General features: G+C 46.1%; 1 protein-coding gene, 1 long non-coding RNA gene and 1 other non-coding gene across 6 annotated transcripts; 1 reads left to right on the forward strand and 2 right to left on the reverse strand.

Annotated features, from left to right (window-relative positions):
* Positions 1-22,061: 22,061 nt before the first annotated feature.
* On the reverse strand, positions 22,062-108,890 carry LOC142590317 (japanin-like-RA1). 3 transcript variants are annotated; one of them, XM_075702349.1, is made up of 8 exons: positions 108,735-108,877; positions 102,770-102,795; positions 91,869-92,009; positions 58,472-58,494; positions 51,985-52,046; positions 47,596-47,694; positions 25,624-25,688; positions 22,062-22,241 (listed from the first exon to the last, which is right to left on the reverse strand). In XM_075702349.1, the coding sequence occupies exons 1-7, from the start codon at positions 108,790-108,792 to the stop codon at positions 25,660-25,662; spliced, it is 438 nt and encodes a 145-aa protein (XP_075558464.1). In that variant the 5' UTR covers positions 108,793-108,877; the 3' UTR covers positions 22,062-22,241; positions 25,624-25,659. The 3 variants fall into 3 exon arrangements, with proteins under 3 accessions (XP_075558464.1, XP_075558462.1, XP_075558463.1); XM_075702347.1 differs by lacking the exon at positions 25,624-25,688 and having other exon boundaries at positions 108,735-108,875; XM_075702348.1 differs by lacking the exons at positions 25,624-25,688; positions 102,770-102,795 and having other exon boundaries at positions 108,735-108,890.
* On the reverse strand, positions 58,511-62,462 carry LOC142590318 (uncharacterized). 2 transcript variants are annotated; one of them, XR_012830070.1, is made up of 4 exons: positions 62,169-62,462; positions 61,926-62,075; positions 61,668-61,864; positions 58,511-60,575 (listed from the first exon to the last, which is right to left on the reverse strand). It is a non-coding gene; the product is annotated as an uncharacterized LOC142590318 (long non-coding RNA). The 2 variants fall into 2 exon arrangements; XR_012830069.1 differs by having other exon boundaries at positions 58,512-60,575; positions 61,926-62,462.
* Positions 108,891-109,642: 752 nt separating the features above from the next.
* Positions 109,643-109,827, forward strand: LOC142591778 (U2 spliceosomal RNA). The gene has a single exon (XR_012830525.1). It is a non-coding gene; the product is annotated as a U2 spliceosomal RNA (small nuclear RNA).
* The last annotated feature ends 34,352 nt before the right edge of the window (positions 109,828-144,179 follow it).

Raw genomic sequence — 144,179 nt, forward strand, 5'->3', positions numbered from 1 at the left:
GGTCGGCTCGCTGTTGCAGGCATGTAAGATTTCACTTCGAAGCGATGAGGGCATAACGATCAAGTAGTTGCTACCGCTAGGTGAGAAGTTCTTGTAAAAGTGGTTGCAGAGCAAGTAGTACGATGCCAGCCCTGGTACTGATTGGCGAGTTCAGGAAGACGGTTTCGCTAAACGGCCGTTAACATCGGATTAGCGTCTACAATAGGCTCAGCTGTATGGATGGTGGAGGCCGCCTCCTGCACTAAATGGCTGCCTTGTATTTGTGTTACTTCCTGGAAATAAATCATAGCAGTGCCTCTAACGATGGGTCCATGTTCCTACTAAAATACATTGATAACTGCTCTGGCAATGGAGATGCCGCAATACAGTGCTAGCGCGCTCATGTGTTCAGTGACTCCAGTCCCATTCTGTAGGCTGTCACAGTGCACGGGTACCAGAGAGCAACTTCGGGGCAAAATGTCACGTCATCCCCAGCAATACGCAAGTGAGGTTGTTTTTACATCACATGGGTGACATTATCTGAGCTCGCGGCAAACGTGACGCTTCTTTCACGGATGTTAATCACGGCGCCGTACTCACGTAGGAAATCCATGCCCAATATAAATTCTTTACAACACTCAGTAAGAATGACGAGGGTGGCGATGAAGGCTGAACCGGCGATTAAGAGTCGGGCCGCGCATTGGCCAGTTGTCATCAGTTGTCAACAGTTGTCATCAACTGACCTCGGCGGTTCTTATGTTGGGCATTTCTCATGGCGTCTTCACTTTCCCTAGTTTGTCAGCGAGCTGCAAGCTTATGATTGAAAAATGGAAGTGAGTGCCAACAAGAGCGGCTACTTGGTGGCCGTCAATGAGAACGATGAGGTTGGCGCAGACGACGTCAGTTACATCTTTCGTAGCGGTATCCGTCCAATACGTCACTGTATTCCGCGTCTCGTGCTTCATCGTAGTCTTCATGTCGTCGTTTGTCGGCAATGGGGCATGCGTAAAAGTTTGAGTACTGGCAACCTCACTTCCGGAGGTCGCTGCGGCTAGTCTCCCCGTCGAGGGCTAGGGGACCTGGCCCTAGTGACGTCCGTGAAACTGCGATGAGTTGGCAAATTGTAGCGCGCAGGAGAGGGAGAAGGAGAATTTGGTCGGGGCATCGTCGTATTTTGAGGCTGACTGTTCACAGGAACGTCATTGTAGGCGCGTCGACTGTCATACGGAGAATAGGCATAGTTGGCGAGAAACCATGAGCAATGAGCGGTGCGATAGTTGTTCCATTTCTGCCAAACTCGATCGACGTGTCCAGCTTCACCACAATAGTAGAACACTGGTCGACGCTCGGCCATGCGCCACAAATCGGTTTCCCGGCGCTGATCGTTCCGCGGAAACTCTCCATGGAGCCAAGAAGGGGTGTGTGCATGTCGAAGATACGGCATTGTTTGTGCTGGCGTGATCGGTAGGATTGGTAGAGACGACGGGGGTGACGATGTTGGCTCGGCTTGAAGCGCAGGTGATGTTCTAGTTGTGGGTGTCAATGGCGTCAAAGTTCTGTTGATTGTACGGTGAACAGCCTCCGCATAAGAAAGGCGTCGCGACACGTTACCGGCGATCAAAAAGCTTGCCTAACTGATTCCCGGACCACATCAGCTGCAAAATATAACGCTGGTGATGATTCCGTAAGCGCAGCAAGAAATCCGAGCTCCCGAATCTCTTCTCGCTCAACCTCTCGGACAACTTCGCGGAGAGGTCTGTCGTTACTCGCAGTCACTACGGAAGCATTCGCCGTCGCGTTATTCTGGTCATGTTGGTGGCATCGTTGCTGTGGGGCCCGTTCAATAGCTGTGGCCTCTTTTGAAAAATCCGCTACTGTTGGCGGGTTTCTCACAAGGCATGTTAACAGTTGCTCTTTCACTCCCCCCAAGAGGTACCGCAGCTTTCGTTGCTCTGGCATGTCAGAATCTGCCCTGTGGAAGAGACGGCCATGTCTTCTGACAACATAGCAACGCTCTCATCGGGTTTAAACGGACTTCAAGAAGACGCTGCACACTTTCCCTCCTGTCGACGCTTGTAAAGGTAACCAGCAGTTGTGCGCGGAAGTCGTCCCATGTGGCAAAGCTCCCCTCCCGGTTGACACACCACGTACGAGCGCTGTCCGTCAAGTAGAAACAGACACTCGAGAGCTTGTCCTCCGAGCTCGTCTTATGGTTGTGCTTGGCGACGCGCTCGAACTGGTCTAGCCAATCTTGTACGTCTTCAAATGGATCACCATGAAAGATCACCGGAGCCATATGATTCTCCAGTGTTACTTGCGACGGAGTTGTGGTGGCAATGATAGTTGTAGGAGGGAAACCATTTCTGGAGGTTTCTTGCACTGGGCTGGATTCGGGTGCTATGCCTATCAGGTGGCGACTGAACCGGTGCACTGGTGTTTCGATGCGTTACGGCAATTTGGGCTCGATAGTCGGTTCCGCGAAGGCGAGCCGAGCATGAAGAATGCTAAGCTCCACCAGTATAACAACGTCGGATCGACGAGGATGCAGAGCCGCATCACAAACAAATGAACTTTATCAGTCGTCAGAGAGAAAAACTAACAAAGTCTTCGTCTCCACGCTTAGCCCAACACCCGCGCTACTTCAATCTCGCCCACACTGGCACATACAAGGGGCAATATAGTTGTGCCAAATATAGTTGTACCAATATTGATCGTCTACAGCACCTTCTAGATGAAGGATGTATGAAGGCAATTTGATGACTTTTGTGAAATAACGGGTGCTTCTATTCTAATTCAGCAATCAGCACTCCGCGATTGGTGAAAAACATTTTTGGACCACCCCCACCTCACCTGTCTGTCACGCGACGTCACGAAAACCGTGATAGCTCTCCATATTATATGACGTGAATATACTTATTATGCATGAATAGTCCGAACAAAAGAAAAATTGTTATTTCTAATTCGATGCGTTTTCGCCTTTAGCCGTCGGCTATTGGTCAAGAGTTTTCGGGCTGCACACACTTCTACTACTTGTCGCGTGAGGTTACAAAACCGCAAGAACTCACGGCGTCAAAGTGATGTGTACGCCGTAAAGATGCATTAGCATGCCGAACAAAACTGATTTTTTTTCTCAATAGCCCCAAGCTGCCCCATTCCGAAAGGAATAAAAATTAGTTGCCGCCGATGGCTGAGGCACTGGCTACTCGCACCTGCCGGAGAGCATGGGTTTATTTGCGTGTAAAAAAAACTTTTTGCGTGGCCGTGTAAAGTTTTCGAGCACTTTCGACACGTTTACCACCTCGTTCTGCCAACTCTTTTCTGAGGATCCGTTTTAGCGTGATTCTTAAGCTTCCGTTGCATGCCGCTGCGATTGTCTACGAGCCACCGCAAGCTATGTAAGGGAAAGCGGACCAATCGCAGACGCCGGCACCACCCTCTTCATCCGATTATCGATTTTAAGTGCAGTGGCTCGGCGCCATCGAATCCCTCTCCACTTGAGCGTGCTTCTCGCCTCTTGTGAGCCAATTAAATAAGACAAGCCGCTCACTGTAGGCAATGTTATTCGTTTTTCAAGCAAACAAAAGTGACCTCCTAAGAACGAGGAGAGTGTTTAAAAATAATAATATATGGGGTTTTACGTGCCAAAACCACTTTCTGATTATGAGGCACGCCGTAGTGGAGGACTCCGGAAATTTTGACCACCTGGGGTTCTTTAACGTGCACCTAAATCTAAGCACACGGGTGTTTTCGCATTTCGCCCCCATCGAAATGCGGCCGCCGTGGCCGGTATTCGATCCCGCGACCTCGTGCTCAGCAGCCCAACACCATAGCCACTTAGCAACCACGGCGGGTGAGGAGAGTGTTTGATTAGTCTGTTGAGACAACCCTGCGGGTGACCGCCCAGTGCTTGCGTCGGCGGTTACGCACATTTGACGCCAGGAGATTGGAATAAAAACATATTGGAATAGTTTTACGTTATAGGGCCCCATGAAAAGTGACGACGACGTCAGGATGGCTATTTTATCAGCTTTTCTGCAACTTAGATATGATATATTGTAAATGAGGGGGCGAAAAAAAAATAAGGAAGAGCGGTAAAGTGGACGCAATGAAAACATTACAGTAAAAGCTGGGAATGTTTATTCAACAACTATTTGGCCATAAACACGGTATCCTCCTCTAATCCACTTTATTGCTTTTACTGGGAGAAAAAGCAATAGGTTTGAAAGCAGTGTATCCTAGCCTTTCAACTTAGCCTACACAACTAGCTTTCTAATGAAGCAAAGCCTTCATGGACTGCTACGGGGCGTTCCACTGCAAAATAGCAAAAATATGTGGTCGTACCAATAAGACTCATGACTGAGAATACACTACGCCTGCTTTTTCAAGGAGCGTTGTTTCCCCACTGGGTTAGTAAAATGCTACATGCATCGAGAAATATGTTCGGTGTATCCTCCTGTAATATTTATAGAAGTGGCTCAATGTACAGTCGCGTGCAATATGAGCTGCAACACGGTACTCAGGTTCGGAAGGGCCCCAATACTGTAAGCGGCCGGCGACATACGAATAATTGGATAACACCGTGCAAGTCACTGATTTTTATTGTACCGATTTTTTTTTTGTGGCGTGCTGTCTCCGCGTAGTCTTGGGACCATTTAGAACAGGTGCATCGTGTTTCAGCTCACATTGGACGCGACTGTACGTCCGGCGTATAATGTTGATGGCGGGTTAAAGATACGACCTACTCATCAGGAGAAACTTCCACAAGGTTGCATCCCGCATATATAGAAACAGGTAGTTTTAGTACATTGGTTAGGATAGTTACCGAGCTCTCCATTACACAGTCATACATTGAAGTTTTCAGATGTGCTCGATGGGATTGTATTAAAAGATGGTAATCCCTACCAGTGCAAATGAGAGCTCCCTAGTCTGATGATAGGGGCATTTGAAAGGTTCTGTAGACTTTAAGTATATTTTAAGTGAAGGGTTACAGTAGAATGTACGTAAAGTGCACTACAGTTGGCCTTCGGAAACACCAAATCAATTCAAATCATGCGCCAGGAACTTTTAATAATTGCAGTAAACTGGCAATAGTGAATGTAAAAAACCACCTGAGAGTATTTCCCTCCCAGCGTTGCGGTACCATTATGCGTTGCTACACTGGGATAACCAGCGTCGATACCACATCGCGCCTTTTATGTCAGGTTTTGAAGCGAACCTTTCTATGTTCTCGTTTTCCGCCATGTGCCGGCGGCGTCCCTAGCCTGACTGCCTACGTACGAGGAGTTGCTTCAGCGCCCGCTTTCTGCTGGAGGGTGCAGCATGTACAGCGCACGCTTTCGACTACTAGAAAGAGGTTTGTATTCAGGGCATGCGGCGTTCTGTTTGAAAGTTCACCTGTTTTCGCGCCACGCAGCAGCCTCTTCGCATACAGGAGCTACGACACGCGGCCTATGCGCCGCGCTTGTTTGTTTTCAGTGCGCAAACCTGTGGAGGGTCATTGTAAGAGTCATTCAAGTTACATATTCGATCAATATAATAGTAGCTGATCGTTTGTGCTAAAGCGAGAGTACCACGTAGGCGACAGCATCAAGACGTAAACAAATGATATGGGTATAACTGACAGGGGAAAACCAAACCTGCCATTGAGGATTATAGCCAGCTTTCTTCCAAGTAGCCTCCAACACGCAAGGCAATCACGGACATCCTTGGCAGTGACGCTGTCGACGGAAGAGCGCCGCATTTTTCAGCTAACGTCCTGATTGTCTCATTTACAATAAAATTATTCGTGCGACAGTCGTGGGGCACCATACATTTTGCGCAAGTCCTAAGCACTAAAGGATATGGGCACCAAGGAGGGCATGACGACCATATAATTATGTTTTCAAACATTAGTTGCGACATTAGGCATAATGACCCAGTTCTACAGCGAGGAACTATCATTGCACCTGCGTTATACATCCCACAAGGACCTGTTCTGTCACAAGCAACGTTACAGTTTTGTTGCTCTGAGCACTACAGCCTTCCATAACATAATTTCTACGCGATATTGGTGTTAAATTTTACACACAAATCAAACAATATACTTACCAGGGGCGCTTTAACGGAAAGCTATTCCAATTCTCCAATCACCCATTGCAACTGGCCAAACAATTTCCGGGCTACCCCCACCTCGCCCGTCTATCACGCGACGTCACAGAAACCGCGGAAACGCATAATTTGATGTGATCTGTGCTCACTGATTATACAGCATTCGACCAAAGGTAAGGGAAATAATCATTTCTTACAGCTCCATGCTTACAATCAGCTTACATGCTGTGTGCGCGTTGGCTGGTCCGCAGCTCACTTCCCTGTTGCGCCGCGGTGAAAACATGCGCTCTGTAAAATATGACAGGAAAGATGCTTTCGGCATTCCGCTAGTCATGGTGGTGTGTTGCACAGCCATCACTTGTGTTCGAGCACGTATATGAACACCCAATGGCCACGCAACCACGCAACGCTTCTGCATTCTCTCAACTGCTCAAATCACGGGCGCGATAAGGAGAACACACGCCCAGAGAAACGTCCGTGAACTCACAAATGATGAGTTAGAAACGCGCATGGATGCCTAAGCCCAACTAGACCGTAAGTTGCGTACAGTTCTTCAATCTTAGTCATATCCATATCGCTGCCGCTTTACCGCCAGGTGCACGCGTCACCTACATAGGTGCCATTTATTAGCTGCTGATAAAACAGGCAATTACAAGCCCAGCGGCTTTGCCATGGTTACTTTGAGAGAATACGCCAGGCGTTTATATTAAGTTGAGTTCAAGTGAAATTTCAAGGCCGTTGGCCTTCAACGTGAAGGAACTCATTCTGTGGAGCTGATTTTTTTGAGATTTTTCTTGTGTTTAAGGTGACTGCTGACACATGCAATGACGTATACCTACACTTCCCGCATTTGGCCGGTCAGAAAAGCGAAATACCATTCGGTGAAGCAGATGATAACTTGTTAATAATATTCTGCTGCTCCACTGGAAAAATATCGATTTTCTATCGTCTCATAAAAACAATCTTTGACAAGCTAAAATTTACCTATCCTTTTTAGTCAACTTCGTAATAAACCCTTCTCTGTAATTTGAGGCAAGAGAATAAACAGGCGGGCGATAGGACGGTCTACACCGCTGCACGTAATTGAAGACAAGAATGTTTAAGTAACTGGCACATGAACTTATTGGGATTTCTAAGCTGGAAGTCAAAATTAACAAAGTATATACAACATAGGGCGAACAATATTTTGGCAGGGTTAGGTATGAACTAAAAAGTAGTTTGGCAAGCTTTCGCTGTCTCCTAGTAGTAACATTTTTAATCGCCACGTTGCAGTGCGGGTGGTACAAACTTTTCATTTTTTTTTGGCTGGTCCTTTCTTTTGCTTTTTAGTGGCAGTTTTTCCGGCATAGCAAAATCTTTTTCGCCGTTAGGGCCGGAAACGGCAAAAGACAGCAAGCAGCGGTTCCTCATAGCTGAACATCCAGATGTATTGCGCCGCCACCTCATTCCTATGCCTATTGGGCTGTTTACACACAACATTGTAGACTGTATGCTCCGTAGAGGATGTAAGAAAGGAGCAGTAAACTTCCTTACACGCATTGCCTGATGGTACGCTGCATGTGGAAATCCGGCACCTGTGGGGACCCACTGCTTCCTGTCGCGTTGCCTTGTAAGACGTAGGTGGCGAATGATGTTATCGCGAAGCCAAATAAACTGCTGCAAAAAGAATAAATAAATAAGTTCAAGAAAAATAAATACACCAGCGTTAAGGACTTTCGCGAAAGTTAAATTGGAATGTAGATCTATAGGTGTTCTCATTTCGTGATACCCGCCGCGGTTGCTCAGTGGCTATGGTGTTAGGCTGCTGAGCAAGAGGTCGCGGATCGAATCCCGACCACCTGGGTTAAAGAACCCCAGGTGGTCGAAGTTTCCGGAGTCCTCAACTACGGCGTGCCTCATAATCAGAAAGTGGTTTTGGCACGTAAAACCCCATAATTTATTTTATTTATCATTTCGTGACTATTGGCTCACGCGGGCAAGCTGTCTCGCGCAGCACCTTACAAATGAACTGAAGTGTGGAGCGACTGCCCATCTAATCGGGAGGTCGCGAGATACAGTGCATGGGTGACGCGTTCGCGCGACTCACGGCAGCCGGCACAGAAAAACCAGCGCGTATACAGCGATTCGTTTCCATATAGGTTATCACTGGCGTCAAGCCTGTTTTGCGGGGCACTACGCTTTTCTGCTCACGCTTTCGCCATACCCTAGCCGTCTGCTTTCTGTCACATGGTACCGCTGCGCCCTGCTCTTCCGCTTTCCTCCGCGCGCTCTCTTCGCTATCGCCGTCTTTATTCTGCTGCTTCTCGACGCCTTCGCTCTTTCCTCCTTCGCGGTGCTCGTTCGCTCGGTTACGAGGGACGCCGACGCTCACCGCAGGAACGTACGCTAAACAGTGCAGCTCTCAAAAAAATTGCTGCATTTTGCGCTTCGTGTTCTTTGACAGGAAGCCGCATATTCGACCGTTTCTAACATATTAAACATATGTCGTAAGCACTCTGAAAAGCACAACCAGAACAAAAAAGGCAGGGGAGCAGAAATTAGTTGGAAACGAATACACATCCGCATTTGTCACAAATCCGCAGTATTGCTCAAGATGGCGCGAAATTATTAGCGTTGGATTAACCAGTAAATTATACCCTATGCTAGTGTGTGTACAATAAACGCAAGTTGTAACAACGAATTATTCAGCTCTTCAAAAGGTAGGTATGTGCAACCAAGTGTACTAATTGATGTACAGTGGTCGCTAGTAGGTTATGCCCGATCTATCTTCGCACGAAGCATGTTAATCAAAACAAAACAAGAACTTGGTAAGACGCAATTCTGTAAGAGCACTGTCGCGTCCCTCCAAAGTGCCTGTAAAAAATACAGAGAGATGGGAACAGGCCTTTATCCACACTCTTTCCAATATATACGAAGCGTGCATATGCGAGACTAACAAATTAATGTGTCAATAAAAAGTGAACCTAGCTCCAGGAACTTTTCGTTGGAATGGAACGTTACGCTGTCTTCTTGGTGGTCTTTAACTAAAACTGTCTTTAACTGGGCTACATATGATGAAAAGAAGTTCACATTTTACAGGCTATTTTTCGGCAAACAGCGTGCTTGCATTCACGCAAAATTAGCCCTGTGTTTAAACACCATCTTGGCCTTCGGCTATTTATCTGTTAACGCACCCCCAAACCAACCTAAGCAAGCGCCTATATATTATGAAACGCCATATATTCTTTCCCAATGTAAACAAAATGCCTCGCATGATCCCTTCAGTCATGGAGTGCAAGTTTCAATACTTTTGGTAACCGCTGTCAAGAAAGCACACCAACGACATTAAAGTGAATTTAAACGCAAATATTTAGTATGAAGTGCTAAATTATACTGAGACACGTCTAAGGCAACACTATTATCGAAAACAGAGTGATAAATTGAGGTAAATGTACGACACCATTTAATTAAGACACAACGGGGCATCTAAGTACTAGGCCGACGACGTAGCAGCTCATTATCATACCGTCAGTAGTACTCAACCACTCATAATAAAAAGATTCGTGCACTCTACTATACGGCAGAAAAAATGCCACTTCTTCAGTTTTATTATTAGAGGGACCCTCACTCGGTCAGGCCATCTTGAGCTGACAAGCGCCGTGAATACAATGCGCGCTAACCATCGGGTCTCCTAAGGATTCCATCGCTACGCGCTGCGAAAAGAGGTGAAATTATAAAGCGAATGACGTTTGCCCTTTTCCTCTCTGGCTTCGTGCTCACAGCCGGATAGTCTAAGCATATCGCACAAGTGCGCCTGCGTACATTGCTGAAACTGAACCAATGAACATTGCTCATAGTGGCACTGACTTCGAGAATAAGTCATGTAATCTGTTGCTTCAAGAGACGAATTAAAGTTTACGCAAATAACATAACTCGCAAACCCAAAGTGCCCATTTCTTTTTCTTTATAGTTCGCATGGCAGCAAGAGATATGTGCTGCCATTTCATCTGCTTGTTCTCACGTTGTGCAGTCGCGTACGCAAACAATAAAACTATGTCATTTTCACCGGTGTTCCGGCACGGCATCGTGCTCTTTGGTCCGTTTGTGTCTGCCTCAGTATTCCTGCAACACTTACGGATACAGCTCGTCAGGTGTTTTCATGCAGAGCGCGCCAAATCGTACGCGGCTCTAAACAAAACGGAAAAGCTTGTGGGCGACGCCGCCAGCGGAAGTGAGCCGCGCAGCAAAAAAGCGAGGGAAAAAATTAAAGCGGGGAACGGGTGACATAATGTTACGCGATCCTTGAGCTTCAGTATAGGAGACCGCAGGGAACGACCTTCGCTTGCGGAAGCTAGACGGGGAGAGTGAAGCGAGCGCCTCTCATGGCAGTGGCGCTCGCATCCTGGAATCATGGGTTGGCGGCACTGAAAATTTCTACTCTGCTATCAATGAACTGACATATATATATATATATATATATATATATATATATATATATATATATATATATATATATATATATATCTTGCGGCAGAACTTTCTCTAGAGCGCACGTAACAACATGCGGCGTATAACCGATTTTTGGCTTGTGGCCTGTTGAGCGACCCTGTAAGGTCACTTTATAGTTTGGTGCTGCGTGCCCTTCAGCTTGCGGCAGTGGTGGTTTGAAACAAGGTTAGTCGCGCTACGGCGGCGTGAAAAACGACCCCAATATTGACCCTTTTCGGGGAGCAGTTTCTTCTAGAGAAATGAGATGGCGCTTTCGCGAGCGTGCCGCGCATGGCTTAGCAACAGCGCACCATTCCTCAGCCATTCAGGCTTCTACCTTGCTTCTGCGCCATCGGCTGTCGGAAATGCAACTGAGTTTTCACTAATGCACTGTGCCCCAATCGCACTGCAAATTGTGGGGCGGCCAATTCAACACGTGTGCAGCAGTTGGCTGCAAAAATAGGGACTGGCCTATTCAGGCGTGAAACGAATCTGTGTGACCAAGCTCATGAAAAACTGCTCCATACGGGCAGCCTGTGTTGCCGGCTTTTGACGTTGCCCAATTTTCGTCGAGAGTAAAGGACTTCACTCATTCGCCAGAGTTCTATCGCTAACCTGGAAATAAAGGACTTCAACACCTGAACATGGGCAACAGTGAGTACCACTCATTAAACAATGAAAAAGTAACTATAGCGCCGCTTTCTGTCTTAGTTTCGCGCTCGTTATTTCACACATTTACCCTAAGACGCAAACTTGCTCAGGGCCGCTTTGTCGCAATAGTATCAGGAGTAACTGAATGAGCTTGCAGTTGAATGCTGGGTGTTTCAGCGAACACTTTCAATTTTTTTTTAATTCTGTGGCAGATAAGAGAATTCTAGTTCATGAGCTGGTCTGCTTGGACAGGCGGACATCACGTGCAGAAAAAAGATGAAATGCATATTCTAATAATTAACAGACAACGAATTATGTTTTTGACTAATTACCGTATGGCACATATGGCAGTTTACAAATTCTAGCCGAGCAGTTGGTGAATCGCTGCCACATGGAAGGCATCCTCAGGATGGTACCAGTTTCGAGATAATCTGAACTTTGAGGAGATATGTATTAGCGTTTCACGTAGTTTTGTGCTTCATTGCGTAGAATGTCATACGACGTTTTGTTAAGAAAGTAAGTGGAACGACGCTGCATTTTTACCGCAAGTTTGACGGCGCATATCTCGTAAATGGTGACATCCACACAATTATTTTCAGGTGGATATGCCTTGCAGTCTCACCCGCTAGAATTTGTAGATTGCAATATATGCCATAGGGTAATTAGGTGGGACTAGGTTCAACTTCGCGTTATTTTTTTTTTTAACATCGTGTGTATTTGGCTCACTCTAGACGGTGCTTCGCTACACAGAAAAATGACCGTTAGACAACGCGATGCACAAACCAGCAAATCATGAAAGCATGGACAGCGCGTGATCGAGCGAGAAGCAAACCTTTTCAATGAGCCCGTCGTCGTTGTCAAGGACAACGTCAAAGATTTTTTTTTCTAAATGCCGCTTTAAAGACCGTCGTAGCGTTTACGCACGTGTGCGCCCGGCACGGCGACGGCACGCAAGCGAAAGCGTAGCACTTGTGCGAGGTCCGGTGGACGTATGCGTCGTTCGTCGGTGCGAGATGCCACATGCTGCATTCCGCGCCGGCCTGGATGCAGCCAGGATGCATCGCGTCAGCGTCTCACAGCCGATGACGACGCGTCCCCCTTGTACATTGCAGAGAGCTGGCAGTTTCCTATCACCGCGAAGCTTCTAGTTTCGTCTAAAATGCGCATGCGCCTCGACGGCAAGGCACGGCGAACGCGCTGGCGTATTGACATTTTCGCAGCAAACTCGTGGGCACTGCCATGTTTGATCGCGTGTTAACGCCACCACTGGCTGCCTCAGCTGCCTCCCTTGTCTCAGTGTTTACAGTGGATGTGTATGACGCCGGTGTGACTTAGAAAACCTCCGTTTTCGGAGATATCTACGATACATCCCAAAACACAGGTTTGTCGACAGGGTGGACGACAAGAAGCTTCGGTCACAACTTCTTGAAATTGAAAGTGTTCGCTGAAAGTGTTCGCTGACACATGCGGTACTAAAGTGTGCGCCCATTCAGTTACTCCCGATACCTTAACGACAGAGTGGGCGTGAGCGAGATTGCGCGTTAGTTGGGGTAGATGTGCGTAATAACGAGTGCGGAACTTATTATGACAGGAAGCGGCGCTACTAATGTTTTTAGCGTTTAACGAGCGGTACTCACTGTTGCCAATGTTTCGGTGTTAAGTCTTTTGTTTTGAGGTTAGCGATGGAACTCTGGTGGGTGAGTGAAGTATGTTAGTCTTGGGAAAGTCGGGCATAGTGAAGGGCCGGCACCACAGGCTGTCCGTAAGGAACAGCGGTTCGTGAGCTTGTTCACACAGATTCGTTCCGTTCCTGAGTATGCCAGTCCTTATTTTTGCAGCCAACTGCTGCACACGTCATCAATTCGCCGCTCACAATTCGCAGCGTGAATGGAGAAGAGTTCATTAGTGAAAACTCAGTTGCATTTCCGACAGCCGATGGCACAGGAGCAAGGTAGAAGCGTGAATGGTGGAGGAATGGTGCGCTGTCGCTGAGACCATGTGCTGCACGCTCACTAAAGCGTCATCTAGTTTTTCTAGAAGAAACTGCTCCCCGAAAAGGGTCAATATTGGGTCGGTTTTCATGCCGCCGTAGCGTGAAGAACCTTGTGTCAAACCACCATGCCGCAGGCTGTAGGGCACGCTGCACCAAAATATAAGGTGGCCTTAAAGGGCCGCTCTACAGACGAGATAGGAAATTTCGGTTGTACGCCGGAAGTCGTTAGGTGCCCTCTAGAGAGCGTTCTGCCGCAGGGTATTTATATCAGTTCATTAACAGCCGAGATAGAAATATTTCAGTGCTGTCAACCCATGATTCCAGGATGCAAGCGCCACTGCCATGAAAGACACTCTCTCCACTGTCCCAGTCTAGCCTCCGCAAGCGGAAGTTGTTCCCTGCGTTCTCCCACACTGAAGCTCGAACATTACGTCACGCTTACGTCACACGGTCCCCGCTTTCATCTTTTCCCTCGCTTTATTGCTGCGCGGCTCACTTCCGCTGGCGGCAGCGCGCTAGCTGTTTGCTTTGTTTCATTTAGGGCCGCGTACGATTTGGCGCGCTCTGCACGAAAACACCTGACTAGCTGTGTTCATAAGTGCTGCACGCATCCTGAGGCAGACACAAACGGACCAAAAAACACAATCGCGTGTCGCAACACCGGTGAAAATGATATAGTTTTGTTGTTTGCGTACGCGACTGCACAACGTGAGAAGAAGCAGATGAAACGGCAGTACATCACTCTTGCTGCTGTGCGAATTATAACAAAAAAAAATGGGTACTTTGGTTTTGTGTGTTTTATTACTTGCGTAAACTTTAAGTCGTCTCTTGGAGCAACGGATTTCATGATTATAGGCTCAGTTGCGCAACGTTTGGGCGACACACACAGAAGAGAAACACACACCGCAGTGCGCTTGGGCGCTCTGCGGTGTGTGTTTTTCTTCTCTGTGTTTCGTACAAATGTTGCGAAATCGAGCCTCTAATATGCTATACCAACACGCCGAGTCCTCAACCTTGGCAAGATTACATGAGTTATTCTCGAAGTCAGTGCCACTATGAGCAACGTCCCAGTGCTGCCATGTACGTAGGCGCACTTGTGCTATATGCGTAGACTTCCCCGCTGGGAGAGCGGCGCCCGAGAGGAAAAGGGCAAACATCTTTCGCTTTGTAATTGCAGCTCTTTCCCCGGCGCGTAGCGGTGCAATGCTTAGGAGGCATGATCGTTAGCGCGCATTTAATTCACGGCACCTGTCAGCTCAAGATGGCCTGACCGAGTGAGGGGCCCTCCAATAATCGAACTGAAGAAGTAGCATTTTTTTCTGCCGTATAGTAGAGTGCAAGAATCTCGTTATTATGAGTGGTTGTGTACTACTGACGTCATCAAAATGAGCTGCTGCTTCATCGCATTACTACTGAGATGCCCCGTTGAGTCTTAATTAAATGGTGTCGTGCATTTACCTCAATTTATCACTCTGTTTCCGATAATATTGATGCATTAGATGTTTTAAGTGTAATATATCACTTTATATTAATTATTTGCATTTAATGTCCCTTTAATCTCGTTGGTGCGTTTTCTTCACAGCAGTGGGCAGAAGTATTAAAACTTGCCCACCATGACTGTAGGCGTCCTGCGAGGTATGTTGTTTACATTGGTAAATAATATATGGCGTTTCATAATATATAGGCACTTGCTTCGCTTGGTGTGTGCGTGCGTTAACAGATAAATAGCCGAAGGCTGGGTCAGTCTTTAAAGACTGGGCTAATTTTGCGTCAGTGCAATGCCCACAGCTCGCCGAGAGAGAGAATAAACATTTTTATTAGGTAAATGCAGCTTTGGAGAGGCGTCCTCATTCCAGAATGCCTTGAATTGAACACCACCAAAGAGAAAGCATAACTGTCCATTCCAACTGAAAGCGCCTCGAGCCAGGTTAACTTTTTATTGATTCTTTAATTTCTTAGCCTATATTCAATAATTGATTAATTAGTTAGCATATATTAGAAAGATCGTGGCTAAAGGCACGTTCGCATCTCTCTTCATTTTTTACAGGCACTTTGCAGGGATGCGGCAGTGCTTTTACGGAAGTGCGCCTGACCATTTCTTTGTTTTGTTTTGCATTCTCCGTGCGAAGATACATCGGGCATAACCTACTAGCGCCCACTGTATAAGAATTAGTACACTTGGTTGCACATCCGTGCCAGTTGAAGAGCTGAATATCTCGATTTGACAACTTGCGTTTCTCGTACACACCCTAGCATAGGGTATATTTTGCTGGTTAATCCAACGCTAATAATTTCGCGCCAATTCGAGCAATACTGCGGAGAAGTTACAAATACGGATGTGTACTCGCTTTTAAGTAATTTCTGATCTCCTGCTTAATTTGTTCTGGATGTGCTTTTCAGAGTGCTTACTACATATGTTAAACATGTTACAAATGGTCAAGTATGCGGCTTCGTGTCAAAGAAGAGCGGACCAATTCAAAGTCTTGTGTACTTGATATATGACAGTGGGCTTCAACCAATACAAATCGGCGCTGTTTTTTAGATGTCTTCTAACGTGGATACAAAGTTTTTCTTCGGTCTAACCGATGACAGCCACTTCCTGTATATTCGGACCAGTTGCTGCACTTTTCACTGTTCGAGTCACATTCCGTTTTTCTTCGCAAACAGCCGGAACCGATTCGTCGCTCAAGGTACTTTTTTCTTGAGTCTTGTTTGCGAGACTGTTCTAACCATACTGCTATGCAGACCACTAAAATAAAATTTTAAAATTCGTAGTGCAAGTTACTGTGCTGTGCGGGACGTCGTACTTATGCATAAGTTTGAATGCTAGTTCGCCCATGTCCGCTCATAGACACTTTCAGTTCGATAGTCTGTCGTGTACTTACTATAGCGAATGCTAAATAGGCGGTATTCTACGCAAGCCTAATAGTGAATATGCGTGAGTTGGTTCGCTTTGACCGTAATCACTGACACCTCCGCGGAGGGCTCGCTTTTCTAATGAAACATACAGCGCATGCTTGGGTTCAATGCATTAGAGAAGAAAGGTTAGAGTAGAATGTAGGTAAATAGCCCAATAATTTGTTTGCGAAAAGCCTAAATTAACAAAAAATTACGGCAGAAACTAGAAGAGTTGGCAGTCAGTGGTTAATATTGTAAATACAGAAACGATCACAAGTCGACTGTTTTGTTAGCGTTGAGGCGAAATTTCATATTTTTGCGCTCCGTTGTTTAGTGGGCTACCAATTCAGCAATATCTTGGAGCGGTGCTGCTAAGCGCCGGTTCCTGCGGTGAGCGTCGGCGTCCGTCGTAACCAAGCGAAGGAGCACAGCGAAGGAGGAAAGAGCGAAGGGGGCGAGCAGCAGCCGATGAAAGACGGCGATAGCGAAGAGAGCGCGCGGAGGAAAGCGGAAGAGAAGGGCGCAGCGGTATCATGTGACAGAAAGCAGACGCGGAGGATATGGCGAAAGCGTGAGAAGAAAAGCATAGTGCCCCACAAAACAGGCTTGACGCCTGTGAGAACCTATATGGAAGCAAAGCACTGCATGAGCGCTGTCCAAAAATGAACTGCCAACAGTAACCGCACAATAAGAAGGAAGAAAAGACAGGACAAGGCGGGTTTGCCTGTGCCGGCTGCTGTGAGTCGCGCGCGTGCGCCACCCATGCAATGTATCTCGCGACCTTGCAATTAGATGGCACTCCGCTCCACACTTCGCTTCATTTGCAAGGTGTTGTGCGAGACAGATTGCCTGCGCCAGCCAATATATCGCAAAATGAAAACACGTATAGAACTGCATTCCAATTTCGCTTTCGCGAACGTCCTAAACCCTGGTGTATTTATCTTTTTGCGTTTATTTCTTTATTTTCTCTTGTTTGCAGCAGTTTACCTGGCTTCGGGATAACATTATTCGCCACCAACGTCTCACGAGGCAACGTGACAGGAAGGAGTGGATCCCCACAGGTGCCAGACTTCCACATGCAGCGTACTGTCGGGCCATGCGTGTAAGCAAGTTTACTGCGCCTTTCTTACCTATTCTACGGGGTGAAGTGTACAGCGTAGTTCATAAATAGCCCAATACCCATAGGAATGACGCAGTGGCGCAATACATCTGGATGTTCTGCGGCTGTGTGAAATCGCTGCTTGCGGTCTTCTGCCGTTTTCATACCCTAACGGCGAAAAAGGTTTTGCTACGCCGGGAAAAACTTCCACCAAAAAGCAAAAGAAATGATCAACTGAAAAAAACAAAGAAGTCAACAGTTTGTGCCTGGCGATTAAAAATACTACTACTAGGAGACCGTGTGAGCTTGCCAAACTACTTTTAATTCATATCTAAACCTGGCAAAGTATTGTTCGGCCTATGTATTATATTTTGCTTATTTTGACGTCCAACTAACCAATCTGAATAAGTTTATGCGCCAGTTACATAAATATTTTTGTCTTAAATTACGTGCTGTGGCGGAGACCGTAATAAGTACATCGCACGGGTCCTTATTCCCTTGCCTCAAATTGCAGAGAAGGCTTTACCGCGTAGTGGGCTAAAAACGTTAGGTAAATTTAGTGTGCCAAGCATTCTCTTTATGAGAGGAAAGGAAAACAAGGTTTTTCCGATGTAGCAGCAGAATATCATTAACATGCTATCATCTGCTTCGTCGAATGTTCTCTCACTTTTCTGGCGGGCCAAATGCGCGAAGTCTACGTATACGTCGTTGCGTGCGTCAGCAGTCACCTTTCACAGAACAAAAATCTAAAAACGTTCGACGGACATTGCTAAGTCAGCTCGAGCCAGCAAGTTGCTTCACGTTGAAGGCCAACGGCCTTGAAATTTCACTTTGGCTATATTGACTGTAAACGCCTAGCGTATTCTCTCAAAGTAATCTCAGCAAAGCCGCTGGGCTTGTAATGGCCTGTTTTGTTATCAGCAGCTATTGAATGACACATATGTAGTGACGCGTGCACCTGGCGGTAAAGTGGTAGCGATGTGAATACGGCGAACATTGAAGTTCCGCACGCAACTGTTGACCTACAGCAGAATTGATAGTTGGGCGAGTTGGTACGAATTCCTTATGAAATATTTATGGCGGTAAATCGAGAAGGACTAGGACAAGCGCTTGTGCGTCCCCCTTCACTGTGTTGACCTAGTTGCGCTTAGTCGGCAATACGCATTGCTCACTCATTATTTGCGAGTTCGCGGACTTTTTCTCGGCGTGTGTTCTTGTTGCGCCCGTGATTTGAGCAGTTGAGAGAATGCAGAAGTGTTGCGTGGTTGGGTGGCCATTGGGTGCTCATATACGTGCTCGAACACGAGTGATGGCTGTGCAGTATACAACGCTGAGTAGCGTAATGCCGAAAACATATTTCCTGTCGTACCTTACACAGCGGATGCGTGCACGGCGGCGCAACTTGGAAGTGCGGTGCAGACCAGCCAACTCGCATATAGCACGTAAGCTGAAGTTGATGAAGCTGTACAAGCTACATTTCAACAGCACGGTCACTTCCCATCAAGATCTGATTGGCAATCGCGATCTCGAGATCACTATAAGTACTATAAGCCGAGATGGCGCACGGATACCAAAGGCAAGTTGTGTTCAGGGTCGATGTTCTCGCGCGATCATCTCCAGTAGTGCATTATCTTCAAGTCATTTAGCGCGTCTCTTCATTGAGATAGTCGAAGTAGACTAACAAACGCATTCCTTACACAGCGCCAGAAACGAGCAGGAACCACACGCCAAATTTGTCACCAATGAGAACGCAACGCTGTGGCAAGCCTTAGAGGAATGTAATGCCGCGAGGACTTAATGGGTGAAGCTTTATCACGGCCGCATTACGATCTGTATGGCCGTGAATTAATGCGCCCTAAGCACAGAGCACCTCTATGCCGGCCTTGCCGTGTCCTATTAGCGAGTTATCATCGTTTATAGCATCGGTCCACAACTCCGGTGTTTGCAGCGTGCCAGGCAGCGGTTGGTGAAGTCGGATACGTAATGGCGGTAGACGCTAAGGTCGGTAAAATTTTGCCCTGCGCTTTAAACCTGATCTGCTGTAGCACGGGAGTCATTTCTTTCCGCAGCGCCATCGCCCAGGTAGGCCTGAGCGAGCGGTTATTTGTCGGAGGCGCAAAGGCAACTTGCTCGTTTCAGTGAACTCGAACTGCATATAGGCACGCGTGCTGCTGGTCAGCCAAACTAGCGCGCCATGCAACCTTTTCCAGTGGCACCGGTGTTCAATAGGAATTGTTCTATTCCCGAGCCAGCCACACTAGATTGCAGAGCGTCTAATTTTAGCCTGTGTAACGTAACTGGGCAGCGCGTGTATTGTGTCCGCATTAAGCCGGACTATATCTCCGCCTTTATCTTGGCCATACGAATGCGGCGTTATTCGAGTGGAGCCAGAACGCGTTGGAGTTGTGAAGTTGAACATACACAGCCAGGTAGAGAATACTTCGCATTGAAAGAACAGCGCGGGCAAGCAACGCCCTATGCAAACCGCACGAAGCAGCTCGGAAACGATATTGACTCAAGCTAGCAGACATGAGGGACCTCGTCGCTGCTACACGGAAACTGTAAACAAGGAATGGAAGCAGACGATCTCGGTACTGATCCTCTACACCCTCCGACTGATAGTGGCGGTGTTTATTTCATTCTCGGTATGAAAAGAATCGATTTTTGCGAGCGTTTTGTAAAGCGCCTACAGGCATATAAAGTGTAAAATTTTGTACAAAAGCAAATAACTATATGTCTATATTATCTGATACTGGGCTTTTTAGGTAGTCCACATTTTTGTGGCACTTCTCCTTTAAGGTTGACCAGCTGCAAGCGTAGGCGGGGAGCGCTACCTGATTCACATTGTTAACAGTAGCGCATTAAAATAAATTGTGGTTTCGATAATTCTTTACTGCTAGTTTTTTTACTGAAACGTACGCCGTTCTGTATCTTAAATGCGGGATGCCAAAGATTATATACACTGCTCGTTTCACTTAGTTTAATACTAAATGCCTCTGCAATATGATGTGCGACGCACACCATAATGCACTGCCGCCGAGATCGCCGGCAGTGCAGCTGACGGCGATCTCGGCGATTATCATTATTAGGAGCAGAGTGCTCGACGACTGCTTCAGCTCGGCCGCGGGTCGGTTAGGTATAGCACCGATTCCATGACCTCCGGGATCAGCCCACAATTTTGTGCTTGGACACGACAAAAGCATTGTGTGGTATAAGCATACAGCTTCGCTGTAAAACAATGTTCCTGGCGCATCTAGCTAAAGCGTGTGGCTGTCGTGCTGAAAAACTCGTGGGGCTCAGGTCGATTTCGCCTACCAGAAAGGTTTAACATTGAAGCTTCTTGCTTTCAATTAACTTTCTAGGCATCGCGCAGACTTCCGTTTCAAGGAAACGATATAATCGCCCAGCATGGCTGGATGTATATTAGCAAACATACATCGACTCTTCACAAACGTATAGCCATCTGTAGTACCCCTGCACTGTGTGCTGGTTGCCTGTGTTTCTCTCGACGCCGCTGGTTATGTCATTCGTTTGAACTTGACGTAGCCGAGATTCCCGCTCTATGGGTAGGGTAGCGGGGCTAGCCACGAACTCGCCTTCAGCCCTAGCCGCACGCAGAGTGGAACCCCCCCAGTGTTTGCACTAAGATCCCTTGCGTGATAGGTCACACCACCGAGACACTAGTTAGGACCAACATTAGCGATATACGTGATACTTCATATGAAAGCATTATACCTGTAAATGACACTTATGCATTCTTAAGTCTTTGGGCATAATGCTGCAGAGACACAATTTACCGTCCCAGCTATCGCCAGTAGGTACTGTTTGGCTTACAGAACTAATATTTCCATGGACTTCTGGGTTTTGCATTTAAAAAGTATGTCGGAAGCACTCATTTATGCCGCTTCGTTATATTAAGAATTTGAATAACTTTAGCAAAACAAACACAATGTTTAGCTATCTATAATCATAAAATATATAGACGAGTGTACACCGTTTCTTACAGAACTTTAGGTTTTCGTCATGGAAGCGCAATCGTAAGCAAACGCTTTTCGGTTTCAGTCATGTTCTGTTAAAAGAAACTGCTGCCTATCGCTACTGCGCTCCACGCTAGCACACTGGATCGTTGAGCAGCAAGTTCGCTCTCGCTAAGTATGATCCCAGAGTGGAGAAATGAAAGGCCTGATTTTACTTTGGCGAAACACCGCACCGCTGTGTTTGCCAGCCCAATGCCACTTCAGAACCAGTTGATGCATGCGGCAACGTTGATTTTATTCTTGAAGCGGAGTCCCACCAGCTTAGGGAATTATCTAACAGACTGCACTAAAACCCTACAAAACTTTCGCCATGTTAGTGCTATATAGTTTTCTTTTAGAACAATATTTTCTTATAAAAAACCTTATAAACCTATGTCAACGTACATAGAATACAAAAAGCAAAGTGCATAAGCGGCGTATATAGTTATATATATGCTATATAGTTATATATATGCTATATAGTTTTCTTTTAAAACAATATTTTTTTATAAAGACTATTTTGATTCCATTAGTACGAAGCGCCAGAAAACAGCAAGCTCCACGTGCATTTACCAGCTAGATACTAGCGCCATCATGGCCTCGTTGCTTTTTCGATGTTAACTCATGTACAAATAATCTAGAAAGGAAGTGCCCTATAGTAGAACGCACTGGAAAGGAGGAAGAATTTCCGGCAACTGCGACAACCTTTTATTTCGAAAGGAAGTGCCCCATAGCAGAATGCACTGGACAGGAGGAAGAATTTCCGGCAACTGCGACAGCCTTTCAGTAGACGTATGATAGATCGGCACAAAGCGTTAAATATTTTTGCACAGCCGATTCCATGATAAAAAATGACACGATAACAGAGGAATTGTTGTTTTGAACGAAGAACATTTTATTTATCTTGTCGAAATCACTTAGAACCAACGACACGCATCTCCATGGGTAACGTACACTGGATTCACGCAGAGATTGCTGAATGTCTCATTTGCCATAAATGAAATATTCCTTATGTATCTTCTTGTCACCCAGAGTGAACATGTTTCTAATTCTGCAGAACATGAGCAATAAATATTGAAGTAAGCGCAAAATCTCACAAATGCTACCCAAAATGCTTGGCACTATCTTTCATTTGGGGCACGTTTTACAATACGTCTGCTCCTTACGACCAGTCCAAATGCCAAAAAGATGTATATAGGAAACAATGACACCTAGCTCAATGAAATCGGTAATGCTTCGTGGACACGCCAATGCAATTTGGAGGCAAAGTAAGGGTAGTACTGAGGTAGTGACGTGCCATGTAGGGAATTAGGCATTCTCGGGTAATTGTAATGGTTGGGGTATTTAGTAGTACGCCATTCAAGGAAATGAAACGTACTAGTAATGAAATGCACGAGGGAAATATGCTGCAGCAAGTTAGAATTTATACTTACTTTGATAGAAAATTAATGTTCACAAACAGTTTTCATTCATGGCGCTGGCCGGAAGACAAAAACATTCACGGCATGCAAAATGCTTGGCCTTTTGATAGAAACCTCTTCAGGGGAAAATGAGCATCACATTTCTTTTTCGTAACTTGTGTCGCACTAAAAGCGCTTTAGCAAGTGCATGTCACATTGCTTTCTTCCTAAGCATTTTACGTCTAGCTTTCCCACAGATAAATGCCATGCCCCGACATTAATTAATTAATTAATTATTTATTCATTAATTCATTCATTCATTCGTTTATTCATTTATTTATTACACTCTCAAGGCCAAATGGCATTACAGAGGGGATTCGGGAATAAGTTCAAGATAAATTATGCACAACATCATCAGCAGACAACGACAATATACTAGTATAATTATACAATACTAGCGTATAACCAAAGTAGATAAATATTATTTCTAATTATTCAAACAACATATGTCAACGTACATAGAATACAAAAAGCAAAGTGCATAAGCGGCGTTAATAAGAGTGCGCAATTCAATGTGAGAAGAGCATTCAAACCATAGTTACAGACACAGGGAAAAAAAGAATACACTGAACAAAATGTCGCGTAATATTTCTTTAAGACGGTTATCAGCATTTATGGAGGCAACAGTTACAGGAAGTGGATTCCACTCATCAGCTGTCTGCAGGAGAAATCAGTGTAAGAAGGAGAAGGATCTACAGGATGGCATACCAACTATGGGTTGGGGATTAAGCCGACAGTGCTAAAAAGCGGGCACGTCCTGCGCTACCGGGGCTTAGCGGAGAGACGGGAACTAGCAGACGGATTCCTAATTACTGATTTCTGGTAACATACAGGAATTCTATAGCATTAACGAGAGGGTGGTAGGTCTTGTTGTGAAAGCTAATAAGAGGTACCAAATGAAGGTTGTAGAGGTCTACGCCCCTACATCCAGGCACGATAACCAGGAAGTTGAAAGCTTCTATGAAGGCGTGGAATCGGCGATGGGTACAGTGAAAACAAAATACACTATACTAATGGGCGACTTTAATGCCAAAGTAGGCAAGAAGCAAGCTGGAGACAAGGCAGTGGGGGTATGTGGCATAGGCACTAGGAATAGCAGGGGAGAGTTATTAGTTGAGTTTGCTGAACAGGATAATATTCGGATAATGAATACCTTCTTCCGCAAGCGGGATACCCAAAGTGGACGTGGAGGAGCCCGAACGGCGAGACTAGAAATCAAATAGACTTCATACTCTGCGCTAACCCTGGCATCATACAAGATGTGCACGTGCTCGGCAAGGTGCGCTGCAGTGACCATATGATAGTAAAAACTCGAATTAGTCTAGACCTGAGGAGGGAACGGAAGAAACTGGTACATAAGAAGCCGATCAATGAGTTAGCGGTAAGAGGGAAAATAGAGGAATTCCAGATCAAGCTACAGAACAGGTATTCGGCTTTAACTCAGGAAGAGGATCTTAGTGTTGAAACAATGAACGACAATGTTGTGGGCATCATTAAGGAGTGTGCAATGGAAGTCGGTTGTAACTCCGTCAGACAGGATACCAGTAAACTATCGCAGGAGACGAAAGATCTGATCAAGAAACGCCAATGTATGAAAGCCGCTAACCCTACAGCTAGAATAGAACTGGCAGAACTTTCGCAGTTAATCAACAAGCGTAAGACAGCTGACATAAGGAAGTATAATATGGACAGAATTGAACATGCTCGCAGGAATGGAGGAAGCCTAAAAGCAGTGAAGAAGAAACTAGGATTTGGCAAGAATAAGATGTATGAGTTAAGAGACAAAGCCGGCAACATCATTACTAATATGGATAAGATAGTTCAAGTGGCTGTGGAGTTCTATAGAGATTTATACAGTGCCAGTGACACCCACGACTATAACGGAAGAGAAAATAGTCTAGAGGAACTCGAAATCCCACAGGTAACGCCGGAAGAAGTAAAGAAAGCCGTGGAAGATATGCAAAGGGAGAAGGCAGCTGGGGAGGATCAGGTAACAGCAGATTTGTTGAAGGATGGTGGACAGATTGTTCTAGAGAAACTGGCCACCCTGTATACACAATGTCTCATGACCTCGAGCGTACCGGAATCTTGGAAGAACGCTAACGTAATGCTAATCCATAAGAAAGGGGACGCCAAAGACTTGAAAAATTATAGACCAATCAGCTTACTGTCAGCTTACAAACAGGAACACCTTAGACTTCTGTCAAACAAAGGACCAGGCAGGATTCCGTAAAGGCTACTCAACAATGGACCATATTGACACTATCAATCAGTTGATACAGAAAAGTGCGGAATATAACCAACCCTTATATATAGCTTTCATTGATTACGAGAAAGCGTTTGATTCTGTCAAAACCTCAGCAGTCATGGAGGCATTACAGAACCAGGGTTTAGACGAGCCATATGTAAAAATACTGAAAGATATTTATAGCGGCTCCAGAGCCACCGTAGTCTTCCATAAAGAAAGCAACAAAATCCCAATGAAGAAAGGCGTCAGGCAGGGAGATACGATCTCTCCCATGCTATTCACAGCGTGTTTACAGGAGGTATTCAGAGACCTGGATTGGGAAGAATTGGGGATAAAAGTTAATGGAGAATACCTTAGTAACTTCAGATTCGCTGATGATATTGCCTTGCTTAGTAACTCAGGGGACCAATTGCAATGCATGCTCACTGACCAGGAGAAGCAAAGCAGAAGAGTGGGTCTAAAAATTATTCTGCAGAAAACTAAACTAATGTTTAACAGTCTCGAGAACAACAATTTACAATTGGTAGCGAGGCACTGGAAGTGGTAAGGGAATACATCTACTTACGGAAGGTAGTGACGGCGGATCCGGATCATGAGACGGAAATAGTCAGAGGAATAAAAATGGGCTGGGGTACGTTTGGCAGGCATTCTCAGATCATGAACAGTAGGTTGCCGTTATCCCTCAAGAGAAAAATGTATAATAGCTGTGTCTTTCCAGTACTCACCTACGGGGCAGAAACCTGGAGGCTTACGAAAAGGGTTCAACTCAAATTGAGGACGGCGCAACGAGCTGTGGAAAGAAGAATGATAGGTGTAACGTTAAGGGATAAGAAAAGAGCAGATTGGGTGAGGGAACAAACGCGAGTTAGTGACATCTTAGTTGAAATCAAGAAAAAGAAATGGGCATCTGCAGGACATGTAATGAGGAGGGAAGATATCCGATGGTCATTAGGGGTTACGGACTGGATTCCAAGGGAAGGGAAGCGTAGCAGGGGGCGGCAGAAAGTTAGGTGGGCGGATGAGATTAAGAAGTTTGCAGGGACGACATGGCCACAATTTGTACATGACCGGGGTTGTTGGAGAAGTATAGGAGAGGCCTTTGCCCTGCAGTGGGCGTAACTAGGCTGATGATGATGATGATGATGATGATGATAATTAAGCCGAGATTATATGTAATGTGGTGCCGAAAGAACTTCGTTTCGCAGTACAGCATGATGATATATGTTGTGAAAGAGACAGAACCTCAAATGCTTAGGCCGCAATGCTAAGGGGGCTAACTCTGGGTTAGACTTCATTATGGTGGTGCTGGATGGCCTGTTATAGTTGAATACCATTCTTACGTGTGGAAAGACATAGATGAAAGAGGCTACATACTATTTAAACTGTAGCCAGACAGCCAGGCCGACAATCGCTCAAGCCAAGTGTACAGACCCAATTCGTCGTCGTTCTCGCAGCGGCTCGTCTCTTGAGCATCGCTCGATGATGTCGTAATGCTACCCCCCGGCGGCAAAAGCGCCGTCATGGTGCTGGTAAATATCCAAGGCGCCTGGAGAGATATAGGGTTAGAGTCGGGCGTCGTGGACAATTTAACTGGTTGTCACAGCGGAGGACGTAGTTGGCCTGGCCAGAACGATTGCATAGGTGACATCGGGCACTTGGTGGAGCACGCGATATGAGCCTGTTTAGCAGGAAAACAGTTTTTCACAAAGGGTAAATTTACGCGATGGTGACCAAAGCAACACGAGGGTGCCCTGCACAAAATTGACATCACGGTGACGGAGGTCGTAGCGTTGCTTTTGTTTGCCTTGAGAGACTTGTAGACGAGCGCGCGCAATGTGCCGTGCATGGTTAGCATGGGCGATAGCATCACTGAAGGCGATAGCATCAGTTGAAGCATTGTGTGACGGAAGCACAGTGTGCAGTGGTAGCGTCGGCTCACGGCCATACAAGAGGTAAAAAGGCAAAAAGCCAGCAGTTTCCGGAAGGGAAGAGTTGTACGCAAAGGTAATGTAAAGTTGTGTCTTGTCGCAGTCACAGTGGTCGTCTGAAATGTTTTTGGGTAGCATGTCTTTAAGGGTGCGGTTCAAACGCTCAGTGAGGACGTTCGTTGGGGGACGGTAGGAGGTGGTAAATTTATGCTGTATTGAGGAGGCGCGTATGACGTCGTCAATGACTCTGGCGAAGAACGTAAGGACACGGTCTGTTAGCAATTGAAGCGGAGCACCATGAATCAAAATGATATCATGCACGAGCAAATCCGCAACATCAGTTGTGCAACTGGTCGGTAGAGTGCGGGTTACGGAGTAGTTGGTTGTAAAGTCCGGCGCGGCTGCAACCCACTTGTTTTCTGATGCAGATTCAGGAAATGGGCCGAGGTCTAAGCCCACACGATGGAAGGGCTCGGCAAGGATGTCAAGCGGCTGCAGGTAAGCAGCGGGGAGCTGGGAAGGCTTCTTGCGTCATTGGCGAAGTTCACAGGCAGCGACGTAACGTTGTACGGAACGGGCAAGGCCCGGCCAGAAAAAATGGCGACGTACCTGGTCATAGGTTTGAGATATATCGAGCTATCCTGCCGTTGGTGCGTCGTGAAGCTATTCTAGAACGGTTGAGCGGAGGTGTTTAGGTATCATCCTCATCATCAGGCTGGTTACGCCCACTGCAGGGCAAAGGTCTCTCCCATACTTCCCCGACTACCCCTTCCATGTACTAATTGTGGCCCTGTTGTCCCTGCAAACGTCTTAATCTCATCCGCCCACCTAACTTTCTGCCTCCCTCTGCTACATTTCCCTTCCCTTGGAATTCATTCCGTAACCCTTAATGACTATCGGTTATCTTCCCTCCTCATTACGTGTCCTGACCATGCCCATTTCATTTTCTTGATTTGAACTACGATGTCATTAACTCGTGTATGTTCCCTCACCAAATCTGCTGTTTCCTTATCCCTTAACATTACACATAACATTCTTCTTTCCATAGCTCGTTGCGTCGTCCTCAATTTAAGTAGAACCCTTTTCGTGAGCCTTCAGGCTTCTGCCCCGTACGTGAGTACTGGTAAGACACAGCTGTTATAAATTTTTCTCTTGAGGGATAATGGCAACCTGCTGTCAATGATCTGAGAATGCCTGCCAAACGCACCCCAGCCCATTCTTATTCTTCTGATTGTTTCAGTCTCACAATCCGGATCCGCAGTCACTACCTGTCCTAAGTAGATGTATTCCCTTACCACTTCTAGTGCCTCACTACCTATCGTAAACTGGTGTTCTCTTCCGAGACTGTTAAACATTATTTAAGTTTTGTGCTCGTTAATTTTTAGACTCACCCTTCGAGTTTGCCTCTCCACGTCATTGAGCATGCATTGCAGTTGGTCCCCTGAGTTACTAAGCAAGGCAATATCATGAACGAATCGCAAGTTACTAAGGTATTCTCCATTAACTCTTATCCACACTTCTTACCAATCCAGGTCTCTGAATGCCTCCTGTGAACACTCTGTAAATAGCATTGGAGAGATTGTATCTGCCTGCCTGACGCCTTTCTTTATTGGGATTTTGTTGCTTTCTTTATGGAGGAATACGTTGGCTGTGGAGCCGCTATTGATATATTTTAGTATTTCTACATACGGCTCGTCTACACCCTGATTCCGCAATGACTCCATGACTGCTGAGGTGTCGACTGAATCAAACGCTTTCTCGTAATCAATTAAAGCTATATATATATAAGTTGGTTATATTCCGCACATTTTTCAATCACCTGATTGATAGTGTAAATATGGTCCATTGTTGAGTAGCCTTTACGGAATCCTGCCTGGTCCTTTGGTTGATGGAAGTCTAACGTGTTCCTGATTCTATTTGCAATTACCTTAGTAAATACTTTGTAGGCAACGGACAGTAAGCTGGTCGGTCTATAATTTTTCAAGTCTTTGGTGTCCCCTTTTTATGGATTAGGATTGTGTTAGCGTTTTTCCAAGTTTCCGGTACGCTCGAAGTCAAGAGGCATTGCGTATGCAGGGTTGCCAGTTTCTCTAGAACAATCTGCCCATCATCCTTCAACAAGTCTGCTGTTACCTGATCCTCCCCAGCTGCCTTCCACCTTTTCATAGCTCCCAAGGCTTTCTTTACTCCTTCCAGCGTTATCTGGGGGATTTCGAATTCCTCTGGGCTATTCTCTCGTCCATTATCGTTGTGGGTGCCACTGGCACTGTATAAATCTTTATAGAACTCCTCAGCCACTTAAACTATCTCATCAATATTAGTAATTATATTGCCGGCTTTGTCTCTTAATGCATACATCTGATTCTAGCCAAATCCTTGTTTCTTCTTCACTGCTTTTAGGCTCCCTTCGTTTCTGAGAGCATGTTAAATTTTATCCATATATAACGTCATTATTTCATTTCATTTCATTTATTATACCCCTCAGGGCCAAGGGCATTACAGAGGGGAAGTGGTAAATACAAAATGAAGACAAAGACAGATGGTTACATGAGTGTTTAAATGGCACCTGTATATACAATATTAGCTAAGGCTTCACGGAACTGTTCATAATTATTAAGGCTTACAATTTCGGCGGGAAGATGGTTCCAGTCACGCGAGGTTCGCGGCAGGAATGACTGTGAAACTTTTAGTGTTGCATGACAAAATACCAACTTTGGACTGATGATCAATGCGACGGGATACATAAATTAGATGGGGGATGAGGTGATCTCGTAGAGTATGGTTATGGTACAACTTGTGGAAGAGGGCAATACGAGACACTTTTCTGCGAGATGCCAACGATGGGAGGCAAAGATTAGATTTCATGTTAGTTCTACTCGCTATGCGGTTGTAGTTAGCAAGTATAAAACGTACAGAGTTATTTTAAACCATCTCGAGGTTAGTGATTAGGTTTTCATGAGCAGGGTCCCATACCGGAGTCGCGTATTCGAGTTTGGGTCGTAATAATGTTTTATATAACAAAAGTTTCAAATTAGTAGGTACGTCGAAAAAGGTGCGACGTAGGTAGCCAAGCATACGATTAGCGTTTTTGATGATGTTTTCAGCATGAAGAGACCAGTTTAGGTTAGAAGTGATGTAAACACCAAGATATTTATATGAAGAAACTGATTCCAACGACATGTTGTTAATGTAGTATGACGGTATTGTAGATGTTTTCCTAGAAACACGCATGACTTCGCATTTGTTAATATTCAGCTCCATTAACTATTCATTGCACCAGTTCCCTATCGTGGTAAGGTCTGACTGAAGTAATTCAATATCGTTAGCATTGGTAACTTCTCTGAAGATGACGCAATCATCAGCGAATAGATGGATGTGGGAGTTGATAAACGAGGGAACATTAATGTAAATTAGGAACAGTAGGCGTCCAAGGACGGAACACTGTGGAACACCTGAACGGACCTCTGTAAAACCGGAGTTAATGCCGTTAGCACAAACAAATTTCGAGCGGTTGAGAAGAAAACATTCAATCCATTTGAAAAGGTTACCGTCTATGTTAAGTTGTTTTAGTTTATGAAGTAATAGTTTGTGACACACCTTGTCGCATGCTTTTGAAAAATCTAAGAATATACAATCAGCTAGTGATGATTTGTCAAGAATATGGTGTAGTGCATGTGTAAATGATATTAATTGGGTTTCACAGGAGTAAGATTTCCGAAAACTGTGCTGCGCTGACGTAAAAAATGAGTTCAATTTAAGGAAATTAACCAGGTTAGTAAAAATATATGTCAACTGTCTTACGCTTGTTGATTAACTTCGAAAGTTCTGCCAGTTCTATTCTAGCTGTAGGGTTAGGGCTTTCATACATTGGCGTTTCCTGATCAGATCTTTCGTCTCCTGCGATAGCTTACTGGTATCCTGTCTAACGGAGTTACCACCGACTTCTATTGCACAATCCTTAATGATACCAACAAGGCTGTCGCTCATTGCTTTAACGCTAAGGTCCTCTTCCTGAGTTAAATCCGAATACCTATTCTGTAGCTTGATCTGGAATTCCTCTATTTTCCCTCTTACCGCTAACTCATTGATCGGCTTCTTATGTACCAGTTTCTTCCGTTCCCTCCTCAGGTCTAGACTAATTCGAGTTTTTACTATCATATGGTCATTGCAGCGCACCTTGCTGAGCACGTCCACATCTTGCATGATGCCAGGGTTAGCGCAGAGTATGAAGTTTATTTCATTTCTAGTCTCGCCGTTCGGGCTCCTCCACGTCCACTTACAGCGATCCCGCTTGCGGAAGAAGGTATTCATTATCAGCATATTATTGTGTTCCGCAAACTCTACTAATAACTCTCCCCTGCTATTGCTCCTAGTGTCTATGCCATATTCCCCCACTGCCTTGTCCCGAGCCTGCTTCTTGCCTACATCGGCATTGAAGTTGCCCATCAGTATAGTGTATTTTGTTTTGACTTTACCGATCGCCGATTCCACGTCTTCATAGAAGCTTTTGACTTCCTGGTCATCATGACTGGATGTAGGGGCGTAGACCTGTCGAACATTCATTTTGTACCTCTTCTTAAGTTTCACAACAAGACCTGCCACCCTTTTGTTAATGCTATAGAATTCCTGTTTGTTACCAGCTACATTCTTATTAATCAGGACTCTGACTCTTAGTTCTCGTCTCTCCGCTAAGCCCCGGTAGCACAGGACATGCCTGCTTTTTAGCACTGTATATGCTTCTTTTGGGCTCCTAACTTCACTGAGTCCTGTTATATCCCATTTACTGCCCTCTAATTCCTCCAATAGCACTGCTAGACTCGCCTCACTAGATAACGTTCTAGCGTTAAACGTTGCCAGGTTCATGTTCCAATGTCGGCCTGTCTGGAGCCAGGGATTCTTAGAATCCCTCTGCTACGTCGGAGGTCTGATCGCCGCCGTGGTCAGTTGCTTCGCAGCTGCTGGGGACTGAGGGCCGGGGTTTGATTGTTGTGTTCATATAGGAGGTTATGGCCAAGTACTGCACCAGGGTGGCCAATTCTACTCTGGTGAGGGAGTGCGTTACCGGTTCTGGTCACCGGGAACAGGGCACACTCCAGGCCTGTTTGTGCAATTTTATCAACCCGGAGATTTTTTTTTTATTCCGGTGAAAAATTGCGCAGCACCGGGATTTGAACCACGGACTCCTTGCACGCGAGGCGAGTGTTCTACCTCTACGCCACCGCTGACAAGTAGGAACTGAGAGCCGCCTGGATGAAGGTTACGACGGTACGGAGTACCATCGCGGATGACGAAGAGGTGTAGAATGTCATCTTCCGGAGAGTGTTCAACACGGTCGACGAGTGCACTGATGCAGGCTTCATGACGTTGGCCGTCGGCGAAATGAAGCAGCTGCGATACAGACAATACCCAAGCAGCACTGGTAATATTGGAGGAGTCAGGATCGTCAACAGGGTAATGCGACAAGCTATCAGCGTCTTGGTGTAGGCGGCCAGACTTGTACACCACGGAATATGAAAATTCTTGTAGCCTCAAAGCCCATCGACCAAGCCGGGCTGTAGGATCATTTAGCTATGAGAGCCAGTAGAGAGTATGATGGTCAGTCACTACGGAATAAGGGTGACCGTAAAGGTAAGAACGGTACATCGCAAGCGCCAAGACTGCAGCAAGGTATTGTCGTTCCGTAATGGAATGCTTGCGGTCCGATGGTGCAAGGAGGCGGCTCGCATAAGCAATAACGCGATCCTGGCCGTGCTGAAACTGGCCTAAGACGGCACCTACGCCACGACCACTGCCATCCGTACGTAATTCTGTAGGGGCATCAGGGTTCAAGTAGGCGAGAATGGGTGGTGAGGAGAGAAGAGTGACGAGACGAGAGAAGGCGGCGTCTTCTCTAGTAGCCCACGAGAATTGTACGCCTTTCTTCAAAACATTGGGGTTCTAGTTATTGCCGCAAAATCTTGAACAAAATGACGAAAGTACGAGCATAGCCCTACAAGACTTCAAACGTCAGCGGCTATCTTCGGAACCGGAAAGTCTCGGACAGCACGAATTTTGTCGGGATCAGGCTGTACTCCGGAAGCGTCAGCGAGGTGGCCCAGAACAGTAATTTCGCGGCGGCTGAAACGACATTTGATAGAGTTAAGTTGCCGCTTCACCTTTCGAAATACATGAAGTATTGCTGTTAGACGCTCAAGGTGAGTGTCGAACGTGGGCGAGAAGACGATGGCGTCATCGAGGTAGTGCATACAGATTTGAAACCTCGGAGCAAGCCGTCCATCATACCCTCAAAGGTGGCAGGGGCGTTGCATAATCCAGACGGCATTACTTTAAATTGGTATAGGCCATCGTGTGTGATGAACGTGGTTTTTTCTCTGTTCATATCGTCAACAGCAATGTGCCAGTATCCAGAACGAAGATCAATAGAGGAGAAATGGCTGGAACCATGGAGGCAGTCAAGGGCATCGTCTATACGTGGGAGCGGGTCGACGTCCGTCTTAGTAATGTTGCTCAGATGATGGTACTTTACACAGAAGCGCCACGTGACATCCCTCTTAACCAACACTACAGGTGACGCCCAGGGACTCAAAGAAGGCTCAATTATGTTTTTATCTAGGATTTTGTTCACTATGAATTACTCGGCGTTCTGACGCAGAAACTCGATACGGTCGTCGGTGAATAGGAGTAGCATTCCCAGTAAGAATCGGATGCTTGATGGCGAGAGTCTGGCCTAAAGGGCGATTGTCAAAGTAAAAAATATCTCGGTAGGACGATAATACTTGGTAAAGGTCTTCAGCGTGCGCAGAAGACCGATCCGTCGCAACCATTTTCTGTACCTTGGGATCGGCGGCCGATGCTGGCACGATGGGCCTGCTAAGCTCGCACTAAGCATCGGTCGATAAAGTTGCCACGTGATGGTCGCCGAGACAATCAAAGTTGGCAAGGCAAATACCTTGCGGTGGAATTTGCTTTGCCAATCCAAAGATAAAGACAGGCATGAAAGCACGGTTCGCAGTAATAGTAAGTATACTGTGAGGCACGGTAACGCCATACTGTAGTGGAATGTCGGGCAGAGGAGGGACGAGGTAGTCGCCAACAGGGAGGGGGGGGGTGAAGACAAGAGTTCAATATAGGCTATTGACTTTCGCGGCAGGCGAATAAAGCCTGAGGGGCGCAGGCGGCACTGCGGGGCGTCAGAAGGCCCTGTGAGAATCGGCAACTCAAGTCGAAGGGTACTGGCAGAGCAGTCAATAAGACTAGAAAGCGCGGAGAGACAATCGTGGTCGAGAATGAGGTCGTGGGGGCAATGAGTAATGACGGTGCCGAGCACAGGAGTGTGGCGGCCGGCGATGCTAACACGTACCGTACACATACCGATGATAGGCACAGTACCACCATCCGCAACACGGACCACGCGTGCCGAATCTGGAGTGAGGTTGTTCAGTCGTCGTCGGAAGGCAGCACTCATAATAGAAAGATGTGCTCCTGTATCAATGAGTGCCGTGACAGAATAACCATCAACGTCAACGTCAAGAATGTTTTGGTTCGCAGGTAACATGAGCCGAGGATTTGAGGGCAGGGTGGACAACGCAGCTTCACTTCCAGAAGCTGCAGTGCCTAGTTTTCCGGCAGGATCCGGGAGGCGATAGGCTGCGGAGAGAAGCGATGGGGTTGGGGCGAGCGAGACTGATGGCGCCGCGGAGAGTGCGAGAGGCTGTAGCAAAGGTTCGGGGCAGGAGCATCAGCAGCAGTGGGTTCATGGCGGGTGGCATAGGTAACAGAAGGTCGAATGGGGCGGGGATAAGTGGCGGTGTATGTTCGAGGAGGTGGTGGCCATCGGTTGCGGCAGTGATGAGCAACGTGGCCGATGCGACAGCAGTCGAACCGGATCGGCCTGTCAACAGGGGTACGACATTCGGACGGGTTGTGGCGAGATGTGGCAGAAAAGGACTGCCGTGGACAAGAAGGCCTGCTAGAGAACTGGGGAACCGTGGGTGGAGACGATGAACACACGCAGTTAAGACCCATGTTCTAAAATTCCCATCTGACGACGTTCTGAATCTTCGCAATCGTGGTTGCTGGTGGAGCGCGAGGAGTGGCGGAGAAAGCTGGCAAACAGGCGGCCTTGACCTCCCGGCGAACAATACGGGTTACGTCGCCACAGTGGGTGGTCTGCCGCGGTTGACCCTCACATGTCGACGTAGGAGCAGTGTTGGGTAGCCGTGTGATGTGATGTGTGATACGGCGGCTCTTAGCATGTTCAAAGCGACGGCATTCTTTGATGATGGTGTCGATAGTCGAGACGTGGCCGAAAACAAGCAAATTGAAAGCATTTTCGACGATGCCTTTTAGCACATGCGACACTTTATCTCGTTCAGACATATTATTGTGAACTTTGCGGCATAGACCCAAGACGTCGAGGATGTATGAAACGTACGGCTCTGTAGATGTCTGAACACGAGACGCAAGAGCCTTTCTCGTGGCAGCCTTGCGCTCAATGGGGTCGCCGAACAGTTCCTTGAGCTTTTCTTTGAGACTGTCCCAACTGGTTATTTCGTCGTCATGGGCTTGGTGCCACACTCTTGGGGTGCCGCCCAGATAAAAGATGACATTCGCGAGCATGATCATTGGGTCCCACCTGTCAACACTGGCGTGTTCATAGAGCTTAATCTATTCGTCAACGTCCTCTCCCTCCCGGCCAAAGAACACACCAGGGTCGCGATGTTGGGCAAGCGTGATGATTGGAGCAGTCGGACAAGCTGAAGCCGCTGCAGATGCGGTCTCGTCTCCGGGAGGCATGGAGACAAGCTCGATGTACCGACCACTCCGGAGTTCCGTGGTGAGGACGGGGTTCGCTGACCTCCACCAGAATGTTACATGTGGAAAGACACAGTTGAAAGAGGCTATTTACAGGCTATTTACACTGGATAGACGATGAAGCGCACAGAGCCACTTCGTCGTCGTTCTCACGGCGGCTCGTCCCTTGAGCATCACTCGATGATATCGTAATAATATGCACCGTGTCGAATTGTTCTGCACCATTTGAATTCAATAAATTACATTACTTTGACTTGGATCCCAAACGGAGGTGGTGTATTCAGGTTTAGGGCGGATAAGTATTTTCTAGAGCATCAATTTTAGAGACTGTGGCGCACGCGAAAAATTGCGTCAGAGGTAACCTAATAGTCTAATAGCATTGCTTATTACGTTTGTAATGTTTGTCTTCCAAGTAAGGTCAGATGAGACGTGCACACCTAGGCATTTATAGAATGAAACGCAATCGAGTGCAGTGTTGTCGATGAATTAGGCTGGTGGAGTGTTGCTACATCTGGATAATCGCATTGACTTACATTTGCTTATGTCTGATTCCATGCACCATGTTTTGCACCATACTGTGATAGCATCAAGATCAGTTTGAAGAGTGACTGTACCATGCTTTATAGTTACTTCTCGAAATATTGCGCAGTCGTCAGCAAAGATAGGAATATGAGATGGTATAGAAGAAAGTAGGTCAATAATATAAATTGGAAATAGCAGCCGTCCAAGGACAGATCCTTGTGGCACGCCCGAGGGAGCCAGATTAGAAGGAAAGTCAAAGAAATGAACTGAGAACGACTCGGCAGGTAACACTCAAGCCAAATGAGTAAATGAGCATCAAGATTAAGGGTATGCAATTCATACATTAGTAGATTATGAAACGTTTTCGAAAAATCCAGAGATAAACAATCCGCAAGATAAGAACGATCAGGAATGGCGCGTATATTATGTGTAAACGATATTAGCAGTGTTTCGCATGAATTCGTTTTGTGACAGCCATGTTGCGAGCGCGTGAAAAAGGAATTACATTCGAGAGCGTAAGCAAGATCATAAAAGAAGATATGCTCAAGAAGTTTGCATGGGATAGTAGTGAGTGAAATGGGATCATAGTAATGTGGAGAATGCCTACTACCCGTTTCATGAAGTGGAATCACCTTTCATATCTTCCATTTCGCAGGGATAGAACCCGTGTCAAATGACAGTTGAAAAATTTTCGTTAGTATAATGGAGCAATACTCGCTGATAGCTTCCAAAAACTTCGGACTGATCGCTTCACAACCAAGGGGACAAGAAAGTTTCAATATATTAATTAGATGTTCTACGCCACATGGGTCTACTGCAATCGGATACATTGTGAGAGCGGTGTCGAAACACTTGTCACTGATGAAAAGTTAGAAGCAAAACAGCGTTAAGGATTGATGCGCACTGTTCAGAAGGTATACGGTCTCCCGCGTTATTCACAAGGCTTATGGCATAATCGTCTCTTGAATTTATGACACGCCAGAACTTTTTAGTGTCGGTAGCGAACATAGATGGGAGAGTGCTTTCCAAAAAGTGTTGTTTTGCGCAGCGGAGTCCTGAAGTGTGTTCATCAGAAGCGAGTTTCTGAGAATGATAGTCACAAGGACAACGTTTCGCTGTGCAATGTCTGCCTGCTTCTGTCCAGACAGTTAGTTACTAATCTGCTTCCGACGTTACAGTTGTGTACGGTTTTTCTAATTATCACCTCAACATGGAACAAAACCAGAGGCGTGATCTCTGTGGCCTTCGCGAGAATGCTAATCAATAACTAGGCGTGAAGGCCTAGTTTAGAGCAACGAAAAAGTTGGTCGCCATGTGACTGGCTTGGATTGACCTGCCTTCACTCCACGTAGAATATTTGTTTACTGAGGAAGCAGCTTTTTGCGAGGTATCCCGTAGACTACCGTTATAGAAGAATGTCCGTAACTGACCCACATATGTCAAAATAGTACAGCCCTATCGCAGACATATCGCCGTATAAACAAGCTCCTTTCTAATAAAACATCAAATGCGCCATACACCGGCTCTCTATTCTGAGGAATTATGCAGCGAAACGTTAAACGCTGCCCTTCATAGCCCTGCTACAATTGTAGGCTTCCCAGCCTATGATTCTTTTATTAGGACAAGTCGAGTTCATTGACTTATTCTCCTATTTGAAGCCGACCATTTTTTTGTCTTGTGCAGTGCAGCGCATGTCTCACACACATGGCACAAGAAAGAAGGAGACACGGCCGACTCCATCATTTCTGTCGCCACTTGTGTGCCTCTTGCACAGAAGTGTGGATGACGCCGCACAAAATTATCCATTCGTCTACCCACGGTCTTGTTTGGCTATATAGTGGCGTATTCTTCTTCGGACTTTATCAGCTAAGGGCACGTGTCCTCGTACAAAGAAATTCTGCTAACATGATCACTGTTGGATGCTAATTATTACCTTAGAAAGGCACACGCTCTCGCCTGAGAGGTTCAGGAAGTCTGAACGTTAAGATGCTGTGGCTACCTTTCGCGCTGTCGCCGTCCTGCGCCAGCTACTGTGGCGCTTAGGCCGCTGGTTATTGGAAGAAACGTACATCGAGCTTCGTGTCGAAATGCAGCAAACGTGCCTTTGCTTTCATGAGTAAAACACATTATAATGCCTTGGACGTGTAAATCGTTTTGTGACTACATTCACTGTTCCAATGAAGTTCAGTGCCCGGAGGTTCTCCGATAGACGTTGTTGCGAAATCAAGTATTCCTAACATTTTTTTACGGTGCGGGGCTCCTTAATATCATTGCCGCACATATCAGTATACGCAAGTATAAAAGCACATACAAACGATAAATATACATAAGTTATGTGCGCCATTTCAATGTGCCTGAAGACGCCGATATTGAACGTTCGAAAGATATTGCCAGAATTTAGCACCACTGTCTCACTATGCGAAGGCATATAGAAATGCGGCGATTGTGACGTGTCGACAGCTGCACGTATGTGCGTCGCGGGAGGCAATGTGCCCCGTCATTCCCAAAATTCCCCTTTTCATACTTTATATTGCTCACACACTTGTTAGTTGGCCAGTACATCGATGCCCACGCGTTCGCTGAGAACGCGTCGAGCTTTCCGTTTTGGCTTCCTGATTTCGTGAGTGTCCACCCATTGAAATGCTCGGTTAGCATGCATTGGCTGTGTGATTAACGTTATATTGAGGCGAAAGCACCTACTTGAGCGAAAAAGTGGTGGCTTCTGTAGCAGCGTAAGATGACCTGAATTCCCACTGGCTACAACGCCACGTCACAATCGCGCCTCGATGGAGGAGAGTGGTAGAACAGGAACACCCGTTGCTCGTTTACTACGGCAGGCATTGCGCGAGGGTATGGGGCATCGCTGCGATGCCAGATCTCCAGCGCGCCTAGACGGAGAAAATACGGCAACGCGATGCCGTATGAGACGCGTCACCACACGCCACCAACGCTTTTCGGTGTTGCAACCACTAGCTATTGCTGCTTCACGTGTCCGCAGAGTTTTTACAGCGTATCTGTATACATATACCGTCCAAGAAAATTTTCGTGTCGTGAGCAAGAGACTTGATATACCTGGGCCTACCACGGAGAAACTGCAATGCCGGGCCTACCAGCGGCGGAGGTGAATCCGGCATTAAGCACTCCCCATGCGCGGGCCAATCCCGAAAATAGTGCAATACTGGCTCCACCCGCGGCGGAGGTGAAGCGGGCGTTAAGCACTGCCCATACGTGGGCCGATCCCGAAGATAACGCAATGTGGGCCGACCCACGGCGGGCGTGAAGCATACGTTAAGCACTCCCCATACGTGGGCCAATCCCGATGTTAGTGAAATGCCGGGCCGACCCGCGGCGGAGGTGAAGCAGGCGTTAAGCACTCCCCATACGCGGGCCGATGCCGAAGATAGTGAATTGCAGGGCCGAACCGCGGCGGAAGTGAAGCAGGCGTTAAGCACTGCCACATACGGGGGCCGATCCCGAAGGTGGGCAATGCCGGGCCGACCCGCGGTGGAACTGAAGCATGCGCTAAGCACTCCCCGTACGTGAGCCGACGCAGAAGATAGTACAGTGTAGGGCAGACCTGCGGCGAAGCTGAAGCAGGCGTTAAGCACTCCCCATACGTAAGCCGACACCGAAGACAGGGAAATGCCGGGCGCACTCGCAGCGGAGGTGAAGGAGGCGTTAAGCACTCCCCATACGTGGGCCGATCCCGAAGATAGAGCAATGCAGGGCCAGTCTGCGGTGGAGGTGAAGCCGGCGCTAAGCACTCCCCATCGTGGGTCTATCCCGAAGGTAGTGCAATGCCGTGCCGACCCGCGGCCGAGGTGAAGCAGGCGTTAAGCACAACCCATACGTGGGCCGATCCCGAAGATAGTGTAATGGTGGGCAGAGCCGCGAAGGAAGTGAAGCATGCTTTAAGTACTCCCCATACGTCAGCCAATCCCGAAGATAGTGCAATGCAGGGCCGACCTGCGGCGTGGTGAAGCATGCGTTAAGCACTCTCCACACGTGAGCCGATCCCGAAGATATACAGTGCAGGGCTGACATGCGGCCGAGGTGAAGCAGGCGTTAAGCACTCCCCATATGTTGGCCGATCCCGAAGTTAGTGCAATGCCGTGCCGACCCGCGGCGGAGGTGAAGCAGGCGTTAAGAACTCTCGAACGTGGGCCGATCTCGAAAATAGTGCAACGCCGGGCCGGCCCGCGGCGGAGGTGAAGCAGGCGTTAAGCACTCCCCATACGCGGGCCGATGCCGAAGATGGTGAAATGCAGGGCCGAATCGCGGCGGATGTGAAGCAGGCGTTAAGCACTGCCACATACGGGGGCCGATCCCGAAGCTGGGCAATGCCGGGCCGACCCGCGGCGGAACTGAAGCATGCGCTAAGCACTCCCCGTACGTGAGCCGACGCAGAAGATGGTACAGTGTAGGGCAGACCTGCGGCGAAGCTGAAGCAGGCGTTAAGCACTCCCCATACGTAAGCCGACCCCGAAGCCAGGGAAATGCCGGGCGCACTCGCAGCGGAGGTGAAGCAGGCGTTAAGCACTCCCCATACGCGGGCCGATCCCGAAGATAGTGCAATGCAGGGCCAATCAGCGGTGGAGGTGAAGCTGGCGTTAAGCACTTCCCATCGTGGGCCTATCCCGAAGGTAGTGCAATGCCGTGCCATCCCGCAGCCGAGGTGAAGCAGGCGTTAAGCACAACCCATACGTGGGCCGATCCCGAAGATAGTGTAATGGCGGGCCGGGCCGCGAAGGAAGTGAAGCATGCGTTAAGTACTCCCCATACGTCAGCCAATCCCGAAGATAGTGCAATGCAGGGCCAATCAGCGGCGTGGTGAAGCATGTGTTAAGCACTCTCCATACGTGAGCCGATCCCGAAGTTAGTGCAATGCCGTGCCGACCCGCGGCGGAGGTGAAGCAGGCGTTAAGCCCTGTCCATACGTGGGCCGATCCCGAAGAAAGTGGAATGACATGCCTTCCCGCGGTAGAGTGGAAGCAGTCGTTAAGCACTCCCTATGCGTGGGCCGATACCGAAGATAGTGCAATGCCGGGCTGACACGCGGCGGAGGTGAAGCAAGCGTTAAGCACTCCCCATAACTGGGCCGATCCTGAAGTTAGTGCATATACGGGGTTGATCTGTGGTAGAGGTCGATTTCGCCATTAAGAGGCCGCCATACATAGCTTCGCAGGTCATCCTTCATCACTTAGTGGAACGGCACTAAGTTTTTTACAGCGAAGTTGTTTACCTGTATCCATGTATGCATCCCCCGCATACGTTCCCAGTTGGTGAGGGGGAGTAGCCTGGCTGGCTGACCTCCGTATAGGCGGCAGGAAGGTTTGCGCCGATCACGAAGATAGTACATACCGGGCACGCGTTCTCAGAGTTGTCCCTGGCGGGCTTGCGTCCGTAACACGACTCGATGTGGACGTGAAGCAGGCGTCAAGCACTCCGGCTAAGTTTCGAACATAGGTCGAGCATCTTCGCTCCGAATAGAACCACATAAATTCGCCCTTGTAACTGAAACACTATATATAGATTGCATGAAGCCCAACTTGCTACAGTTAGTACACTTTCTAATATATACACACACATGAAATAGTTCACTTAGTCTGGCAAGTTGGCCTTCATGCGCTTTATTTCTTTTAAATATTGTTTGACGAATACATACGTTCCGGTGTCCAGCGACATAACATGGAAGTTGAATTCTCTGCTACTTGCAGTTTGTGCGAGTTTCGGGAACCAGCAAAACCAGCGCATCACAACGCGTTAACGAAACTGCAGAACACCAAAGCGTGTTTTGAAACGCGAAGCCAAGCATGAAAGCGTGCCGGCGGGGAGTCGGGCCAAAAGGAAGCCTTTCCACCGCCCGCGTGGTTGTCAAAGGTAATGAGTTCGTTTTTCTGAAATTAATTATAACTGAATAAGTACCATTTTGTCGTGTCCAAAAATGCAATGATGTTTTTTTTTGCGACGAGTGGTTGAGTACTATGACAGAATATAACTTACGAGTGTTTTCATCATCAGGGAAGTGCTTGAATGTCCCGTCAAAGTTTCTAATACTGTCGTGCGTTCTTCTCAGTTTCTCGATTACTAAGGCTCTGTTGGCTATAGTATTGACTTAGAGGTTCTCAAGCACTAATATGTTGCTACGGGATAGTATTTCCAATGACGAAGAGCCGAGCAGTAAGAAGACGACGACGGCAATTTGAAGCTAACGCGAGCTGTGGCCTCTTGGCCAAGCGCAGCGTATTTTCTTGTAAATATATATGTTACGGAGGGAACGTCCACCTCCGTAACATATCTGGTGGAGGTGGACGTTCCCTGTACCTCGTCACGGAGCTTCGCAGTGGACGGTACGTCGAGCCTTCCTTCATGGCTGCCGGCGACGACAACCCGACTCCGCCGGCTCCAACACCTGCTGCCACTTCGACGACCAACATCACTCTCCCCGCTCCCCGTGATCCTGGCGTATTCTCGGGCAAAGATGGGGAAGACGTCGATGACTGGATCAGCGTGCATGAACACGTCAGCCGCAATAACCGGTGGGACCCTACTATTATGCTTGCCAACGTAGTCTTTTACCTCGGTGGCACACCTAGAGTTTGGTATCGCAAGCACGAAGATGAGCTCACCAGTTGGGATTCCCTTAAGACACAGCTTCGAGACTTGTTCGGCAACCCCTACGGTCACCAACTTGCCCCGCAGAAGGCGCTTTCCGGCCGTGTGCAGACGTCAATAGAGCCCTATGTCACGTACATTCAGGACGTTTTGGCTCTGTGCCGCAAACTTGACACCCACGTGACCGAGTCCGACAAGGTTGCCCACATCCTCAAAGGCATTGCCGATTACGCCTTCAACTTGCTCGTTTCCAACAACGTAGCGACGGTGGATGCTGTTATAAAAGAGTGCCGCCGCCTGGAACTCGCTAAAAGCCGACGTATTGACCAGCAGTTTGCCCGTCTTCCCAACACCCCAGCGACATCTTCCTGTGCCGACACTCCTCGTCCCAACAACACTGCCGATGTTACCAGTATCGTCCGGCGTGAGATCGAGGCCGCCTATCCGGTTGCCTTCGACTTCAGTCCCACCAACACATCTGCAGTCACGGTCTCACTGATCCAGGCACTTGTCCGCCAAGAGTTCGAAAACATGGGTCTTCACACCATCTGCTCGGCCCATCGTCCTGATACCCGCCCGGCTTCTTCGATTCCGCCCCGTCCCGCATCTTCTTACCTACCACGTTTCCGCAACCCATCTGAATGGCGCATGCTGACGACAAGCCCATTTGTTTCCACTGCCATCGGATCGGGCACATTTCTCGGCCCTGTCGCAGTAGCTGGAGTTCCCCGACCCGGCCTACTTATACTTCCTACTCTCGCCCCCCAGGTGGCCCTTCTCGTCCCTGCGCCGCACGTTCCGATAACGCCGCCGCTGATTCTCCTGCACCGAACCACCGCTATTCTCGTTCGCTTTCGCCCCGACGACGACAATCTCGCTCTCCCCAGCCCCATCGCTCCTATTACGCCGGCTCCCTTCGGACGCCGCTTCCAGCCGGAAAACTAGACGATGCAGCGCCTCGAGGTGACGCTGCATTGCTCCCTACGCCGCCAAATCCTCTACTGACGTTGCCCACTCATCTGAACCTTCTTCACGTGCAAGTCGACGGTGTTTCTGTGTCTGCACTCATAGACACTGGGGCACATTTGTCCGTAATGAGCGCTGACCTTCGTAACCAGCTCAAGAAAATTATTACGCCCGCCACGACGCCTGTTGTCCGTGTCGCCAATGGCGGAACAGCCTCCGTAATTGGTATGTGTACCGCCCACGTCTCCTTCACCGATCGCTCAACAATCGTGCTGTTCACAGTCATCGCTCACTGTACCCACGACATCATCCTCGGTTTACACTTCCTCTCCGCACATTCTGCTCTCATCGATTGCTCCGCCAGTACTCTCTGCCTCGACCTGCCTGTTCTGGATCCCGCTGAACAACACCCTACTCGCCTCAGTTCCGTCGACTTCGTCCGCTTGCCACCTTCGGCACTGACTTACGTTGACTTCGTGTCATCCCCACCAGTCCCCGAAGGTCACTACATCGCGGCTCCTATGTAAGACATCCTCCTTACACACGGGATCACAGTACCTCATACAGTTTTATCTATTACGGCGAATTGCCTCTGCCTGCCAGTGGTCAATTTCGTCTTGACGACACAAGTGCTGCCACGCCGGATGTCTCTGGCCCAACTTTGCTCATTTGAGGATTACTCTGTAGCATCAATTTCAGTAGACGACCATTCAGCCGATGATCCTCTACCGTCGCAGTCGGCAACTTGTACCATCGCCAACTCACAGAAAATGATTGCACCCGACATGCCCTCCGAGCACGCTCGTGCGCTCTACCGCGTGCTAATTTCCTACCAAGATATTTTTGACTTAAACGATCATCCTTTGGCCCAAACAACAGCTGTCAAACATCGCATTAATACCGGCGATGCCCCTCCTACTTATCGCCGCCCGTATCGAGTATCACCCTCTGAGCGTTAAATTATCCATACCGAAGTTCGCAAAATGCATGCCAAGAACATTATTGAACCGGCATGTAGTCCATGGGCGTCACCTGTTGTGCTGGTAAAAAAAGAAGGATGGCTCATGGCGCTTTTGAGTGGATTATTGGCACCTTAACAAGGTTACCAAAAAGGACGTGTATCCCCTACCTCGGATTGATGACGCCCTTTACTGCCTCCACGGTGCTCGCCATTTCTCCTCTACTGACCTTCACTCCGGCTATTGGCAGATTGCCGTGGACGATCTCGACCGCGAGAAGACTGCCTTTCTAACACCCGACGGTCTTTATCAATTAAAAGTGATGCCGTTCGGTCTATGTAACGCTCCTGCCACTTTTGAACGCATGATGGACTCCCTTCTTCACGGTTTCAAATGGTCCACGTGCCTGTGCTACATGGACGACGTTATAGTATTCTCCCTGACATTCGCTACGCACCTCGAGCGCCCCTCAGCAGTCCTAGACGTTTTTCGGCGAGCCGGTCTGCAACTCAACGCATCGAAGTGCGAATTCGGCCGTCGCCAGATTACCGTCCTTGGACATCTCGTTGACGCGAATGGAGTGCAACCGGACCCAGGCAAGATTCATGCTGTTAGGCACTTCCCTGTTCTAAAGTGTGTCAAGGACGTGCGGAGCTTCATCGGCCTTTGTTCGTACATCCGCCGTTTCGTGAAAAAATTCGCGGCCATAGCACGACCACTAACCGGGCTTTTGAAGAAAGACGCCCCATTCCAGTGGGGCGATAACGAGGCCTCTGCATATTTAGCTTCTAATCGACCTTCTCACAACGCCTCCCGTTCTGGCCCATTTCGATCCTTCTGCGCCTACCGAAGTCCATACTGATGCCAGCGGTCACGGAATTGGCTCAGTACTGGCACAACGCCAACGTGGCCACGACCGTGTTATCGCTTACGCCAGCAGGCTCCTCTCGCCCGCGGAGCGCAACTATTCCATCACTGAGCGTGAGTGTCTTGCCCTAGTTTGGGCGGTTGCGAAGTTCCGCCCATACTTACATGGCCGACCCTTTTCCGTTATCACAGACCATTACGCGCTTTGCTGGTTATGCTCATTGAAAGACCCTACAGGAAGACTTGGTCGCTGGGCCTTACGCATCCAAGAATATTCGCTCTCTGTCACCTACAAATCTGGCCGACTACACAAGGACGCTGACTGCCTGTCTCGCTACCCGGTAGAAGAGCCTGACGACGCCGACAGTAGTACCGCCGACGGCATTTTCTCTGTGTCTGCCTTCGCTAACATCGCCGATAAGCAGTACCGAGACCTATCGCTGCGAGTACTCATCGAGCGTCTGCGCTCTACACCTACCGACGCATCCGTTCGCCGATATGTTCTCCAGGGCGGCACTCTGTACCGAAGGAACTTCGTCCCTGACAGCCCTGATCTTCTTCTTGTCGTGCCAAAACATCTACGGCAAGCTGTGCTCTTTGAGATGCATGACGCACCCACTGCAGGACATCTTGGGGTAACCCACACGTACGACCGCGTCCGCCGCTGCTTCTATTGGCCTCGTCTCGCTCGCTCCGTCCGACGCTATGTTGCTGACTGTGATCCCTGCCAGCGTCGGAAAACACCTCAGGTGCCACCTTCCGCTTATTTACAGCCGATCACCGTCCTTGTGGAAGCGTTCTTTCGTGTTGGATTAGACCTCCTCGGTCCCTTTCCCACATCATCTTCTGGGAACAAATGGGTAGCCGTCGCAACTGATTACGCCACCCGATGCGCTATCACGCGAGCTCTCCCTACCAGTTGCGCAGCTGACGTCGCGGACTTTTTCTTGCTTGACATTATCTTAGTGTATGGCCCCCCAGCGGCAGTTGCTTACTGACCGTGGTCGTAACTTTCTCTCGAAAGTTATCGCGGACATTGTGCGTTCCTGCTCTAATCGACACAAGCTGACTACCTCATACCATCCTCAAACAAATGGCCTGACAGAACGGTTAAACCGTACTCTTACCGACATGCTGTCGAAGTACGTTTCGAAGCACCACCACGACTGGGACGTTGCCCTTCCTTACGTCTCATTTGCTTATAATTCTTCCTGGCACGACACCGCCGGATTTTCTCCATTTTATCTACTCTATGGTCGCGAACCGACCTTGCCTCTTGACACGGTACTTCCTCCTGCTGCGATCTCAACAACCGAGTATGTGCGAGACGCCATCGCCCTCGCCGACCATGCACGTCAGCTTGCCCGTGCTCGACTGACGGACTCGCAAACCACGCAGCAGCGTCAGTACAACGCCCGCCACCGTGACGTACAGTTTTCGCCTGGTGCACTCGTGCTCCTGTGGTCGCCCTCTCATCATGTGGGACTTTCAGAAAAGGTCCTTTCCCGATACACAGCGCCCTACCGCGTGCTGCGCCTGGTGACGCCTGTGACTTATAAAATTGCTGCTGTGAGCTCAAGCTCGTCATCTACTCTGGCATCTACTGATGTCGTGCACGTCAGTAGGCTTAAGACCTACTACACTGCTTCAGGCTGCGGCCTTTAGTCGCTCCGAGACGGCGCTTTTGCCACCGGGGTTAGTGCTACGGGATAGTATTTCCAATGACGCAGAGCCGAGCAGTAAGGAGACGACGACGACAATTTGAAGCTAGCGCGGGCTGTTGGCTCTTGGCCAAGCGCAGCGTATTTTCTTGTAAATATACTTGTACATAGCTTTTCGTCTGCGTCTTCCTCCATAACAATATCATTTTAGCTTGACTTAATGTTTACCTTTAGTGTCCCTTTAACTGAGAAATTCACAATACTTTGGAGCATCATCGGGAGAGACCCTGCCCAATTTACGTGGCAAACCTCAGCATTGACAGTGGTGTGTTGGAAAAATGTTTTTGAAATGAAAATTAACTCACCCCATAGTTTCCGTATTGGGTGTGACAGAACCAAGGAATCGTTATTGTAATACCGTATTTGGTATTTAGGCTCCGCATGTGTCATACTAAGCAGAGCACCTGAAATAATAAATGAACGTTTCAGTGCTGAGTTTTGCAAAGTTTAACAGTTTGCTTAACTTTGAACTAAGATGAAATGTATCTCAAACAGGACAATTTTCGATGTTAAAAATGATTTCGTTTGGTAAATAAAATTTGTTGATGTCAAAGCAGAAAATTATATAGCTTTAAAATGAGCATACAACTTTGAGCCGCTCTACCATTCGAGCTACCAGGCGGCTAGCAGATGGCAGGGCGAAGTTAAATTTATCAGCTTGAAGCAAGGGCTGGAATTTGACAAACTAGTTCTGCGGAAACACGCAAGGTGGAAAGAAGTAATTAATAAAAGAAAACAGAAACATCCACTGAACTGTAGCTAATTACTACAAAGGAAAAACCATACGGGTTCTTCGAAAGGAAAACACTAAGGAGAACTTGCACCAATTGCTAATTGTGTTAACATCGAATTGAAGGATTTCACGATCAGCATTTGTATTATTTACAACATTCTGCGGTCCACAAATCGGTCCTTGCAGGAAGGGCACTTAAGCGTAGGAGGCAAATAAGTAACAGGGCAAGCAGTACAAAAATACGCAAATATACAAGTATAAATACTAAAGAATAAATAAGAATAAATATGCCTAACAAAGAGCATATGCGCAATGCACTTCATTAGGAGGGTTTTTATACGTTGGTGGTCCGGAGTTCTCCACCGCTGTTCAGGGGAAGAAAGAAAATGTGGCTGCATTTGCCATGGCGAAGTCAAGGGCTAATGCATAAGTGTGATCATGACATGTACGCCTTGTGAAAAAAGCGGTCGCGTATGCCGAGGAGTCTAAAGACAATTGACGATTGCTAAGTTGCTGTAGGAAATTCATTCCAAGCACCTGCCTCCGTGGTTTGAGTAGCGGAATCTCGTTTGCCATCATTAGCTGCGTGAGGGAACTGTTTAGGTGAAACTTAGAATAAATAAAACGAACAACATTTCTCTGATTTCTCTCCAAGCTTATAATGTCATGTTCAGTGCGATGCATTCTATGTAACGCACGCGTATGTCTGATGAAAGACAAACAACTTAATTTAATGCTGGCAGGTGAATTTCTCCGTTTCTGTTAATAAGAAGCAAAGTTTACGGAAGGCAGAACAAATATTGCTGATATGTAAATTCCAGGAAAGGTTAATAAAAAATGATACGGCTAGGTATTAATAAATTTTGACTTCCTTTAACAGTGTAGCAGTCTGTTTGTATACATATATTAAAAGAATTTTCTTGCGAGTATAACGAACGCAGACAGTTTTGTCTTTGTTCAAGGTCGTGCTCGACCTATCATACCGTTCTTGTATATTCTGTAAGCATAGATAAAGTTCGGTCTCATCAAGTACTGAAGGTATATTGCGAAATAAGATGCAGATGTGCGCAAGGAATCTAATTTATTTACCTGCTGTAACAACAGTGACAATATTATTTATGTAGAGTATAAAAAGGAATCGCCCTAGGACGCTATTTTGGTTACACCGAATGTTGCGGGAAGAGAGCTTGAGTTATCTTCAATTGAAACAAACTGCACGCGATCCGAAAGATAAGCTGCTATCCAAGAAATTATAATAAGAATATTAATATTTCAAGTTTTTAAGATAAGTTTATAATAACTGGTCTGTCGAATATCTTACTAAAATCTATCAAAATAGCCTCAGTTTGTACCTTTACTATGTAAAACTTTCCTGAATGTAAGATTTACATTGAACAGTTGTGTCGTAGCTGAATAGCATTTCCTAATGGCATGCCGGCAATCTGCAAATATAAATTTTTTTCTAGTATTTTGGTAGTATTGTTGGCGATAATATGCTCGATTAGTTTGCAGCCTGATAAACGTAATCATACTGGGCGATAATTTGCTACCCGCCAAAAAGTGCTCTTTTTAAGAATTTGGCACAGCCAAATTACCAGGGCAAACGCACGACGAGCGCTTCAGTTAACACGCTGCACGCAGAAACTGCAGAGGAAAAAGCTGTCGCACTAGCCATAGCACAAACACGTGGGGGCATAATAATCAGTGATTTGTAGGTGGCCATACGAAACTTCATTAACGGTCGAATCTCCCCAGAGGCACTACGACTCCTAACATTAGCTAATAACCATGACAAAAGTGTCGATCTCCTCTGGACACCCTCTCACACACTACCAGACAGTAGCACTGAGGCGGCGCACCACATGGCTCGAGAGCTTACGGACCGAGCCTCGGTTAGCCCCATCTCATCGACTGCCGATGAGCGGGAGTGGCAAGATCGAATGACTAGCTTTCACTAAATTACACAACACCATATATTGCAGAGACGCACACTCCCTCCGCCGAACGAAAATTTAAGCAAAAATCAGTTTGTCGAATTGTGGCAGTTAGAGACCAGATCCTATCCGAGTCCAGCTATAACGCACCTAATACACCCAGATTTATTCAGGACTGACAACTGCAGACATTGCGAATCTAGAGCCTCCCTGCAGCATATCCTATAGTAATGTACGGCTATATTACAGGATAACGGTGATGTAGCCTCAAACAGCGACAGCCTCCGCGCGCACTGGTAGTCGGCGCTGCTAAGCTCGGACCAGCAGCACCAACGCTGGGCCGTCCAGCGAGCCGAGGAAGCCGCCAAAGGCCAAAACCCTTGGCCGAAACCTAGGCGAGGTTCAGGACCACCCCACCAAATCACAGGACACTCAATAAACTTATTTCAATGAATGAACTATAACTATCCTATAGTCGTTCGGCACTTTAGCAGATAACAAAGATGTTCGAAATAGCATAAAAATAAATGCACCAGTAACCTCGGCATAACGATTAAGAAATACATCCTGGAGTTCACCTAGCCCAAACGATTTCTCTGTCTTCAAGTTTAATAGCATTGACAAATTACTATTTTATGAAATACATTACCTTTGTATGACAGTAGGGTGAAACAGGTTATCCACGTTTGCCCCGAAAAAGAAACACTATTAAAGTAGATGTTAAAACGTTCAGGTATTTTATTCCAGTCGTTCAGAGTAGTTCTGCCAACATTATTTATTTTACAGGCCCCTTATCATCACCTAAGTACCCCCAAAATTTTCCTGTGCGTTTTTCATGAAACCAGGAGGTACCGTTTTCGAGCAGTAATCTTTCGATCTATGAACCGCTGATGCCAACTTGCTTTTTATTGCACTAGGTTGTGGTGGAGCGCGCTCCTTTTTGTTTATGTTTAGCTGGCACTTGGAATATGTTACTCGTCATCCACGGCATTAGTTTGCTGACTTTGTTTTGTTTCGCAAAAAAACACTAGATAGCGCAGCGCCTCATCAAATAGTTGCGAGGGAACAGCACTGTTGCCGCATGGCGGCAACTTAGCTACATCTTATAAGGATACATCTAATACATGTATCTATTTCTATAGTATTATAGTTATCTAACATTGCATGTGTTATCCGAGCGGTGTAACCACTTCCGTCTATAAGGCGTTTGGTGGGGATTGTTTTAATTAGATAAATAAGTCACTAAACAAATAAATAAATAAATAAATAAATAAGCCGGCGTAATTCTCAGTGTCGCACATACTGGTACGCCATGCATTTCGGCTGCCGTGCGCACACTTAACAGCAGTGGCTCTACACGGCACCGAGTCTTCTTAAGGATGCGGAAAAGAGGAGTCGCGCTGTAATAAACGCCTCATACATACCTCTTTTCAGCGGTGGCAACTCGTTGTGCCAATTCTTAATCTAATGCTCACACATTAATATCGGCAGACATTATGAGATGGGTTCTGCAGCAGTTTTCTTTTATCTCTATTATAGTTCATTGTCGTCAGTGCATCCCAACTTTTCCCACATCAAGTAACAAAACCTTTAGCGCATTTATACTAAATTAAAACAAAAGAAAAAATAAATTCAGTAGAGCTAACGTTTCAGTTATTTCACGCAGTACTACTTACCCGCTCGCAGAGAGCGAGTGCACAAAACACCACAAATAGGAATATGGCAGCCCATTTGCGAACAAGGATGCAACACAGAATAAAATATATATTCATTGTTTGTTACGGCTTTGCTTGGAAGTGCGCTGCCATATTTCATCATGACTCATTTTAACTAATTTTAACATTGTTTCCTTCGCCTCAACTTAATGATATAATATCCAAATAATCGAACGCATTCTCTTGCAGAAACCCTACACCTTCTTTAAAAATAATCATCACCCGAAGATTTAAACTGAAACACTATTCTAAGACATATCAACATGGGTTTGCGACATTTGAGGCCAAATGTAATGAAGTAATAAATCTTACTCGTATTCCTCACTTCAACGTCAATAGAATAATTTGGCCATTTTACATATACGTATACAGCCCTGAAAAGAAACAAAATTAGTTTTTCCACTCTATAATCAGAATATCCATATGGAAGACATGGATTAACATATGGACCATGACGCCAAATAATTAGTTTACGCTAGCAGCAGGGCCAAGTAATTCTAAATAGCATTCCTAAGCGTGATGATAAAATAAAGTGAAAATCGTGAAACAAGTATACTTTATTGCCAGAAAATCCCGTAAGACAAAATATACAGTACTTTCGCTCATGCAGTGAAATAATGTGGAAAGCCAAGGAAGAAATATTTCCAACGGTTAGTTAAGTACTTAACACAATGGGTGTACGTGTGCCCTAAAAGACAAGCAACCCTTGAATCATGACGACAGCGACGAGCATACTCGTCAGTCATTGAATCTAAACTCATCTCTACCACTCTGACATTTATACATGTAATACCAAATATTCCGAAGTCATCGCTTCAGCTCGCGTGCTTTTGGTTTCGAGAATGAAGAACAGTGTTCCCATGGCACGCAGCGCATTTTAGTTAAAAAAACATTTCGCTGTAAAAACAACGACACCATATAAGTATTTTCAGATTCCGGAGGCACACACTGATACTTGATAACACTGATACTTGGCGATTACTTGATAACCATTATAATGTGTTGTACAGCTAGACACGGCAAGAAAAGCAAACCCTTGCACGCCTGATGGTATGATAATTATGTAGAAAGAATTTCAAGCTTACGCTTCGACCAGAAAGTTCTTAATTTCTACATGAGAAAAAGAACAGCAAATAAAAAATCAGTGCCATTCCACTCTGTAAAGAAGGATGACCAGCGAAGCGGTGTATGTGGGCCCCTTAATTGCCTGCCAACTGTACCTCCGCCGTGGGTCGGCTCAGTATTGGACTACCTTCGGAATCGGCCGAAGTATGGGGAGTACTTAACGCCTAGTGAACCTCCGCCGCGGGTCAGCCCGGTATTGCGCTTTCTTCGCGATGGGCCCACGTATAGTGGGTACTTAAGGGCTGCTTCACCTCCGCCACGGGTCGAGCCGGCACACATGTGGTATGCTTAGCGCCTGCTTCTCCTCCGCACGGAGCAGCCCGATATTGCATTATCTTTTGGATCGGCCCATGTATGAAAAAAATTTTGTTCTAAGTGCAGGCGCAATCCGCCAGACCCTAGTCATAGACAGCTTCGCTGTAAAAACACGAAGGAAATATTTCTTCCCTTGTACGTTCTATTGACCAACAAATAGCAAAAAACACCCGAGAGGGCACGGCGAGACCATCGCAGATGCAGCCATGGACCGCCTTGTGTTCGTTGTACAGGTCACGCTGTCCACTTCTATCCTGTGCGCACCTTCGGTCAACTCATCTTGCAGTCTTGATGACGGAATTCTTCTTGTCGACCACGTGGCTGTCGATATCAACCGTGGCTTGGTCACGCAATCTGCTCATCAGTCCCGACTTTCAGCGCCACCACTGACCGTACAAATACTTGAGCAACTCAAGCACACCTTTAGAGGGCACGGTGAGACCATCGCAGATGCAGCCATGAACCGCCTTATGTTCATTGCACAGGTTCGTCCTTATTATTCCTGTCGCTGCTTTCGTAGTGATGACAGGTGTATTATCATCCTGCCGTGCTCTGAACAGTGCCTTACTTGATGATGCATGGAGTGTGCTTGTGCTGTTGCTTGCCGGTGATATTGAGCAAAATCCTGGACCTTCTATAGATGAGATTAAGCTTCTTCTTTCCGACATGTCACCATCCTTACAAGCATCTATTATTAACCTAGCTGCGTCGCATTCTGATCTCGAAAAATTGATGAGCGCCCGTTTCAATGAATTAAATGATACGCTAAAAGTACTCGCACAGCACAGCGAAGCAATCAGCCAATTTCAATCTGAAGTTGCTTCTCTTAAGAAGGTGATCAATGCGCAACAAAAGAAATTGGACGATCTTGAAGAGAGAAGTTGGCGCCGCAATTTAGTTGTTTTTGGCCTTCCTCAGTCTGATTACGAGAGTCCGAGCATTTTAAAGCAAGCGATTACTGAAGACCTAATCCGCGTATAGCTGGTATTATCAGTCAGTACCGTAGAAACGGTACATAGAATAGGAAAAAAACGGCCGGATAAACGTGGACCAGTCATAATGAAATTCTTTGATTACAATGACAAATGGCGCGTCCTACATAATTCATTCAAACTAAAAGGCTCAAATACTTCTGTTAGCCACGACTTTTGGGTGGCTACTTTAAGGAAACGTTCTAAACTGGGGCAACATGGCAAACAGTTTAAAGCTAAAGGCCATAAAGTTTCTCTGCACTATGGGCGTCCTCGAGCAGACGATTGCCTTTACGCTTGGGATAAGGCCACCTTGCAGCCAGTTATGCTACCTCAGACTAATTTTCCTATAGATGGCCCTTGATTCCAAACAGAGACGCTCCGTTTTATCTTGCTCAATGCAAGAAGTCTTGCCAACAAGTGAACCCAATTAGAAGATATCCTCATCCTCTATGACATACACATTTTGGCAGTCACAGAAACTTGGCTGACACCGGAGATAAATGACTCCGAAATTATTTCCCCATCCCACAAGATAATTCGACATGACCACAATGGGCGAGGAGGGGGCGTTGCCTTGATCGTGAAAAGGGAGTTAAATTGTGTCCAGCTTCCAAACATACCACAGCATGAAAGCATTTGGTGTGACGTTAAATATCGAGATTTTTCTATTTTAGTCGGTGTCATGTACAGGCCTCCCAAAAGCTCAGTGTCACTCATGGAATCTCTTGCCGGGTACCTAGAGCACATGCTCCGACCTAATAATAAATTTCTGATGGCCGGTGACTTCAATCTACCTAGCGTTGATTAGGAACAGTTATCAATCTCTGGCTCTCATGATGCTGGCAGTACACACGTTCTTCTTGATACTATGTTCTTTCATGACCTTAAACAGTTTGTACTACATCCCACACGTGTCATAGAACTCACCCAATCAATTCTTGATCTTGTTTATATCAAAGACTTGTCGAAAAATCCTACTGTTGTCCTAACTGAAGGTATAGCTGACCACAAAGTTGTACATGTCGACTTAAAAATACAAAAAAGCGTCCACGTTACACCTATCACGCCATCCTTTCTAGATTTTTCATCGGCTGATGACGAATCCGTCTTGGATTGCTTACACCGTTCCCTCGATGAATTAAAACGCGATGATGACGTCATGCTTCTCTGGGACAAGGTTAACTTTGTTGTTAAGTATTGTACTGACAAATTCGTACCGATGCGTAGAAAGAAAACTAAACGTCATAATCCATGGATCACTCGTGAAATCATTAATCTCAAACGTAGAATAAAGCGTAAACGCAAGTAGCAGCTAGCTCATAATACCGAATTCCGCTCTTTAAGGGATGCTTTACTCATCAAACTAAGTAACGCTCGTGACAAATTTCATAATCAGACTATGATTACATTTCTAAAAAGCTCCCCAGGCAAGTTTTCGCGTTTCCTGTCTGACCCTAATCGCAGTGTTCAGCAGCAAAGAATAAACAACAGCGTAAGTTCTTATATTAATGATATCGTCAATGAAATAAATGAAACATTTTATAAAGCACTCACTCGACCTTCAGTTCTCACCACACATGATAAATCATATACGCTATCTACATCTCAATCAATTCCTGACATTTCAATTAGTCGTGAAGGAAGTCATACTATCTTGCTGGATATTGACGTAAAAAAATCGCCTGGAGCCGATGAATTGCCTAACAACTTTCTTCGACGCTACTCCGGACTAACTTCTGGATTTCTATACAATATTTTAATGCATCTCGGAAACAGAGCTCAGTACCAAAAGACTGGCTCACGTCCAATGTAATCCCGGTGTTTAAATCAGGTGATAAACTTATTCCTAACAATTACAGACCTATTTCCATCATAAGCGCATGTAAGCTCTTGGAGCATTTTATCGCTAATCACATATCTAACCACTTGGAAGCGAATAATTTTTTCTTGATTTTCAGCGTGGCTTTCGTAGAAAGTTTTCAACCTCAACTCAATTGTTATCCATTGTACATGACTTTGCCAGTGCCATTGATGACCACCTGCAGATTGACGCAATTTTCCTAGACTTTTCAAAGGCATGTGACCGTGTGCCGCATGCAAGTCTAATGGAAATTCTTAAATGACTGGGACTGCCACACAATATAGTGCTTTGGATTCAAGCTTATTTAGCGAATCGTGTTCAGTATGTCCAAATCTATGGTGGGAAATCTAATATCCTACGTGTTTCTTCGGTGGACAACAGGGGTCAGTGTTGGGACCCCTGCTGTTTCTTATCTATGTAAACGATATTGCTAAAAATTTGGATCCTGATGTCAAGGTTAAATTGTTTGCTGATGATTGTGTCATTTCTTCCACTGTAAGGAGTTCTTCATGCCAGGATACACTTAACAATAGTCTTTGTAAACTTGTGGACTGGTGCGACGACAGAGGAATGCAAATAAACTTCTCCAAAACTGTGTGAATGACAATTACATTGAAACGAAAACCATTACTTTATACTTCACAGATTGGCAATCGGAACCCTGAATTTATTACCTCTGTTAAATATTTAGGCATAACAATTACCAGTAACCTCGAATGGGACACCCATATTAACAACATATGCAACAAAGCTTTCAAAAAACTTTGTTTTTACATAGAAAGCTAAAGAAGTCCCCTTCATCTGTCAAGCTGCCGGCTTATCGTTCCCTCGTACGCCCAGTCCTCGAGTATACCTCCATAGTGTGGAACCCGTTCATTAATAACGAAAATGACAAACTTGAATGAATTCAGCGCCTGGCTGCACGGTTTATTTGCTCCGATTAGAAAACATCTTCATCAGTTTCTGGCATTTCAGGCCAACTTGGACTGGATCCGCTCCAAGTGCGCCGTAAAATCCCCAGGCTGAAATTTTTTTTACTCGTTGTTTCATAATCAAACAGATTTAACAAATGTCACATATATTACCCATGCTCCACAAAGGTCGTCGCGTATTTTTCATTCTAAAATAGTTTGGTCATACTGTGCGCGAACTAAAATCTTTCAGGAATCATTTTTCCACTTACGAGCGAAGAATGGAATCATTTACCGGAATGTGTTGTTGAATGCACTTCTTATGTTTCATTTGAAAATATGTTGACAAAGCATCTTTTGTAAACCCTCTCCTGCTTGGGCAGCATTGCTGCCTGCAGTACTGTGTAAATAAATAAATAAATAAATAAATAAATAAATAAATATAATCTAGCGTGCAGGAAGAGAAGCTATGCATCAAAGACACATCGTCATAAACGCGACCATATAATGGTGCAGAAAATAGGTTCACACAAATAAATTATTCCCTGGAAAAAAAGGAGAACCAGGTAGCTGATATAACCACGCAATCAGGAATGTAACTGAAGTGCGGGTAAAATTGTCTTTCGAAAATAAGCATGGATACAAGCCACACTTTCACAAGAGGAACTACGCACAAGATGAGAATGTCATTGTACGAAGCAGAAACTGCAGTTGTTTGTGAATGGCAAGAAGAAAAAGAAAAGCAATAATTGTGTTTATTGAGCTTCTGCGTAAACTATTTGCATGCTTTAAAGCGTGAAGCTTATGTATCTCGGTATTATTGTCTGACTGACGCGGAAGAAGGAAGCGGTTTTCTTGCAGGCTGTGCAAATTACATATATCTAACTTGCACCTTCAGGGACCCATTACTGAGTGTTTGTTGAACTGTTTATCCTAGCTAAGTGTGTCTCAATAATGTTGTCAAAAACCTCGTTGGTTAGGCCCACCGCCATGGTGGAGGACAGTGGCAGTGTGTGTTGGTCACTGAAATCCACTTAAATCCTCAGTCTTGTGTAGCTGTGAGAGAAGACCATTCAGTGCACCTTATTCCGTTGGGCGATGTCGTCTTGCCAGCTCAAGGCCACTACCCTAATAGTAACTCACATACCACACAGGATCTACGTAAATGGCTTAACATTGCAAAGTTTATCGCAAAACTTTAGGTACACGAACAGAATAAAAACTAAACATCCTTTCAAATAAATGTATATGTGTTTCTTTACTTCCATTGTATGCCATATTAATATGCCCTTAACTAAATATTGGCCCTCCTGTTCCCACATTTTCTTCTTGGTTAAGGCACGGTAAGGAACATTTTACCTGAGCAAGTGAATGAAACCAGCGTGTTACTGGTACAAACTACCGGATCGTAGGCAACCTTAACATGGTGAAGTAATGGAGTCGTAGGTGTTCTTTTCCTTCAATGCTCTTTCCTGAAGCTTCAAACAAACACATGAGCACTGGCAGAAGTTAGAAGATTCGCAACATTTTCATGGTGAACACAGTCCTAAGCTCCCTCTTATGAAACTCAGCGCTACTTATTGAAGTATGAAAACAAAACGCAAAATACATACATTTGTTGCCCACGTCCAGGACCCTAGAAAAGATATTGTATATTATTATATTGAGAATAAAAGCATATTAATCTAATAAAGGCAGCACATGGAAGTAACTGACATGTTTCTTTTCAATTAAGTATACAAAACACACCTAAAGTATGCGTATTTAGCGAAAAAGAATTTAAGGGAGCTGTTCAATTATAGCGAGAAAAAGGCACCCATGGCTTCTGTTGAAAAATGTTAACGACCAGTTTCATTATATGCAATATATAGGTGCACAAATAATTTGCTTGACATCATATGTGTGGCAGCGCTGTAGTCAGATATGTTGCATCAGTCCGTCTCCTCGTTACATGGTTTCAAGAAAATGTAGCCGCTGCCAAACCTCTTCTTCCTCGTTCTATGTTCCTGATTTAAACCAACAAATGACGCTTCCTGGCTGCCAGTTAGTGCTGGCCGGAGACATTTAGTCAGAAACTTCGTACTGAATACCCGTGTTGCGGAATAGGCGCCACCATTCTATTCGAATTCCATTCCAGGGAATTAGAACTTGCCGCTATCCCATTCCTTGCAGTTCCTCAGAATGAAAAAAAAACATTGCCCATTCGTACTCCGGGAGTGGCTCGGCCGTTCAGTTTAATGCCTATAATTACTCAGCATAGGAAATGCATCTAGGTAGTTTTAGCGAGTTATCATAACGCCATAACTCACCGTAACGCTTATGTCATCAAGCGCTACAGGAATCGCACAAAAAAAGAACTCGTTACCAAAGTCGAGAGATAGTAGCTTGGTGACATATCTCGTGCAGTACAACCACTCTACTAATTTCCGTAGGGGCAGGTGTCCTCCTACCTATAGTATTTGAACGGTGTGCATATTTTAATGGCTTGGGATCTCTAAATATTGTTCAAGCCTAAATATTTAAAATCCTAAAAAGATGACACAGCGTATTTTGCTGAGGTGTACTCGCGATCTTTAAAAGCTGTGATAAAGGTTGCAAGCAGTGCAATGTGCGAAAAGAAGCTTTATTTTGGCTTTATTCATCAAAATTTTGCAACAAGGTGTCACCAACTAAATGAGAACTTCGCCCTTTAGATTTACAAACACGAAGTGTAAATGAGCGCTGCTTCATTGGTTAGTTCTAAAAAGCAAAGTGAGACAACGAAATTGACTTCTACCTAACTATGTGTTGCGCTTCGCAAACATGGCTTTCTCGAACGAGGTGCTTGACAGCCGATTTCATTTCGGTGTAATTCGCCGTAATAATACGCATTTCCCATCAGCTGTCCTGGCATTCACAGTGAAAAGTACCCTTGCGATGTGGGAAAGCGAGGGAAAGCGGCCATCGCACGCTTTCCGATAGGTCAGAGCCTTAACCGACCCTGGGCAAGTTCCCTCTCTAAGGTAAAGAGCAATTTTCCCTGCACTGGATCCAATCATATTGTCTTGCTGGGCATTTTCGTTTTGTCTGGTGTGTTTAAACATCGGTCGGCCTGGCCCTATTTCAGAGTCTGCCTTCGAGACGGTGCTGGCGCTATCCTGCCCTAACAAAAGTGGCGCACTCCCCAACACAGCGGAACGCATCTGCTCGACTGTTGCAACTAAACACCAAAAAGACTTAAGCCGTGGGTCAAGGATGGCCCCCATCAAAAATGAAGTCAGTCCACGTGCTTGCCCATCGCTTCTCCAGGCAACGCTGCAGGCCTTTAGCCACCTCGTTGCAAAGAAGTGCGCCTTTGTCTAAGATTTCCGCAAGAGAAACTTCAGCATTTCACAACGTGGGAAACAAAATCCCGGCTGGCTTGCGCCTTTTCTACAGCAACTTCGTGGCTTCCTCAATAGCAGAGAGAAGCTCAATCAGGTATATCGCCAGCATGAGTTCATATTTAGACAGTTTAGCTGTCTTGCACGCGTGCAGAGTTCCAGCCGGTCCTGGATGACTCGAAATAGCGGTAACACGCTTTCCCATTATTCCCAGCGGCGAGTTACACCTCGTCGCGTTCTGAGTTTTCAAATGCAGACCGGCGACAATCAACAGTTGTTCCGTGTCGACGGTGCTCTTGCGTATAAATGCAACGACGGCGCCGCATTTTTGTATAACTTCCTCGGAATTTGGATCCTAAAATAAAGCGAGAAAGACAATTAGACAAATAGCGAGACAACAGGGAGCGCAAACGGCAAACATGCTATGCAACTGAATTTCAGAAAGAGAATGATGACACATGTAGTCGTACGGCATTGCACTCGACTACACACTGACACTCTTCAAGACTGCATTAGACAAAATGAAGTGGGGACAGACCCAGCGGTTTTCTGCAGCCCTACAATAAATTGAGTGCACATTAATGCATAGGCTGCACCTCCCTGTTCTTTAGGAATAAATATCATGCACGTGGTGTCATGGCTACGACACTACGGCTGCTATTATTTTAATGAAATTGGCTTCGTAATTAAACAAAACGGACTAGTTGCAGACTGCCGCCTCGCTGACTGGTCTTATATGCCAAACAACTGTATCTAGAGGCTGAGCAATTTGTACAAGAAGGAGTGACGTAGGCAGGATATGTTCTGCACGCGCGCGGGAAGGGAAGCGGCGTAATCCAAAAGAAAAGGAGAGCGAGACATCAAGAAATGAGAAGTAACAAGGAGCACCAAATTTCTTAACACAATAATAGCTTGCACGAGAAATCAACCAAATACGAAACTTCTAAAATGTAACATGTGGACACCGTGGGTGTTTTTCACGTAATGGGCTAGTTTAGTTTTCGTTTGACTCTAAAAACATTTCAGAACGGCTGATTGACGTGGTGAGAGTAGACCTTGAAATCGCGTAAGCTTGGGGCCTGGCCTGCCGCAGAAATATGATCTGCAGCCACTACATGAGAGGAAGCAGTGTCTGTGACCTCCGTCCTGGAAGAAAATACACCACAAATAAACCAGATAAAAAAGCGAAGCACTATCGAAAATTCGGCAAAACATGAGCTAGGAGTAGTTGCATGATAAATCTTTAAAGCAACGAAGCTGTAATCAGCATAGTTCTCAGCCCTTACTTTTCCAGCTGCAATTATTATATTCTTACATTTTTTTGCCCGTTCTTTTGTGGCAAATTGTTTAACAAAGCTTGGTCCAAACTGCTCATGAATATAGTAATAAATGAACGAAATATCAATACACATAAGACGAAAACAATATGTTATTGAATAGCACATACCTAACGAACGGCATCTTTCACGACACAATAGAGGCTGTGGGCGGAGCACCCAAATCTTAATTGCTCTATTTGATGGAACTCGCTAAGCTCCTTGGTTAAGGGTTCAGAGTAGTCGTCAAAACTGCCATCATCATCGTCCCAACCGGTATATGCACATGCCTTTATCATTGACGAAGAGTTGTCACCACGATATGGACCTGGAAAAATAAAGAAAAGCAGTCAGCGGAGGAGAAATTGTACGAAAATAACGTATTTCACCTTGTCAGCGATGTTCCACTGCAGCTGCGTCATACTCGGAGCGGATCTCAGCAGCTGCGCGGCTCCCCGTCAGGTGAGCGGAACTGAGGACTTGCGTGTGAGCCGTGAAGTCGTCGTCCACGAATGCTGCTTCGACGGCCAGGAAGTCCTCTGTAGACCGCGACGTCCACACGTCTTGTGCGATAGACGTACTCCGCTCCCGCAAAAGACGATCATATTTTAGTACGCAGCGCTGATACGTACCAGGGCAGGAACTTCACTGTGAGGTCTTCCCGCGATGGCAACTTGTAACACGAGACGGTGACCTGAATCTGTAAGAATACACAGCAGTTACTTTGAGGAAAGGGGGCTTGTACTATTGCCAAACTTACCGTTACGAATTGTTTTGATCCCACTCTTTCGACATCACCTAAGTGCTCTATGTCAGTAAAAATTATGATGATTATGGCGGCCAGATCAGCATTTCGATAAACAGGCACAGAGTAGCACCCAGCGTTGAACGCAGACGTTATCTTCAGCTGGCTTGCTAGCCCTTTCTCTTGTTGGGTGCACTCACGCTCGTTGCTTTCTTTTTAGGTGCCCTATCAAATTAGATGACGCTCTGACTACAGCCTATGTAGTTCAAAGCAAAGCTTGCAGCGTGCAGCTTGTTTGATTTCTTCGCTGGTAATTTAAATACAAAATATTTTCCAATTTGTAATGTTGGTGAACTTTCTGCCAGCATGAGCCACTTGGGCGCAGGAGCCAGTGTGGCAGTGCGTTAAAGAAGCGCTTTTCATTTCCGAAAGAAAGCTCGAAAGAAGGGTGGCGGTGGTAGCACTGAAAGCCGAGGGGGATGCCTCGAAGCATTGTCTAGCATTCGTAGTATGAGCGAGCTACTAAATGAACCGTTGGGATTCTCTTACCGCCAACAGGCACCAGCATGCCGGCGGCGCCACCCACACATCCCCCCTCACCCTAGAACAGAGTGAACTTGGGTTTCCTTTGGCGCGAATTGCCGCGTCGGGGCATGTGGAGGCGCCGCCGTGGGCGCAGTTACATGGGCTCTACTGTTTCGGCTGGCTTCCCCAACCAAAGCCTTCTCTCTCTCTCTCTCTTTTTGGAGGCAGAGGGCGCATAGTTTATTGTGCACGACTTTGTGCGGTGCTGACCGACAGACCTTCGCCGGCAAAGTTTCGTGTGTACGAAGTGAGACAGCGTGCAAGCTAGTATTCGCAAGCTTGCAGTGAACACAAGCATTGCACATGCGTCAGTACGCATCACAACTTAGAGAAGCGCTTTTTCAAATACGGGTCCGAGTCGCCAACGGCGATAGAAGCAAAAACAAAGAAACGAAATGTCGCAGGTGGCCGGGGCGAAGGCGCCGCCGAGGTAAAAAAAAAACGCAAGGTGTGAATGGAGGGGTCTAGAGTAGGCCGCCGCTGTAGTTCCGCACGACTGATACCAACGGTATAGAGCTACAGTTACGCGAAGAATTGAGACAAACTTCGGAGCAACTCAGTCTATAAGGACAGAATTGTAGTGGGCGCGTTTCTTACAAATGTACCGCGCTTGTAATCAGCCAAGCCATAATAAAAATACGGCTTTATTGTTAAATTCGATGCTCTGATTTACAAATGTTAAACCTGAGCTGGTGGGTTCTTAGGCATATATTCACAAAAAATAGCGCGTAGAAGAAAACGCGCTCTATTTTCGGAAAAATAGATAATTCGACTCCCATTCCTTTCCAGGCAAAACGCGCTCAATTCCAATCCCATTCCTTTCCTCCAAGTGTTTTTCCCATTTAATTCCCATTTCATTATGAGGACGCGAAAACGTGGAAGATTCCGGAGTCATTCCAATCGGGGTGGTAACCCCGCAACACTGCCGAATACATATCCCCAGTTAGAATCTTTTTTTCTGTTATTATGCCTATAGGAAACACTCGTCAATAAAGGAGCAACTTATTTTCTGCCCTTTCTTTTCTGTATCCGAGAATCTTAATCTTCCAATCACGCACAGTTACCACACAGAATATATAGATCTTCATAAATCGTGTAATGCCACGACAGAACAAAAAAGCTTCGGATATTAACTGATTGATGGAAAATAGATTCTGCAGGAAACCACAAGGTGGAAAAAAATTATGAATGTAGAACCTTAGCACCTACCGGACCATAACCAAAGAAACTGCCGTCTGAACAAAGTGAAATATGCGATGCCGTATGTGCGATGTTGAAATAATCGACAATTTTGTTTCCTAATTGGTAATCGGCTTTATTTGCAGGTTATTGCTATGGACAGGTGGATGCCATTTTTCCCGTTTTATGGAGCACCGCACCTGTCAGATTTTACAGAACCCAGCAGCTATACGGGTCAGTTGAACCAACAGGACAATTTTTACGCTTCATATTTTTTTCATTTGTAGATATGTCATGTGAAGGTAAGTTGAAAGGTTCTAAAATTACACCAGACATTCGGCTACGACAAGACAAATATTCTTCTTCAAGGGCGTTCCGCAAGCTTTGTAGAAGAAAGCAAGAATAAAATGCAAACAACAAAGGCCTCTCAAATAATTTTTTTCCACTCGGAGAATGACATATCACGCTGGAGGAATGTGATATCATTTCACATAGCCATATAATTTGTCCACTCTACCTTTTAGGCGGGAAATTCAAGAACACGCAAAAAAGGACCTCAATCTTCTGTTCCTCATGACACTCGTCGCTAAGGCTGCTTTTGCAAGGCATATTCGCTTTACACTGAACACACGTCGGGAACGGAGGGAAAAAACGTGCGCAGCTAACACTAGTGGTGCAAGGCTGGAGTCAACGGTGGAGTTTGTGATCACCTAGCTTTTACGTGGCTTCGCTAGGGTGTTGGTAGGTTTGAGAGGTTATGCTAGGTTTTGCTAAATTGTTGGTAGGTTTGGCTAAGTTGTTTCTAGGTTTTGCGGTTTTTCCAAAATGTTACGCGAACGAAGGATTAGGAACTGCAGACTATTTACGAATATTAACAAAGGATAACTGCTGCACTGGCCAGTTCTGCCGACAGCTCGAGAGCCAGAAAGCGTTCGTCGCCTTCATCGGGCCGCCCGCGTGTATCGTCCACAAGAGACGCGCAATATCCATGTATCATTATCCCCGGCTGCAGAAGCTCTGTCCTGGTGCGTCTAAATTTCGGTGATAACAAGAGAGTACTATGGTTTGAGGCGCGTGACATGCACAACGTCAGAAGAAGTAGGGGCCGATGAGGCACTGGTACTGGCTGGGGCAATTTCGTACGCAACTAGAGGCACGGTACGCAGCATTCGATATGGGCCTGTGTACCGAAACAGGAGTTTTTCTGACCGGCCAACGTGACGAGTCGGAGACCACAGGAGTACCAGAGATCCAGGCGAAAATGGACGTCTCAGTGTTGGCGATTGTACAAACTTCGTTGCTTCTCTTGTGAGGCCAGGAGGTGAGCGCGGGCAATTTCGCATGCTTGGGCTGCCCTGGTGATGGGGTCAAGTACATACTCGCGGGTCTCTGCTGCAGCGGATGGGAGGGATGCGTCCAGTGGTAATGTGGGTGGTTGGCTGAACAGCAGAAATAACGGGGAATAAACGGCAGTGTCGGGGCGCGAAGAAATATATGGAAAAGTCACATAAGGTAGGGCAAGGTCCCGATCAGTATGGTTAAACGAGATATACTTTGCAAGCATGTCTGTTAGGGTGCGATTCAGACGCTCAGTGAGACCATTAGTCTGTGGATGGTAAGACGTGGTATGTTTGTGCTTGGATAAGCAGTATTGCAGGCTGTCGGCGACGCCTTTAGAAAAGAATGCCCGACAACGGTCAGTGAAGACTTGGTGTGGAGCACCATGCTGCGGAATCACGTCGCGTGAACGAAAATCGGCAACGTCTGTAGCACAGCTTATTGGAAGCGCTGTTGTGATGGCGTTGCACGTGGTGTAACCTGTTGCCACAGCGACCAACTTAATCCCAGATGTGGATAAAGGGAAAGGGCCAAGTAGGTCCAAGCCAACGCGAAAGAACGGCTCCGAAGGAATGTCGAGCGGTTGAAGGCAGCCAGCAGGGAACAACGATGGTGTTTTTCGGCGCTGGCATTTCTCGCGCGCCGCAACGTATTTCCGGACTGAGCAAGCAAGGCCTGGCCAGAATAAGCGTCGGCGAATCCGGTCGTAGGTACGGGAGACGCCAAGGTGACCTGCCGTTGGTAAATCGTGATGTTCTTGGATTACAGATGACCGGAGGTGCTTAGGAATTACGAGGTGTAGTGGCAGGACTGTCTGAGAGTGCATTGTGACACCGTCCCGGAGAACAAACAGGTGAAGGGACGAATCACAAGGGGAAGATTTAAAGCCATCAATGATGGCGCGCAATGCGACATCACGGCATCACTTGTAGCAGCTGAGAAACGGCGAAAACGCAAGCATCGGTATCGGGGTCAGGGTCGGCGGGTGGTTCTACCACTGGATGGCGTGATAAACACTCTGCGTCTTCATGTAATCAGCCCAACTTGTTCACTACAGCATAGGAATATTCTTGCAGCCGCAGAGCCCAGTGATCAAGCTTCCAGGTAGGATCTTTGAGTGAGGAAGGTCAACAGAGCGCGTGGTGGTCAGTGATAGCAGAGAAGTGCGTGCCATACATGTACGGGCCAAATTTATAAATTGCTCAGACGAGAGCCAGACATTTACGATCTGTAATCAAATAGTTCCACTCCGCAGCAGTGAGGACACGGCTAGCGTATGCAATAACGCGAGCTTGACCCTGTTGGCGCGGGGCTAAGACGGCTCCGATACCGTGACCACTGGCATCGGTACGTACCTGTGTAGGAGAGGACGGGTCAAAGTGGGCCAGTATATGTGGCATTGTGAGAATGTTGGTGAGGCGGGTAAACGCGGCAGTTTGAGCCGGCACCCGCGTAAATGGCACGTCCTTCTTCAAAAGATCATTAAGTGGTCGGGCAATTGCTGCGAAGTATTTATCGAAGCACGGGAAGTAGGGGCAAAGTCTTACAGAGTTTCAGACGTCTTTGACAGACTAAGTTACAGTTACAGTTACGACCGAAGTGACACTTCGAATAAATAATTTGGAGCCCAGCCTCGCAGAAGACTTGAATAACAGCTGCTAAGCGCTCAAGGTGTGTCTCAAATGTAGGCGAAAATACGAGGACCTCGTCTAGGTAGCAGATGCATGTTAACCATTTGTGCTCTTGAAGCAAACAGTCCATCATAAGTTCGAACGTTGCTGGGGCGTTGCATAGAAAGAATGGCGTAGCGTTGAATTGGAATAGACCATTAGGAGTGATGAACGCGGTCTTTTCTTGGTCTTTTTCACCCACAGAAATCTGCCAATAACCAGACCGCATGTCTATTGATGAAAACTAGCTGGCACCGTGGAGACAACCGAAGACATCATCAATGCGAGGCAAGGGGTGGACGTCTTTCTTGGTAATGTGGTTTATAGGATTATTATCTACGCAGAAACGCCATGTGCCATCTTTCTTTTTACCACCCATTACGGGCGACGCCCAAGGGCTCGACGAAGGTTCAACAATACCTTTAGCAAGGATCTTGCTCACTTCAGGCTCTGACGCAGAGACTGGATATGACCAGTGAATAATAGGACTGGCATCACCAGTTTGTATGTGATGCTTAACAATTGGAAGCTGGTCCAATTGGTGATTGTTGAGGTCGAATATGTCGTGGTAGAAAACCAAAAGGCGACACAGGACTGTTGCTTGTTCAGGCAATAGGTCCGTAGCAATCAAAGGACGAAATGTTGCGTCAGAGAAAATATCATCCTCTGAACATGGTGAAGAATTTTATCAGATGTCTACGGTAAACTTTCTGACGTGGTTATCTCCGACAGCAAGAAGCATTACAAGTATTATGGCTTTGGGTAGAACTTTCTTTGTCAGGCCAAAAGTGACGACGGGGACGCATGTCGGGTTATCGGCGATGGTGACAACGGAGCGGGGCACAGCGATATTGCGCATCAAAAAGACATCAGGAACAGGTCTGGCGACGTAAGCACCACTGGGAACAGGCAAAAATAATAGCAAATCGACGAAAGTGAAGGCTTTAGGCGGTAGGCAGATGAATGCTGTCGTGCTAAAGTTGTTCGGCAGTTAAATACGAATATGGGGGAGTATAGGAAGTTTGAGGCAAAAGGCAGTCTATCAAAGCTGAATGTGCCGTAAGAAAGTCGAGTCCGAGGATTAGGTCATGGGGACGATTGGTCAACACTGTGAAAAGAACAGGAACGTGGCGGTCGGTGATACTTATACGGGAAGTACACATTCCATTGACGTCAACAGTGCTGACATTGGCCACGCGTATGGCTCGAGTAGTAGCAGGCGTGAGCACCTTCCTCAGTTGACGACGGAGGTTACGACTCATTATGGAAACCTACCCTCTACTATCTATTAAAGCCGTCAAAGGGACACCGTCGATGTGAACATCAAGTCTGGTTCGCTGGGAGCGTCAACAGAAGATTTCGAAACGACGAAGATACTGCAGCACTACCTCCAGGAGCTGCATGGTCTAGTTTTCCGCCCTGGATGGTCCCTAACTGGTAGGCGACGAATAGCTGAGGTGAGGTGACGGCGAGCGAGCAGGATGACTGTCATGGACAGATACGGCAGATGTAGTACGCATACGGTGACGCGAGTAACGGTGTGGCGGAGCTCGGTAGCGGAGCTCGGTGGCAAGGACGGGGAATGGCACCCTCCACCAAAGTGTTACGCAAACGAAGGGTTAAGAAATGAAAAATATTTAGAAATTACATTTACAAAGGATAACTGCAGCGCTGACCAGTTTAGCCGACAGCTCAAGAGCCACAGAGCGTTCGTCATCTTCGTCGTGGCACCCGCGTGCATCGTCCACAAGAAACAGGCAATATGCACGTATCAAGATGATTGTTGCAAATCATGTAATAATATTTTATGGTATTCTATGGTATCTATGCTGTCAAGTAAACGGATACAATAGCATCTCGATCGTGCGAAAGGCTAGATAAATACCCAGACTCTATATGCTTAAAGCAGGCAAGGAATACTTCGCATTAGAACACTTCTGAAGACATGGTAAATATCAGCGGGCTTTGGACCACTATAAACGCCCGTGACCTAGGACGAGGGTAGGCAACCATCAAGACCACATGAACAAAGTGGGAAAGGGAGGGTTTGTGTCAATCGTCCTCTTCGTTCCTAACGCACATGTCTCATGCGACATCAGGACTTGCCTTATGTTCAGTAGGGTGTGCGGCAGCCACGAGTGATGAGGCAGCGCTGCTCTTTCAATATTTGTGAATGTGTTCATTTAGAAATTCTTTTGAATTTGTTCTATGCAACGTTATTGTGTTTCTTTTGATTGTCTATGGAATGTTCCTATGGAGTCGCAAAAGTTATTTGGCCACCGCGTTATTATAGAAACTATCAAGACACATTTCCATAGAATCGCTTAATGGGCTTTCTTTTAAGATCCGAAAGGCAAACTTCTATAGGACATTTCTATGTCGTTGGTTTTGCGAGCGTACAGACCAATTTTTATTGAATATTTCTAGGGAGTTGCTTTGAAGATGCTAAAGACAAACATTTATAGAACATTTTGCTGGAGCTCGCTTGAAGAGGCTAAAGAAAAATTTATATAGAACATTACTATGCACTTGCTTTCGAGACCTTACATACAAATACCTCTAGAACCTAGGCCCATGGGCATAAAATGCTTGCACTTTGCGAAGGTTTTACTGAAGTGTACTGTAGGCATTAAGGACAAAAGTTAATACAGTGGTGAAAATGCAGGAACCAAAAACAGCACGAAGACTTCAGTTCTAAATGGTTATTGCGCTTAAGAGTAGGTACGTAATTCATATATGTTACATGCACGCTGCAGTATACAAAACGCAACACACAAACTCTAGCTGGCAACTTGCTTCTAGGGTCAAGCTGGTGGCGCTAACGCACGAAACATGAGGAAAAAAATATCAGTAGCAGACTTGACAGACAATAACAAGTTTTACTATAGAAAAAGAATCTTAGGATTAAAACTGCGAAAGGACCTGCTGTTAAAGCAGTGCACATTAAATGGTTGGATGCCCAAGCCTGAAAATTGATTGATATGAATGTGCACTGCAATGTTATGCGTCAGCCTGACGAAACGACACAAACTTTTAGTCTATGTTTAGGTGCAGAAATCACACTGGCAGTGCTTGCAAAATATGGCTAATAGTGGTATTCATAGAGAAATACACAACATATAATAAAAATTGAAAATTTTAAATTTCGTAATCATCATCAGCCTGGATACGCCCACTGCAGGGCAAAGGCTTCTCCCATATTTCTCCAACAACCCCGGTCATGTACTAATTGTGGCCATGCCATGCCTGCAAACTTCTTAATCTCATCCGCCCAGCTAACTTTCTGCCGCCCCCTGCTACGCTTTCCTTCCCTTGGGAACCAGTCCGTCACCCTTAATGACCATCGGTTATCTTCCTTCCTCATTACCTGTCCTGCCCATGTCCATTTCTTTTTCTTGATTTCAACTAAGATGTCATTAACTCGCGTTTTTTTCCCTCACCCAATCTGCTCTTTTCTGATCCCTTAACGTTACACCTATCATTCTTCTTTCCATAGCTCGTTGCGTCGTCCTCAATTTGAGTAGAACCCTTTTCGTAAGCCTCCAGGTTTCTGCGCCATAGGTGAGTACTGGTAAGACACAGCTATTATATACTTTTCTCTTGAGGGATAATGGCAACCTGTTGTTCATGATCTGAGAATGCCTGCCAAACGCACGCCAGCCCATTCTTATTTTTCTGATTATTTCCGTCTCGTGATCCACATCCGCCGTCACTACCTGCCCTAAGTAGATGTATTCCCTTACGACTTCCAGTGCGTCGCTGCCTATTGTAAATTGCTGTTCTCTTCCGAGACTGTTAAGCATTACTTTAGTTTTCTGCAGATTAATTTTTAGACCCACTCTTCTGCTTTGCCTCTCCAGGTCAGTGAGTATGCATTGCAATTGGTCCTATGAGTTACTAAGCAAGGCAATATCATCAGCGAATCGCAAGTTACTAAGGTATTCTCCATTAACTTTTATCCCCAATTCTTCCCAATCCAGGTCTCTCAATACCTCCTGTAAACACGCTGTGAATAGCATTGGTGATATCGTATCTCCCTGCCTGACGCCTTTCTTTATTGGCATTTTGTTGCCTGCTTTATGGAGGACTACGGTGGCTGTGAAGCCGCTATAGATATCTTTCAGTATCTTTACATACGGCTCGTCTACACCCTGATTCCGCAATGCCTCCATCACTGCTGAGGTTTCGACAGAATCAAACGCTTTCTCGTAATCAACGAAAGCTATATATAAGGGTTGGTTATATTCCGCACATTTCTCTATCACCTGATTGATAGTGTGAATATGATCTATTGTTGAGTAGCCTTTGCGGAATCCTGCCTGGTCCTGTGCTTGACAGAATTCTAATGTGTTCCTGATTCTATTTGCGATTACCTTAGTAAATAGTTTGTAGGCAACGTACAGTAAGCTGATCGGTCTATAGTTTTTCAAGTCTTTGGCGTCCCCTTTCTTATGGATTAGGATTATGTTAGCGTTCTTCCAAGATTCCGGTACGCTCGAGGTCATGAGGCATTGCGTATACAGGGTGGCCAGTTTCTCTAGAACAATCTGTCTACCATCCTTGGACAAATCTGTTGTTACTTGATCGTCCCCAGCTGCCTTCCGCCTTTGCATATCTCCCAAGGCTTTCTTTACTTCTTCCGGCGTTACGTTTGAGATTTCGAATTCCTCTAGACTATTTTCTCTTCCATTATCGTCGTGGGTGCCCCTGGTACTGTATAAATCTCTATAGAACTCCTCAGCCACTTGTACTATGTCATCCTTATTAGTAATGATATAGCTGGCTTTGTCTCTTAACGCATACATCTGATTCCTGCCAATTCCCAGTTTCTTCTTCACAGTTTTTAGGCTTCCTCCGTTCCTGAGAGCATGTTCAATTCTATCCATATTACACTTCCTTATGTCAGCTGTCTTACGCTTGTTGATTAACTTCGGAAGTTCTGCGAGTTCTATTCTAGCTGTGGGTTTGGATGCTTTCATACATTAGCGTTTCTTGATCAGATCTTTCGTCTCCTGCGATAGTTTGCTGGTATCCTGCCTAACGGAGTTACCACCGACTTCCATTGCACACTCCTTAATGATGCCCACAAGATTGTCGTTCATTGCTTCAACACTAAGGTTTTTTCGTGCTAAGGAAAAAAATTGAGATCAGAGCCAACATTTCAAAAATCATGATGGGAAATACAAACCAGACTAACGCACACAATACCGTAGAAAGAGCTTTAGCTCTTGAGCTCCTATCTGATGCACATGTGCAGTAAAATCGTTTTTCTCAGCAATTATAGTACTAAATACATGTTAAAGGCTTCATGTTGAATTCCAATCGTTCATCACTTTCCATCCACCGCGAAAATCTGACCAGTGAAATGAGTGAGGCTGCCACATATAGAACAATATATGTGAGTGAACCCTCATTTTAATGCATGAAACAAGGGCATCCTGTGTAGATCCCAAGGAATCAAAATAACTCTTTCCGTATTTACTGCTGAAGTAACTGCAGCATATTCAATACCGACTTTCATATTAGTTTTGAAGAAATTCAGGTTCATCAAATATATATTTGCCAGTGGCTGTTATTTTGGGAACACGACACAACTAACTGCAAAGATATCAATGATAACGGTGTGCGCACTCCGTGCTTAGACCTTTGACGTACTTAGCCCACGGCGGTTCGAATTCTTACATGCACAGAAAACTGCCCGAGCTTGTAGCACAAACAGCAAAAAACTCGTAAATAAAATATACAGGATAGGAAACAGGTTTAAAAAATACAACCACAATAAAAAGTGGCAAGTATACCATGTACAGAGTAAAAATAAAACTTAACTTGCAGTCGAGCAACTTAGCAAGAAGAAATACTGAACATACGGACAGGTTAGGTACAGTTTCATAAACAACACGATAATGTGGGCATAATAGCTATGCACACAAATAAACAGCAATTTTAATTATGTTGCGCAAATATTAATCCTATTTAGTAAGCTGCGCTGTGTAACATGTTGATAAACTTCATCATGAATGATACCAAGCCCACTTTATGGAACACGTACGCTTCATACACATCTGACATGACCATAAAGATCGCAAGCCATCCTGCTGCGGCCATATATCCAGAGGGCCAGCATTTCGAGGGGCTCCTCCACTTTGTGGGTACTGTTTTGGATCATCGCCTCACCGCTTCAAAATGAGTTCTGAGTTACCTTATAGCAGTGACACAATAAAGCTGTCATATTGTGAACACATGCAAGCAGCACCTAAAAAGAATCGCGTAAACAATGTCTGCACTAACGTGACAAGCGAGCCAAAGGTTTAAATCATTGAATATCATGATAATAGAGACGTCTTTATCAAAGTAAAGCGTGGAGACGCCGTATAAACACATTACAATGTAATGTTCTTGTTTTTTCCAATACTTAGTTTAAGCAACTTTCCCCTGTCATGTTTAGTGAAGTCAAAGTTATGTCAATGCACCCTGTCTTGAAAACAAAGCTTTACTAGTAGCAAGCTGTCACTGGTTTACATTTTCCCCTTGAACTGTTCTTTAACCGAAAACTTCGTAAGCAGAGATTGTGCATAACGTCGAAGTATTTATAAGCGAGGAAACGTCATTGAAGAAAAAAATCGGTGAGGGGGTACATGGGTCGTTACCGTGCAACTTTAGCAGACAAGCGGGAGCTCACGCACAGATGCACAAGAAGAACACGATTTCCGAAAGTAACCGTTCTCAGCCGAAGGAAACGCTTATCAGTATTATCAATTATGTATCGTGGCAATAGAGTTGCGTTACAACACTCTTACAACCAGCACGCAGCAATCACCAGCACGTTTTACTGTTTTCGCAGGTATTCCATTTCCTACGTTCGCAAGGAAACCTCATGAGAAGCTCAACGAGAACCTCAGGCACACATGAGAAGCAGGCCCAAGCACGATAGCTTACCGTATTAACAGTACGACGAGGTCGAAAGGCGCTCTCCAAGTTTTTATTGCTGTATCGACGATTGTACTCGCAGTCTATATGCCGTTGCGGTGAGGACGAGCTGAGGCACACTAATAATACGCATTATTTTATTGCGACGTCCACCAAACGTCCCACGACAACCAGAGAAAAGGGGAATACACTTCACGTCATGAAAATCGTTGGTCTATATTTAGCTGGCGCGCCACGCAAACGCAGAGTTTACAGCAAGATGCAAGCAAACTTCCGGCATCTTCGTGCACGCGAAATACGTGACATTTCAGTACAACAAACCTAAAAACATGATCAAACAAACACATTGAAAAGCTCGCACTACCGAAGCAAGACGGGAAAAAAGAAAAATGCCGTATTTTACTGGTCGGGTGGAGCCGGCGCAGGAGATGCCGTCTGTATATTTGTGTGGCCGTTGTGGCCTCCGTGATGCCTGCAATAATAACCACTGCAACAGCTTTTGTGCCACTTTGTGCCCAACTACTTACATATATTCTGACACAAAAGGAAGCATTGACATGGTTATATTGTACGCTATAGTTTAGCGCCGAAATAAATTACATGACGTATTGTTGCTTTTGGTTCATTTATGTCGCATGCAGCCATGAAAAGCATGGCCTTTAATATTGCAACAAGTTACCTTGACAAATCTGTCGCTGCAGCGTGATTTGACCGGTTTCAACTTCGGCCACTGGCCTTAAAGCCCTAAATGACGTTTTACGCAGCCGTTACCTGCGCTACCTACGCCTTCACTTCGTTTCATTTTGAAGTGTCTTCCTGCTGTCGTTTAAACGTTGCCCAGAAATTGTTGACACGATCTAGGAGGTACACATGTGCAGTGTGTGATGTTCGCGTGCGCTTTGAAACTGTGTCCCTCGCCTAGCAAGAAATATACGGCGATTTTTAATTTTGCTCGTGTGGTGCAGGTTGCGCTTATGTAGTCCGCATCTTGCTTTCTGGTGGTGTGTTTATTATGCGCGCATCGCCCTCATATCGTCCGTGCCTTTTGTGTGCCTTGTACGATCCACGAAGATACACAAGTTTAAATGCCTACACCCGACGGGAATCACTTTGGCACCGGCAACTTAGAATCACTAAAGGGTTTGAGATAAACCTGAAACTCTCAAAGTGTTAACAAAGGCGCAATAACAGATTGTGACATCAGCAAACCTCAATTCTTAAGCTCACATAATCTTCCGTTTCAAGCGTTTCCCTGGCTCTCCCGCATCACTCAATTTAATAGTTTCTTCCCCGCTTTTACGCATACATCAACCATACGAGTCCTCTTCCTATGTACGCCTATCCCCTCCGGTCGTTACTTCTGTCACACTCCTATTTATTCTTCCTCTTCGATTTTTTTCTTGCGTTCCAATTTAATTTTTGTTGGTTTAATTTTCCATTAAATTGGCTAGGACCACCACCGGCGCATTCCAAGGTTCCAAACATCAACGCATCTCTTTGGATGCCTCCACCACACAGCGTTGTGTCATTACTGTAAACCACCGTGATGACCCCGTTGCCAAACTACTGAGGCTAACGTCCCTAGAGAGACCAAGCGACACCCCTTCCCAGTACCCCCATCCATTGCCTATAGATTCCATGTCGCTATCCTACCACCTTCAAATTACCCTACCCCGTTACGCACTGCTACCGTGCAATTAAAGTCATTCTTTCAACTCGTGCACCTCTGTTACTCGTCGTCTGTCCGGTTTGCTGGCTCTTCTAAAACCACAAGCGCATGCCGCCTCCGACACCTACGGCTTCTGTCTAGTTTTCTGAAGGCTTCCTAACCTATCCCTTCCCCGACACCCTCCTATGTCCGTTTTTTTTTCTGTCGCCTTCCCACTCTGCCGCTCTTGTCCACTCGTCTTAGAAACCACGCCTAGAGACTCTGCCTTTGCAGCCAACCGCGGCCGAACAACGACCGGACGTGACATCACTATACTAACCTGTTAAAACTAACATGCCGATGAAGCCAAGTCCGCATTTGATGAAGATAGGTCCTCCTATCAAAACTTTGGCCGGCCTTTGAGAGGCACCTTTACCGTTGTGCAACTTTTATGCCACAGTCGGCTACTCGATGGTTTGACCCCGTACTATGTTTTGGGTGTCCTGTGCATAGAACGCCGTCACGTACAGGCACTTATCATTAAGTACTTGAGTCTGGAGGCCAGTGCTCTCTGAGTAAAAAAAAATATATATATAATCTTGTCGCTCGCACTGCACTTTGGAATTCATTGAATAGTCACAGGAAATTGCACTACAAAATAATGGGCCTGTTATCCAAACAAGGCAATGCTGTAGGTAGCTTCGGCGGGGCAGCGGGACGGAGGACCTACGGCATGAGTCCTAAACGGCCGTGACTGCACAAGTCGGGAACCAGACAAAGAATCGTTTATTCCAGCGAGGGGAAACGCAGCAGGTCAACTTACAGCGTTTGGCGCTGAGTAGACCGTGACGTAACCGATTCGAAACCGAAACTGGAAGCCGACACAGGATATTACATCCCCTCTCCCTTGAGAGAAAAATGCGCCACTCGCTCTCCTCGCCACAAAGCAAGTCATGGATTAAAGAAGAACACATCTTAGCACTGTACCACGCGTGTTTAGTGATGAGATTTTTATACAATAGAAAAATCGGGTACATGTACCTATCACACACTTTTTTTCTAAGCAGACACCTTTGGCTTCTCCATTTTAAGTGAAATACACAAAATGAAGACTGGAAATTAACATGATTTCACTACAGTTCTGAAGAATTTCAATAAGCATCTTGGGAAGACGACGAGATGCACACTTGCACACACAGATCACACATGACAAGGAGTTCACAGAGTACAAGAAGTAGACAGTGCGAACGTGTGTGCGACCCCTGGGACAGCCCGGATGGGTGACTGATTCCCCCTGAACCTGACTCGAGACAGCTCTGTGGTTGTCGTGGATTGAAGATTGTGCGTATAAATCACTTTACACTCCAAGAAGTTGGGACAGTACCCCATAAGGATGCTAAAGACCTAACTAATGTTCAAAAGCTTTTTGGCATGAAATATAAATTCGTGTGATGGTCAGTACAGTAATGAAGATGTGCGTACAGCCCGGTTACGCTACAAGAAACGTAAGGTATCTCCTACACCAGTAGTAACTGGAAGAAAAGGTGGGAAACAATTATCAAGGGATGGGTAGTCAGTGGAGGGACTTTTTTCTGTGAAGGTTTCAAGAAGATACTGTCGTGCATCGCATTTCACAAATTTGGAGGCATTCCAACGTTTGCCATTTTCAGGCTCATTGCCACCTACCCTACGGTAAATCTGAAATGGGCCCGAGTATTTAGGACCGGACTTTCTCGAGTTTGTACTCGGACAAGATCTCCTGGACAAAATCGTGGGCATTTTCTTGCGCGCCGACGGTTTCCATAGGTCTTAACACTTTTGGCGTAAGAGCCGAGTTCGCATGCAACCACATCCTTAATAGTCCGGAAGCTGTACTCAGTATCCTGATCCCAGACAGACGGTTGTCCTTGCTTTAATAGTTTCCTAAGTGGTTGTACCAATTCGGCGTACTGCGGGATAATTTTAGAGCAGTATCGCGTGAGACCAAGAATTGAGTGCAGTGACTTTTTGCCAATTGGCTGGGGTGCATCAACAATTGACTTCACTTTGTTTTCCGTAGGCGAAATGCCGTTTGCACTGAACATATGTCCGAAAACGTGAGCTCTGGGACACTGTATACACATTTGCATTAAGCTCCATGCCAGTAGCTGAGATTCTGGAAAGCGCAGTTTGCAGATTTTTACCATGCTCAGCTTGTGTGCGGCCCTAATTCAAAACATCACTTAGGCAGCACAAGCTACCTGGACATTCTTTTAAAACAGTTGACGTTATCTACTGAACAAAGGAATACGCAGATGCCAATCCGAAACACAAACGCTTGAAGCGAAAGAGACCGTCATGAGTGATGAAAGTAGTAGGCTCACGGCTTCTCTTGGACGATAAAACCTGATGATAAGCGGACTGCAAGTCCAGCTTACTGAACAAAGTAGCACCAGCAAGTCCAGGAAACAGTTCGTCAGCCCTCGCTAGTGGAAAGGCGTCTATGACGGTAGGCTTGTTGGGTTCTCTAAGATCGATGCAAAGTCGAATGGGATTGTCTTTCTTCCGAACCACGACGAGCGGAGAAATCCAGTCGGACACACAGACTCGTTCGATGACATGAGCTGATTCCAGCCGCGGCAGTTCAGCGGAGACTTGTTCACGGAGAACCAGAGGTAGATGACGTAGTTTCGCTGAGACTGGTTGCACTGACGCTTGGAGACGAAGGTCGTGGGTGAAGCCCTTTACAAGTCCGAATTGTCCTGAGAACAGATGGGCGAACTCTGTTGCAGCGTTGTGTCGAAGAGGCGGAAGCTGAACGCTTGTGAGCTGGCACATGTGAGCGAAGAACCTTGAATGTCAATGCCCAAAGCTTGAATTGTAAGCACAGACGGGAATGTACAGGCTGATTGTGTATCAGCGGTAGCGGAAACAAACTGCGTTAGAGCACGGGACTGTCGATGCTTTCGGTTTATCGATCAGCAAACTGAAGCGTAATGTTCCACGCCTCCGCACGCACGGCAGGAAACGTGCATGACCGGACAGCCTGTATCGGATGCGATGTGGTGAGGTGAACCAAATCGATAGCAATAGTCTACGATGTCTCGACTGCCTTCGCGGAGGTCGGGCCGGGCGCCATGTTGGCTGGCCTCTCCAGGTTGCGACTTTCCGCCATGCCGACGAGCGCGATCTTGAAGCCACCGGGTCGACTTAGAAGGGTGTCGGGAACCGCAATCTTGCGTGCCCGGGAGAGGAAGGTGATGGTTGTCGACGCCATCTTGGCGTTGCGTCGAGACGCGCTGAACAGACGAACTGTTGAAGATATGAAGTTCTTTGTAGCTCGGTGAAAGTGCAGTGAAACTCCTGAAAGGTTTCCCCAGGAAGTTGCTTTCTGTTCCTGAAGATAATGCGGTGCACCAGTGTATCGTGTTTGAAGTAACGGACCGAGGCGACTTGTTTCTGAGCAAAGAATGACCAACTGGTCGTTTATTCATGCGCTTATGTACTTGCCTAGGCAGCGAGGGAAAGGAGATTCAGGGAAAGAAGTGGCAAACGATATCGGCGCACATGCGGGATAGCCCATTCTGATACTTCTTTTCTTCATACAATTGGGAGACTTACTTGTCTTCACAAAAACAAACAAACAAACAAAAATCAAGCTAGCAGACTTGACGAAAGCTTCCGTCGTAGCAAAGACGATTCGGCTCCGTCCGGGATCTGGTAGACCAACGAATTATTGGCAGTGCGGATGGATTTCCCGGTGTGTCTTGTTGCCCGGCTGAGTCTGCAACCCCGGTCATTTGCCCGCTTGAGCAGCGGTCGGTGGCCGCACTGTAACATGTGTCGTTTACCGGTTCAAATGCTTCGATCGGTTGCAATACGTTATTCAGTTCCGGCTCAGTGTCTTCCCGGCAGCTCTCGTAGTCGCTCACATTTGCGCAGTGCTCGTCTGTTCGCCGCAAACGTTGTCGATTGCGCCTCAGCTTTTGGTGGCTCTCAGTTCGGACCAGATACGAACGTGGCGCTGCTTCTTTAAGCACCGTTGCTTTGCCTGACCAGTCCCATTTTTTATCCGAACAACGCTTCCTGCTTCAAGAGGCGATATTGGCTTGGCGCGCAATGATTGCCGATGTTTTGATACAGGGCATCCTCCATCAGTGTTGAACTCGAGAACAGTTGTCCGAAGATGACGACCTTGCAGCAACTCTCCGGGAGACCGTCCATCTTCTAAACGAGACTATCGATAAGCCTAAAGGCCCAACCAGAAATTCTCACGGCACTCCGTAGCTTCCTTAAGAATTATTTTAACAATCTTTACCCCCTTTTTGGCTAGGCCGTTTGAGCGCGGGAAATTAGGGCTGGATGTTATATGTTCGAAGTCGTACCGTCTTGCGAAAACAGCAAAGTCAATTGAAGCGAACTGAGGCGCGTTGTCAGTGCAGACTTACGGAGGAATGTCATAGTGAGAGAGTAGGGCAGATATCTTAGAAATAGTTCCGTTGCTGATGTGCCCACCAACCTTTCAACCTCTGGGAAGTTCGAGTGGTCGTCATGCACTACCACGTACGAGTGCCCTGCGTATTGGACCAGGTCAATTCCGACACGGTGTCATTGTCGTTCCGGTGTAGGCCGTAGTAGCAGGGGCTTGCTCGGTTGGCTGTAGGCGTATTTCTGACACACATGGCACGTTCCTACCAGGTTCTCAATATCACGGCCGAGTCCTGGCCAAAAAACTAGCCTGCGTGCCCTGGCCTTGCATTTGTTCTGTCCCAAGTGACCTTCGTGTATCCGCCGCAGAATTTCGGCCCTCGTGGCTTTTGGTAGGAAAATCTTTCTTCCTTTTAGCAGTACGCCATCCACTGCTGCCAACTCAGATGTGAACGGTTTAAGTTCCCTTTGAAAGGTTGCACCTGTGTTTAGTGGTTCTATAACGCTGCTTAAATACGGATCCGTGCGAGTTCCTTCTTCCAGTCGTTGCTTTGTTCTTGTGCTTACAAGGCTCGAGACCACTTGAACTGCGTGAATATCCACGTCTTTCTTCAGCGCACCCAGGCAGCGCGTGAGCACGGGACAACATATCTGCGAGCAGCAAGTCTTTCCTAGGGATGAATTGCAAGACATAATTACATTTGAAGAGACGGATGAAAAATTGCTGCAGCCTTGGTGGCATGTCGACAACACTTTTTTGAGCGATAGCAATCAGAGGCCTGTGATCATTGTCGACCGGGATCCTGCGGCCATACACGAACTGATGAAACAATTCGCACGCAAAAACTATAGCGAGCGCCTGCTTTTCGATTTGAGCATACTGCGTTTCACTTTCGCTATGAACCCGCGATGCGTACGTGACTGGACGCCAGTCGTTTCCGAGCTTTTGCAATAAGGCGGCACCAATGCCGGTTCCCTAGGCGTCTGCCGTTGATGATGTATAAGGTTTTATTGCGCAAGGGCCAGGTATGGCCAAAGAGCGCCATGTCTGTGGTAATGAGCATGCGGTGTATTTATGATTACTATGAAGTTGGTGTGACGTGGCTGTAAAGGGGCCTTAAATATACGCTCTAAAGTGCGTAAAATCTGTATAATAAAACTATGGCGATGACGTATGACTTGTACTATGAACATTTAGATGCACTTAAAAATAACGATACGATAGGTAAAATATATCAGATTAAAGGAAGTGCTAGAGCACTACTGCCTTCTTAGAGCCCTTGAAACACACAAGGGCCGGGAGGCACGTGCTATGCAAAACAATTATCGTAGTGGCATCCTCAGGAGAGAGGAGGCGCTACGAATGCATGGGACGAATACCATGTAAGACCACATCTCTGAGGAAACCTAGGACTGTGTCTGTATTAAAAAGCGGTTCTGGACCAAGAAACATTGCAGGTTGAAGAGGAATGTGCTATCGGTATGCTAAGGAAAAATGTCTCTTTCTCTCAGATTCGGCTTCCCGACACTCCAGGAGGACGTGGAGTACGGTCAGCCTCTCGCCGCATCTACCACAGGTTGGAGGCTCACTTCCGGTGAGTAGAAAGTTATGGGTGCCAAATGTGTGTCCTATTCTTAAACGACAGAATAGGACATCTGTTCGGCGAGATTTTGTTGTAGAGGGCCATAGTCCTAACTATGGCTTTATTAGGTGAAGCTTGTTATCCTTTTCCACGTCCCACATGAGTTGCCAGTGGGCCCGCAGCCCCCTTCGCAAGAAAGGTCTCAGATCTGCGACAGGCACCTCAGCGGTAAGGTTAACGGCTTGCAATGCTATTGACGTGGCCATCTCGTCCAGGAGAACGTTGCCCACGATGCTCATATGACCAGGCACCCAGCATATAATGATATGCTGGTTAGATATGTACGCTTTACACAAGACAGTGTACATTTCGTTAAGTACTGGATTTTTGTGTCTATAGAGTGACATCAACGCCTTCGCGACGCTTAGGGAGTCTGTATTTATCGCAGATTTTTGAAGTTTTGATTTTCTTATATGATTTACAGAAGACAATACTGCGTAGGCCTCGGCCGTGAAGATACTTGTTTCCGGATGTAGTACACCAGATTCTGAGAAGGATGGGCCGAAGGCAGCATAAGACACCTCGGCATTTGACTTCGAAGCGTCTGTGTAGAACTCTGCGCAGGAGTGCTTGTGCTGGAGTTCTAGAAAATGCATTCGGATTTGTATCTCTGATGCGTGTTTTTTTACTTCTAAAAAGGATATGTCACATTCTATCAGCTGCCACTCCCAAGGTGGTAACAGCTTGGTTGGATGCATTAGGCGAAGCTCGAGGAGTGGGACACGCATTTCATTACTAAGCTCCCTCACATGAAGCGAGAAAGGCTGTCTTACAGAGGGACGGTTATGGAAGAGTGTAGTACATGTCATATCGTTAACAGTGTTAAAACATGGATGTTCATGATTGGAATGTATTTTCAGAAAATAAGTAAGGCTGATGTAAGTTCTCTGTATTTGGAGGGACCATTCATTTGATTCCGCGTATAAGCTTTCAATCGGACTTGTTCTGAAAGCGCCAGTGGTTAAGCGGATACCTAGATGAAGGACAGGATCTAGGATCTTTAGTGCGCTCGGAGCGGCAGAGTTATACACGAAGGCACCATAGTCCAATCGTGATCGAATTAGCTCTTATAAACATTCATCAGACACTTCCTGGCGCTACCCCATGTTGAGTGGGATAGAACTTTAAGTAAGTTCATTGTCCCTAGACATTTTTCTTTAAGATATTTAATGTGCTTTATAAAAGTAAGCTTGGAGCCTAGTATAATACCTAGAAATTTGTGTTCTTTGTTGATAGGTATTTGATGTCCACACAGTTGAACAAAAGGATCTGGAACCAGGCCTCTCTTTCTAGTAAAAAGAACACAAGAGCTTTTGTGGGGTTTGATTTTAAATCCGTTTTCGTCTGCCCACTTGGAAACCTTGTTCACGCCCTGCTGTACCTGTCTCTCGCATACTGTGAGGTTTCAGGATTTGAAGCCTATTTGTATATCATCTACATATACGGAATAAAAAATTGCCGGTGGCAGTGAAGCACGTAGTGTGTTCATCCTAACGATAAAGAGAGTGCAGCTGAGCACGCCTCCCTGGGGTACACCAGTTTCCTGCGTAAAAGGGCGTGGCAGTGCATTACCGACTTTTACTCGGAAGGTAGGATTTCACAAATAGCTTTCAATTGTGTTCAGCATATTTCCACGGATGCCAATTTCCGACAGGTCTATTAAGATCCCGTAACGCCATGCCGTGTCATATGCCTTCTCCATATCGAGGAATATAGATAGGAAAAACTGTTTATGTATAAATGCATCGCGGATATTTTGTTCAAAGCGCACAAGATGATCGGTAGTCGACCGCCCTTCTAGGAAGCCACACTGATAAGGATCGAGCCTATTGTTAAGCTCAAGGAAACGTATAAGTCGGCGATTTAACATTTTTTAATAAGCTTACACAGACAGTTTGTTAGACTTATCGGACGGTAACTTGCCGCCAAGGAGGGGTCTTTTCCCTGCTTTAGGACAGGAACCACAATCGCCTCTTTCCATGTAGATGGGAGGTATCCCGAAGCCCAAATAGTGTTGAATAGCCGAAGAAGTGTAACTTGTGCGTCAGTATGTAGGTTTCTGATCATGTCATACATGACTCTGTCAGGTCCCGGGGCAGTGCTTTTGTATGTGTTCAAGGCAGCTCTCAACTCGACAATACTGAAAGGCCGGTTATAGGGTTCATTCTGTCTGGATTTTCTAATTATTGACTTACATTCTTCTGTTTCTTTATACTTGAGAAAGGACTGAGAATTATGGGTTGAGCTCGACACGCTCTCAAAGTGCTCCCCAAGTGAGTCTGCCTGATCTTGCAGGGTATGGCCTTGTGTGTTTACCAGAGGGAGTGATTGTGCTTGTCGCCCTATTGTCCTAATAACCCTGTTCCAAACTTTGGCCTCATCTGTGTACGAGTTGATGCCCGATAAAAACTTCTGCCAGCTTTCTCTTCTGGCCTGTCGGTGGGTTCGCCTGCCTTGGGACTTTACTTCCTTAAGGTTAACAAGATTCTCCGCAGTAGGAGAGGCGCATAGCAACCCCCACGCTTTGTTCTGTTCTTTTTACGAGCCATCCTACAATCGTCGTTCGACCACGGGACACGCCGTTTGCATGCCAGGCCGTTTACTTCTGATATGCATTTTGATGCGGCATCTATTATAAGGGCTGTAAATTACTCAGCAGCAGCATCAATTCCTAACGAGGACATGTCATCCCATGATATACTAGTTAGGGTTCGGAATTTCTCCAAGTCAGCTGTGTCAATCTTCCACCTAGGAGCGTGTGGTGGATATGCGTTTTCTTTAGGTGATCTTAGCAGAATAGGTAAGTGGTCGCTGCTGTAAGGGTGGTCGGTAACTTCCCATTCAAGTTCAGGCAGTAAAGACGGGGAGGCTATGCTGAGATCTATTGAAGAATAGGTTCTGTTTGCGAGAGTAATATGTGTATTCCTTCTTATTCAACAGGCACGCACCAGAAGAAAAAAGGAACTGTTCGACAAGACGTCCTCGCGCATCTATAGGAGGGTCGCCCCACAGGTAGTTATGTGCATTGAAATCGCCAAGAACAACATAGGGTTCCAGCAATTCATCTATAAAACACTGAAATTCATGTTTGCTTAGTTTGTAATGGGGGGTATATAAATCTAGCAAATAGTGATAAGTTTGTTTAGCAGAACAACTCGAACCGCCACTGCCTCAAGGGCCGTTCGTAGCTGTAAACGTTGACAAGCTATGGTTTTTTTAATTAAAATTGCAACACCGCCCGATGATGCAACAGCATCATCGCGATCTTTGCGAAAGGTAACATACTGTCGAAGAAAGTTTGCGTATTTTGATTTTAGGTGTGTTTCCTGTAAACACAGCACTTTTGGATTGTGTTTATGGATGAGTTCTTGCACATCATCAAGATTCCTAAGAAGACCTCTGACATTCCATTGAATGATTTGTGTATCCATTTTTAAAGAAAATTGGTGCTGCGTTTACAGAAACGGAAGTGATACCTTAGGTTACAGAGCTCTTTCGAGGCCCTGTAACGGGGGTTCTGCCGTTTCTGGAGCGTTCGAGGGAGCCTCGCCGCTCCTTAGGCGCTTGGCGCGCCGCGTGGATAGGTGTAGTGTCCATTGCCGCTTGCGAGGCGCCGGACACGTGCTCTTGCGAGCGAGATGTTGTCAGGGAGGGTCCCGCCTTGGAGGGCAAGACGCTTGCGCCCACCAGCCCTTAGGTCGATGGGGCTCCTCGGGGGATTTAGCTGCTCCGGCCATTGCCAGCGCTGGAAGTGACCTGGGAAGTTGAGGCAGCCTCGGCTGCGCCCACCTTCGGGGTCGATGGTCCTCTCTCCTCGGTTGACGGAGCAGCGCTAGCTGCAACCGCCGCGGGGGCTGGTGGCGTGAGTGCCGACTCATGGCTTGTGGGTCGGACAGCCGCTGTGACGCTGCCCCCTGACGCGTTACTTCGGCAAAGCTGGCCTTAAGAAGGTATGCAACCCGCCTGCGTGCCTCTTTGAATGATATGTTTTCTTTTACTTTGATAGTGACTATTTCTTTTTCTTTCTTCCAAGACTGGCATGACCGCGAGTATGCGGTGTGCTCGCCATCACAGTTCACACAGTGTGGAGCGTTTTCGCACGTTTCAGAGGCATGGTCACGGGAACTACATTTTGCGCATGTCTGGCGGCCTCGGCAGTTCTGTGAACTGTGGCCGAATCGCTGGCACTTAAAGCATCGTAGGGGATTTGCAATGTACGGTCTCACTCGGATTTTCACATACCCTGTCTCGATAGTGTCGGCTAGGTTGCTTGAGCCAAATGTAAGTATTAGGTGCATGATATTGATTTCTTTTCCGTCACGTCTTATTTTAATTATCTTAACATTGATCACGTTCTGATCATTCCAACCCTCTAGAAGTTCAGCTTCAGACAATTCTAGCAGATCAGCATCCGATACAACGCCACGGGTAGTATTCATGGTGCGGTGTGGGGTCACTGTGACAGGAACACCCCCAAAAGATACAAGTCTGGACAGTTTTTCATATTGTTTCTGATCGCGAAGCTCTTGGAGAAGATTACCGCTAGCCATTTTCGATGCTTTGTATCCGGGACCGAAAACTTCTGTCAGAGATTTCGAGACAACGAAACGTGAGATCATTCTTACCGTCTCCTCAGGCATATCAGAGTGGATGACATGAAAGCGGGGAAAGTTCTGTGTACGATTGCCAAAAAACTTAGACATCTTCGGTGCGCCCTCGTTTCTGAGGGCGATCAGGAAGTTTGGAGAAGGCAGTTTCCATGAAAATATACAAATTCGGCAGCAGCGCCGACCGCCCACCACGGAGCCCAACGCGCGGACGCGGCACAGCTTGCATACAAGTCTGCACGACGCCAGTCGTAGGCCGCCACTATAACCAAATAGGGTGTACCCAAGGTTGGATAGCCGCACAGGGTTCACCCTTGCCACCAAGAAGAAGCAAGTAAATAGAAGAGAGAAGGAGACAGGAAAGGTGGAAAGTAAGAGAAAGACCAAGGTTGTAGGAAGAGAGAGACAGGAAAAGGCGACTGCCGATTTCCCCCGGGTGGGTCAGTCCGGGGGTGCCGTCTACGTGACGCAGAGGCCAAAGAGGTGTGTTGCCTCCGCCGAGGGGCCTTAAAGGTCCGAACACCCGGCATTGGCTCCACCTCCAGGATCCCCCTTTCCCCGGACACGGCTAAGCCGCGAACGGCTACATGCGGGAGGGTCCAACCCTCGTGTGCTCGGCTACGTGGTGTCGCAACACACCAAACGCCTGCTGACGCAGACGCCCCTGCGGGGGTCTGCCGTTACCTTCGTTTATTTGAATCGAAGAGGGCTAGCAGCGGTGGGTGTATCAGTGCTTCGCAGACCTGAGCCCACTCCTGCGAGTGCGCTGATGTCCATTCAAACACCACGCTTTCCTTCATAAGGCGACGAAATAATGACGTATTTTCACTGAGTGAGGGTACACATTTGCAAAAGTAATTCACGACGCCCAACATTCTTCCAACCACCTGATTGTCCGTCGGAGGTGGTATGGCGTGTGTGCTCTCGATTAAGTCTGGAGTGGGACGAACACCGTTTTCCCTGATCACGTCACCAAGAAATGTTATCTTTCTCAAGCAAAATCCACATTTTTGCTCAGTAAACGTCAGCCCAGCTTGATCCGTTCGCTTTAGTACGGCTCGAAGCCTTTCATTATGCTGCTCTGTCGAGTCACCCTAGGCCAGAATGTCGTCAATGTATACGTGTACACCTGTAAGGCCTTCAAATATTTCTGTTGATGTCTCCTGGAAGACCTCGCTCGCTGAAGAGATTCGAAACGGCAGCCTTAAAAACCTGTAGCGCCCAAAGGGCGTTGCGAAAGTGCACACGCGTGACGTAGCTTCGTCCAATGGTATCTGATGAAAACCTGCGTTTGTATCGAGTCTAGAAAAGTAAGTTGCGCCCGATATTTCGCTTTTAATGTCTTCCCGGGATGGCATCGGATAATGTTCACGCTTTATACTTTTGTTTATGGCCCATGGATCCAAACACATGCGAAGCCGGCCATCCTTTTTTCTTACTACAACTGAAGGGCTTACCCAGTCGGTAGGCTCGCCCACTTTCGCAATAATAGAGGCCCCTTCCATGCGGTTGAGTTCGTCGTGAAGCGGTTCCTTCATTACCAACGGTACCCTTTGGGCAGGCTGGACCATTGGAACGGCATCCCGCCGCAGTACCATCTTGTACAGTCGCTTTACGCAGTCGGTTCCGCGAAATAGGTGGGGAAAAGCCAGCTGGGGAGCGCCTTGTTCGCTTGAGTCTACTGCATTAACCGTTTGAATCAGTCCGAATTCCCGACATGCCTTGAGACCAATGATGGCATGGCGGCCTTTCTTCACAATAAACAATGCAACGTGACGTTCTTGGCCGCCTATTCTCAGGACTTCTGTTGAGACTCCCACATGCTTGATAATGCTTCCGTTATATGACGTTAAAACTGCTGTGCTTTTTCTTGGCTCCATTGCTCGATTGGCATGCCTGAACACAGACAGAGCTACTAGGTTGGCTTGCGAGCCAACGTCTACATCAAATCGCAGTTCTTGGCCGGCTATCTTGCCGCGAACTATCCAATCTGCTCCCGCAACGTCAGTTATGCCGCGCACGCTGATATTCATGATATTGAAGTTATCATCGGCCTCTTGTGCTTCGTCGACTTGGTTTATCTGGCGCTTTCTGCAACTTGCCGCGAAGTGGTTCTTTTCTCGCATGCGTAGCAAAACCTTCCGTGAGCCAGACATTATTGCGGCGAATGAATTCTTCCGCATTGACGGCATCGATATTGTTTTTTGCTGTCTCGTTCAGTTTCTCTCGTCTACTCGAAGCCTTTCCTACGACCACGATGCATTTTGCTGCGCAGAAACTTCGGCTGCTTTGCACATTTGGTCAGCTTTCTGCAAGCTAAGGTCCTTCTCGCCAAGTAACCTCTGCCTGAGCTTTTTGTCGTTGATACCGAAGGCCACTTGGTTGCTTATCATGGATGGTTCAAGCTCTCCAAAGTTGCAGAGTTTCGCTTGCTTCTGCAGATCCCGCAAAAAGCTTTCCAATGGTTCTGCTCGTCCTGCACTCGAAGGCGGAAAACGTGCCTTTGATAAACTTCATTCCCTTCGGGGGGACAGTACTCTTCGAACTTCCTGACCAAAGTTTGATAATCTTCTTTGTCCTCACCTTCGGTAAACGCGAAGTTGTTGTACACGTCCAACGCCTCGTCTCCAGTGGTGCTGAGAAGTATTGCCGCTTTCACAGTTTCCTTCCTTGGCTTGTCTGACGACGTCGCTGTGATACAGAGTTCCAACTCCTGTTTAAACAGCAGCCAGTTTCTTCTCAAGTTTACGGAAAGCTGCAACGGCTCCAAGGGCTGGGCGGCGTCCATTCTGCTGCCGAGACAAACACTTCTGACACCATGTATCGTGTTTGAAATAATGGACCGAAGCGACTTGTTGCTCAACAAAGAATGACCAACTGGTCGTTTATTCATACGCTTATGTACTTGCGTAGGCAGCGAGGGAAAGGAGAGTCAGGGAAAGAAGTGGCAAACGATATCGGCGCACATGCGCAATAGGCCATTCTGATAAAACCAGGTTATTGGGGCTTTCTTCGTAGTGCTGTTCGAAGATACGAAGAATGTCTTTGAACGTACTAGGTGTCAGGTCCGTTTGCGACGCGAGGTCGTAGTAAAGACGCTGCCCCTCGAAGCCTAAGTTACCAAGTAAAATGGCTTTCTTCCTCTCGTCTTGTAGTGCCTCGCCTCCGGTCGCCTCAAGAAACGTGCAACATTAACGTTTCCACGTGAGCCGCGGTAACGCAGGAGTACCGGGTATCGCCAAGAAAGGCGGAATGGGAGGTACGAACGCCATGCTGGGCATCGAGAGCAAAGGCAGAGGAGTTGTCGTTGATGGAGGAGACGTAGTTGCGGCGTCTTCCATGCCGGAAGCAAGACTAGGCGCAAAATGTAGTACGGTAAGGGCACGTAGAAAGTAGAGTAAATGGTGTACTTCGTCATCACATTGCAGTAGCTTTGACGGGGAGGCCGGACGGAGCACCTATGGCATGAGACCTAAACGGCCGGGCAGCGCAGCGCCGCAAAGAAGAACTGGACTGCTCAACTCGTGGACCAGACAAAGGATCGTTTATTCCAGCGAGGGGAAACGCGGCAGGTATGCATACAGCGTTTGGCGCTGAGTGGCGCCCTGACCTAACCGATTCGAAACCGAAACTGGAAGCCGACACAGGATATTACGAATGCCCCATCGACAGTCCGACGTCTGCTGTAATTAGGGCAGTCCCAGATGGGGTGCGAATTTGTCTATAAGTCTGGCATTTTCGATAGCAGCGGTTGTCCTAGCGGACTATCATGCGAAGTTACTGTCGGGTAACCGCTACCCTCAGTCTTGGTGAAGTAAAGTTTACTTACTTCGATTTGTACAGGGATGGGAGTAAATCCTGGTTGTGGGTGTAAAATAAGATAAGAACTCAATGATCACTGATAGTATCCCTGTGCATTATCTAGACATTATCTATTGCCCATGACAGCAGCGTAGTAGTGCAGGGGAACATATATGTAATGTCAGTCCCTTTGGCCACATTAAGCCATTGCTTAAGAAGCTTCTTCTCAATAAATTTGTATTTCTATACAAATTTTGATTATGTCATCTCTCGAATGTGAGGGTCAACAAGAAGGGCAATATAACAATTCTTAGCAAATCTAAAAACATATTGAAAGGCCTATGGATTGAGAAATCCTGAATGTCAGGCTGTCGGTTGCTGCTGTAGAACTTACGAAATGCAAATGATTCTTGTCATAGGTATGTTGTTGAATGAAGTTGAACAAAAAGCAGTGCCGATGTAGCCTTCATTTTTATAATACCCAAGGTGACTTGTTCCTGAAAAAGTAGTAGACACTTCTTGTCTGCCGCATTTTTAAACTAAGTGTGTTGATTAAGTGACTACTTCTTTATTTTTGTATGTATTGTCGTGTTTTCGGATTTCCTGAAAGATACGTGCAAGACTATGAACATGGGAGCACCGTTTCGTGTAGGAAGAACATTATGACCCGTTTTCTGTTTACTAGAGTTTTCTTGGTTTCCTTATGTAATTACGCCATGGCCATGCACAATTGTTCAACTGCTTGTAGAAATCAATTTCTGTAAAGCTTTACTTTCCTGGCCGTTGTTGTAGCATTAGGAGTAGCCTCGCCGTCAAGCTTTTCAGTGAAGTAGCTTCTTACTGGATGTTCCTTGTATTTCTACAAAGCTCGTTGGGAAAGAACCCTTACGTCGCGTACCTAAAATATATGTTCTTTGCGTTCATGGAACACACAGGGTTTCATATAGCATTGTGGATACAGGGCAATAGGGTTTACGGGATAATTCGACAGGACAAGAAAATAAACTATTTATTGGGTGAATGAACTGGAACAAGTGCTGCGCTTACAGGAATGGCGTGCCTGAAGCGGCCCTCAATCGAGTCGTTTTTCGAGGCGTCAAACGGAGTGTGTAGATGGGTCGAAGGTGTAGTACCTCCACCGGAAGAGGTACTGCTGCCTTCACAATTTCACTTGTATGTTACATTGTCGATGGGTACGTCTTTCTTGGAGATTTTCCACACACATACGTCTGGCAAACGGGAGAACTAAAATTTTCATCCTGTGAGCAATAACCCGATGACGCATTTGGTACCTAAATATGCTTGCTTACAGAGTCATAAAAGGTTGAACTTGGTGAGCAATTAAAAGATCGATTGAAGCAATGAACAATGCTGCGCATCACTTCTGTAATAATTAGTATGCTTGTATGTTCCCTCACACGAGGTGCATAATTTTACAACCTCTGCGCGCAGTCAGCACGTGAGAGGATACAAAATCGTATAAGTAACTCCTGGTATTTAATGCCCATCATCAGTTTTTCCCACTGCTAAAATTTTCAATAAAAGCGAAAGCTGTAACGCAAAGGATAATTTCTCTCAAAATTCATTTTATGACCGCGAATATTTTTCTTGGAGGTAAATTTATGACAAAATAAAAGCCTTAGTATGCGATATCTTGAAAGAGGAATGCAAGCTTGGTTTTGTCTCATTAGAGCGCTGAAACTGCAAGTAATAGGGAGAGGAAAGGTGCAATGCGACGCTGGAAGATGTTACGTAGGAATAAATATAACAGGCATTGCTCACCAATATATAGGTGAAGTCCAGCGTTCGTTTCACCCATTCGCCTTCCCGGTCATGGTAGCTTGAACTTACGCACTTTATTGTCCGGCTCGTCAGGTTAGAAGAGTATCCAACAAGAAAAATATCTTTACCCGCGACAGCAGGCTGGAAAAAAAGTGATAGTTTTCTATATTGAGTCATAAAATTTTCGACAATAGAAATTCGACACGGTAAAGATGTGAAGAAACACTAGTTTATTGGAATTTGTACCACGGAAAATGTTATTGAGCCTGTTTATGCATGTTATCGGAAGCGCTTGGTGTTGGCAGTTTCGCCAAAGTCTAGCTAAAAGTTTGTGGTTATCTGCCTTTATGGCCTGCGCAGTTGGCACTTAGTGAGGGGTGTTATTTTGAGTCAAACCCTCTTTATGCGAATATGGAATACAGGCTGCGGAATTCAAGGAAGACGGATGTTGAAAGAAAGAGAAAAAATTTGAATTATTGAGGAGTAGCCCAACTAGAATGTCGCTTAAGACTTACGTTTCGATAAGGTGACAGCTCTTTGTAAGCAAAGCAACTGCTTTCCTATGCAGCGTTTTGATGTATGCTTAGCTCACTCTCCCTCTCCCCAATCAAAATGGAAGGATAATAGGCGGTGGTGAGGTGCGCGTAGCTAGCGTCAAAGAGAGAGAGAGGTGGTACACTGAGTGCAAATGACAGAGGGAGAGACAAATAAAAGTTTCTAGTTATTAGAGTAAACGTGAACAATTGGGGTACTAATTTTGGGGTTCTACACAGCAGCCGAGATAACAAACGGAATCGAAAAATAATTTAGCTAATTATGTAGGCGCGGCTAATCTAGTATGCCGCGTTTTAAAAATCACAGGAACTGTTCGACTAATATATCTGGAATAGGAAACAGGCGGAAACAGGGGAAGAGGAACATATGGTAACAACCTTGGTTTGGTCAGACTCCCTCAATAGCTTGATTAGTAAAATCTGTTGGGGACTCTTGTTTGGTTAAGAGCACAAATGAAAACTCAAAGACGATCCGTACGAGAGTCCAAATAGAAACTACTGAATGTATGTAATAATGTATAGGACAGGTGCACTCAAGTCGTCATTGTGAACTTACTGTTGTTCCTAAAGCTATTATTATGCTATCATTGCATTCTACAAGTAGTATCCTATTAGACAGAAAAAAATGCATTTGAGGTTTTCGAACTAATACTCTGAAGCTGAAGCGCGCCTTAACCCTCTAAATGGCAAAATACCAAAGAACTTAGTCTAAAATATCGTCATTGCTTTATTTCTTCTTCCTTACACACGAATGCTTGTTAAATCAAATATATTAACAGAAATTAAACCATCTTGCAGCCCCGATGGCATTAACAACGATTTTCTTCTTACATATTGTGCTTGGAGTTGTGAATACTTGACTGTAATTTTTTTAAAAAAGTGCTTATCTACTTCGACAGTTCTTTTGGTTCGGAAAGTGGCGAAAATTCTTCTATTGTACAAATCCGGCAACAAGCAGTTACCATTAAGCTATCGCCCGATTTCATTAACATCTCAATTATGTAAACATATTGAACATATAATCTTTAAGCATATTATGGAGTTCATTGAAAATAATAACACATTTAGTGATGCCCAGCATAATTTTAGTCGCAGGTTTAGTACAATATCTCAGCTCGTAGAATTCTCGCATGATATTTCACACGCTATTGACACTGAAAATTGAATAAATGCCATTCACATAGATCTTCCAAGGCATTCGACACAGTTACGCAGTCAAAACATCTAAATAAGCTTCGCGCTACGCCTAATAACTATTCTTTGATTGACGGGTCGCTAGCTTTTTACGTAATCATTCCCATTATGTTGCGTTTATTTCCTTAAACTCGTCTGGAGTAAATTTGACGCCCGCAGTTCCCCAGAGTTCTGTGCTGGTGCCACTTATGTTCTTAGTGTATATAAATGATTTGCTGAATCATATGTCGGCGAAAATCCGCCTTTATACTGACGGCTGTGTTCTTTATATCGTAATTAACACGAAAGTTGACCACCTTTCACTTAACGTTTCTTTTGCACAATTTTGCAGGTGATGCAACAAATGGCAAATTAATATAAACTTTGTAAGGACAGTCACTTTACCTTTTAGTAAGCGCACTTCTGTTTCTTTGTATGACTATTCGTTTTATGGCTCTTCCCTTGAACGGGACGCCGAATGCATGTACCTTGACCTCATCTTCACTCCTAACATGTTATGTTCAAGGCATATTGAATACACATGCAATAAAGCACTAAAGAAATTAGGCTACCTAAATCTTACATCGGGGAAAGGTCCACGTGAAACAAATATGCTATCATATAAATCGCTCATCCGACGCATTCTCCAATATGGCTACCTAATCTGTAATTCTTATGAAGCATTTGACGATAACACCCTCCAGTCGGTTCAAAAGAATGCAATCCGTTTCATATGCCACCGTTTTGACTGGAACTTTTCACCGTTATCTCACCTAGTTGCACTAGGTCTACAATCTATGTCCGGGCTGCGTGATTATGAATGCCTTAAGTTGTTGCATCACATGATTAACACCCCACGATACTAATTAAAGAACAACTATGTGTCTCCTGACAAATTTAAACCTACTAGGAACAGCCACGAACTTAACCTTGCGCCATTTCAACCGCGTACTAACCTATTTAGGTATAGCTTCTTTCCTTGTACAATTGAAAAATGGAACTTACTACCAAGTGAAACTACGTTGTAAACCTTTAGAGGAGTTTTTACTAATTTCATTCATGCTGTGTTTATTATTTAACATTGTATGTCTTACTTTGAAATTATGATTCCTACTATGTTGAAGTTGATTTGCAGAGAAAAATGTTTTTTTGTTATATCCAATGTACAAACCCGCTCCCGCGATAACCCAATTCGGCAGCAGTATGTGTAAATAAATAAATAAACGTTCCTCTAAAGACTAAGAGATATGCAGTGGTGAAAAGTATGAATAAAAGAGCAAGAAAAGGACACCGTCAAGAATGAACTCCACTGGATACGTAAGAGCAAGGTTACTTGAGTTATTAGCAGCCCACATACCGATGTTTAAATAGCATTTTGTCTCCGGTTTACAATACATCTCTTTTGTTTTACAAAAGAAACATCATTTGAAATTTGAGATTCACGGTGTCTATGAAATGTAAATGCAATACGCACTAAATAACTTTTGTGTGGTATTGATAAATCCCACGGAAGGCAGCATGAACGTCGTGCGCAACCCTTGAACCCTGAGTGACTGTTTATCAAAGTGGAGAAGTGGAAATTAGGCTATTTCCAAATTAGGCTATTAGGAAATTAGGCTATTTCAGAAATACCTTGTCCCAAAAAGTACTTCACTGCGTCCAGCAGAAGCGGAAATATTGGCAACCAAACACGCTCTGCGCGATGATACCGCTGCTTCTTCAATGTATTGCACTGCGAATGCTACGGAAGAGCGGCGCGTGCCTTGAATGCTCCATCTATTGTACGACACCATGGCGTGTAGTTCAAGTTTATTTTAGAAGTTAAAAGGCTCCTCACCAGGCCACGTAGCAAATTTCGGTTATACCCTGAAAGTTGTCACATCCCCTCTAGGGAGCAATCTGTCGCAAGAATTCTTCAAATTAGTTCATTAATTGCCGAGAGAGAGATATTTGAGTGCCGCAAACCCATGATTTGAGAAGGCGAGCGACACTACCAATAGAGACACTCTCTCTGCTTGCTCTGTCTAGTCTTTACTAGTAGAATTACCGCCCCTAGGTTCTCCGATACCGGAGCTCGAGGATGGCTTGAGGCATACGTCATGAGCCCCGTTTTCAATATTTCCCCTCGATTTTTTTTTTTAACGGAAAACTTCCGCTGACGGTGTCGCGCGCGAGCTGTTGCGTTTGCGTTGTTTCGCACAGCGGCCAATTTTCCGCGCTCTGCACAAGAGCACCTCACTAGCGGCATAAATGAATGCTTAACAAACACTGAGGCAGACACAAGCAGATCACAGATCATGATCGCGTTCTATAACATGGTCGAAAATCAAGTAGTTTCAGTGTCTGAGCACACAACAGCATGACGTGGAAACAAGCAGACGAAATGGAACTACATCTCTCTCAATGTAGTGCTAAGTAAAACAAAAAAAAAACACGCAGACATTCGGTTTTGCGTCAAGTCACCACTGTCAACTGCTGCGTGGACATATAACCAGTCTCTCATTTTATCTTTGATGCTTTTCAAACACTGCCTTGGCCAGACAAACCTTCTACTCCATCCACCGTTGCTTCCGCAACAAGTCGCGACATTGGTACTCCGTACACTAAGGCATTGGTAAATTTTCTCATGAAGCACGAAGCATCCTTGGACGGCATGTCGTTTTTGCCCGGACAGAGTTCTATCGCATCCCACTGAATCGACACCGATCCTATTGATGCCTCTCGCCACTTGCTCAGAAAAGTACATTGCCTGTGACGTGCATTCACTGGAGGCATGTGGGGAAGGGGAGGGGGAGGGGGCTCTTCCCCGGTGACGTGAATCCGTGCGAGCGAGAAAGGCGAAGCAGTTTGGTCCTGTTCAAGTGCGTTCTGCCACTCGAGCACAGCACCAAGTCTGCAACGTTGTCTGTTGAAAAGTGTAGTTCCCGAATGGGCACGAACCTCTCTTGGATTTAATAAACGTCCCAATCAAACCCGAGGCTGCCACAGATGCAACAAAAGCAGACAAAGCGGTCCTTCACACAATCCTTCTCGAAATGAGCATTAACGCGGACGGACGCACGCACGAACAACGGCTCGAGCGACATTAGCCATCGCCCGCCACTGAGTAGTCGTTGTCCGGCTCTGATCCAAGATGATATTCCTGTGTTACTTCGTTCTGGCACCACGTCGTTAGAAGGCGGGCAGCCTCATCTGCTCTAAGAGAGCGGCTCGAGCTGCTTACCGACGATGTTCGGCTTCGGTTCATTTGCATTCGCGTTTCGTAAGCTCAGTGGCAGTTAGCACCCTTTTCAGTTGATGCACTAATTTTACATGCAGATGGAGGAGAACCGAAGCGATCCTTTCATAGGAGCTGGCCTTGGCGGGTGGGGGCTTGAATCTGTGTACGTAGGGCGGATTTTTCAGGTGCAATTGACATGAGCCAGAGACGCTGCGTCGTTTGTATTTGTTGCGCCCCTTTAAATAGTGGTGCCGGCTCGTGTCAGTTCCTTACGCTCACAAACTACTATTTTTCTTTGGAACATTGGTAGAGGATACAGCCATACTCTTAAACATGTGCGGTGTTAGATAGACACGTACGAAAAGCTTCCTCAAACTCTGCAAGCAAGTTTCAATATAGAAACATACAATGGCGATCTAGGGGTAAATGCGAAAATGCACCTGCATAACGTCGCATTTCTTTGAGATCCGAGGTTCGTGATTTTAATCACCTTCGTCGCAATGTTAAATATTATTCGGGGACTAACTCGGCACGTGTCCTGCCGTTTTGAGGAGTGAAGTCCAACTGATGGTCTTCCAGAACACACCTCCTTTGGTTGAATTGTGCATTTATGTATGTATGTATGTATGTATGTATGTATGTATGTATGTATGTATGTATGTATGTATGTATGTATGTATGTATGTATGTATGTATGTATGTATGTATGTATGTATGTATGTATGTATGTATGTATGTATGTATCTTCACATATTTATTTAGCACCAATGAAACGGCGAAGGACCCCAACCAAAGCCCACGCTGACGATGCGTCCACACGTGCGATAAAGGTGAAGGGTACGCGTAGGATGTTGATAATCCACAGATGACGGAGTGAATAATATATGGCCACACTGATTTCTTCCGCACAAGAGCAGCCTAACGGGACGGAGAACGCCGCGTGAAGCGTTTCATGCGAGAACTGTGCCAACTTCGGTAGAGCGCCAAAGGCGGTCAGTTGACACCACAGAAGTCACACATGGCCGCCTGGATCGGCGCACGTGGTGCGCCAATCCAAGCGGCCACGAGTAACAGAAGAAATAACGAGAGAAGTATTTTGAAGGACCGCGTATAGGCCAACAAAATGATGGAACTCGAACTTCTCCCGCTACGAAGTGTTTCTAGTTCACAGCCTAGTTTGCTCGACGGCAGTCAGTGAACGGAAATAGCATGGAACACGCACAAAGAGCAGGTCAAAAAAATTATGTCGAGAAAAAGCCGCATATAACATGATTGCACCCATCGCGGTACACTGTTTCCGTGTTTCAAGCACAGAAAGCTGCGCAACGGAGCGCGCGAATGACGCGTACTATTATCAATGTATTATCAAATCATAGCAATACCGTGACTGTCCGGCGCTCTATCTGCACATTTGCCCTGAGCCGCATTCCACGCTTTTCTTGGGAACGTCAAAGGCGTGCCTCCTCTTTCGGGCATTATCTTTCTCTCCTCCGTCGAATGCGAACAGGGCACATGCGGTGCATTCTTGCACCTACACTTCCCCTAAGTCGAATGCGTTAAAAAACAGCAAATGAATTAACAGACACTTTATTTCTTAAGGTAGGTGTTTCTCGTTTTGAATGTTATAAATTTCTGATGACAAACGGAGATCGAGGAAAATAATAAATTTAGGACTTTTTTCCGCAAGTGGCTGCAGTGAGGTGAAAGCTTAAAAGCGGATGCAATCTAGAGGGTTGCAGGCGCCAGGGGTTCATGCAATGAGCAGTCGCCAGGGGGCGCTGCAGTGCTATTTTTGATAAAATCAGTCATGAGAATAACCAGACCATTCTCCGTGTATTAGGGAAATGGCAACGCAGCGCCGCGGCATGGCTGTTCACTGCAGGCGCTTCACTGAATCTATTAGGGCCGCAGCCTTACGGACTATAACGACACTCTATCCATAGAGACAGGAGCAACGGAGGTCTCTGCAAAAGGACAGTATGGTACGTGTTCTGTGGTCCGTAGTGACGCAGCACAGTGAAAATGTGCCAGTGTATCTGTGTGCGCGAAGCCTCAGCGATGCATTGCGAATAAGAACGTGCTGCCTAGAGACAAAATTCATCGCTTTTTCTCGCTTCCGCACAGAAGTTGCCTCTGTGCGAACGTACGCGGTATTTGTGTGTGTTGTGCACTTCAGAATGCTTACGAATTGCGTCTGTTGGTGCTAACAACAATTGTATATGGACATCGTAATGGCACCGCAACACTCGCCTTTTGGCTGGTGAGAGCCTTTGTGTGCAGTTTTGAATTGAGAATTTTAACAAAGGAAGGTGTTCGCAATGGTTTAGTGCGCCGTGGTTGTGAGGAAATGCCGTCCCACTGGGTTTAGAAAAGCTAGTGATTCTCGGCGCTGACCGTGTTTGCGATGCTGCCGCTCCGTTACATCACCGATGACACACCAGCCTTCTCAAGCGACAGCTGCGATACGTTGTCGTTACAGAACTATGCCTCGCGCACCATCGTCGTACACCACTGCGCTTCGACGCCTTGCAAACAGCTACAGTGGCGTGCCTATAATCATTTGCTGCGCACTACGTCGCATGCGATGAAACCGTGTTGTGCTGCCATCTCAGCCCAGAAGATATGCATAAGTCAGCGACAGCTGGCGCATTGTTTTTTATTGTGGTGCTGAGTACATCGCCGATGACAGTGCGTTGTGCGTGTTTTCTTTCGGCGATCAAACTATGCCTCTCAACTCAGTACCGCGTTGCTGCTGGCGAAAACTAAGTGAGCATGTGCCAACCGTGGTGATGGTGCGCACAAGAGTCACGTGCCTCGCGCGGCCTCGCGTATGATTTTGATTAACCGGTGAACTCTTGCCAAACTTGTACAATCGCGAACACCCCCCCCCCCCCTTACCGGCCTAGTTGAACACAGGAACATGGCGGCGGCAGCAGCAGTCTGTGTCGTTACATCCAACGGCTGCAAGAGTCTATATGACTAACTAGACCGGTTCACCTACACGACTGACCTAGAGTTTCAGTGTAATTTGCGCCTTTCCAAATCGTCACTGCGCTGGCAGTGTGCCGAATTAGGCAAACCCCCTCGTCTGCAAAGACAGCAAATTTACGCTTTGAGAGCACATTGGAGTACTGGGGGACCTGCAAGGACCTGGTGTTCACTCCGGACACACCAACCTCAGAAGGCGAAGTGGTCACATATGATAAATACTCAGAATGAACGTCGGGCTTTCTTCCATTGCGACAGGTGCCGAGAGGAGATGTCGCAGTTACAGGGCACTGCTGCACTGCACCGGCAGAGAGGCAAAGAAGTTACTTTGCCTACACGGACCGCCTCTGCCATCCAACGTCCACCTCTCCAGGCGGCAAGTGGTTTGCCTCACATACTGCATGAGCAACAGTGCAGACGTGTGACTGTTCAAGGAGACGACCGGCGACTTGTTTCCTCTGTCTGAGCACGCCATCGCCGACCGGAAGAACCATGCCCGTGTGGTCGTGCGGGATGAGCTTCTGGCACGAACTCCATTTGGTGGCCCTAGGAACATAGTACAAACTGCCAAGTTCCTTCATCGCGGCAAACAAAAGTACAATTGCTGCCTGATCATGGGCGACATTATTCCGCTCAGCGGCGAAAGTTACGGCAGTGTTGCAGATCATGGACCATAGGTCATCGGCATAGTCTGCGTGACCACAGCGGAGCTGAGACTTATCAAGGTCGACCGGCGAGATGCGGCGTTGCTAGGCCACATTATTGCGGCCAATGTTCAACCGGGAACCAAAATTCACTGTCACGCATAGGCCGCGTACAACTGTATCACAGATTTAGCGGATGCTTACGAGACGAGCATCAATCTGCGTTGAGAGACAACCACAGCGGGAAATTAATGGAACCTATCAAGCGTATTCACACGAAAAAACAGAAATTATTTTCAAATTGTCAAGCGCTTGTTCGTAAGCTGTGGCTGCAGGGTAGCTGTGCCGCTACTAGAATGCCACGTGACATGGAGTTGGTGACAGGTAATAAAATGTCATGTGGGCTGCAAAGACCCTTTCTTGCGTTTGTTAGAAGCCGTGGATCGCTCGGGGCTGCACAGTATGAAGAATCTTTCCTTCGGTTGTTAGAAGCCATCGCTGGGTGCTAGTCGGTATGAAGGCGCATCACAAACTAAAAGAAAATAAAGCGTAGCTTTCTAACCCTTTGCGTGTATGAGCGTGCTCCGGCATTCCTACGTGCTTGCACGGTAAGTGCGCAGCAAATAACTTCTGCGCTCACCGACGCTCACTTGTCTTGCAACCTTAATTTGGCTCGAGCAACGAGCGATCTGTTGAAATTCGAGCGTGAATACCAGGCGCGAACCAATAGGTGCTCGGAAATTCGAGCGCAAGCATGTAGTGAGCCGCATCAATCCGTTCAAAAGGAAGGATTAGTGGGGGAGGGGGGATATGTGTTCTCGTGGTATAGCTTGAAAAAATGCTTATAAACCACACTAAAGTGACTAATAATGCATTCATTTGGTAACTTGCTTGTGCTTGTAGTGCGCTATGTGGAACGACAAATAAGTGAAAGACGGCACCGACCATGCACCGACGGTATGATCACGTGAGCTCCAGCTTGTCGGCCGCGCATAAGGCAACGCCCAAGGGATGACAGCCACAAAGAGCGAATTTCGATAGACCAACGAAACTGAATGCTTGCCGAGGGACAAACCATTAGTTCTTTCATCTTGGGCATCGCCAGAACTCTTGAAAAGCCCGAGTTTCTCGAAACTCGGCGAATCCTGCATAGCACCCCAGATCAGCACTTCATCGCCAGGTTGGGTAGAAAACTGCGTGATCAGGTGCGTCATAATAATCCTTGAAGTCGTGTTAGACTTCGGTGTTGACGCGGACACGCTCGAGACACTGTACCAGGCGGGAAACATGTTCTTCGCAGGAAGATGGAGATGGACTGACAGGGGCCACACCAGTGTTCTCACAGCCAGTGTACGCGGTGGTCGAGTGAGATGTGTTAGTGTTTTTCTACACGCGCTTGACAAGGTGCTTCATAGTTTAATTAATAAGCGAATGTTTGCAATAATTTATATAGAGGATAAAACTACTAAACCTGCTGCGTATAGTTGCCCATTTATATGCTATGGCAATCAATGATTCGTATTTCGGCCGGAACTGAGACTTTCTTTTAAAATTAGCCTAGATTGCACGAGAATGTTTCAGCAGGGCGCTCACAATACGAATGTATACAAGGCTTAGCCATATTCGATCAGCCCCGAAATTTTTTCTACAACTGTCGATATTCTTACTTCTATTTATATACTTCCTTCGTTCATTGATGCAATTTCAGCAAGGGAAATTTTCTTATTTTTGTAGGTTCCAACTTTCTACATCTTGAATAATTTATATGCTCAGCATATTGGGCGTAATCTGCATTGTGGGAACATTTTAGGCATCGTGTTTTCGTAGTAGGCCATTCACTGCTGAGATAAGTTTGCTTTTTTAGAGTATCAGAAACCAAGGACGGTTTTCCAGTTGTAGCCTCTGCGAATGGGTTAATGCTTGATAATGTTCTTGTTTAGATCGTATTTTGGTACTCTTTTTCCATAAATCCCACAAATTTCCTATTACTAGGACACATTTGTTCGCGTTTCTCGCAGCGTGGTCATAAGGGACCTTGTTTTTGCGACTAAGTTCGACAAAAATGTCTGCGTGTCATCTTCCGGAATATCGGTCGAAATTCAGTCGTTATTTCTAGAATGAAGTATTACTTTGTACCTAAAAACTTCGACTAATCTGCGTTGTGTATACGTGCTTCATGGCTTTCAACGCTCTTCAGGTGAGCTTAAGGCTTACATGGGCTTTCCTTCCACGCTGTGTTTTGTCCGGGATGTTCTTTCTTCACGCACGCAATAAATTCTTTTAGCTTACTTTTGTTTCTAAAACACGTTGAGCAACGCTTACCATTATAATAACGCCGGTCGTCCTGCCTTGGAATCCATCACGAAGTCGAAAAAAAAGAAAGTGAAAAATACCGTCGGTTATTCAACGTAATGTCCAATACCATGAAACGCTGCATGTATTTAAATGCTCCTAGTAGGTTATCAAATGTCTCGTTCAACAAAACTCAATCAAAATTGATTTGGCGAAGCGTAAAAAAGGGAAGTATTTGATATATTACATACTGCACTTCATGAATGTCGAAATGTTTACTACAGGCCTGTTAGCAGGATGCCTTGACAATAACTGTAAGGTTTGGTTTTTCATGTTTCATCACAAGATTGCATTTCCCTCCTGACAATAAGCAGCAATAATGGAATCATCGTCTGCAATATACGTAATAAGAATCAAAATTGCTAAAAATATTTTCTAGTACACAAGTAGAAACACCATAGTAAAATTTAGCTGGTATTTACGAGAACATGCCCTTATGTATAAGGTTTAGGGTGCACTTGTGAGCTCCACTATAACCTTCACTACTCTGACATTTTATTTTACTCCAACATGCACTAATTGTTCTTCTACGCATGATATTCGACCTAAAACGCAGGATTATTTCAGACACAACTTCAATATACATGGGCAAATGCATGCATATAAAATGCAGAAATGCTGTTGAAACAAGCACCTGACCGAGGTCAATATCATTTTTAGGATTTAGCCGAGCCACAGACACTGCGTTGAAGTTCATGCAGGTCTTGCTGTTTAAAAGAATGCATGAAAGTGGCACTTTTTCTAAGAACTGAAGCATGAAGCTGACTATCCCTCATTCTAAATAAAATGAGATATCGCATTTTTAAAACTGCAGATCGTGGAACACCTAACTCAGAGCGATTTGGCAAATGTGAATACAGGCAACGTAAAATTGTTACAATTGTTTCGAAGGTGTTCCACATTTTCTACTCAAAGTTAGGGATATATTTCGAAGCAGTGGTACACCAAATGCGTTCGCCTATTATGGTTCAATAGGTGCAGCTTAAAACTCCACATACCACCATTTTTGTTGTGTTATTGTAGCATTAGCACTAATATTGCGCTCGCAGTACCGGGCAGTTCGGCAGGCGTTACACCGGAAATTATATTAAATTTTACACAACGTACGTACAAATCGCCCAGCCATTTCATTGCGCCTAACACTTAGTCTCCCGGCTCCATAATGTTTTCGTTACATCTGTGGCATCGGCTCAGTTAAGTATTACATTGTCCGATTGACCATCTTAGTTTTCGGTGCAGCATTTTTTTGCATATCCAGTGACTCGGCAGTAAAGCAACCTACAAGTACGCATTAAGAATGGGAGTACTGTACGCAATGCGTTGCTTTGATAAGTCTTTTTCTTTGGCACAGATGTGGGACTTCAAGACAGACCTCTAATATTCACAATACAACAAATCTCGAGTTACAAGATATATTTAAGTAAAATAAAATAGGACGTATTTCATGGCTAAATAAATACCCATATAAATTCAGCATACAATAACAACTAAAATGCATTATGAGTCACGGAGCCAGCGTTTTATTACTCTTCACAGATTTATTATATCGGAGAACAGACCTTTGTGTTTAACGACAACGTATAAGACGCCCTTCAGATAGAGATAGCGCAATGTTTTGTTTTCGTGCGTTCTCTGAACAGCATCTCATCAGGATCGAAATGTATGTACAGCATTCATTTCATGTTCCATGCACGAAGTGATAAGCATAAAATATCATGCTTTGTTTGCCGAAGTGCAGCATGTCATGCGATTTCAGTGGTACAGTGGACATAGTTCTAGTAGTAGTGCACAAATTTTGGCAGCATGTTCCACTCCTGCAACACGTGAAGCCGAAGCCTGCTGGTACACTTAGTAATGCGCCGTCTCACATCGTCACGTTTTCACTTTCGCAGTTCAGCTTATCAGGCTCGTTTTTGACGCTTAGCTGAGCTGAGCGCGCTTGTTTAGCGGGTTCAGACTAGCGCCAACGAAATCTCTCTGCGACTTTATGATGCAACCTCTCAGCAGGTGATTGAAAAGTACGCTTTCCTGTGTGGTGCATGGGTGATTTCAATGAATGTGTGCACTGCCTGCTTTACTTTGCTGAACGCTAGTAGCCTCAGTCTTAAGGGGGTATGAGCCATTGCTTATCAAGGTATTAGCCATTGAGAATGTCACATTGTTTCTTTTTTTACAAAGCTCGACTAAACGCCTCGTTTCTGGCATTATGAAACATCGTTCCAGCGCACAATTGAACAAGGACTAGAAAAGAAAGACAACACGTACGCCGGACTTCAACTGAATTTTGTTGCATGCATGATTTGAATTTATTATGCACTGTATGCTTATAGTGCTCATAGCCTCTGCATTACGAGAGCGATGAGCCATTGCATTTCTTGCTTGCTTAGGAGGGCATAGACCATTGCTGATGATGATAGTTTTGTACTATTGGACAAGACGACGCGTTTATTCAAGGCCATCGGAGGTATGAGGCATTTGAGGCGTTCGCCCTATTAAATACTGTTAACCACGGAACACAACGAAACAAGCTGCATTTTACTTACCAACGCGAGCAGAAGATTGAGCTATGGGTCGGATGCCTGCTCGTGTCCTTTAAGAAACGGCGCATCTTTTCATAGGCAGGCGTGCGAAGCTATTGTGCGCAGGGGAAAGTTTGACATGGCGCTCGAAAATACAGTGAACAAAAATTCCATCACAATTCATCGCACGATGACTGTCAATGCCAATAGGCTTAGCAATTAGGCAATGTAGACATGCGCTGTATTGCTGAAAACTGTAGTTATCTGTAGAAATCTGTAGTGGCTATTCGGGGATTGGTTATTGATTGTGCATATAATGGTCTGTTCTTCAAGCTCGTCACATTCGCAGACCACAAAAGGTCTTCATTGAACGCAGCCTCCCAACTGCAACGAGTTAAGTCCCACTGGCCACCAAAGTCCCCTGCGTCTATGCAACTGTAAGCCAGAAGGAAAGATTCCCTGAAAATGGCCCCTAAACAGCTTCCATTCCGGCTATCGTTGTAGAATTTGCATTCAGTATATCTGAATCAACTACGCAGCGATTGTGTATAACCCGTATTGAGGAACAAAATCTAAATTTTTGTTCTCAGCTAAAAGAGCTTTCGTTCAAACCGGGATGAATCAGACGCGCGTCCTGTTTCGGGAGCGAGAATGAAGGTTCAGGGTCTAGCTAGCAGACAACAGCATCACACTAAAGCGTAGTAAGTACGCTAGATTGCTAATTGCAATAAAAAAGTTTGGCCAGAATCCAACCTAAAATCAGCGTCAACGGTACTGCCATTAGCAATCAGGCAATCAGCCACACACAAGGTCGCGTTCACGAGCAATGCCCGATGTGAACACAGACCTTAATACCTTCAGCCTCATAAATAATGTAAGTTCGCTTGTGTTCAGACAAGTATTGTGGTAAACATTTTCTCATTTTGCCTACGGGTGCCTTTAGAATTTGGCGTACTAAATAAAATTGTCCATCGGGCATCGCGCTTTGCACAAAAAGAGGGTTTAGAGCGAGACTTTCGCTACTCTTGTTCAGATGTGACCAATTAGAAAGGAAGGGCCGCGAAACTAATTTGGGAGGATGGTTTAAAAAGAAAATTCCATTAGGGGGTTTCACATGTCCAAGCCACTTTCTGATTAGGAGGCATGCCGTAGTGGAAAACCCCGGAAATTTCGACCCCCTCAGGTTGTTTAACGAGCACCTAAATCTAAGTACACTGGTGTTTTCCCATTTCGCTCCCACCGACGTGAGGCCGCCGTGGCTGGGATTCAATCCTGCGACCTCGTGCTCAGCAGCCCAACACGACAGCCTCTAAGCAACCACAGCGGGTGAGGCTGGTCTTGCAATTGGAGAAGACGGCAAATTGGGTGACGTCGTCGGACTAGAATTCTTGCCGAGCAATGCACGAACTTCACTTAGCTCTTGGAATAATCATGTATATAACATAGTCGGTGTTGGGTTCGCCTCTGACGAAAGGTGTCATTCGGCTACAATAATGGCGACAGTCCGGAAATTAAAGACCCTAGCGGAGCCTCCTTCCCTTCAGCAAGACTCAGCTGACAGTGCTGGTTTGGCGGAGACCAAAGACAAATACAGACAATGCGGCCACTACCTACTACGTTTGTTGCCTCCCTTTGCACGGTGAAAGTTTTATTCAGAAAATACAAGTTGGGGCGCACTGCAAAAATCCAGCAAACATTCAGTGCCGTGCAGCGGTCTTTTAGCTTTCACTCTCAATCTTCGCCGACCCGTTTATAGAGCTAACCGCTCTTTGCTTAGCCACGTAATCACAACTTTCGTTCCCTATGTTACCTGATCGCTGCCTCGGCCCTTTGCGCTGCCAGTCAAGCTTCTTGTGACTGATCCAGCGCCAAGTGAGACGAGATCCCTTTGGAACAACAGTTTGAGTAGAAAGAGTTGACGCAGCTTTTATAACATTGCTCTGGCTTACTTGGTCCCCCATTATACGGCTATTCTTTAAGTCATGCTGGATCATGCTGACCATCAGACAACCGAGAGGGTGTCTAAACATCGGAATGTACCGCTCCCGCGTGGCTACATTCCGCGTCATAAGGGCTCGGTCAGTGCGAAATTGCTTTGGATATTTTCTTTAGGTGACGCATGCTAAAAGACGGCTTGACATGTGACATATTCAATTACGCGTATGGCATCCAACGAACTCTGGTTATCAGCAAGATTTCTATGCTTGGTGGTTTTGCTTTTCATATGTTAAGTCTGGGTGTGGTATTATGGTTGTTTCATTTTTTTTACTTCTGTCGTCTTCTTTCACGGATCTCTCTACAGGTTTACGCAAACGCGTAAAAGAACAGTTAGAAAACCTAACACGCGTGTTGTTAATTTCTCTTCGCGTAGATAGTCACTCAAAAGTTCTGCCTCAACATGAAGTCTTGTCGCTTCTACACTTCTTGGAGCTCAACAGCGCCTGACATTGTCTGCGTCAAAAAGGTGACAGCGGCGTCACGGAAAGGATTACATGCAGCGCTGACTTCTTGCACAATTAAAAATGTTTCCGTGAGAACGTTGTCAGTAAGTATAACCTTCTGTAGTAATATAAAAGCCAAAGTTGGAATTGTTTTGACGATTGGTTGAATTATTGGTAGGACGATTGACGTGGCGGCCAGCACTTCTTGCGCCATCATGAATTGCCGGCAGCCACGCCAATCGTCAAACCAATCCAACCAATCGTCGAAACGATTGTAGCACCCGTATGTCCCGTGGTAGGCTTTGCGCACACTATACGGAGCTTTGGATTAGTGTTTCCTCCCATTCCAACCCAGTTACTTCGATGGGAAGACCACGAGCAGTCCGCACTCCTGAGAAAGAAGGAGCCTACAACGATCGTCAGTGATAGTTGGCTTGTGAACGGGTTCGTCGTCATAGGGCCAACGCTGAGCTGCGCGCCCGTGAAGCCGAAGCTCAACGGCAGTGCTGAGAGGCCGACGCTGACCTGCGCGCCCTAGATTAACAATATAAACTGCTTGCGAAGTATGACTTGCATGGTGTAGCACTCGCTGTAACTAACACAGCTTCGCTGTCCGACCATGCTCACGGACTGGAAGGGGCGGCAATTGTTTCATGTTGTCTGTTCGAATAGCAAACTCAAATCCGAACAGCTGCGAATGAGCAAAACGATTTTATCGTCACAGCTCTTGTGTCAAGCACGCGGTCTGAACGCACAGAAGGTCGTAAATTCACGTAGCATCGTGTTCCTTTGAACAAAGCACTGAACGTTTTTAAGGGCCCACATGACCCTCGGATGACCGCCTCTATGAACATCAAGTTACCTTTTATGTGTGTCAATCGAATCCACAATCCCTCTGATACTTGAGTAACAAATTTATTATTAAAACGATGTTGTCATATAAACAGTATCTTAAACAGCCTGTGGAACACTCACAGTTGAAGAAGGCCACGGATCCATATATAGCAAGAAGAAAGGGATGATAGGGCCACATTTCTTTCCTAAGCCCACGCTGGTTCTCTCAGTGACTTGACGGTAATAATTAAGTGGTTGTTTTGCGTCCCCTTTATACAAGTTTGGCTGCAGGTGGAAGTCGTGCTACCCGTTGTGAAAAAAACATGTTTTTATTCCGCCGCAAACTTTAGCGTCGCTTCCTAATGGTCGCTTGCTTATAGTTTAAAGTTCAACACAACGTTTCTAAAGCGACTCCAGGAGCATTTAGACGCGGAAGTTGACAGAAGTGAATTATAGTTTACTAGTAAATATAATAATTTCTCTACATTTATGTGTCCTTTTATATACATTGTTCCGTAAAATATCAGTGCCATTCCACTCGATGGAGGTGGATGACTAGTGAAGATCTGTAGGTGGGCCCCTAATTGCGAGCTGTTTATTGTCATGTGTGAAATGCCGTATGCACATAAATGTAAGGTGAGGCTCGACTAGTCACCCCTCCACGATGTTGAGCTTCGGAAGATGATGAGGCACCGGGCGGTATACATACCCTTGTATTGTTACGAAACGCGGAACGACACCTTTTATTAACCAATACCGGCATGTGTAACAGACACGCACCTCAACGCATTCCGAGGGCACACACAGCCTCGCCGTAGCCAAGACGATCGTTCGTTCATCGACGTCCCGCAGTGTAGTAATCGCTGTGAGGTCACTAGAAAACCACAAGCGGTATCACACAACATAGGCCACGCCAAACCGGTGTCGCACCAACTCGGAGGAAACTAACCACGCATGGCGTTTCGACGAGAACACCGCCACGGGAGAGCAGAGGGAATGAAGGTACGGAAGCGCTGGGAAAGCCGACAATGAGAGGTCGGTGTGAACGTAGACATGGCCGATGCGGCTGGAGGCGTAGTATCTCTTCTCATCGGCTTAATATCTGATACGGGATGTATTTCGACCCAATATACTAAACTTATATTTTAAAGGCAGCGGAGTGCTTGAAGCCTGCTTCTCCTCCGCCACCGGTCCGCCCAGTACTGCACTATCTTCGGTATTGGGCCACAGTTTTTGGTCTATGGACATCGATACGCTGGAAACTATTCATATATAGCTTCGTTATGAAAACAGCAGTGATCATTGAGCAGGAAAATATAGTCCACCAAGTTGTGCGTGCTTACCCTCACGTACTATGTGGGACAGTTCTAGACGTCGTAATCGTCTTTGCCACTAAATACAGAGGGGTCTTTTCGGCGATGCGTGGTGGAGCAAAGGTCGGCCGGTGTTGCTGATGTCTACTGGGCCCCATCGGCTACTATGGTCGGCGGTAGCATGCAGGATACTGTGCTGCAGCCGTTGTGGAGATCCCTGCACCTCCATCACTTGAAAATAACTTTATTGGACGTGGGCCGTGAATCTGGAGCACTGGTTCAGGTGAATCACTATCTTGTGTACTGCATGGGTAGTCCTGCTGGCGCTTCGGCTATCATCTTCTATAATACTTTCCTGTGCACCAAACATAGGAAACTTACCAGAGAATAATGGAACCTTATCCCTATTCCTCCCCTCCCCTGAATTTTCTCCCAATAAACACTCTGGCTTCTTTCCTTGGGCTTTGTCGCTCATGTATAGTTCAGTTTCCTGTCCTTCAAACGGTAACCGCAAATATATATATATATATATATATATATATATTGTGTGTTGATGTGTGTGTGTCTATTAGCGGTGTGCGAATATTGGAAAATTTTGAATATTAGACTAGATGCGCATATTCGACACAGGTCGAATATGCGAGAGCAAATATGGCTGTTAGCGTTTAAATCTGTGCAATGTAAAATGCTGTATCAAATTTCATGTTGAATTTTGCGATAATTGCATAGTTAAGCAAAATTTCACCTGGAAATTTCGCTGGGCCACTGGACGCATTTGTTTTATAGGCAAACAAGCTTCTCAAAGGCAAGGCGTACAGGTTTGCGAACAGCGTGATTGCACTCTTTTACAAATTTGACCCACAATCCTGAAGTTATTGCATGACAGCAAAAACGATGCGTGACGACTGGTAAACGGTCAAAAGCCTCAGAGTTCACGGGAAATTGATGCGGTATTATAAGACACAGGCCGGCGAGAACGGCAACTAGCAAAAGTTATTCAATTCTCCAAGGCTAACATGAGCCAAATACACACTCTTAGTTTAAGGACCTACTATTTTACTCCTTTATCAATGACAATGTAATGGTAATGTTCCCGCAAGGTAAAATAAACAAACATGCATGCGTGTAATATTATACGACATTCGATACGAAGTATTCCTTTTAGAGAATTTTGATATTCGTACACACCTGTATATATATATATATATATATATATATATATATATATAACGCGGACAAAGGAGTAGATGCTGAGAGCATCAGACCTCGCAATCACGCTCACAAAAGAAATAAAACACCCAACCCGCTACTTATCACGCTGTCTTTTAAGCGCCATTGATTTCTTCTGATTGCCAGAACCTGACGTGAATTTGATCATTTTGGACGTGTTTTTGCTCTTTGTGCCATCGGCCATTTTTGCTATCATCACTAGGTGTCGACGCCAACGACGTCGTATTTTCGTATAGCGGGGCAAATATAGCCTTTGCAATATAAGTGGATTAATCATGTGCATCAAGTGCTTCTAGGATATCACATACTACCGAAGCAACATTATTGATGGGCTTTTCACGTCAACGTTTCCAGCCTTTAGAAGGTTGTCTAACTTTCCAAGAAAAAGGTCACGACATAATTCATTCACTTTTCAAAACTTCGATATCCTTTCGAATGCTTAACAATTGGCCTCAAAGGTGCTTCCTTACTGATGCTGCGGTAGATTGTCAAGCTTTAAAAGCAATTCAGATATTCTCACTATGTCTTGATGGAATTTATGGCGAATTCTGTTTTGAAGAAATTATTCGATAGATCCTAGCGCTGAGAAAGCCCGCAAAAAGAGCAAGAACCGTTTCAAATAAATAAGGCATAGTCTGGACAGAAAATTCTGGCATTCTTTACCTCACACCTACGCTTTCTGGACTCGGCTTTGTAATTACCATGCGACCTTATCTATACCACCACGCGGAGTTGGATGGCCTACAGCTAGATCCACTAGGATCCACACACTTACACCCAAATATGCATAGCGCTTTGCTTCAAGTCTGAATAGTGGTTATGCTAAACAAAGTTGGCGGTGCTTTCATTCATCGTAGAGGAGTGGCGCTTAATATCAATATTTCTTAAGGTAGGTGTTTGTTATTATTTATGCGCCCCGAAGTCTTGTGTGTCTTGTTAAAATATACAAGGTTTGCTGTTCAATTTTCAGGATGTATTTATATTGCGCGGGAGAAGCGCTCACCTAGTCGTGGCCTCCAGTAATCCGTTAGCGTCGCCTTCTATAATGCTCTTTCTACTGCTCCGTGGTGCACATCACTGGCACTGGCCACTTCTTCGTATTTGCGAGAACAAATTGCCCCATTATGTACATATATATATATATATATATATATATATATATATATATATATATATATCTATATATATATATATATATATATATATATATATATATATATGTGTGTGTATGTATGTATATATATGGAACTTGAGTGGTGCTACAAAGTAAACATAACAAGTATTTAATTTCGACAGTTTCGATCGGTGGACTGATCTTCATCAGGGGATGAGGGTATATATATATATATATATATATATATATATATATATATATATATATATATATATGTATATATATATATATATATGTATATATGCGTCTGTCTGCCTATGTATTTGTTATCTCATGCAAATGAGGCGTCCGTCTACATTTGAGTAAGCGGTTCAAACGTACGACTTGGCAAAAGGCACGGAGAGACAAATATTAAAATGCTCCGATTTTCAAGTTTGTACTATATGACGGTATGTCATTGCATTAACATTGTCACGTGGTAGTGACTGTGAAGAAAGCAGCCAAACTGAGAAAGACGAAACTATCGTTTTATTGGGCGAATTTGTGCCCTCACAACCACGCTGCACTCAAAGAACGGCGACCACGGCGGACACAGTCGGCGATCGCCAAAAATCTGATCAGCGGGTCAAGCGCGTCGGCTTTTATACATCAGTCGCCGAATGTTCCAGAGTTATCGCTGGGATCCGAGTGGCTTCCGTAAAGTTCTACATTATTCGCGTCGCGAACACATGCAATCAGATTACACAAGTTTCGGTCACAGACAGGGGATGGAAGCATCGACAACATTCCAGAAACTTCCGATACATGCAGGCGCGTCCTGTACTGTGCGATAACATTTGTTAGGCGGCGAAACGTGTCGCCCGATAATGACAACTAAACGTGTCAATAACCCCCTCTTAAATAAAACATCGACCCGATGCAGCAAACAAACGAAAGTAATAACGAAAAGCACTCGTAGCATCGAAAACAACAAAATAAAGAAGTTCGTCAGCGTCCGTAAAAGGGTTTACGACGCACAACGCGGACCACTTCAGATTGTGCGCGGCGCCGCTGTGAATGGGAAATGCCGTGTGGCACGACCTCATAGTCCAGTGCGCCACTACGTCGGATGACCTTGTAGGGTCTGAAATAGCGTCGCAGTAGTTTCTCACTGAGTCCTCGTCAGCGTATCGGGGTCCATACCCAAACACGGTCGCCATGCGGGTACTCGACGAAGCGTCGTCGGAGGTTGTAGTGTCGGCTGTCGGTCCTCTGTTGGTTCTTGATCCGCAGGCGCGCGAGCTGTAGGGCTTCTTCGGCGCGCTGGAGATAGGTAGTGACGTTAAGATTCTCCTCGTCAGTGACGTGCGGCAGCATGGCGCGGAGAGTCGTCGTCGGGTTGCAGCCGTAAACCAGCTTGAACGGCATGATCTGTGTTGTTTCTTGCATCACCGTGTTGTAAGCGAATGTTACGTACGGCAGGACGGCATCCCAGGTCTTGTGTTCAACGTCGACGTGCATTGCTAGCATGTCGGCGAGGGTCTTATTCAGCCGCTCCGTTAGACCATTCGCCTGTGGGTGGTAGGCCGTTGTCCTTCTATGCCTTTTCTGACTCTACTGCAGAATGGCTTGGGTGAGCTCCGCTGTAAAAGACGTTCCTCTGTCGGTGATAAGGACTTCTGGGGCGCAATGTCGCAGCAGGATGTTTTCGACAAAGAATTTCGCCACTTCGGCTGCGCTACATTTCGGCAGTGCTTTAGTTTCAGCGTAGCAGGTGAGGTAGTCCGTCGTCAAGACGATCCACTTATTTCCGGTTGCTCACGCCGCAAAGGGTCCCAAGTCCATCCTGATCAGCTTTAATGGTTGGCAAGGAGGCTTGATTGGCTTTAGTAATCCGGCTGGCCTTGTCGGTGATGTCTTGTGTCGCTGACAGTCTCGGCATCTTCTGACATAACGGGCGACGTCGGCGGTCAGGCGCGGCCAATAATACCTTTCCTCTATCCTCGATAGTGTCCGGGAAAATCCGACGTGTCCAGCGGTCGGATCGTCATGTAGAGCGCGCAATACTTCTTGACGCAGTCCTGACGGGACAACCAGAAGGTAGTTGGTGTGCACTGGTGAGAAGGTCTTTACGAGTAGGTTGTTTTGAAGCGAGAACGAAGAAAATCCTCGCTTAAATGCCCTAGGGACAACGTGGGAGTGCCCTTCCAAATACTCGACGAGGTTTTTCAGCTCTAGGTCTGCTTGCTGCTGTTCAGCGAAGTCGTCCACGCTTAAAATGCGACCGAAGGCGTCGTCATCTTGCGGCGGTGGGTCAATGGGGGCCACGTGATAGGCAATCGGCATCAGAGCGTTTTCATCCGGACTTATAGGTTACAGTGATACCATATTCTTGAAGTCTAAAGGCACGTTCACACCGAAGGCGGAGCGGACAAACGGACAAGCAGATCCGGCCAAGCGGCCGCGGATTTTCCGCTTTGCGGAAAATACGCGGCCGCTTGGCCGGATCGCGCCCGGACCGATTTTTTCCGCGCGGATACGTTGGCCGCTTTGGCCGCAGCCAAACAGAACCCGACACTGCGGAAGCGCTGGTGAAGGAATGTAAACGAATGTCTTTCTCTGGGCTTTTCACTTCTGTTATTCAAAAGCGTCAAAACGGCAACTTGGGCCAGTTGGTTGGGATTCATAGTAAGGTTTCTTACAGCGCAACACAAGACAAGGACAAAAGAAGGTACAAAAGGACGACATGGCACCGTGTCGTTGCTTTAAAACTTTTTTTGTCCTTGTCTTGTCTTGCACTGTAACAAATCTTGAAAATCGACTAGACAAGTGGCGAGTAAAATGCCAACGAACTCGTCTTCATCGTCTGAGCTCATCATTTTGCAGAAGTAGACAGCGGACGGGAACGCGCCGATCCACGAAGAAAAAATATCGAAACTGCGCATACAAACCTTGAAATTGCTAAAGAAATTGCGAGATGCCCCGCCTTCCCGGCGGCGCGGATAGCCAGACAACGCGGCTGGTCAGAACAGGTGCGGGCGCTCGCCTCCTCGCCGCTTTGAAAATCCGCTTGTCCGCTTAGACGCTCCGCCTTCGGTGTGAATGTGCCTTTAGGCTCCACCGCACCAGCCATCTTGAAGAATCCTTTAAATTCGCTAGCCAACACAAGGCGTGATGGTGGCTGACGACTTTGAATGCCTGCCATATAGGTAAGGGCGAAATTTCGCTGTAGCGCAAACGATGGCGAGGAATTCATCTTCGGTTGCAGAATAATTGCCTTCCGCTTTTGAGAACGACCGGCCAGCGTAAGCTATCACGTGTTCATGTACATGTTTTCTCTGGACAAGGTCGGCACCGAGGCCTAGGCTACTAGCGTCAGTGTGGATTTCGGTATCGGCGAGCACGTCGAAGTGCGCAAGTACGGGCGGCGACTGCATGCGTCGTTTGAGTTCTTGAAATGCGTTGGCCTGCGGCGTTTCCCACTTGAACTGGACGTCACATTTAGTTAGCTGTGTCAGCGGCCCAGCGATGTGTGAAAAGTGCTTGAAAAATCGCCTATAGTAGGCACACATGCCAAAAAATCTGCGCACTGCCTTCTTGTCGATGGGCTGCGGGAACTTTGCGATGGCAGCTGTCTTCTGCGAGTCGGGGCTGACCCCAGACTTTCTGATGGTGTGGCCTAGGAACAGAAGCTCAACGTAAGCGAAGCGGCACTTTTCTGGCTTCAGAGTGAGCCCTGATGACTTGATGGCCTCTAGTACGGTTGCAAGCCGCCTAAGGTAATCGTCGAAATTTCCGGCGAAGACGACGACGTCATCTAAGTAAAGAAGACAGGGCTGCCACTTCAATTCTGCTAACACCTTGTCCATGACGCGCTGGAACGTTGCAGGCGCCGAGCACAGTCCGAATGGCATGACATTCAACTCTTAGAGGCCGTCTGGTGGGATGAAGGCGGTCTTTTCGCGATCTCTCTCATCGACTTCTATTTGCCAGTAGCCAGACTTAAGATCCATCGGCGAGAAGTATTTTGTGTTGCAGAGCCGAACTAATGCGTCGTCGATGCGTGGTAGGGGGTATACATCCTTCTTTGTGATCTTGTTCAGTCGACAATAATCGACGCAGAAACGTAAGGTTACGTCCTTTTCCTTCACCAGGACAACAGGGGATACCCACGGGCTTTTTGGCGGCTGGATCATGTCGTCGCGCCGCATTTCGGCGACTTGTTGTCTTATAGCTTCACGTTCTGGCGGCGAAACTTGGTAAGGGCTCCGCTGGAGTGGTCTAGCGCACTCCTCTGTGATTATGCGATGCTGGGCGACTGGTGTTTGTCGAATCCTCGATGACGTCGAAAAGCAGCCTTTCTATCGTCAGAGCAGACTTTTGAGCTGCTGTTGCTTAATTTCGGGGAGACTTGGATTAATGTCGTAGTCTGGTTCGGGAACCATGATCGTCGGGGTAGATGCGGCGGAATCCGATAGGCAAAACGCATTACTGGTTTCCAGAATTTCCTCGATCCGCCCGATCGTCGTGCCCCTGTTGATGTGCTTGAACTCCCGGCTGAAGTTTGTCAGCAACACTTCAGTTTTCTCTCGGTGCAGTCGAGCGATCCCTCTTGCGAAGCAAATTTCATGGTCTAGCAGTAGACGTTGGTCACCCTCCATGACGCCTTCTACGTCGGCAGGTGTTTTGGTGCCGACGGAAATCACAATGCTGGAGCGAGGCGGGATGCTCACTTGACTTTCGAGCACGCTTAAGGCATGGTGACTACGAAAGCTCTCCGGCGGTACCGGTCGATCTTCTGGCAGCGTTAGCGACTTCGACTTCAGGTCGATGATTGCGCCGTGTTGGTTCAGGAATTCCATGCCGAGAATGACGTCTCGTGAGCACAGTTGGAGGATAACGAAGGTGGCAGGTTAAGTCCGGTCATGAACTCTAATTCTTGCCGTGCAAATTCCAGTCGGCGTGATCAGGTGTCCTCCTGCGGTCCGAATTTGAGGGCCTTCTAATGCAGTTTTAACTTTCTTCAACTGGGCGGCGATGTGTCCACTCATTAAGGAGTAATAGGCCCCTGTGTCCACTAAGGCGGTAACTGCGTGGCCGTCGAGAAGCACGTCGAGGTCGGTAGTTCTTTGTCTGGCGCTGCAGTTAGGTCTTGACGTCAGATCAAAGCTGCGTCGTGTTGAACTGAAGCTGGTACGTCACGTCGTAAAGTCCTCTTTCGTCGGTGTAGTCTTGGCTTCCTTACTTCGACGGGACGGCGGCGTGCCGTTATTATGTCCTAGAGATGATCTCTTCGGCGTCTTCGTCTGCGGCGGAAGATCCTGTCAGTTCGACGAACAGCAACCGCACCTCCATCGGTTGCTGCTTTTTAGTTTTCCGGATATGAGTTCGCAGACGGACCCCGGGCTGGGTCAGTATGTGGTCGGCGCTGCGGCGACAGGGAGCGGCCTGGTGACGGCAAACGGGACGGTCGTCGAGCGCTCCACTGAATGGCGGCGAGGTAGTCAGCGATATCGCAAGGTCGTTCGTCAAGCTGTGGTCATGGCGCGTGAACGGCGAACACTCGCATTCCCATTTCCCGGTATGGGCATCGGTGGTAGACGTGACCCGCTTCTCCGCAGTGATAGCAGAGTGGGTGGTGGTCAGGAGCGTGCCTTATGCCAGTCTTCCTCGCGTAGTGGCACTGGGCAACGGGCGGGCATTTCGGTGGCGGCGGCGTTGGACAACGGAATTGTGGCATTAAAGGTCCCTGGCGCGGTCGTCCAGGGGGCCTTGGCAGCGGGCGACGGCGGTGTATGTCATCGCTTCCGACTGGGGCTGCTGTGATTCTGGTTGCACATGAAGAACTACAAGGGATCGCGCAAGCTCATTTTTGACGATTGAGGCGATTGAGGCTGCGACCTAGGACACAACTTCTGCAGCTCTTCCCGTACGACCAATCTGATAGTCTCGCGCAGATCGTCGGTGGCCAGAGATTGCATCACTGTGCAGTGGGTAGAATTTGTGCGGCGATTGAATTGCCGGTTCCGCGTTTCGAGTGCCTTCTCGATGCTGGTGGCCTCGCAAAGAAACACTTCTACGGTCTTCGGTGGGCTTGGTATCATTGCCCCTTCACACCACGCATGAGAAGGCGGACTTTCTTCTCCTCGGGCATATCCGGGTCGGCGTGGCGGAACAGATGGTTCAATTCTTCCGTGAATATGACAACGTTCTCGTTGGGTAGCTGCACTCGGGCATCCAGCATGGCTCCGGCCCTTTACTTGAGCATGACGCTCGTAAAGGTGCGCAGGAAGCCGCTATGGAACAGGTCCCATGTTGTCATGGTCGACTGCTGGTTATAAAACCACGTTCTGGCGGCGTCTTCTAAGGCGAAGTATACATGCCGCAGCTTGTCGTCGGAGTCCCAGTTGTTGAAAGTCGCGATTGTTCGTAGGTCTCTAGCCAGGATTCCGGGTATTCAGTAGCTGCTCCGTGGAAGTTCGGTGGGTCCCGAGGTTGTTGCAGGATAGCGTGGGACGCTGGGGCAGCCATTGAGGTTGCCTTGGCCACGATCTTTGTCATCTCAGGTGCTCTGGGGGCAGTCCTTGCCGTCTGCAGCTAGCACACTGGTCTTGGGCGGTGTCGGTTTTGTCCTCGGGCTTCGGGCTTGGATCGCGGCTTTGAGGGGGCGTTTGGTACATGATTGTTGTGTTCATAGGAGGTGTGTGGCCATGTACTGCACCAGGGTGGCCAATCCTGCTCTGGTGAGGGAGTGCGTTACCGGTTCTGGTCACCGGGATCAGGCCACACTCCAGGCCTGTTTGTGCAATTTTATCAACACGCGGATCGTTTTTTTTCTTTTAAATCCGGTGGAAAATTGCCGGCACCGGGATTCGAACCACGGACCTCTTGCACGCGAGGTGGGTGTTCTACCTCTACGCCACCGCTGCACCCACATCTTAGTTGAAATCAAGAAAAAGAAATGGGCATGGGCAGGACATGTAATGAGGAGGGAAGATAACCGATGGTCATTAAGGGTTACGGACTGGATCCCAAGGGAAGGGAAGCGTAGCAGGGGGCGGCAGAAAGTTAGGTGGGCGGATGAGATTAAGAAGTTTACAGGGACGGCATGGCCACAATTAGTACATGACCGGGGTTGTTGGAGAAGTATGGGAGAGGCCTTTGCCCTTCAGTGGGCGTAACCAGGCTGATGATGATGATGATGATGATGATTGGTACATGAACGCACAAGTACCTGCACCAGATGTCGCGTGGTAGTGACTGTGAAGTAAGCAGCCAAACAGAGAAAGACGAAACTAGCGTTTTATTGGGCGAACTTGTACCCTAAAAAACAGCCGACACTGAAAGAACGGCGACAGCGGCGAATATAGTCGGCGATCGTCGAAAATCTGATCAGCGGGTCAAGAGAGAGAGAGAAACAACTTTACTGGTACATTATAAAATGAAACGCGTTTAGCGTCTGATGGGGTGGCTCCCTCTTCGCGGGCTCCATATACTTCTAGGGCCGCCATTCCCCTGTGGATCAGTCGGAGCTGGTCTTCCAGGGCGGGACTGGACAGCATGATCTCCCATCGCTCGTAAAGGGTGGGGATAGCAGGGGGGTTAGTTATGGGTATAGGTGGGGGGTGGTCTATGGAAAAATTGCACTCTCCTATGTACTGCCGAAGGGTGCCTAATGCGTTGCAGCGAGGACATGTGTTCTTGCATCTCTCTGGGTATATTTTGTTCTGGAGGCAGGGGTGGGGAAAGGATCCTGCCTGCATTTGCATCTATATTGTTTGTTCGGCTCTGGTCAAGGAGTGGTGGGGGTGCGGGAATGTCTTCCCGCCGTGCCTGTAATATTTGACCACATCTCTTTAATTTGGGATGGGTCCCCATCCCCTTGCCTCCTCCTCGTTGCCCCGGCAGTTTAGCGCTCGGTCCTGTTGATGAGCATATTCATTGCCCTCAACTGAGGAGTGAGCCGTGACCCAAACTAATTTTTAGTGCCGCAAGGGACACCCAGCCAGATCTGCAGTTCTTGTATGCAGCTTGTGATTCCGTGACGATCTTGGTGACGTTAGGTTGCAGGAGTGCGAGAACTATCGCCGCTTCTTCTGCTTCCTCCGAAGACGGAGCGTAGATTGATGCGCAGGTGACCAGCTTTGCTAGCCCGGTGACCACGACTGTTGCCATCGTGGAGCCTTTGGATAGAGAGACGTTTGTATATAAAACAGTGTCGTCTTCCTCCAGGGTGCTGAAAATGGCTCTTGCCCGGGCGTCACGTCATCCGGCATGCCTTGTGGGGTTCATGTTGCGTGGTAGTCGTTTGCATTCCAGCTTCTCACTCAACTTTTCGGGTAATCGGTCGTGGTGGGTGCAGTGCTATTCTTGCCATCCTAGCTTGTGGAGGACGCTTCTGCCCGCCTTGGTCTGGCTAAGGCGTGCCCTTTGATTGGATTGGTGGGATTGTACGAGCTCAGCTACTGTGTTGTGGTCTCCCATTTGAAGTAATTTTGTCGTGGATGAATTTATTGGAATACCCAGGGCCTCCTTCATGGCTTTCCTGATTATTGCGTCAAGTTGTAAGAGGTTCTTCTTGAGGAGCTGCAGGTAGGGCGCTGCGTAGGCGATTCAAGCGCGTCGGCTTTTATACCATAAGTCGCCGAATGTTCCAGAATAATCGCTGGGACCAGAGTGCCTTTCATAAAGTTCTACATTATTCGTGTCGCGCACACATGCAATCAGATTACACAAGGTTCGGTTACAGACAGCGGATGGAAGCATCGAGAACATTCCAGAAACTTCCGATACATGCAGGCGCGTCCTGCGCTGTGCGATAACATTTGTTAGGCGGTGAAACGTGTCGCCCGACGTAGACAAGTACACGTCTCAATATCGAGAAAGACAGACCTTACTTCTTGAAATCAGTTACAATAGAAAATGGCCTTTACAGAGTGAAAACGTTTCTAGCAATATACTCAATGCCGCTCAATGTGAAGGATACCCGATGCGGTGTTAATGCTTCAAAACAACCTAGAAAAGCAAGTGAGGTGCTCCATGGACGCGATTGGACAGAAACAAGAATTGGGAGGTGACCAAGTTACGAATTATGTAAATTTTAACAGTTCTAGATTTTTTCTCTGCGAGCGCTACAGCTGTTTTAATTCTTTTTGCTGATTTACTCAGAAGCCACTGTTCCTCTTTTCGTTCATACACCAACAAGCATAATTATACTGACACGCATACTTCTTTATCTGTATCTGGTGGACGTATTTCACGGGCTAACAAGTGTTCAACGTTATCGCTCGACGCAGGACGTGCCTGCGCATCTCGTAAGTTTCGGGAATGTTACTGATAGGTTTATTCGAGGTCTGTTGTCGACACAGCTTGTATACTATGTTTGAATACGTGACATGTATTGTGGAGTAGTTTCTGGAAGGCGCGCCGGCACTAGGGAATACACTGGAACTTCCCGATGACTGATATATAAGAGGCGACGCGCTTTACGCGCAGATCATATTTTCGATGATCGCCGAATTTTGCCGCCATAGCTTGAGTGTTACTTCTTTTCCAGGGGATAAGTTCGCCGAATAAAGAGTTAACTTTGTAACTCCCAGTTTTGACACTGCATTTCCCATCACTGCTACTTGACAATTTTTCTTGCATAATATTTTCTACGATATTTTGCGTGCCTAATTGTTACGTTATTGGCTGTGCAAGGAGCTAACAAAAAGCAAATCGTACGAGAGCTTTTCATATGACATGGTATGGTCGTGCAGGTGTTTGGGAAGCGATATTGTATACAGAAGATAAAGCGAACGCGAGTGCTATGTACGTACTTGGTATACTGTTGTTACGCCAAAGGTGAAAAAAATATTGCGGAAGGCGTACATTCAATAATCAAACGTGCTTTTTATATTGAAAAGAGCATACAGATAATTACCATATTGTGGAAAGCTCAGTACACATCAGGCTGTTTAAGGCCGGACTCGGATGGTTGAAAAGAAAATGGGCAGGCAGCAGTGCGCCGCAGCGGAGAAGCTCGCATGAGCTCGCGTCAGAGCTTGTGTTTGGTGGTTGATTTCTGTTCCGTTTCACATTATTATTCTTTCAAGATTCTCAGCTGATTGTTAATAGTATACACGCGAGGGTACCAAATTCGAACGACTGCTGCGGGACCCTCGGTTAACAACATTGGTACAAAATGAATAACTGATGTAGCAGTGTAAAATTATGCAGTATATAAGTAAATAAAAAGTGAGCGAAGTAGTGAAAAAGAATACATTCGATTTTTATACAACGAGTAATTCAGGAAAAAACATTGCAAATTAGCAGTATAAATTGTTATAACCTATTTAATGAGTGAAGCACACGCTTTATATGCAAAGTGAGCTAATCAGGACAACTAGTGATACAAAATGATATTTTAGGTTCACATTTGAAATGCATGCATGGATGATGATGATTTAAGATGCCTGGTCTTTTCCTCCAACCGATCCAAATCGACCCTGCTTGTCGGCGCCTGTCGAAGAGTGCTCACGCATGCTCAGACACGGTGACGACTGCCAAAAACCATTCCACCGGTTCATGAAACCCTAGGGAACACGAAGTCTCTCGAAATGGAAAGAAGGCGACGTCCCGCACATTCGAGTAGAGAACACCTTAGGGCAGCAGGCTATCGACAAAGAGGAGAGGCTTTTCCGGCTGCATCTGCTTACGTCGACCTTCCTGCGGGTACCGTCTGCTCACCTGCCTTCAGCTTTTTATGCATTTTTGCTCATAAGGAATTGTTCTTAGTAAGAGGAAAAAGACATCTGTCGCCGCATTACTGTAACTGCATGGCACATGGTGAACAATGAAACTATCGCATGGCAGGTGGAGCAGTCATCAGTCGGCGCTCCTGGAAGTGGTCACCCTCTCATATAAACTATCTCACATCAACGCTGCTTAGCTTCGGCAATTTCAGAAGATGGCATTGTTCCACCGGGACATGGCTGATGGGCTAGGAACATTTGTTCGCCACCCAAATCTCCATCCATCTTCTTGCAGTTTGCAAATAGCGCTGAAAAATAGTGTTGCCCATTACATAAACTATATCTGATTTGGGCTGCATGAGGTTAATAGTGCTTTAGTTGGCTGCGCGTAAAGCCTTTCCGTAGCGCATCTATATAAAAAGCGCCCTTTATGGCGCACTGCAAAGAGCGCAAAGGGGGCTCTGCGTATTGTTAGCAATGAAGTAATGCAAGCGAGGTTGCTGGCGGCTTCTGAATTGAGGGAAATAGATACCAGGTCACACGGCACCTGCGGTCTAAATAAAACTGGTGTCAGCAGTGCGCACAACTCTTACTTCTATGCACTTGCACGTGATCCGGGGTAGCTTACAAAACCACTGCGACTTGTTCGAGTTGTTGGGCCTCGCCAGCCCGATGTTTCACGTGACCTAATACTGCCGGTGACAACGTTTCTCGAGGAAGTCCCACCACAAAGGAACAGTTTTTTTGTCGCGCTGTTGTAGATATTTTGTTTTTACTTTGTACTGTCTACTAACCTTTACGCCTACTCTTTAATCGCCACGATTCCTTCACTACTGACTACAGTTCCGATGTCAGCGCACTAAGCTAGAGAGTTACTGCAGTCAATAGCACTTTCCTTCCCTTTCATTTCAGTTCATTTATTCAACCATAAGGGGGCGTACATCAACGTTTAACAGCTTCATAAGAAAGTAATATACAAAAGTGCACATGGATTGTAATAGGTGCAAAAAAGAGAGAAAATATCAAAAAATGAGAAAGGGGAACATATAAACAGTACGAACTAGACGATAAATAAATAATAATACCAGACGTGTTGTATTTAGGTGATTACGTTGGCATTATCAAAATTGTTTAGTTTTTCGCGAGATGCTTTGCGGTCGCTCCACAAAACAATAGTATCCGAGAGTGCGTTCCAAAGTGTTGCGCCATAAGGGAAGAATGAACTTCTCATCTCAGTCGTCCGGCGCGTTATCGCCCCAGAGATGAGTATGAGATAAACGGGATGATGTTCTCAATGGGCGCTTTAAGATGGCGTATTCTTACTGGGTGAAATAAAAGAAAGTGTGAAGAAGTCAAAGACGAGAAGTTACGCGCCGTAAAGCAAGCAATGGAAGAGACAAATATTTTTTAAGTTACCCACGCTGATATGGCTTGAATATTGTGACGTAATGAAGCGATCAGCGCGGTTTCGTACCGCTTCTATGTCATCGGTGAGAGAAGCTTGCGAGCGATGCCAGATAGATGATGCGTACTCATGTTTGGGTCGCACATACGTTAAATATGCAAGTTGTTTACTTCGCACGATGCGGATTTTACGTTACCTCGCAAATACCCTAGTGTGCGTGAAGCTTCACAGCGAATTTTTGAATATGTTTCACCTGTGAAAGTGATGGTGTCATATCAACTCCTAGATACTTGTAATTACACGTGTAGCCAATGCGATAAGTGTGGTGGATTGTGTTGTGTTGTGTTTGCGCGTAAAGGGTGTTACTTTGCATTTAGTGATGTTTAGAGGCATATACCATTATTTTGGACCAAGAAATGATACTGTCAAGGCCGTGTTGTAGGGGGATTGTGTCGTTGGATATATGAAGCGGGTTATAAAGAACGCAGTCGTCTGTAAAGAAAAACCTTTGTACCTATGTGTTTACAGGCACAAATCTACATTTACCCGCTCAGACCTAAAAGCTTCCTTTTGCGGGTCGGTACCTCGTCGTGTGCTAAAATAAAAAGAAGGTAGGCTATAGGTATAAAGCTAAACTAAACTAGTTGACGGCCAGCATGAATCAAGGTTCCATCCGTTTCAATCTGAATTTATCTTTATTATTACAGGTGTTGTGTTCTGCCGAGGTAGCGAGCACTGCCGTCTGCAGGCCATCTTCGGAGATCGTTTTCAAAGCAGCGGCCCGCTCTCACATGACAGCCACTTCAAAAGTGGTAGTGACGAACTACTTACCACACTCATAGCCGCCATCAGTAGCGCTAACCATTTTATATGGAGAAAATTTAAGCCGAGCCATTGTCGAAAGTATTAGCAGTGGCAGGGCCACCACGCTCCGCAATAAAACAGCTATCGTTCCAGGTACAACTCGACCTGTGCAGAAGGGAGGAGGAAGCATTTTCCTCAACTACAATAGATCGTCTGCGCAGCGTCAGAATTGGCGGAGAGGACTTACGGAGTAGCCATCTGTCGAAAGCGCCTCGCTTTCGTATTATGAGGGATAAGTTAGTTTTGTCGTTCACAGTATTGCTACTGTGTTCTTCAACGTCACCACCACGTGACAATAGATCACAGAACGCTATATATATTCACCGAATACGTACAGTGAACGCAGTCGTAGCCATTGTGTCTCCCGAAAAGGTTTGTTGCATGAAAGGGAGGCAATTGGTGAGAGCAAACTATATAACATATGTTGTTATAGCGCGTATAGTGGACTGTCTGCGTACTGAAACGGCGCATAACAGAATGAATCATCAATGCAGCGATCGCACGAGTTCGCAGTGAATGACTGCGCGTGTGAAAACGTATCCGCACACATTCTTTCACTTTCGCTGCGAGCGCGTTTTCACACCGTTCCCTGAGCTTTAGGCCAGAGAACGGCCAGGGAAAGGTACACAAGCAATCGTTGTTGCGTGGACGATATCAGAGAGAGAGAGAGAGATTGGTGAAGACGAAGATGTGCTATTTTCTGCAGCCGTTCAGGGCCCGCGACTGATATCAGAGATGTTCAAAAATAGGTTCTTTGTGACTATAGGAAGAGGGAACCGTTAGCAGCAGCGCAAGTGTGTTGAGGGCAAGCACGGTGGCGGCGCTTGTGAGGAGGGGACAAAGGACAACGGCCGCCCTCATAAAGTTCTGGAAACGGCGGAAGCACGCTCGCAGGGCGCTCACCCGCCGTGTATACGTCCCCGAGTGGGCTCAGAGCTTCATTCCACATCTCTCTGGGTAACGACCCACCAGGCCCTAGTCGCGGGCGAGGAAGATAGAGAAGGTGCCTCACTGCGGAATAGGCTAGAGCAGCTCGAAATGCCGCTCGTTAAAACTGCCGTCATGAGGAAGCGGCTATAGATGAAGCTGCGGAAGCGGCCCGGCGAGAGCAACAGGCGTTGTGGTTATTGAAGTGTGTACTGGGAGAGCTGGATTTCTTAGAGTTAGAGTGAAAGGTGCAAAAAGTTTAACGAAATGTGAATATAATCTGTCAATAACACTGGCAGAATGTTTGAGAGCCGATCAACAAAGTCGCATAGAAAGTTCAACAGGAAATAACCAGAGCGTTCATTAGGAAGTTCAACAGTAGATCAGCGGACAGTTCTAGAGATAGTACACTACCACATCAGGAGAGCCTTCATCAGAAAGTTCAACGGCACATCAGCAGAACGTTCATCACGAAGTTCAGCAGCACATTATCATAAAGTTCAACAGAATGTTCAGCAGCAGATAAGCAGAAAGTACAACTTGTCTTTCGCCTTGACATTCTCAACAAGTTCTAAGCATCCCTCTAAATTTTTCGATATTGCAATGTAATAATTGATTTTTCGTACCCTCCCCCGGAAGGTGCTTCTGGCTCATGCGATAGCCGGCCTGTGTAATCCTCTGTAAATCTATTTTGTCGTGCACAATGGCGTTTCTCACTTAACAATGCGGTTTCGTCTTATGTATTTTTCAATTTGCTTGTATATTATTGAAGATGTCGTGAGCGCTTGACTTCAAATAATGACTGAGCTATAGCACAGAATTTATGGGTAAAAAGCTCAAAGGCAAATTGTTAGTTATTGTGCGTGTTAAAGTAGTTGCATCCGTCTCACTGTGTCTTGACGTGATGGTGAGAGTGGAACGCTCACCATCAGTGGAACTGCAATAACGCAGTTCGTTAACGCAGTGCCACTGCGTTAACGAACGCAGTGGAACTGCGTTCGTTAACTGTTCGCAACAAGTGCTCTTAGTGCGTTATGTGCAAGTTTCGCAGTGTCCAGATGTGACGACCAATGTGAAGTGTCAAGCGAAGAAACGTCGCAATATGTTCGTTGGCTCTCTGTTGTAACACACGCTCTCAGTGTCCAACTTGTAGCAAATTTGGTAGGATGAACTGTTGTCCAATTGGTATTATCGTGCAGTGTTATGTTCTCTGATATCTGTTGGATTATAATCAAAGGCATAAGGCGGAATACTGGAAGCTTCATACATTCTGTGAAAAGGTTTTGCAAATGTTCCTCTATTGTGACGGTGTGCTGCGCACATTTTTCGTTCATCCAAACTTGTCTGGTTTGATCATGTATACTAGATGCTTAATTCAAAGCGAATAAAGCCAAGTTGATATGAAAAGCCCCTCTGCCACTGTCATGATTTCTCATCGTATTCCCTAAAGTTCCTATGGAACGTACATAAACCATTACCATCAGTAAGAGCCATGTTAATGTAATATACAGACCAATAGTACAGTTTTTGGCACAAAGGTGGGTAAGCTTAGCAGAGTCGCATTGTTGGACAACAAAAATAACCGCTCTCGTAGCTCTCGAAATGCCGGACCTTAAAGAAATTCAGATACGAGTCAAGCAGCATACGATCTCGACGTCACTTTATTTTCTTGTTATGGCGTCATACATTTATTCCGTTAGCATTCCTAGAGCACTTCTTTCGCTTCTTAGGGGCTATCTATATTTCTACCTATTTTGGGATCCATTTATGTTTGCATTAATTGCTTACCCGCCTTGTGGCAAACTTCCACTGATAGCGAGCTGTGACGTACGCATAACAATTCATACCCAACGCAATGACTAGGCAGTTTTCGAGTTAGGTAATGCATGGACTTTGTTCCTTGAAATTAGTTTTATGAGTGCTGGTGTTAGTATGCGTAGGTATGCATTCACGTGACACCTGTCATATTTCGCGTCGTATGAATAGACCTCAGGAAAAAAAAAGCTGACCAACCCTTCCCCTACCGGAAAATGGGGATAGCGAAGCTTGTCTTGCGTGCATCTGACCGGCGTCGCGGTTAGGTAACGCTCAGGTAACGGTGCCCGATTGCTTCCGCCTTCAGCTTCCTCACCTCGGAATCTTCCTCAACTCGGTCTGACAGCTCGGAAGCTGTCGGACCCAAGGAATCCTGACGCTGATTGAGATTCTCGCACCGATAACAAAACTCAGGCAATTCTTGCTCTTCCACTTTCCATAATATAGCAAAACATAATAGTAAAAAGGTTCTGAATCCAATACGTGCACTTAAGCTTTCGCTAAGCGCCCGCCCCGAGATAGTTTCCTTCAACCGAAGATTAGGCCTCGCGTACCCGTCGATTCCGTCTACACGCTATCGGCAAGGCTGAGCTCATGAATAGGCAAATATAACAACAAAAAATACCTGTATACTTCAGATTTCGCATGAGGGTTTCTTAAATAAACAATTTTTTTAAGTCTACCTTGTCAGCACGAAAAGCGATGAGATACGATGCGGTGCGTTATGAGCATGCGCATATTTGGTTTCGCCGAAGGCTGCCAGCCGCATCAACCAATGCGGTGGCAGTAGAGCATTCCGAAGGATGTATGAAAATTGCACACGGTCTTTATTTCGTGTATGACATCTTACCATAGTATTGGAAGCATTGACGTGTACTTTATTGTTTTTTGTACCAGTTTGGGAGCGAGAAACTGTCTCTTGGAGGTCAATGCAGGGGTGAACACTGTTGACATAGCTCAATAGATTTACGCCATTAGGATACAAAGCCATACTTTTCAATTATTAGTTATTCTTACCAGCAGGCCAAGTACGGTAATGAAATTTTGTAGTTCAAAAATCTTCCTAAAATTTTGTACGTATGTGACGGCCAGGGAAAAATCTCAATGATGCTGCCCTTCATTTCAATGTATTGCATAGGAGTAGCTCTCACCGGTCGTGTCTTGTCATGACACCTAAATTATAGTCGCAACAGAAGACACGTATAAAAAACAGGGGTTCTGCAATATATACTTATGACCCCCCCCCCCATGCGAAGATATAATGAAATATAAAACTGCGAAGATACAGCTTCACAAAGGGCCGAAATGTGTCACTGAAAACAAAGTTCCTTGCATGTATACACAAAAGCTCGCAAGAAGATATCTATATATACGTATAGGTCTCCATTATTCCACGTATCTTAACGAAAGTTAGTGCATATAATGCAACAAACAAAGCATATGAGCCTGTTGCACAATCACAGAATACAGAATCCTAAAGCCCGCCCTCCTCCCCTTCCTTCATTCTCCCCGCTGCATCGCGCGCGACGGAAGGCGGTGCACTTCCTCCCCGCCTTTCTCCCTTGCGCAAACAAGACTGATCAGCCATCGTCAGCTCACCTATCTCCCCTTCCTCGTACCCTTTCACTCGCACGTACAACTTGCGGTGCGCGCTGACGATGTTATCACCCTTGAAGTTTGATCAACAAGCGCGAAAAGATGTACCGGGCAAGATAACTGAAAATTTAATGACGTTTCGGCTCCTCATACGGGAACCTTGTTCACAGTGAAACCGATAACAGAGATATAACGTATTTAAGTGCGTTTCAGTACGTGACGCAAGCAGCGAGTGTACACCGTCGCAAGTGTCCTGTCATGCCTATTCAGCGTGTCCGCCGTGGTCTGTGTGTACAAGGATTCTAGGTGCAGGCATGACGCAAGCTTGTTTTCCTTTGCCAGGAAACGCGCACTTGCCCATTCAATATTGTGGCCTGTAGTTTCCACAAGCTCAGCAAGGGCACTCAAGGCCACATCCCGTTTCTTGATTTCATATTCATGCTGTTTCACACGTTGCTTAATGTCGCCGGTCTCGCCGAGATACTTGGGATCATTGTGCTCGCACGTTATGGCGTAGACTACACCGAGGAAATTACCCTGTGGCAATTTGTCTTTCAAATTTCCTATAATGTTTCTTATTTTTCGGGTTGGTACATGCGCAATTTTGACGTCGTACCTACGCATGATACGAGCGGTGGTCTCACTTGTGCCAGGGACATATGGAATGGCAGGTGAGTTCTTCGGAGATGACGTAGAACGCTGTCTTTCTGGGCGTGACCCTTCTTTCCTTACTGAGGGCAAGAAGGACGGAGGGTAGCCGCAGATTCTTAAATCTTTACGAATGCTCCCGATATCACGCGTGCAGTCCTCACACATATAAGGCGTGCAGTCCTCCCAATACCACGCGCGCAGTCTTGCGCAAATGGTCTTTGCTCGTTGGAACAGTGCAGTCGGAAGAAACATTTTGTGTGAAAGCGGATGTGCCGATTTGAAATGCAGGTACCGGCCTGTATCTGTAGGCTTCCTACAGACATTGAAATAAAGGCCAGAGTCACCGCGCTTGACAATAACATCAACAAATGGTAGACAACCGTATGGTTCTTGCTCGAAAGTAAACTGAATCGCCTGTTGCTGTTAAGACCAGATGTGAAGGAAGCAAGAGCATCCTTGTGAATTATGGAGGAGCAATCATCTACATATCCGAAGAAAACCTTTGCAGAAGAGGTAAAATATGCAAATGCCCGATGTCCCCCATGACCCGATTCGCTGCATAAACTGATATAGATGTACCTATAGCTGTAGCAAGCGTTTCTAGGTAAAGTTCTATCTGAAGAAAAAGTATATATAAGAAGTTATGTGGTTTTTATGTGCCAAAACCGCTTCCTGATATTGAGGCACGCCATAGTGGAGGACTCCGCAAATTTAGACCACCTATGGTTCTTTAACGTGCACCTAAATCTAAGCACATGGGTGTTTTCGTAATTCGTCCCCATCGAAATGCGGCCGCCGTGGCCAAAATTTGATCCCGTGACCTCGTGCTCAGTAGCTCAGCGCCATAGCCACTGAGCAACCACGACGGGCGAAGTATGTATTCGACAGACAGAATCCACGAAGACGGGACAGGTCTGAAACGTCAATCGGAGACCTATCGGGCAGCAGTGCGAATCTTTACAGCCAGTTCTTCCGCAATGATTGCGAATAGTGACTTAACATCAAATAAGATCATGGCATCGTCATGAGCCGGAACAACGCGCCGTGTCTGTTCAATAAAGTCGGCACAACTGCGTGCTTGAGTGCCGCTTTTCGAACGAGTTGCGAAATGATCCGGTGTAAGAAACTGTAAAGCTTTTATGGAGGTAAGCGAGTGTAGTCGACAATGGGCTGCATAAAAATACCTTGCTTGTGTACTTTTGGTAGGCCGTAAAGCGCAGGAACTTATCTGTTGTGACAAAGTAGTAGGTAATAGAGTGATTTATGCTCTGATAGGCTCTGCTGATTCTTGCGAGTCGGCAACACCTCCAGTATGTTGTGTTTGATTTCAGTGTCTTCAATTTCGTGAGGCTTTGCGGTTAGTGTCTTCATGACAAGAATTGCGGTGTGGACAGCGTTTGCCATAATGTTGTAGCCAGGGAGCTTTATTTTCTTGATGTTGGTTTCCTGTAACACGATTATGTCACGATTCTTTGCTTTGAGGTATTCTTGCAGGTTGGCCGAGCGGGGTCTATAGGATCTGCAATTCCAGTGCCAAATGCTGAGGGTGGGAAGCGGCTTGGTATGCCTACGTTTAGGAGACCCGCCGTGGTTGCTCAGTGGCTATGGTGTTGGGCTACTGAGCACAAGGTCACGGGATCGAATCTCGGCCATGGCGGCCGCATTTCGATGGGGGCGAAATGCGAGAACACCCGTGTGCTTAGATTTAGGTGCACGTTAAAGAATCCCAGGTGGTCGAAATTTCCGGAGTCCTCCACTACGGCGTGCCTCATAATCAGAAAGTGGTTTTGGCACGTAAAACCCCATAATTAAATAATTAATTTACGTTTAGGAGCCGCCGTGTTGGTGGTTGTCCCTCAACTGGAGTAGGTAGTTTTTTGTTGTGGAGCTAGAACCCTCCGCGGATTCGACTCGTGCGGTCTTTCGTTCTTTTTCGTTTGGTTGCTAACTGCTCCGCCAGATGTTCATGAGTCACGAAATTCTTTTAAGCATAGGTCATGAAGTTGTGTTGTTGTGCCATGAAGCCATCGAGTTTGGCGTCCAGTGTGGTGACCCTACGAGTTACTGGGTCTGCCTTTTCCATGATTTTAGTTACCATTGTCTGTATGGCTGTGTCTGCTGACGCGGGAAATTTTGCAGTGAGAGCTTCCTCGAAGACTTGAAGGCGCGTTCAAAAAGGTCGAGAACCTTCGCTTCATGTGCGTGCAGCCGTTCGTCTACCCGCTTCATTAGCCTGGCTTTTACCTGTTTGTTATGCTTTCTTCTACTCTTTCGCCACTTTTTCCTCGAGTTCTGGCGCGTTGCATTTGGCTGCCGGTTGTTGTATCATCTTCTGTAGATCCACTACTTTGTGCTAAAGAGTCCGTATCATCACTGTCTCGCCCGAAGTGCTCAGATTGTGTGAGGAATTCGAGGCGCTGCTTCCGTTCGTCGTGGCGACGTAAGTGATGCGCCTAAGGGATCGAGACCGTGACCGAGAGCGGGATGTAGAGCGCGATCTTAGGGTATAGAGAGAGCGTCTCCGGCCAGGTATTTGTCGAGGCGAGGGCCCCCGTGGAGCTGTCCCAGGTGGCAAACAGCGTGGGCAAGTCTTCGGGGCTCGATCTCCAGTGATTATCTCGGGCGCGAGACTTGTCAAGCTGCTGTCTTCTTACTTGAGGGGGGCGGGTGGTTACGGAGTTTCTTCTTGCATTCCTTGCCTCCCATTTCAGGGTCTCCGCCGCAAATCTTGCACTTCGGGTGACAATCGTGTTCTTCCGTCAGCCCATCGCACCCGCATGTGTAGCAGAAGTTGGCTCTCGGCTGAGGACAGATATCCTGTCGCTGTCCGATGGCACCACAGGTTCTGCGGTATTGGACGGATTTTCGCTAGGGCTGTAGTCACCGCTCTGGTACGTAACGTAATAAGGGACGTGCTGTCTGTCAAAGGTGATGACCGCGGCTGTGGAATATCCTAGTATGCGCGCGCCGAGAACCGTGCATCTTGAGTCCACTCGAAGGCCGGCAGCAAACTCCGTGGAACATGTACCCGGTTCGAGGCCGCATATCACTCCGCGGCACAAATCATGTGGGTGTCGAATGTGGGGATTTCTTGATAGACGATTCGGCCGCTTTGTATAGTGTTGATATGCTGCAGTTTGGAAGCTCGTTCGGTACATGTCGTGCTCGCGATGATCACATTCTCTAGTTTCTCCACTTGCACTCGGACGTTATCGTGAAAGTCTTTCTGGACCAAACCATTGGATCTTCCGATGGCATGTGTCACTGCGATGAGTGTGTGCTTCGAGAGGTGAAGTCCTGTTTCAGGGCGGAAGACGATTTTGGAGTAATCAGTAGGGAAGGTCGCATCTTCAGAATGCATCCACGCTGCGACAGTGCTGGTGCTTGATGTTTGGACTCTCGTTTCAGGACTTCCATGGCTGTTTCTTTGGCGGATTTATTGTCTTCCTTTGCTGATCTGCCTTTACGGCCAATTTGGAGCCACTCGATGTGGGCTTATCCCGTCGTTTTGCCGCTGTTCGCGTCGAATGTCCACTGTGGTCATCATCATCATCATCAGCCTGATTATGCCCACTGCCGGGCAAAGGCCGCTCCCATGCTTCTCCAACTACCCCGGTCATGTACTAATTGTGGCCATGTTGTCCCTGCAAACTTCTTAATCTCATCCGTCCTCCTAGCTATCTGCCGCCGCCCGCTTTGCTTCCCTTCCCTTGGAATCCATTTCGTAACTCCTAATGACCATCGGTTATCTTCCCCCTCATTACATGTCCTGCCCATACCGATTTCTTTTTCTTGATTTCAACAAAGATATCATTAACTCGCGTTTGTTCCCTCACCCAATCTGCTCTTTTCTTATCCTTTAACGTTACACCTATCATTCTTCACATACCTCGCTGCATCGTCCTCAATTTAGGTAGAACCCTTTTCGGAAGCCTCCAGGTTTCTGCCCCGTACGTGAGTACTGGTAAGACACAGCTGTTATAAATTTTTCTCTTGAGGGATAATGGCAACCTGCCGTTCATGATCTGAGAATGCCTGCCAAACGCACCTCAGGCCATTCTTATTCTTCTGATTATTTCAATCTCATGATCCGGATCCGCAGTCACTACCTGTGATAAGTAGATGTATTCCCTTACCACTTCCAGTGCATCGCTACCTATTGTAAATTGCTGTTCTCTACCCAGACTGTTAAACATTAGTGTAATTTTCTGCAGATTAATTTTTAGACCCATCCTTCGGCTGTGCGTCTCCAGGTCAGTGAGCATGCATTGCAGTTGGTCCCCTGAGTTACTAAGCAAGGCAATATCATCAGCGAATCGCAAGTTACTCAGGTATTCACCATTAACTCTTATCCCCAATTCTTCCCAATCCAGGTCTCTGAATACCTCCTGTAATCACGCTGTGAATGGCATTGAAGAGATCGTATCTCCCTGCCTGACGCCTTTCTTTATTGAGATTTTGTTGCTTTCGTTATGGAGGACTATGGTGGCTACGGAGTTAGCTCCGGACTCGTCCATCCACGCCGTTGTCGGCTCTTCATGTAAAGCGTTCGCCATCTGTGTTTCCAGAAAAGCGTACGCGCCTCGCCTCTGACGGTGGTTCTGCGTGATTCACTCCTACTGCGAGAGCGCCGTGCGCGTGCACCACGGGCCTGCAGACGGGAGCCGCTTGTCTCCTGCTTGTGCCATGGTTGCCCCGGCGTTTAGGTTATCTTGGAGCACACAGTCACAGAATGTTCAGGGTTCAATTATTCCAGTAGAGGTCCACTCAGTGCGTCGTTGCTGGCGCCAAACGAAGCCTTGTAAATCCAGAATCCAAGGTTACCAAATTCGCCGCGTTTCCAAGCAATGTTCCACACAAGATATCGAGAAAAACAGCCGCCCATGTGAGGTACGACTGTGCTCCTCGGCCCCCTGGGGGTCTGCTCTAGTTAAGTGGAAAATTAAAAAAATAGTCTGAGTACCTCTAGGCAAGTGCCAAGGTTATGCATTTGGTTCAACTCGCATGCGAGTGCCTTTAATTTTTAAAACTTTGGATAAAATTATGTGGGACGACCTGTATACTGAAAACATGGCTCGGCTCTTTAGGCGTGCAGACGCCTCAATGCCCGTATACGAAAAGTCCGACAGCTAATGGTAGGTGTAAATTAGGAAATCTTTTCTGGCCTTATTCGCAACCCACTACTCTACTAAAAGCCCAGCAATGCCCATCCTAAATTTTATGCTGGACGTGATGGAAAATATGCTCGGCATGGTGGCAAACAAGGAGGGTACGATGTAATTTAACTTGAGCATGCTGGGTGGATGGCGGGTGCAGTGGTGGGTGGCGGCATGTATTAGAGGGATACATACTGGGTTACTTCTCTCAATGGCGCTCATACTGAGTAAATGGTGGGTGCGCAGAGTAAATGGTGGTGTACATACTGAGTGATTTGTGTATATGGTAGGCGAATGATGAATATGCTCGGTAAATAATAGGTGTGTGTGCTGGGAGGATGGCGGGATACATACTGGGTTACTTGTATAAATGAGCGGTGAGTGCTGTGCATACTGGGTGAATGATGGGTGTAATGGGTGGATAGTGCGATCCGTAGTGGGAGGGCAAAGGGCGAATGCATGCGATAGCGAGGACATAAAAGGTGGCTTATGGAATAGCAATGACACAGTGATGATGGACTCATGATGTGATTCATTGATTCGCCAAATTGAATCACTATAGGCCCATTCAAACTTATATAAATGTAAGTAAACATGGTGCTTTTCTAACATTCATTCGTGTATTTCGTGATGCCTAATTATTGCCTATTCTACTCTGCTAAATTTCGGTCTAGTAATATTTTTTAGTATTGTAATGATTTCAGTATTTCATGTTGGTTCTTGTTCTCAATTATATGACACTGCTTTGCTGTCATTTCTGGGCAGTGGGAGCTGGTCAAGCCTCTTTAGTTCTGCTTTTGCTCCCACCATTTCTCGTGTGTAGCACATGAAAATAATACTGAGTTCAATTAAACTGCAAACACTGATGGTTAATGTACAGCATCCTAAACATCTATGTGCTACTACAATGTAGTGGCTATGGTAAACTCCATGCCCGTCAGCATGTTGGAATCACCACAGGCTTTCTCTCAACGGGTGTTTGGAGACCAGTAGCGTAAAATGAATCCTCATGCAAACTGAAAGTTTGTCTTATATAATTTGTTATGTGTAATGGGTAGCAATGACAATCATACATATGGCACATTACGAGAGAACAAGATTTTGAAAGAGTTTCCAGATTCATAACACACAACGCCCAACTAAAATTCTGAAATAATTGAAGGACAATGTTCTTTGAGGCAGCGACTATATTAATGTGTACTGTTGCAGAATCGTTCTGCAGGTTCCAGATGAAAAACAAACTTTGCATAAATTAGGTTGTTTACAATGCTTTCTTGCAATGAACTGTCTGTGCATCTACATCTACTTGTGTAGTTTCATGATGCACACAGTTGAGAAAGACACAAGACCGCTTTGGTGTATTCCAGTGTTTTCTAGTGTAAACACCAGCACAGTCGGGTGCTACCTGGCATGCACATCATAGTGGTCTGGTGACATCTGGTGGGCACACCAGGTTGGTGTAGCGCTACCTGGCGCGCACGCCACAGTAGCCTAGCATTATTTGCTGTGCATATAACTGTGGTACGGTGCTTGTCTGCCATGCCTGCCAGTGTCTTGTAGCATAAACGTAGCATCGTAACACCAAACTGGCTCCATGGTTCATATGGGTCTTTTCTGGTTTGTGTATGACTGTTTTAATGCTGATTTGTCTTGATTCAAACAAACACAGTCATCACACTGAAATTTATTTCTTTTCTTTATTTCAACATACTGGAGCCCCGAAGGGCCACTGCAGGAATAGAGAGTACAGAATACAAGTTTAGCAAAGAAATAAAGCGAAAGCAAAACAAGATACCATGCAAGAGAAGTTGCCAAATTAAAAAAATGAATTCAACAGGTGACAAAGAATGAACATGACCCGGTAAAGTATTTCACAGTTCTATACTGTGGGCAGAAAGAATACCTAAATGTCTCGGTGGAGTGATAAGAAAGGGACATATTCACACAAGATGGTGTTAATTGGATGTAGGTTTAGCAGTTGTTGTGAAGCTCCTGAATATAGGAAATTGTGGAGAAATACACAGCATGATAAATCTTCAAGGGTTCAAAGTGGTGAGAAGAAGAGAGAGTGGCGAGCTGTATATTTCAAACGAACGAGCTTTTACAATGAAAACAATTGCATGAGAACTCTGCCTTTATTTTATCACAGGACACATCAGCGAAATTGGGACATCGCGTACCAATTAACGCGAAATTACAAATTTACAGAAAAGTGTCAACGACCGCGAAGTTACGCATTTGCTTGCAAATTGCAGCATACATGACAAAGCAGCTTTATAAACTGATGATACATTATATATATATATATATATATATATATATATATATATATATATATATATATATATATATATATATATATTAACGTTTCTTCCCTGAGGTCCCCTACAACTCAACTGCTACGGCATGACCGGAAACTTCAATTATTCCTCCATTTTTTCCTTGGCACAAGTAGAAGTTACATGGGAAATAGTGAAGTTCTGGCGGTACAAAAACTGCGTGCATATATTTTCGTTTTACGCTAGTGTCCCGGTTTCACGTGGTTGCCTAATGCGAAGCTGTTGAAAACAAGTAATTTTAGGGTATAATAATGTATTGACTAATTAATGACTGCCTCATTCTACACATCATAGAGTAGGCTGAGAAAGAAGGTTTCTGATAATGAAAGTTTTTGCTTCTAGCTTTCATAAAATCAGCCTTGAGTGTTGAGCTTAAGTCCGGTACTCGTCCCTTAAATTTGCCTTTCATGTTGCTTTATTTCACTTGTGTTACAATATTCTAAACAATATGCGAGAATTGAGAACCGGGTAAGACTTCCACAATGGGAAGGGATGAAAAGTTATTGATTAGACAAAAACTGTGCTTACAGATGGCTAAGCAATTGTGTAACTCAAAAAATTACAGGCATGTTCGCTCAGTAAATCCTTCATTTTATCAGTAGTGTCACCTTGGAGCTTATTTTAAGCGAGCAATTTGTTGCTCATATCATGTTCTGTACCGTTGTTCAGACAAATTGATAGACATCTGATATACAGAATAATTTGGTGGCGAAGCCAACTTTCAGACTAGCAAAATAATGCGGATTCATATTCTTTGAACGCTATCTGAAATTATTTTTTTGCTTTATATATATATATATATATATATATATATATATATATATATATATATATATATATATATATATAAACTGCAGGCAATGGATCAATAATACTCTGTGTACTGATATAAACACTTCAACGGAGTAACTATACACAGCACAACCTATATTACTGTTAAACTCATGTCGAAGCAATACAACGCCTTCTATTGAACACTATATCCAAACACTTTTTCACTCAATATGGCTGCAGTGCACATGTTAAACATTTTCATTTGGAACAAATGATATGAAGAAATTATGGACACAACTTCAGATAAGAAGACAATTACATATGCATTTATTATGGTACAAGGTCCTCAACATTGGGAACATGCTGAGATTTTGGCACATCATGATGAGATTCCCAGACTGCAACAAGTTTGGATTATTTGCTTCACAGTTCCATGTCTATAGCTGGATTGCTACAGTCATGTAAAATTACCAGTCATGGCAATTTTCAAGGAATAAAAAGCAGGTATATTTCAACCGTACTGCACACCTAATTAAAAGTTACGGACATATTTAAAAGGAAACTCATTGAAGAAGGCTAACAAGACACAAAATTACACAATCACAATGTAATGACATGGAAGTGCACTGTGGGTTCTATCACAGATACAGGTTAACCACAAAAATAAAAAGAAATACAAAATAATATGCGTAAGCGGCCACGTGTATTCGCTGGAATGCACGATTAGCACTTGGCTGCAAACACATTGTACACCGCCGCCCATTTCTTGCACAAACCGCATAGGACACGTTCCTGCTACAGAAACGTGTGCATTTTAAGAATCTCCATGGGCTACACGATAAAGTCAGAAGGCATGCATGACAGCAGTGCAACCTGCACACATTCAACACACTAACAGCTAAGCGATGCAGACGACACACGTGTAACCAGCGCCAAACTTGGATGAATCCTCGTATATTTGATGCTTTCTGACTGAACTACCTTCAACGCGCACGGAAACACTGCACATGTGGTACGGAGGTACACGCACACTGCACATGCGTACCTCCGAGATGGTGTCAACAATTTCTAAGGCTACAGTACAGGTTGACGACAGCAGCGAGATACTTAAAGGAAAGTAATGGCGCAGACCGCCCGCATAGTAGCACAAGGCGTCGTGGATGGGCTTAAAAGCAGGTCAGCGAACTCTGAGTCGTTTAATCATGTGCTAGCGTCGGCCTATGAAAAAATGCAATACCTGATCTTGAAGGCCATGCATTTGCTGCCTGCATGCAGTGGTAGCTATTGAAAAGCAAAAATACGTCATAGAATTTTTTCTGCGCTGAAGTATAGTGGATAATATAGAATGAGATGGTTGTTCTTGTATGGCAAAGTCTTTATGTTGTTGGGCGTAAGAAGGCGCAAAGTTCGAGTCTACTGGTTATTATTTTAGGCATTATGAAGGGCTCAACAGCCCCACCAGTCTAACGGTCCAGCCACCCACCACGCTGCTTCAAAGTGATTGCTCATAGCATCCATTCATCAATCCTGTCACTCCGTTTTCAACGTGCCGGTTGGTCGTGTGAGGTGCTGCGATGTTTGTCTGATCGTGCATTTCTGTTTGATGTGATGAAATGTGGATTAGTTCTCATGCAAAAAATGTGACAGGAGACAGCTGGTGTCTCGCTGCAAACTCCCCGTATGCGTGGCGCGTCAGAAGAAGGTGGACCAACAATTTTTACGTCATGGAGTGCGCTCCCTTTGTCCCTGGTTGTTGTGCAAAGTTTGGTGTGCGTCGCCGAGAGACAATACATAATAATGGCATGCCTGAGCTTGTTCACTACACAGCGGCATGTATGCATGGAGTAGCCTTGCAGCACCGGTCACTTGGAGGGCGCTTTTCGACTGCATCGTGCATTTTAAATGGTAAATAATTGCCCTTGCTAACTACATACGTATTGTGCGTGCATCTCGTGTGTGCGTTGAACGCCTTGCAAACGTAGAAAATACAACTCGCAAAACCAAAGTGAAACATGTGCTGATGCTTGCTGAGCGCTGGTTGACAAATTTCGGTTGTGCAAACTTATTTCATCAATACAAAATTGAATATCGTGATGAGCGATGAGAGAGAATAAGTTCGGCAAAAATCGTGTTCATCATGTGCGCTAGCTCCCGCTGTTCGGAAGTTGCGTAATAACGACTCATCTGCCTCTTCGCAGATTTTTGCTGCAACGGCCTTTCCTCGCTTATATATGTTTCCAGTATGTAAATAGCCTCTGCTAACGCGGTTTTTCGCTTACGAGCAGTTCCAGGGAACAAAATGTAAACACTCATAGCTTGCTGCAACTACAGCTTACTTTTTGAGACAAATTGTGTTGACATAACTTTGACATAAGTAAACATGACAAGCGGTTGTTGCTTAAGCAAAGTCATGAAAAAACATAATTATTACGTAAACAAACATTTATTTAAAATGTACTGTTGCTGCATGTTGGTTAAAAAATTACTGTCATGAAGGGAACTTTATTATCACCACATTCATAGGTGACCTCGACCTTGTGCTCTCTGCACACCCTCCACTGCTGCAAACATTGTTTTCGTGGCTATTTTTAGGTGTTCATTGCATGTGTTCACAATGTGACGTCTTTGAAGGGCCGCTGATATAAGTTAACAGTGAGCTTATCTTGGAGTGGCGAGGCCGTAATCCACAACAGCGTGCATTTGTGAAAGGAGCCCGAAGGAATGCAGGGACCTTGTGGCTATGACTGCAGCAGGACGGCGCGTAATCTGAATGATCGACTTCGTTATGACTGAAGAGTACGTGTTCCCAAAAGTAGGATCATGGTATCATTCGCAGATAAGTTTACGGACATGTTACTTAACAAAGCTTACTGAATAGGTGAAATGTTTATTGAACTTTCTTCAACTTGCTGCTCATTTGTGTTTGTAGACGTCATGGATACATTATCGTGGTCAATATAAAACTAGACTTAACAAATCTTTATGTTGACTATCTTTTCTTACATCAATCGCTTGGCTGCAAGTTACATTTTTTCCCTTATTTAGCACTTTTTATTTCTTGTTATTATTTTGAAACGTTCGAATGCTCTAACTTCTTTTTCCAAATTTTTACGTTTATGCTACATGCAGTTTTTGTACATGTAAGCATTCAAAGTGTAATGGGCCAAATATGTCAAAGTTCTAAGCACCCAGCGTGTTGACCATTTTTTACCATTTACATTCACAATTATTGCGACCTAGTTACTAGTGCCAAGAAGACTAACGAAGAGAAAAGGTGGGACAGGACAGAGCGCTAGACTTAACTGATCAGCTTTATTCAGCAGAAAACATGCAAAGAGGCCACCGTATGGTAATATATATGCGCAGACTGGCTCATAAATGAATGTGCCACGCAAGAGACGACCAAATGCGCAACGAAGCCTATAAGCACGCACAACTAGGCCAAACTGAATTTCTTCGGACCCACAACAAGGCATTACAAAGCATTCACCACGTTCTTCTGAAGGTACATCTCTTCTTATTCAGTCAGTGCCATTGATGGAACGCTTATACAATCATAAACAGGTTTTGAAATGCAGAACGCCTCAAATATTTGCTTATCTAACTGTGTGGTGAACGTCTGAGCACTTGCGTGGTATGAAAACACGGGGAGCATTTGTGAGTACATCTTCAAAAGTGGTCATTCAAGTGACCAGCACCTGATAGATCGTTTACAGCGTTCCGGAAGCATTTGTGAGTACATCTTCAAAAGTGGTCATTCAAGTGACCAGCACCTGATAGATCGTTTACAGCGTTCCAGCGCTCCCTAAATCGGTTATTCAGCCTGTTTGTCCATTATAGCACTCTGCATATAAAAGTGAAATCTTGTATACCAGCCTCACATTGCAGTTAACACAGTGGCTAACTTCATCCTTTGTGCATGTACGTTGACTCCCAGCATTGTTTACCAGCCAACAGATTCTTGCAAGCTTTATTGGCACTAAAAGAACACCTACGCCTATCTACCTCACAACATTTTTTTACGTGGTGGGACAGCCATGGTACGTATGGCACGATCAAAGGGCGCCCACGGGAACGCGCGTTATTGCTCCGACGGCTGCGGAGTCCTCTTTATCTCTTTAGCGAGGCTGTCAGTGACTGACACCTTGGTATCTGGATACCCGGCCTTACATAAACCGTTTGCTTGTTGCTGAACGCTGCAGGAAACCTGGTTGACACAAGATTTACCCGAGGAGCTCTCAGGCAGTTAGTAGCTATGCCTAATGAAGTGCACCGAACAGAAGCCAAGCAAGGGCTTCTCGCTTCCAGGAAAGTACGTCCAACAAAGCGAACTACGATTTAGAATGATACGAATATCCAAGAATTGCACGTGACCATCTACTGGCAACTCGTGCATAACTTTAAGTCCTATTGCACACTTTTTCAAAAACATCGAAAACGTTTTTAACAGCACAGCTACTTCTCTCAGGTTTCAGCCCTTTCAGCGTAACAGGAAAGTCATCGACACTGCGCACGTCGCAGCAGGCGCACTGTTGCTGTGCCATATATACACGGGGTGTCCCACCACCTAAAAGAGGTGGCAAACAAGCGTGGTGTACGGGTTGTTTTTTTTTCAGAGCCACTAAGACTTGCAAGAATGTGCAGGTTGGTAAACACCGCCGGAAGTAAATGTACATGCACTATGCAGCATGTAAGTCGCTTTGGTAATTGCAATGTGTGGGTGGGTATACGAGATTCCACTTCCCTGTGGAAAGTGCCATATTCGACAAGCAAGCAGGTACCTGAATGACAGGCGTAGGGAGCACCAGAATGATGTTTATTCCCCAGCAGGCGCTAGCCACTTGGCTGACCGCTGTCGAAGATGTACTCATATATGCTCCCCATGTTTTCATAAGGCGTGAGTTGTCAAACTGTTTGCCAGGCAGGTCAATAGGAAAATATTTCGCGTTCTGCCTTTCGGAAGCTTTATAACTTGATCTCATCAAACAGAGCCAAAGCTCTGTTGCTTATTTATTTCCGTGAGCACTTAATGGGCAGGAAATTCTTTGATGCAGCTTATTGAGCTCTTTCCGAGGAGACTACTTTGGGAAGCACCCGGAATCCGCCTGCTTTATGAGACGCGCTAATAGACCGATGTTCAAACACGCTCATGTCATCCAAGGGATGTAGTATTACCCTATTTACCAATTCGCATATACGAGGGAGAATTCACAGCTTTCGTCGACAATGGCGCTAACATTTTGGTGATGAGCAGGCAACTTGCCGCTAAGCTGAAAAAAAGGGTACACCCCGTTGACTGGGCCGCTTGTTCATAATATTGGAGGTCACCTCTTAAATCCGGTGGCCAGGTGCACAGCGCAAGTGAATATCAGCGGATTTACGTACGTCGGTGATTACACTGTCCTGCCGAGTGGCTCGAGAGACCCGATTCTTGGAATGGGCCTAATGCAGGCTAATGGAGCCTTAATGAATTTGCAAGAGTAGTGGGTAACGTTTTCGACAGTGAAATCAATAGCAAGCACGACATTCATGACAACGCCTTGCGCACCGTTTACGACAACGTCACGTTACCACCAAGCAGTAGCGTATTCGCCCGTGTAATTGGCGACGCATTCGACGAATATAGGGACATTGCCGAGACAAATATCGCAGTGCTGCTTGAAAGGTATACCAGAATAGCAGCAAAC

Source organism: Dermacentor variabilis, chromosome 8 (genome assembly GCF_050947875.1).
Source record: "Dermacentor variabilis isolate Ectoservices chromosome 8, ASM5094787v1, whole genome shotgun sequence".
In the NCBI taxonomy this organism is placed as follows: domain Eukaryota; kingdom Metazoa; phylum Arthropoda; class Arachnida; order Ixodida; family Ixodidae; genus Dermacentor; species Dermacentor variabilis.

Excerpts from the sequence above, each read along its gene's own strand:
- LOC142590317 (XM_075702347.1), bottom strand. The coding sequence starts at position 108,792 with ATGTGGCCCTATCATCCCTTTCTTCTTGCTATATATGGATCCGTGGCC. Across the intron at positions 47,695-51,984 it reads CGTTGAAGTGAGGAATACGA|GTGCTCTGCTTAGTATGACA; the intron begins GTAAGATTTATT and ends TTATTATTTCAG. Across the intron at positions 22,242-47,595 it reads CCCAATACGGAAACTATGGG|AATTAGAAACATGTTCACTC; the intron begins GTGAGTTAATTT and ends CATGTTCTGCAG.